The following is a 144,179-nucleotide window of genomic DNA, read 5'->3' as shown; positions in this document are numbered from 1 at the left end:
TCTAGTCTTTCCACTGATCCACGCTGCTTAGCCTTAGTTTTATCATCATCATCATCATCATCATCAATCGTATTTATTGAACGCTTACTATGTGCAGAGCACTGTACTAAGAGCTTGGGAAGTACAAATTGGCAACATATAGAGACAGTCCCTACCCAACAGTGGGCTCACAGTCTATGCCATCATACCTTTAGATTCATTAGATTCATTCACTCATATTTATTGAGCGCTCATTGTGTGGAGAACACTGTACTGAACACTTGGGAGAGTACAACACAACAGTAAACAGACACTTTCCCTGCCCACAACAAGGAACAGTCTAGAGCTGGGGAGACAGTCATTAAAATGAATAAATTACAGATATGTACATAAGTGCTGTGGGGCTGGGAGTGGGGGAAGAACAAAAGGAGCATGTCAGGGTGATGAAAAAGGGAATGGGAGAAGAGTAAAGGGGGACTTAGGAAGAGAAAGCCTCTGGGAGGAGATGTGCCTTCAATAAGGCTTTGAAGAGGGGGTGAGTAATTGTCTCTCAGATTTGAGGATATAGGCCAAGTGGAGATTGGAGGGGGTCAAAGGGAGAATTGGAGGAGAGGAATTTGAGACAGTGGGTGTAGACAAGTTGCTCAAGGAGTTTGGAGAGGAATGGTAGGAGGGAGTTGGAGCAATAAGTGCAGGGAGCCTGGGGTCAAGGGAGGTTTTTTTTTAGGATATGGGAGACATAGGCATGTTTGAAAGCAGTGTGCAAGAAGCTGTTATAGAGCAAACAGGTGAAGGTGGCTGGTATGGAGGGAAGGAGGGAGGGGTGAAGAGTTTTGATAAGGTGTGAAGGAATGGAGTCAGATCACAGGAGAGGGAGTGGATTTTGAGAGGAGGCAGAAGGTGTCTAGAGATACTGCTGGGAAGAATGGGAGAGTTGAAGAGGGGTCCGGAAGAGTGAGGGATTTAAGAGGGGCAGGGGAGATTTTAAGGAGCTCTCTCCTGAATAGTGTCTATTTTCTTAATAAAGTGGGTGGACAGGTCATTGGGGGGCAAGGGATGGGGAGGGGAGGGGAGACAAGGAGCCTAAAGCAGGAGTTAAATGTCTGGAACAACTGGAGAGGGCTATGGGCATGAGTGTCAATAAGGGTGGAGAAGTCATTTTTCCGGGCAGAGTTAAAGCATGAAAGGATAAACTTGAAGTGGATTTTCCGGGCAGAGTTAGCATGAAAGGATAAACTTGAAGTGGATTTTCCGGGCAGAGTTAAAGCATGCAAGGATAAACTTGAAGTGGATTTTCCGGGCAGAGTTAAAGCATGCAAGGATAAACTTGAAGTGGATTTTCCGGGCAGAGTTAAAGCATGCAAGGATAAACTTGAAGTGGATTTTCCGGGCAGTTAAAGCATGCAAGGATAAACTTGAAGTGGATTTTCCGGGCAGAGTTAAAGCATGAAAGGATAAACTTGAAGTGGACAATGTCCATCTAGTATTTGGATTTTCACCGGCAGAACTCTGTGGCTCAAGCACAGGAGCGAAGGAAGCGGATTGTGAAGGTGATCCAGGACTGTGGGTTAGCAGTAAGAGATTGACAAAGGGTAGGGGAGTTGAGTGAGTTGGGTTCAGTAGAGAGTATGCTTGCTTCATCTTGATAAAATTTCTACTGCTTTAGGATTAAGATAAAATCTATCCCTTAAGGATGCTGTGTGGTGTTATAAAGAGGTAATAAAAGAATAAAGTTGTTATATAAACACAAACAATAAAGTTGGGTTTTCTTATCTTGCTAGACTACTTAGCATTTAGTCCGAGTTAAAAATCTCGATTTGATACTCATTCAGCACACATTTCTAATCACTGTCAAAATAGCCCATTCTAACCAATTCACAATCTGTGCAGGTTTTAGGATATCTTATTGATTCACATTGAAACCAAGAGTTTATGTTATTTCAAAGTATCTTTTTCATTCCTGTAAACAGATCATTGGAATTTATCCCCCTTCAGTTTTCCCATTTTTACAGGATTTTGGCAATTGAAATAAGAAACTCAGTCTGTTATTTATAAATACAAATATCTTTCTTTCAAGATACTCTGTATTAGCTGGGTTAATGTAGCTAGTAGTATGGAGGAGAACGATGAGTTTTATTAAAAGAGATTAGGTTGCGAGTGGAAGTTTAATTTGGGAGATTGAGAGATTGGAAGATAACTGGTTTCTGCCTACACACTTTTAGCAACACAACATAATGATGACTTATAAATGCTTTATAAATTAAAGAAATTAACAGAAGCACTACTAAACTAAAGAGAACCACCTACGCCATTAATACGGTTTTCTATTAATAGCTTAGTGAAACATTGGCTGCTGAAGTACTAGAATAAATGAATACGAAATCAGACCTCACTAAGTTAAGAGTAATCGCTTTCTTATGTGCACACAATGCGCACTGGGAAATACTGTATTCGGCATTCGTTTCTAGGAAGTTCCCTCAAAAAATAATGATGATGATGATGCACCTCCCATTGCGAATGATGGAAAAGTCTTTGAAACTGAGATTCAGAGTGGAGGAATTGTTTAGAGTGATGGTTGTTCGTGCGTAACCAAACACTTCCCTTTCTCAACCCGGCCAGCCAAGTTAGAAAAGGTCTGGAGTGCAATTAATAATATACAAATAGCCAAATGTGCTAAGTGCGCACAAAGACTTGACACATTCAAGACCCATTTACAGCTCAAATGTCTCCAGCACAGCGCTGACGCTGTATTTTTTAGATCCTCTGGACTGTAACATCATTGTGGGAAGGCAATGTATCTACCAACTCTGCAATATTGTTATTTTGTGCTCTCCCAAGCACTTAGTACAGTGCTCTGCACATGGGATTCATTCAGTAAATATGGTTTATTTAGTTTATATGGTTATGGCTAATAAATATGATTTATTTGTTGATCTATGATCTAACTAGGAAGCAGGACCAATCCAAATGGTCAATTTTGCTTTAGTGAAATAAAACGAGCTTATTATCATAGTAGTAATGGAGTTTATTAAGTGTTTAATGTGTGTAGAGCACTGTATACTACGACCCTCCTGTGGCTCAAAATCCAAAAATATAAGTGGGGAGAAGGTTTTGGAAACAAACATACCAGGACTGGTGAAACAATAAAACACAAATCCACAAGCTATGCTCAAAGTTCAGGGCCCATCCATGGCCACAGCAACCACTAGAGCAATCAAAGTCTTCCAAGGGTTTTGTGGTGGCCTCTTACAGGGGATGTACATGTGCATGGGAGTGGTTACCATGGGTACTTTTTTCGGTGGTGATGAAGGAGTTTGAGAGGATTTGGAAGCAAGCAAGCAAGGACTTGGAAACTGGAAGCAGTTTTATACCCTTCCCGGCAAGGATGGAGCAGGAAGGGAGCAGGGACCCTCCACGGTTGGAGGATGGAGGTGGTTACCATGGTGCTTTACCTGTAGATGACGGAGGAGTCCAAGAGTGCATAGGATAAGCTCTTGCTCTCACAGAGCGAGCCAGGTGAAGGGAGCGGGGTGTCTCGGTGGTGGGAGGAAAAGTGGTAGTTACCATAAATGCTTCTCTGGATGGGGGTGGAGGAGCCTGAGAGCATGTAGGACCAGTTTTATCCCTCTCTCATTGGCAATGGAGCATGCTGGGAGAGGGGGATCTTAACTGGTGGGAGGGAAGGCAGCAGTTAATGTGCTGGGTTTTTTTTATTATTTTTTAATGATATTTTAAAAGCACTTACTAATGCCAGGCACTGTCCATATAGGACTCAGTCTTAATCCCCATTTTACAGATGAGGTAATTGAGGTACAGAAACGTTAAGTGAAGTGACTTGCCCAAGGTCAGACAGCAGACAGGTGGCAGAGGCAGGATTAGAACCCAGGTCCTCTGATTCCCAAGCCCACGATCTGTCCACTAGGCCATGTTGCTTTTCTTGGCAGGGACGGCATCTGTAGTTTTTGAAAATGAGCACAGTCATCTAAGCAACCATCCCAGAGACTAAATCTAAGGGACATTCCACCTGCAGTGTGTCAAGCATTCATATAAATAAAGGGGAATGACCACCACTGAGTGCATCTATTATTGCTATTTTTTATGGTGTTTTTTGAACCCTTACTATGTACTAAGCGCTGGGATAGATACAAGCTAATCAGGTTGGACACTGTCCTTCTCTCACATGGGGCTCACAGTCTAAATCCCCATTTTACGGATGAGGTAATTGTGGCCCAGAGAAGTTAAATAACTTGCCCACATCCACACAGCAGATAAGTGGTGGAGCCAGAATTAGAACTCAGGTCCTTCTGACCCCCCCAGCTCAAGCTCTATTCAAGTTGCTTCGTGCTTGATCCTAAGGAGAAAGCTGGGAGGGAAGTAAAATAGTTACCTCGGTCTTTTCAAGATACATGAATTGTGCAAAATAAATTGTGAAGACTCTCTTTGGAGCTTTGGAAATTAAGCAATTTATTTTGGACTTTTTAAAAATCTTAAGTCTAAAATCAATTATCTAATTGATAATTGCAGTGTGGTGTAATCATGGAATCAATATTCAAAGTACATCAAACATCTAAGAAGCAATTTGTAGGGCCCACGATCAAAATCAGAATTAGCAGATATCACATCTGACATCTTCAGCAGTCTCTTTCTCTCTGTCTCTCTCTCTCTCTCACACACACCCACTCTCCCACACAAACTTACACACTTTTAGCTTTTATGCCAGTGTTTGATATAGAAACATATTTTCATCATCTGAGCTCATTGCAAACAGGGAATGTGTCTGTCTATTGCTGTATTGTACTCTCCCAAGCGCTTAGTACAGTGCTCTGCACACAGTAAGCACTCAGTAAATGTGATTGAATGAATTAATATGTTATGTGAGGGTAACTTGTATTGGAGCTGCTTTGGTAATTTTTCAACTAGTGCAGTTCTGCTGTCCGTTTGGCTCTTTGAAAATAATCCAAGGATTTAGTCGTGATAAACAGCTGGTTTGTTCACATGTTGGCTACTGGTTTTCGGCTGAAACCACTAGTTTAGTGAGGCATGGCAAATTCAGTCTTTTGTGTTCACTTCTAGGTTATGTGGTAAATTGTCATTCAAAATTATCTGGATAGGATCTCTGTCCACAAGGAGTTTACAGACTAGAGAGAGTGACAGGCATTAAAATGCTACAGATAAATACATACATAACTACCCTGGGGCTTGGGGAAGGGTTACTATCAAAGTTCTGGCCTCTTTAATACAGCTTATGCGAAGTGTCCCCTCGTTGTTTATATCTGATTGTTTAGAGAAGCAGCATGGCTCAGTGGAAAGAGCCTGGGCTTTGGAGTCAGAGGTCATGGGTTCAAATCCCGGCTCCGCCAACTGTCAGCTGTGTGACTTTGGGCAAGTCACTTCACTTCTCTGTACCTCTGTTCCCTCATCTGTAAAATGGGGATTAAGACTTTGAGCCCCCGTGGGACAACCTGATCACCTTGTAACCTCCCCAGCGCTTAGAACAGTGCTTTGCACATAGTAAGCGCTTAATAGATGCCATTATTATTATTATTATTATTATTATTATTATTATTATTATTATTATTACAGTTCCAGGCCCAAGAAAATTGTCTGGTGATGTTGGAGGAAGGTCATTTCACAGACTAAATTCACCATTCCAATAATTTCCTTCTTTAGTGAGAATTGGAGCATATTGTTCTCCTTAAATTCATTCATTCCTTCATTCAGTTGCATTCATTGAGAGCTTACTGTGTGCAGAACACTGTACAAAGTGCTTGGAAAGTACAATTCAGCAATAGAGACAATCCCTGCCCACAACGGGCTTACAGTCAAGAAGGGAGGAGACAGACATCAAAACAAGTAAACAGGCATCAATAGCTTCAATATAAATAGAATCATAGATACATACACATCAAAACAAGTAAACATGCATTAATGTAAATAAATAGAATTATAGGTATGTACATATATAATAATAATGATGGCATTTGTTAAGCGCTTACTATGTGCAAAGCACTGACCTAAGCACTGGGGTGGATACAAGGTGATCAGGTTGTCCCACGTGGGGCTCACAGTCTTAATCCTCATTTTACAGATGAGGTAACCGAGGCCCAGAGAAGTGAAGTGACTTGCCCAAAGTCACTCAGCAGACAAGTGGCGGAGCCGAGATTGGAACCCATGACCTCTGACTCCCAAGCCCGTGTTCTTTCCAATGAGTCACGCTGCTTCTCTACGAAGTGCTGTGGGGCAGGGAGGGGGGTAGAGCAAAGGGAGTGAGTTGGGGCGATGGGGAGGGGAGGTGGAGCTGAGGAAAAGGGGAGCTTTGTTTGGGAAGGCTTCTTGGAGGAGGTGAGCCTTCAGTAGGGCTTTGAGGGGGGGGACCTGTAATGGGCGGATTTGAGGAGGGAGGACAGAGATAGGATGTGGGCCAGGGGTCGATGGCGGGACGGGGAGAATGAGGCACAGTGAGAAGGTTAGCACCAGAAGAGCGGAGTGTGTGGGCTCGGTTGTACAAGGAGAGGAGTGAGGTTGAAGGGGGAAAGAAGATGTGCCCTATCCTTTTTCATAGCTTTGGCAGGGCAGTAATGATGATGATGATGATATTTGTTAAGCTCTTACTATATGCCAGGCACTGTCCTAAGCGGTGAGGTGGATACAAGCAAATCGGGTTGGACACAGCCCATGTTCCACATGGGACTCACAATCTCCGTCCCCATTTTACAGATGAGGAAACTGAGGCCCAGGGAAATGACTTGCCCAAGGTTACACGGTAAAGGATGTAGAAACGTTAGTTTCATGCTGTTTATTAAGCTCCTGAGGTTGATGTTTTATCTACGTTTCTTGGGATATCTTTCTGATTGCACTCTAGCAGTTCAATAAAGAGCAAAACACGTGGCCCTCACCTAAAAAAGACATCTCCTCATTTGTTGCTAGTTCTCTCTAAGCTAGAGAACTCTCTCCTAGGCTACAGTGTATTATACCGTGGATTCAACTTCTGGTGCTGATCATGTGGCTTCTTCCAGATTATTAATGAACCTATTAAATGAAACCATTTCCAGCATCCTAATGGATTTCATTCCTTTGACCTCAGCCCTGTGAAAAGAGGACACTTCATTCCTAACTCTTTTTAGCCACTTTTAGCCAGATTAAGGAGGCATGAATTCTCCTTATGGAACCCATGTTGACTATATCCATAGGCAGTTAATTTTTCCAAAATACTCACTGGTTAATTCACTAAAATTAATGGTCAGATTAAGATTTCTCATGGTTGAAGTGAGATGCACTGGATTATAATTTCAAAGATCACCTCTGGAACCCCAAAGTGAGATGTGAGTTGCAATGATAATCTGCCAGACACGGGGCCTGTCTATTACAATGGATAATACATACATTCTTGTCAGGAGTTCCACAGCTTCTCTCTGGAGTTTCTTCAGAGCTCCTGCATGGAAGACACCCAGCCTTGGAGGTTTGTTTATATCTGGTTTAAAAATGAAGTCTTAAATGCCCTCTGACTGTATCAAAATTTGACCCAGTTTTGCCAGCCTGTTGAATTCAAAATACAATTTTGAGGGAATCTTTCTAACATCTTCAATAAAGACCCAGTTAAAGAAATTGTTGAGCCTCCCTGCTATCTCCCATTTTATTCTGTAGTGCACCTTTTCCCCCATGATGACTACCACTTTTGCTTCCAGCTTATGATGTTTGAGACTCTTTGGTTATTAGCTTTGGCACTCCACACTACATGCTCTTTAAATCCCTTTTTGGCCCTCCCTAATTTTCTGTTTGTACCTGTCCTGACTCTCTCTGTTGACTTTCCAGATCTCCAACCTTGGGTGAGCTTTCCAGTTTTGAAAGTACAATTTTTCCCCTCTAATGACCTCTTTTATCCCGTCAGTTAACAATACAGGGTTTTTATTTATCCTCTTTTCTTTTTTTGTTCTGCAGCACCACATATTACACTGACACTACATCCTTGTAGGGACAAATGACCTCTTTCACAATGAATACTCTTAATAGTAGAGTTCCTTAGAATGCCAGGACTGGTTTTAACATCTTCATTAATGATCTGGCAGAAAGAATGTGATAAAGCACGAAGGTGCTGTATCTAGAAAACAATGTCGCAATGGTCTTACTAACAGTCTATGAGATTCTAGGATGCCTTTTTTATTTTCGAATCTCCTTTCAACTTTTTCCAACTAAGGTTTGCATTTTTCCTAGTTCTCTTTTCTAAAATTGTACAAACTTGTATTGTCTGGGGGCTGGGGGTGGGTGGGAGGGGGTTTTACCTCCTGCTGCCTTTGTCTATTCCCAACAGGAATGTTAAGGTTTATCAAGTGGATTTCCCACAGAGACCTCTTATATCAGATCCTGTCTACAACTCAAATTAAATTCAGTGTATCACTTTGTCATTTTGGGTTACAGCAAGTTGTTCCAAAAATAGCTTTGCATCCTAGCCAAAAACCTTACTTAATAATAATAATGCCATTTATTAAGTGCTTACTATGTGAAAAGTACTGTTCTAAGCACTGAGCACTGTTCTAAGCGTTTATTACTTTCACTTTGCTTCTTAAGATTGTAGGTTCTTTCTGGGCAGGTACTTTGGCTTCTATTCTTATTGTAAACTGAGTATATAGTATATTCCTAATCCAGTTCTCTGAAGTCAGAAGGCCTTTAATGAACACCGATGATGATAATGATGAAGATGAGGTATTCAGTTAACCTATATGAAGATCACTGAAGTCTCCTACAAGCCCTAGTTTTACACCTTATCCAAATCTCATTCATTTCTCCATCACCTTTCTCATTTTGCTTGGAAACATATAGAACTTACTACGGTATTTGTATTTTTTTTTGTGATTCCTCTTTGAAGAGTCTCCATGATGCCCCTATTATTTTTATGAAATTACCTTGCCTTTTATGTCTCACATAGAATATTCATCTGCTATCCTTAGATCCTTCTCTGGTGGTCTTGAATCCCATTAATTTTCTTTCTTTCACTAAGTTCATTAGATTGCAGTAAACTGGAGGGCAGGCAGACTGTTTCTACTAATTCTACTGTAGACTCGCAAGAGCTTTGACTGCAGTCTTCTACAAGCTGTAGTGCTCAAAACTACTATAGTGATTGATTTGGTAATGCTTATTAGGGCAAGGACCTCACTAACTTCTCAAGGTTTACACAATTTACATTGTAAGCTTGTAGAATTAGTATACATGCATTTGTATAATTGGCTTCATTTGGTTTATTTTTGCCCATTTCCACATCTGTCCCATTGCCTGTTGGCCATAGTCTGTCTGTCTGTCTGTCTGTCTATCTATCTATCTATCTATCTATCTATCTCTATATCTATCTATCTATCTATATCTATCTATCATCTAGATAGATATGTGTGTGTGTATATATGTGTGTGCATATATATATATACCCAAATACACTATTATGAAAATATATATATATATATATACACACATATGTATAGTATATTTGTATATACATATATGTGTGTGTATATATTTGTATATATATTTACATATTTATAATGGTAATTCTGTTTATTTTTATTAATGATGTGTATGTATCTATAATTCTATTTATTCATAATGATGCTACTGACGCCTGTTTACTTGTTTTGATGGCTATCTCCCCCCTTCTAGACTGTGAGCCCTCTATGGGCAGGGATTGTCTCTATTTGTTGCTGAATGGTACTTCCCAAGTGCTTAGTACAGTGCTGTCTGCTCACAGTGAGTGCTCAGTAAATATGATTGAATGAATGAATAATAGCTCATCACCCAATACCTTCTGAAACATTTCTGTACATACCTTCCTTGCCCTCTTATTGAAGGTCCAAATCATGTATACATGTATTATTCCTCCTTCCTCCCATCCATAATTTATTTTGGGATTTGTCTTACCTGGTAAATTGTAAGATCTTGAAGGGCAAGAATCATTTATCCTAATTCTATTGTAGTGTCCCAAGAGCTTAGTCCCATGATCTGCAGAAAGTAGGTGCTCAGTAAATACTATCGATTGATTGTTCCTTTAGTTTCCCTATTTGGTGAATAATTCAATCTGCCTTTATAAAGTTTTACGGTATTTGTTAAGCACTTACTATGCATCAAGAACTGTTCTAAGTGCTGATTTTACTTGCATGCCTCATTTGATCCTTCAAGAGGCCCATGTCATTCCCTCTAATTGAGTCAACCTTCCGAGTAGTGATGTAGTGATTTTTGGTCCTGCCTGCTACCATTTGGGGAATTATCTCTATAGCTGCCACTCCAATCACTGGTGATGTTGTTTGGGTATCCTGATGTCATCTCTTCTTACATATCATAGAAGTTGTGTTGTGAAGCCATAAGAATTGCTTTGCTGCTGTTAATAATAATAATAATGATGGCATTTGTTAAGTGCTTACTATGTTCCAAATACTGTTCTAAACTCTGAAGGGATGCAAACTAATCTGGTTGTTCCACATGGGACTCACAGTCTTAATCCCCATTTTCCAGATGAGGGAACTGAGTCACAGAGAAGCTAAGTGACTTGCTTAAAGTCACACAGCTGACAAGTGGTGGAGCCGGGATTAGAACCCATAATAATAATAACGGCATTTGGTAAGCACCTTACTATGTGCAAAGCACTGTTCTAAGCACTAACCTATGATCTCTGACTCCCAAATCCATGCTATTTCCACTCAGCCACGCTATTTCTATAGTCTGTTGAACAGACTATATTGCGGGAGTAACACTCCCAGAGAATAATGTACAAAGTGGGCAAATCTGACTGATGGAGTTTGCCTAAATATGGATTTAACACTTTCAAACAAGCACACTGTTTTAAAACCTTGTAATGGAAATGTTTAGTCAGAGCACTCTGCAGAGAGTCAGAACTAGAATGTCCTTTAATGGATAAGAAATCCAGTGCAGAGACCCGTGAGATGATTTCCCTAACGTTTCTTTGTAATGTCTTTGAGTTAGAGCAACCCAGCAGTTTTCCAGACATCAGGTTTTGGTTGAGCCATTAGCCCATGCTGACCTCATTAGCTGGAGTATAATTAGCATCACTAAACCTTATTATGCCTAGGAATGTTCCCTATCACTCTAATATTTTCTTTCTTTTTCCATAGGAGTTTTGCTTTATATTGATTTTCCTGTTCTGAACTGTACCAGCACTGTACAATACAATATATTGGATTGTGCTGTCTCTTCAGGTTAGGGATCATGTTTATCTTTGTGTTTAGCTAAATTAGAATCTGCTGACACAGTAACACATAAATGATAGTACTACAAATAACACACCATGAATAAGAAAGGATATATAACCAAGTGAATACTTGATAAAAAAATTTGGGAAATATGGATGGAAAGTGTATCACAAATTGAGGAGTAAAGAGAGGAAGATAAATCCTGGGTCAGGGAAAAGCTAATAATAATAATAATTATGGTATTTGTTAACTGCTTACTGTGTACTAAGCACTGTTCTACGCGCTAGGGTAGATACAGGATAATCAGGTTGTCCTACCTGGGGTTCACACTTTTAATTCCCATTTTAAAGATGAAGTAACTGAGGTACAGGGAAGTTAAGTGATTTGCCCAAGGTCACACAGCAGGAAAGTGGCAGAGGTGGGATTAGAACCCACATCCTCTGACTCCCATGCTCTTTCCACTAAGCCATGCTCCTTCTCTACTTCTACTATGGAAGGGCAAAGGATACTCATTTGTTTTAATAGATGAAAGATGTGTATAAGAAAAGACTGAACTATTGAGCTAGATTAGGGAGGTAGCTAAGATTCTAGATTCAGTGGTAAACTCTGAGGATTGAAGTATCTATGCATGTATATTATGAAGTTACATACAGTACATTGACAATAATTTTCATTTTCAGAGAATACAAATGGGTCGTTTGTATTTATATTAAAGGTATTCTAATCACCATTCATTCATTCAATCGTATTTATTGAGCACTTACTGTGTGCAGAGCACTGTACTAAGCGCTTGGGAAGTACAATTGTGTGACATATAGAGACGGTCCCTACCCAACAATGGGCTCACAATCTAGATGGCGGAGACAGACAACAAAACAAAACATGTGGACAGGTGTCAAGTTGTCAGAATAAACAGAATCATCATTTAGTGACCATTACCAACTCAATAATATTCAATTCCTCATCATGAAAAGGCTGAAAATAGAGACTGATAAAGAGAAAAAAAATCAGTCTAATTGAATTATAGACTTTTGTTTAATACATCTCATCTTCCAACTCATATTAAATGAACCATATAGCACGGAAAGAGCACCGGCACCACAAATAGACCAATAATGGCAAACATAAATCCACATGGATGTGCCATGCAGGTGTCGATTCAGAATTGCTCACCAGCCTAGACAGATTTGCCAGCAAATTCCCCCTTTGCAAAGACAGGAACAGAGATTGCAATAATCATTCAAATGGCACTGATCTCTCTCTACAACGGGTCTCGTGATCCAGTCAGAGCTGTTGCTCCCCGAGAATCACTGTCAGATTCTTGATCGAGGTCTATACCTTGAGAAGCAGCGTGGCTCAGTGGAAAGAGCACGGGATTTGGAGTCAGAGGTCATGGGTTCAAATCCCGGCTCTGCCAATTGTCAGCTGTGTGACTTTGGGCAAGTCACTTCACTTCTCTGTGCCTCAGTGACCTCATCTGTAAACTGGGGATTAAGACTGTGAGCCCCCTGTGGGACAACCTTGTAACCTCCCCAGTGCTTAGAACAGTGCTTTGCACATAGTAAGCACTTAATAAATGCCATTATTATTATTATTACTATTATTATTATTATTACCTTGGAAAGTAATAGTTTAATCTGCATTTATGAGTACGCTGATTTTCTGAGGAAACAATTACAATTTTTCCCTTATTGGGCAGAATACAAATTAGGATAAAAAGGATATTTATGCTATCATGAATTTAATTATTTTGCAGTTAAAATAAAACTTAGTCTCAATTTCTGTCATGTCTCCAATAGCTCTTGGTTTGCAAATGACAGAGTCACTGGGCCAGAAAAAGGAATATTGGTGTATTTGTCATTATTAATGTTATCAAACTGGAAGCTCCTAGGCACGTGACTTTCTGTGGAGTGATTTTTTTTTTGAATGTCAGAAGAGTGATGATAGTCATTATCTTATAGAAGGCCAATATTCTGATTTTAAAAAGTCTTTCTAAATCAACATTCATTTGATATTTCTGGAAATAATTCATATTATTATTACGGTATTTATTAAGCACTTACTATGTGCCAAGCACTGTTCTAAGCACAGGGGTAGATATAGAGCAATCAGGTTGTCCCACATGGGGCTCACACTTTTAATCCCCATTTTACAGGTGAGGTAACTGAGGCGCAGAGAAGTTAAATGACTTCCCCAAGGTCACACAGCAGACAAGTGGTGGAGCCGGGATTAGAACCTACGTCTTCTGACTCCCAATCCCGTGCTTTTCCACTAAGCCATGTTGCTTCTCTAAGCCACACTGTTTTTTAGGGGTTATGATCAACCACAAATAAGAGATTTTTGCTTGATTATCATTCTAGTCCATTCTAAATTTGTACATCCTACAAAGAATGTAGGCTCTTCTTGATCATTTAAGATTTCAAGGAGATTTAGAAGAGTCTACTATTTCAAAGACAGTTGAAAGGTTGTAAGGGTGGGTTTCTACATCAGAAATAAAGACTGTTTTTCTATAGAGATCTCAACATGATAGTACAGTTAGAGGGTAGTATCAAAGCTATGCTCATCTCAACACAGCTATAATGGGGGAGACACAGCAGGATACAGAAACAACTGTTGGCAGTGAGCTGAAATGGAAAAGTGAAATTAGGAACAGAGGAGACATTTTTAAGGACATGATAAAACCAAGCCTCAGAATGATATAGTGTATTAGACCACTGGAGTCATTTCCCGGGATATACTGGCAGTTTGTTGTGGTGTCAACAAACGAGTGGCTCTCTTTGAGCCAACATCTGGGAGGTGCAAGAGATGAGGAGGCACAGGAGAAAATTCACTCAATGAATTTCTTCACCCGTGGTACTTTCTTTGACTGTGAAAGAGAACTATACTCATTCAATCGTATTTATTGAGCGCTTACTGTGTGCAGAGCACTGTACTGGTTTTGTTCCCTGTCTCCCCCTTTTAGACTGTGAGCCCACTGTTGGGTAGGGACTGTCTCTATATGTTGCCAACTTGTACTTCCCAAGCGCTTAGTACGGTGCTCTGCACACAGTAAGCGCTCAATAAATACGATTGATGATGATGATGATGTACTAAGCACTTACACTGTACTAAGTGCTTATAATAATGATATTTGTTAGGCACTTACTATGTGCCAAGCACTGTTCTAAGCACTGGGGGAATACAAGGTGATCAGGTTGTCCCACATGGGGCTCACAATCTTAATCCCCATTTTACAGATGAGGTCACTGAGGCCCAGAGAAGTGAAGTGACTTGCCCAAAGTCGCACAGCTGACAATTGGCAGAGCCGGGATTTGAACCCATGACCCCTGACTCCCAAGCCTGGGCTCTTTCCACAGAGCCGGTAGCTATGGCAGGAGGTGGGGCAGAAGAGGCATGAAGATAAGAATGTATATGGAGAATGTGGCTTCCAAGACCTTGCCATTTCCTGAGGGACTTCAATCAATCAATCAATCAATCAATCGTATTTATTGAGCGCTTACTATGTGCAGAGCACTGTACTAAGCGCTTGGGAAGTACAAATTGGCATCACATAGAGACAGTCCCTACCCGATAGTGGGCTCACAGTCTAAAAGGGGGAGACAGAGAACAGAACCAAACATACCAACAAAATAAAATAAGTAGGATAGAAATGTACAAGTAAAATAAATAAATAAATAAATAAACAGAGTAATAAATATGTACAACCATATATACATATATACAGGTGCTGTGGGGAGGGGAAGGCGGTAAGGCGGGGGGATGGAGAGGGGGACAAGGGGGAGAGGAAAGAAGGGGCTCAGTCTGGGAAGGCCTCCTGGAGGAGGTGAGCTCTCAGCAGGGCCTTGAAGGAAGGAAGAGAGCTAGCTTGGCGGATGGGCAGAGGGAGGGCATTCCAGGCCCGGGGGATGACGTGGGCCGGGGGTCGATGGCGGGACAGGCGAGAGCGAGGTACAGTGAGGAGATTAGTGGTGGAGGAGCGGAGGGTGCGGGCTGGGCTGGAGAAGGAGAGAAGGGAGGTGAGGTAGGAGGGGGCGAGGTGATGGAGAGCCTTGAAGCCCAGGGTGAGGAGTTTCTGCCTGATGCGCAGATTGATCGGTAGCCATTGGAGGTTTTTGAGGAGGGGAGTGATATGTCCAGAGCGTTTCTGGACAAAGATAATCCGGGCAGCAGCATGAAGTATGGATTGAAGTGGAGAGAGACACGAGGATGGGAGATCAGAGAGAAGGCTAGTGCAGTAGTCCAGACGGGATAGGATGAGAGCTTGAATTAGCAGGGTAGCGGTTTGGATGGAGAGGAAAGGGCGGATCTTGGCAATGTTGCGGAGCTGAGACCGGCAGGTTTTGGTGACGGCTTGGATGTGAGGGGTGAATGAGAGAGCGGAGTCGAGGATGACACCAAGGTTGCGGGCTTGTGAGACAGGAAGGATGGTAGTGCCGTCAACAGAGATGGGAAAGTCAGGGAGAGGACAAGGTTTGGGAGGGAAGACAAGGAGCTCAGTCTTCGACATGTTGAGCTTTAGGTGGCGGGCGGACATCCAGATGGAGATGTCCTGAAGGCAGGAGGAGATGCGAGCCTGGAGGGAGGGGGAGAGAGCAGGGGCAGAGATGTAGATCTGGGTGTCATCAGCGTAGAGGTGATAGTTGAAGCCGTGGGAGCGAATGAGGTCACCAAGGGAGTGAGTGTAGATTGAGAACAGAAGGGGACCAAGCACTGAACCTTGGGGAACCCCCACAGTAAGAGGATGGGAGGGGGAGGAGGAGCCTGCAAAAGAGACTGAGAAAGAACAACCGGAGAGATAAGAGGAGAACCAGGAGAGGACGGAGTCTGTGAAGCCAAGGTCAGATAACGTGTTGAGGAGAAGGGGGTGGTCCACAGTGTCAAAGGCAGCTGAGAGGTCGAGGAGGATTAGGACAGAGTATGAGCCGTTGGATTTGGCAAGCAGGAGGTCATTGGTGACCTTTGAGAGCGCAGTTTCCGTGGAATGAAGGGGACGGAAGCCAGACTGGAGGGGGTCGAGGAGAGAGTTGTTGTTGAGGAATTCTAGGCAGCGCGTGTAGACAACTCGTTCAAGGAGTTTGGAAAGGAATGGTAGGAGGGATATGGGACGATAACTAGAAGGTGAGGTGGGGTCAAGAGAGGGTTTTTTTAGGATGGGAGAGACATGGGCATGTTTGAAGGCAGAGGGGAAGGAACCAGTGGAGAGTGAGCGGTTGAAGGGAATCAGGGAGTCAGGGACTCAGCCCCCTCCTTCCTCTCCCCTTCCTCCCCCTCCCCATCCCCCCGCCCTACCTCCTTCCCCTTCCCACAGCACCTGTAGATATGTTTGTACAGATTTATTACTCTCTTTTATTTGTACATACTTACTATTCTATTTATTTTATTTTGTTAATATGTTTTGTTTTGTTGTCTCTCTCCCCCTTCTAGACTGTGAGCCCGCTGTTGGGTAGGGACCGTCTCTCTACGTTGCCAACTTGTAGTTCCCAAGCGCTAAGTACAGTGCTCTGCACAGAGTAAGCGCTCAATAAATATGATTGAATTGAATGAATGAATTTATCACTCTATTTTACTTGTACGTATTTGCTATTCTATTTATTTTATTTTGGTAATATGTTTTGTTTTGTTGTCTGTCTCCCCCTTCTAGACTGTGAGCCCGCTGTTGGGTAGGGACCGTCTCTATATGTTGCCAACTTGTACTTCCCAAGCGCTTAGTACAGTGCTCTGCACACAGTAAGCGCTCAATAAATACAAATGAATTGAATTAATGAATTTATTACTCTATTTTACTTGTACATAATTACTATTCTATTTATTTTATTTTGTTAATGTGTTTGGTTTTGTGTCTGTCTCCCCCTTCTAGACTGTGAGCCCACTGTTGGGTAGGGACCGACTCTGCATGTTGAAAACTTGTACTTCCCAAGAACTTAGAGAAGCAGCGTGGCTCAGTGGAAAGAGCCCGGACTTTGGAGTCAGAGGTCATGGGTTCAAATCCCGGCTCCGCCAATTGTCAGCTGGGTGTCTTTGGGCAAGTCACTTCACTTCTCTGGGCCTCAGTTACCTCCTCTGCAAAATGGGGATTAAAACTGTGAGCCCCCCGTGGGACAATGTGATCACCTTGTAACCTTCCCAGCGCTTAGAACAGTGCTTTGCACATAGTAAACACTTAATAAATGCTATCATTATTATTAGTAGTAGTAGTACACTGCTCTGCACACAGTAAGCGCTCAATAAATACGATTGAATTGAGTGAATGAATGAGTAGGGGAAATGCCCTGGTTCTAGGTCGGGCACCCTAATAAAGAAATCCACTGTTGCAGGGAACTGATAGATGCTAAGACTGCCCAGAAATGTGCTCCCCTCTAAGATACACCTGAGAGAATGTTGAAGAGTGAAAACAAAGAAGACGTTGTGAAAGGGCAATAGGGTGAAAGATCAATCCAAGAATAAGGCACAGCAAGACACAAAGCATTGCCAATAAATTGAGAAGCAGCGTGGCTCAATGGGAAGAGCACGGGCTTGGGAGTCAGAGGTCATAGTTTTAAATCCCAGCTGCGCCGCTTGTCAGCTGTGTGACTTTGGGCAAGTCACTTCACTTCTCTGGGCCTCAGTTCCCTTATCTGTAAAATGGGGATTAAAACTGTGAGCCCCCCGTGGGACAACCTGATCACCTTGTAAGCTCCCCAGCACTTAGAACAGTGCTTTGCACATAGTAAGCCCTTAACAAATACCATCAGAGAAGCAGCATGACTCAGTGGAAAGAACACGGGCTTTGGAGTCAGAGGTCATGGGTTTGAATCCCAGCTCAGCCACATTTCTGCTGTGTGACCTTGGGCAAGTCACTTAACTTCTCTGTGCCTCAGTTACCTCATCTGTAAAATGGGGAATAAGACTGTGAGCCCCACGTGGGACAACCTGATCACCTTATATCCCCCCCAGCGCTTAGAACAATGCTTTGCACATAGTAAGCACTTAAATGCCATTATTATTATTAAATTGAGAAGCAGCGTGGCTTAATGGAAGGAGCACGGGCTTTGGAGTCAGAGGTCATGGGTTTAAATCCCGGCTCTGCCAGTTGTCAGCTGTGTGACTTTGGGCAAGTCACTTCATTTCTCTGGGCCTCAGTTACCTTATCTGTAAAATGGGGATGAAGACTGTGAGCCCCACGTGGGACAATCTGATCACCTGGTATCCTCCCCAGCACTTAGAACAGTGCTTTGCACATAGTAAGTGCTTAATAAATGCCATTATTATTATTATTATTGTTATTATTATGGATGCATTCTGTCTTGACCTTACTCTGATCTGGTTCTACATCTGATGATCCCAGCTCTCCTTCAGCTCCTCTCTTAATTCTTCCAGTGGGTTCCAGCTTCTATGCTGTCACTTATCAGTTGCTCATGGGGAGCAGCATGACGTTGTGGCTAGAGCACAGGGCTGGGAGTCAGAAAATCATGGTTTCTAATTCTACGTCTGCCATTTGTCTCCTGTATGGTCTTGGGCAAATCACTTCACTTCTCTGTGCCTCAGTTACTTCATCTGTAAAATGGGGATTAAGACTGTGAGTCCGATGAGGGACAGGGACTGTTTCCAACCTGAATTGCTTCTATCCACCCTAGCCCTTAGTACAGTGCTTGGCATTCATTCAATTCAATCGTGTTTATGGAGTGCTTACTGTGTGCAGAGCACTGTACTAAGCACTTGGGAAGTACAAGTTGGCAACATATAGAGATGGTCCCTACCCAACAGTAGGCTCACAGTCTAGAACACAGTAAGGTGACCTGGCTGCTGTGTGACCTGGCACATAGTAAGCGCTCAACAAAAAACCATAATTATCATTATTATTATTGTTTGTAGCTGAAAACAGGCTCTAACTGTAAAAGTTCTGCTATCCAACCGTTCCTGGCTGGCTCTGTTGGGTAGGGACTGTCTCTATATGTTGCCAACTTGTACTTCCCAAGCGTTTAGTACAGTGCTCTGCACACAGTAAGCGCTCAATAAATACGATTGATTGATGATTGACTGTCCTCCTCCCCTTTCTTTGGATTTTTGTTTTAGGTTTTGCTCTGCACTGCTATGGATAGTTATACTCTTAGCACTCAGCATAATATGGTTTGGCTCTCCTAACCATTGATCAACTGATCAGAGAAGCAGCATGGCTCAGTGGAAAGAGCCCGGGCTTTGGAGTCAGAGATCATGAGTTCGAACTCCGGCTCCGCCAATTGTCAGCTGTGTGACTTTGGGCAAGTCACTTAACTTCTCAGTACCTCATCTGTGAAATGGAGATTAAGACTGTGAGCCCTCCGTGGGGCAACCTGATCTATTAAGACTGTGAGCCCCCCATGGGACAACCTGATCACCTTGTAACCTGCCCAGCGTTTAGAACAGTGTTTTGCAAATAGTAAGCACTTAATAAATGCCATTATTACTATTATTTTTATTCTGTGAAATATACACCTTTTTATTTTCTTTAACTTTGGAAGTTCAGGATGTCTTCAGCTCTTACTTGATAATGATAACTAAATAAAGAAGAAGCAGTGTGGTCTAGTGGAAAGAGCAAGGGCCTGGTTGTCGAGGGACCTGCGTTCTAGTCCCTGGCCCTACCACCTGTCTGTTGTGTGACCTTGGGGAAGTCACTTCAATTTTTATAAGGTATTTGATAAGTGCTAACTATGTGCCAGGCACTGTTCTAAGCACTGGGGTAGATACAAGATAATGAGGTTGGACACAATCATTGTCCCATAAGGGGTTCACTGTCATAATCCCCATTTTACAGATGAGGTAATTAAGGCACAGAGAAGTTAAGTGACTTGACCAGTCACTGAGCAGGAGTGTGCTTAATTTGTCTGTCTCAATTTTCCTTGACAAATACCACAATTATTATTATTATTATCTTATTCTTCCAGTTTTGTGATCATTTTCTTAAACACAAATCTATCCATCCTCAATTAGCTTGCCACTTAGACCCAGTTACTGTTCCCTCCATCAGCTACCCCAATACCCACTCAGGCTATTCCCCTGCAATTCTAAGAGAAATACAAAAGTTACATGCCTCATTTAAGGCAGTCGCATAAATCTTTTTACCTAAAATGCATCAAGAAAGTGCAAAGAGAAATGATAAACTAGCCTTCCTATTTATGTTCATGGCAGGTTTCAGTTGCCACAGATCCTTTTTTTTTAAATGATATTAGTTAAGTGTTTACTATGTACCAAGCACTGTACTAAGCACCGGGATAGATACAAGCTCATCGGATTGGACAGAGTTCATGTCCCACATAGGGCTTGCAGTTTTAATCACCATTTTACAGATTAGGTAACTGAGGCACAGAGAAATTTTAAGCGACTTGCCCAAGGTCATACAGCAGAGAAGTGATGGAGTTGAGATTAGAGTCCAAATCCTCCAATTACCAGGCCTGTGCTCTTTCCACTAGACCACAGGACACCTCTTGGCCTAATAATACTTAGAATTTGCATATTTTATTTTCCCAAAGCATCTTCACATCAGTGATCTCATTTTATCCTCACAACATCTCTGCAAAGTAGGGACAGGGAAGCGTTATTTTCACCTTTGCAAAGAAGAAAAACCAGAGGTCCAAAGAGGTTAAGTAATTTGTCCAGTCAAATAATGGGTGAGTAAGAAGATCTGGGCTTAGAACCTAGGGACTTTCAGGCCCACCCTTTTTCTATTAAAGCATGCTGCCTCGCAAAACTTGCAGATATTGAGAATAAAGACAAAGATGGCTTTAGGCAAGAGAGGAAAATCTGTATTCGATTAATTCAGATTTTGTGGTTCGATCCTCTAGACTGTAAGCTCATTGTGGGCAAGGAATGTGTATGTTTATTGTTGTACTATACTCTCCCAAGCACTTAGTTCAGTGCTCTGCACAAAGTAATCCGTAAATATGATTAAATGAATGAAGGTGTTTTACAATAATTTATGTTGCTTTGGCGAGAACAGACATGATCCATCCTTTAAACAAACAATAGGAAATCAAATTATGCCTTTTAAAAAACTGAAAAAAAATCACATCTGATTAGACCTGGGTTGTAATCCCACTCTCTCCCTTGCCTGCTTGATGACAATGGGTGAATTACTTAACTTCTCTGTGCCTCAGTTTCCTTATCTGTAAAAGGAAGATAAGTATGTGATCTGCTTCCCCCTTACATCATAAGCCCCATATGGGACAATGACTGTGTCTGATCTGAGTCTCTCTGCATTTCATCCTGTGCTTGATATATACTGTGGTCTTTACAAATATTATCATTGCTATGATTATAATACCATTTTATAGAATTATAAATCTTTAAATTATCCTTTCCAACCTTTGACTTGAGCACTGTCTGCAAAGGCATTTATTTCTAAATACTCACAAGAAAGGCAAAATTAATTGAAGTAAAAAGGAAAGATCAACTCTTGAAAATAAGGTAATATTTGTCTGAAGCAGAAAAGTGCCTTCTAATTCCTCTAAGATCAATAACAATGCTTAGCATTGCTTAACAAGTTTCATAATCACTGGGTAATTAATCCTAACAACATCTGTGAGACAGGAAAAAAAATGATTGTTTTCCTATTTGAGAGATGAGAGTATCAAAACTCATCAAAGTGATGCACCTATGACACACTAAAGATTAGAAATCTGGTCCTTATCTTCATTTAAGATTTTTCCCCCCATATTGAGATCATCAAATGTGTTTTCTATTTAATGAGCCATCAGAATTCAAGTGGTATATAGTTTAAAATTACTATTTTCAGGCCACCATAACTATTCATTCCCTGTAACTTGTATTGATTTCTCAATTCAAGCCCCATATACAAATTTGTAATTATAACAGATTTATGAAAATTGACTGTTTTTCAAATTTTAATAGGTCTTTAGGAAAATGATTTTCCTAAACTTTATCTCACACATTTAATGATTAGTTCCCCGGTACTTTTCTTTGTAAAGCAGGCATCTTTTCAGAAATCAGTAGAAGAAATTATGAAGGAGATGTTAAGTTCATTCCCGGTTGTGAGGGCTGAATAAATTATACAGAAATCTTATTCTTTCAAACAGATGCATAGTCATATCATTCCTCATACAAAAGAGGCAATATTTTCAATAAAGAACAGAAGTGAGGGGGGAAACAAGAGGAAAGAGGTACAAATGTCAACTGAGGCCACTCTTTATCCTTTCATTTTCTAAATGCAACATGTTGGGAAGGCAGGTTTACCTTCAGACCACCTGGATGAGTAAGAAAACTATAATGTGAATAAAGATCCTTTCTTAGTCACCATTTCTGCCTTCCTCTTTACATACTGATGCCAGATTTTTCTAGGCATCAGAGGAACACATTTGATGATCCTTAGATTTTTAATGCACACATTTTTTTTAACATAGATTGTGCATGTCTTGTTCGATCAATTGTAGTATTGAATATGCAAGAACAAGCTTAGGACCTTTAATAATGGCTTACTAATCATCTAGTAAACATCTCATAATTATGAAAGGGAAAGTTAGCTAAGATGATCAAACGTTCTCAAACGAAAAGCTGATGCATTGTTGCAGCTTATCCTTATACAGTAATTGTAATTATTTACTTGTTAACATCTGGCATGGAGATTGTGTCTTCTGAAAGGAACCCTTTGTGTAGACAGCCAGATGTTATTTGCAACTTTCAGTAGTTTCCATTAACACAATGACAATACGGAAATGATAACATAAATTAACAGACTCTCAAGTAAATGAAGAAATGATTTAAATGATGAAGTTTACAGTTTTGAGAGTTCTAAAAAATCTGTGTCGTTTTCAAGATTATAGATATGAAGGCTGACATAAATGTTGAAAACTGCATTTTCATTTTCAATTTCTATGTATAATGTTTCTACGAAGCAAAGCTTTTAGGCAACTGATGTTCATGATGCATTATTTATCCACAGGCTTTCATTTCCACAATTTGATTTAGTACTTTCTGGGCATTGTTTATTGCTCTATAAGATAAAATACAGCCTAAGAGATGTGAGAAATCAATAACGTGTTCCTGCATTTGATTTCATTTACATAGAATGCTTTCTTGCTAGGCATGTAAGAGAAGTAATGGTATGCTTGCCTGGTTCAACAGTAATATGGACATCCTAGAATGGGTGAGCCTTTTAATTAGAGACCTCTACAGCTTTCCTTTTTGCTAGTGTAATCATTAAATTGATTTTTCCAGTCCATCATGTAATTGGTCCAGCGATGGAATCCTGCCTTCCACTCTTGTTCTGCTTCATCAATGTTTCCTGTAAAACATGAAATGGATATATGAATCTAAACCTCAATCTGTGTATACATTAATCGAAAAATAATTTTGATTACCAAATGCCATTTTCCCTAAATGCAATCATGCCAGCTTTGTGCATCGAAGATATGACCAATTCAGCAGTCATCATTCTGTCTCTAGTCTAGAAAGCTACAAGAAAGAATGGTTACTGAGTATGGACATTTTTGCCAGGCTTAGTTAAAACCAATCTAAAATGATTGTTCATTTTATTACTTGTTCAAAAGTTTGATGATTTATCTTAATTTTCTAAAATATACCCCTTTTCAATTTTTCAAATAGTTTTGAACAGCAGATATCCTAACTTTAAATAATTTTGTTAATAAATTCCAATTCATCCTGTTATATTTGGGTAGTTAATAAAGCATAAAGACATTTCAATTTTAGAGTACTTAGATTTATTTTTTAGGTAATGAATGGGATTTAAAATAAAGTCATTTCACTTTTCTATGCCTCAGATCCCTCATCTGTAAAATGGGGATTAGGACTGTGTCCAACCTGATTACCTTGCCTCTACCCCGGCGCTTAGAATAGTGCCTGGCACATAGTAAGCACTTAACAAATACCATAAAAAAATTATAATCCCATGTGACTTGAGGACAGGGACAGAAGTTTTCATTTCTATTTTATTCTCCAAAGTGAATACTAGAGTGCTGTATACACAGAAGGTGCTCTGATATTCTGAAAACCTGAAAGAACATATGATTTAGAAATGTTGTTTATTCTGTTTGCCTCAACTTGAAACGTATAAACCAAGACTTTCTGTGTGTCAGGATTTTTCATTACAGCCTTATTGTGACTTTTTTGACTACATACCCTTGTATCTAGCCCCCAAATTTAGCACATATTAAGCAATTAATATATACCATTATGATACAAATTCTTGTTATTAATCAAATATATCCAGTTGATGCATCGAAATATGATTTTGTACTTCACACAATTGTTTCAGAGTTAAAATATTGTTTTTTTTGCTCTTATCTTCCAATTCTTAAAGTAAACATGTAAGTAATTTGTCCCCAACCTGGAATTTTCAGTTTACCCTAGCTTTTATCTATCAGTGGCAGGTATGGAGCATTAATTCTGTGCAGAGCACTGCACTAAGCACTTGGATGAGTACAATACAACACAGTTAGTAGATATATCCCCTGCCCTCAGTGAACCTTACAGTCTAGGTAAGCAGGTAAGTTTATCAGGAAACCAGGACAATCTGGATCCCTGTCACTAGCCATGGTTCGCCAAATTTTCCTTATGTCATTCATTCATTCATTCAATTGTATTTATTGAGTGCTTACTATGTGCAGAGCACTGTACTAAGCGCGTGGGAAGTACAAGTTGGCAACATATAGAGATGGTCCCTACCCAACAGTGGGCTCACAGTATAGAAGGGGAGACAGAGAACAAAACAAAACATATTAACAAAATAAAATAAATAGAATAAGCATGTACAAATAAAATAAATAAATGAATACAGTAATAAATACGTACAAACATATATGCATATATACAGGTGCTGTGGGGAAGGGAAGGAGGTAAGGTGGGGGGGATGGAGAGGGGAATGAGGGGGAGAGGAAGGAGGGGGCTCAGTCTGGGAAGGCCTTCTGGAGGAGGTGAGCTCTCAGTAGGGCCTTGAAGGGAGGAAAAGAGGTAGCTTGGCGGATGTGGCGAGGGAGGGCATTCCAGGCCCGGGGGATGATGTGGGCCGGGGGTCGACGGCGGGACAGGCGAGAACGAGGTACGGTGAGGAGATTAGCGGCAGAGGAGCAGAGGGTGTGGGTTGGGCTGTTGAAGGAGAGAAGGGAGGTGAGGTAGGAGGGGGCGAGGTGATGGACAGCCTTGAAGTCCAGGGTGAGGGGTTTTTGCCTGATGCGTAGGTTGATTGGTAGCCACTGGAGATTTTTGATGTTTAATGTGGCACTGGATAGGTTCTTGAGGACTAGGGAATTGGGGCTTGAATGTTTCTGTAGAAAAATGATCTGGGCTGCAGAGTGAAGTATGGACTGGAGTGGGGAGAGACAGGAGGCTGGGAGGTCAGCAAGGAGGCTGGTACAGTAATCAAGGTGAGATATGATAAATGCTTGGATTAACATGGTAGGAGTTTGGGTGAAGAGAAAAGGGCAGGTTTTAGCAACGTTGGGAAGGTCTAACTGGTACAATTTAGTGATGGATTAAATATGTTTGTAGAATGAGAGACAGGAGTCACTGATAAAGCCAAGGCTATGGGCTTGTGAGACAGGAAGGATGGTATCGCCATCTACAGTGATGGAAAAGTCAGCGGGAGGACAGGGTATGGGTGGGAAGATAAGTTTAGAGAAGAATGTAAGCTTGTTGTGGACATAAAATGTATCTACCAACTCTGTTATACTGTAGTCTCCTAAGTGCTTAGTACAGTGCTCTGCACACAGTAAACACTCACTAAATACAATTGATTGATTTTTGGATGGAGTGGTAGAAAGGGGGAAGGGAAAATAGGTAGAAAGATGTGGGGTAAAGGGATGATTTTATTTATTTATTTATTTTATTTATTTATTTATTTATTTATTTATTTATTTATTTTTAGGATAGGGGAGACATGAGCATGTTTCAAAGCAGTGGGAAGAATCCAGTGGAGAGTGCACACTTGAAGATGGCAGTTGGGAGGGAAGAAAGAGGGCAAGTGCTTTGATGTGATGGGTTGGAGTCAAAGGAGCAGGTGGAGGGTGTGGATTTTGAGAAGAGACAGGAGATCTCCTCTTGAGATACTGCTGGAAAAGATGGGAGGTTTTGAGAAGGGGCAGGAGGAAAGAGGAACTGGAGAGGAGCAGGGGAGATTTTAAGGAGATAACCCTTGATAGCTTCACTTTTCTCAGTAAAGTAAAGGCCAAGTCATTAGGGATGAGAGATAGGGGAAGTGGGGAGTCAGAGATTTTGAGGAGGGAGTTGTGCATCTGAAACAAATGGCAAGGGAAGTGGGCATTGGAATAAGTAAGGATGGAGAAATAATGTGGCCGGGTGGATGAGAGAGCAGAGTTAGAGCACCCAAGGATAAACTGGAAGTGGATAAGGTCAGCATGATATCTGGTTTCGTGCCAGCAGCACTCTATACTTTTTCCAGAATGTCCTGTCCTCTGCCATAATCTGCAACCTTTCTAACAGTTCCTCTGTTATCTTTGTTAAGGTCTCTGTCCATCTAGATGCTGGTCTTCCATTTCCTTGTTTTCCCTGGACTTTTCCTAGCATTAGTGTCTTCTCCAGAGAATTAGTCCTCCTGATTATGTGTCCAAAATATGCTTATCTAGGTCAAGTTATCTGGCCTTCCAAAGACCATTTGCTTAACTGCTCTAAAATCCATTTGTTGGTTTCTCAGACAGTCCATGGTATTCTCAAAAGCCTCTCCTTCAATATCACTAGTAAAAAATGCAATTCTTACCCTTTTATAACCTTATAGTTGAATGGGGGAGACACATCAGTACAAATTGCCCCACTTACAATTGATAATCAATGGCATTTATTGAGTATCTACTGAATACTAGACACTGTAGTAAGCACTTGGGAGAGAACAACAGTAACAAGACAAATATTCCCTGCCCTAGACGAGAGTACAATCAACTGGGAGAGACAGAAAACATTTATTTTCAGCTAGAGAACACTGGAGGAAGTGGGAAAATGTATACGAATGACAAATAGAAGGGAGGAAATAAATGCATTTCAAATCAATAAACCGATCTATATAAGAGTACAAAGTGGTAGATAGGTTGATTATTTGTGTCATCCTAACAGCCACTTCACTACGTTTTTATTTCTACCTTCCTCAGCACTTGTATATAAATATATGAAACTGTATATACGCTGTGCAGGGTCAATTATGTATTCTCATTATTTAATTTGTAAATATTTTAACATCTGTCTCTTCACTAGAGTGGAAATATGTTTAAAATATGAGAACGTGTCTTTTTTGTCCTTTCCCAGACACTTTCTGTTTTACCCAGAAAGGCTCAATCAAAGCTATGTCTTCTATGCTCCACAGATGTGATGATGCAATGCTGTCCTTGACAGTTCAATTGCAAAGAGCTGCGGCAAATTCATCCAGGAAGAAACGCTACCCTCTTCTTGCCCTTGGGGTTTAAGGCTTTCCCAGCCCTTGGCCCTCAGCTTCCTGTGCCTCCTTTCCACACCCTAATTCAGCCCCTTTGCCCCTCTAGTTGTGTTGAACACACACACACACACACACACACTCATATTCGTGTCCTTTAACTTATTTTTTTTTAGCAGCTTCAACACTACAGGTTCTATCAGGGACTTTTGGTGTTACTTCTGCCTCTGAGTTGCTGCACAGGGGAATAGGCTGAGAGCAGCAATAGTAAAGTGCCAGTGGAATCTAGCCATCTTTTAGCTTTTAAAACAAGAAGCTGCCAAGAGGGGCCGAGTTTCAAAGCCTGGGCCTGCGGCTATATATTTATACACATCTGTAATTTATTTATTTATCTATTTATATTAATATCTGTCTCCCCCTCTAGACTGTGAACTCATTGTGGGCAGGACTGTGTCTCTTCTTATATTGTACTCTCCCATGTGCTTAGTACAGTACTCTCTGCACACAGTAAGCATTCAGTAAATACAGTTGAATGCAAGGAAACCAACTAAACTGATAGAAATCAAATTAGAAATCAAATTCCCCGGTTGGTGTGCAGGGGAAATGGGGAGCCTAGTAGATGATTTTGGTGAGTGGGAAGTGGGGACAGGATAGTTCAATAAGCAGGGAAGGAGTAGGGCTGATTTTATATACCCAGGTGGGAAAGGGTCTCTAGCTCCATGAATTTCAACTGTAAAGATGTCACACCCTTCAAGCGCCACATGACAACGTGGGCAACAGTGCTCCATTGGTGGGTAACTGCATAAAATGATATCTTCTCCTCCTTCCCTGACAAACCTCTCATTTCCCCACTCTATTCACTTTATGGTTTCTTCAAATATCCTATTAACATTGCTGAAGGCAGAATACTATTCATTCATTCATTCAATCATATTTATTGAGCACTTACTGTGTGCAGAGCACTGTACTAAGCACTTGGAAAGTACAATTCAGCAATAAAGAGAGATAATCCCTGCCCACGCTGGGCTTAACAGTCTAGGCTGGTCACCTAAGCGTTTTTGCCCAAAAATGGCATTTCTTCAATCCATATGTTGTTATACTGCAGATATAGCTCTTACTACAACATTTACATCACACCTGGATTTAATGAACATACAGACATATATATATAGATGATACCTAAATCTACAGCTTCTCCCCTGATCTCTCTCCTTCTCTCCAGGTTGGCATCTCCTCTTGCCTTCAGGACATCTCTACTTGGATGTACTCCTGTCACCTCAGATTTAACATGTCCAAAACAACTCCTTATCTTCCCACTCAAATACTGTCCTCTCCTGGATTTTCCTGTCACTGTAGATGGCACCACCATTCTTCCCATCTCACAAGCCTGTAACCTTAAAAATCTCTATGCTCCCACCCCTTCACTCTTGTCCTTATGAACTAGCAGGCTATTTCATCAATCAAATTGAAACACTCAGGCATGATTCTCTAAAATCTCCCCATTACCTCTTCAGTTCCACCCTTCCTCTGCCCCTTTATGAACTTTCATCTTTCTCTTCCATTTCCTGCTTCCTTTCAAAATCTACCCCTTCAACATCATTCCTTACACCTCATCAAAACACTTGCTCCCTGCTTTTTCGCCTTCCCTAATCATTCATTAATTCACTCATTCAATCGTATTTATTGAGCGCTTACTGTGTGCAGAGCACTGTACTAAGCGCTTGGGAAGTACAAGTTGGCAACATGTAGAGACGGTCCCTACCCAACAGCAGGCTCACAGTGTAGAAGGGGGAGACAGACAACAAAACAAAACATATTAACAAAATAAAGTACGTACCAGTAAAATATATACAGTAAAAAATGTGTACAAACATATATACAGGTGCTGTGGGGAGGGGAAAGAGGTAAGGCGGGGGGGGATGGGGAGGGGAAGGAGGTGGAGAGGAAGGAGGGGCTCAGTCTGGGAAGGCCTCCTGGAGGAGGTGAGCTCTCAGTAGGGCTTTGAAGGGAGGAAGAGAGCTAGCTTGGCGGGTGGGCAGAGGGAGGGCATTCCAGGCCAGGGGAAGGATAATAATAATGGCATTTATTAAGCGCTTACTATGTGCAAAGCACTGTTCTAAGCGCTGGGGGAGATACAAGGTGATCAGATTGTTCCACGGGGGCTTCACAGTCTTCATCCCCATTTTACAGATGAGGGAACTGAGGCTCAGAGAATAATAATAATAATGTTGGCATTTGTTAAGTGCTCACTATGTGCAAAGCACTGTTCTAAGCGCTGGGGGGGATACAAAGTGATCAGGTTGTCCCATGTGGGGTTCACAGTCTTAATCCCCATTTTCCAGATGAGGTAACTGAGGCTCGAGAAGTTAAGTGACTTGCCCAAGATCACACAGCAGACATGTGGCGGAGTCGGGATTCAAACCCATGACCTCTGACTCCAAAGCCCGGGCTCTTTCCACTGGAAGGATGTGGGCTGGGGGTCGACGGCGGGACAGGCGAGAACGAGGCACAGTGAGGAGGTTGGCAGCAGAGGAGTGGAGGGTGTGGGCTGTGCTGGAGAAGGAGAGAAGGGAGGTGAGGTAGGAGGGGGCGAGGTGATGGACAGCCTTGAAGCCCAGGGTGAGTAATTTTTGCCTGATGCGTAGGTTGATTGGTAGCCACTGGAGATTTCCTCAACTTTGTCCCCTGCTTTCAAATGTGTGCACATATTGCCTTTCCTAAAAAATCCCTGCCTTGACCCCAGAGTACTCTCCAGTTATCACCCCACATCCCTCATAACCATTAATTCTAAACTCCTTGAACAAGTTGTTCACACCTGCCACATTTTTTCTCCAGCAACTCTCTCCATGATACTTGGATTTTGACTTCCAACCCCTCCACCCCATGGAAACTGCCCTCTTCACAGTCACCAATGAGTTTCCTCTTGCCAAACCCAACAGCGTCTACTACAACCTAATTCTCTTAGATCTCCTAACTATATTGGACACTGTGGACCAACCTCTTCTCCTGGAAATACTATGTAACTTTGGTTCTAAAATCCATCCCTTCTTCTCCATCTTAACTAGGAATGTGCTGATCCAAGCACCTTTATCCTACCCCAACTTCTCTATCAGCCTCCTCACTGCCATCAGTTTCTCCCCTTTCCAGTTCATTCTTCATTTTTCTAAAAGAAAAATCATATTGAGTCTCTTGCCATTGACACTTTACTCTGGAACTCCTGTCCCCTTAATAGAAGACAGATCACCTCCCTCCCCATCTTCAAACCTACTGAAATCATAACTCCTCCAGGAAGCCTTCCTTGGCTAACCTCTCATTTCTCACCACATTCAATCTCCTTTCTGAGATGCCAGTGCAGTTGGGTCTGAACCTCTTGAGCACTTTGACATTCTCCCCACTACCAGCCCCACAGCAGTTATATAGAAGATATATCCTTATATTCTATCAGCAGCGTATTTTATTATCTGACTCCCTAACTGGCTTGTAAGCTCCATGGTGGCCGGGATCCCACCTACATAGTCTATTGTATTTCACTTTACAAAGTGCTTAATAAAAGTGTTCTGTACACATTGAGTCTTAATAAATACCATTGATTGTTTAGAACCAAAGTGTCTTTTCTCAGTAGACAGTTTTTTGGGAGTTATTTTTTACTCTTTGTGAAATTATTTAGCATTTTGAATGCATTTGAATTTTGAATACAAAAGTCAAACTAAATAAACAGTTGTATTAATTAAGAGCTTACTATATGCCAAGCACTGGACTAAGTGCTGGGGTAGATACAAGTTAATGAAATTGGACACAGTCCCTGCCCCAAACATGGCTCGCAGCCTAAGTAGGAGGAAAAACAGGTAATGAATCCAAATTTTACAGATGAAGAAACTGGAGCATATTTAAGTGATTTGCCTGAGGTCACACAGCTGGCAAAGCTGTAGGGCTAGGATTAGAACCCAGGTCCTCCAGCTCTAGCTCTTTCCACTAGACTACCCTGCTTCTAGTTACTAATACTATTATTAATATTCAAAGACACAGGGATCTCTAGACAGAATGTAAATTGACATTAACCCATAAACACAGGGCATAAAACAAATTATGTCACATCTAAAAAGAAATCATAAAAAATGTCAATGGAAATTAAAATCTAGTGTGTACCTCCTAACCGGATTTTCTTTAAGGTACGAATGTTCACCTATATTGAATATATAATTTCACAACATCGGCGCATTATGTAAAAACATTTTTGCCTAACATTTGTGAGGCTACTCTTGTCTGTCATCGCTATCATTAACCAATCTCATAATTGTATTTAATGAATGCATACTGTGTGCATGTGTGCACAGCATTGTACTAAGATCTTGGGAGACTGCAATAAAATGGAGTTGGTAGGCTCATTCCCAACCCAAGATGAGCTAACAATCCAGGTGCTTCCCATCATTGCTAAGATTTATTGAATTGCTATAGTGTGCAGAGTTTGGAAATATATGATGGAAGTTAGACACAGTTCCTGTCCTTGGAGAATTTGTAATTTAACGGGGGAGACAGACAGAAATTGCTAAAAAACAGTAGGTAAAAGGATGAGGCTGTGGATGCATATGCTCTAAACAGAATTAGGCACAATAGCTGATCGATTGATCAATCAACCAATTGATGTGGCCAGGAAGATGGGTTTTTAGTGTGCTTCCTGGAAGAGGTCACTTTTAAGAAGCCCTTTTAAGGTGGGCAAGGCCATTGTTTGATAGATTTGAGATGCAAGGGATTCACACATCGTGGTAAAGGATGCAAGCAATATGAGAAGGTCTCAAATAAGGCACAGTTAGACTGGCCACAAAAACAATTCTTCAATTATTCAAAAAGCCTTGAGAAAGTAACAAGCCTTCCTTGATTTTTTTTTTTTTTACTTTTCAAATTTTTAGTTGGATTAGAACCAGTACACCACTAGAATCAGTAATGTTATCTTATCCGTCCATTTTCAAACTTGAGCATGTGAAAAAAAAATTCAGAAAATGATGAAAAACACAAATATTTTTTAAAGTTTAGAAAAAAATGGATTTATTAATGGGGAAAGATGCAGGCATACTAGAATGATAACATTGGAACTTTGGGTTGTAGTATTCGTCGACCATTTTTTTTTAATTTCCATTTTTGATTGGCAAAATATTGAGATTTTCCTTAGACATCATTCTAAAAGGTCCACTTTTTAGGTGTCCCATCTTTATTTTCAAGGTTGGGCTTTGCATGAGCCACACACAAAATCAAATAAATTGAACTGGATCTATGTCAAATGGATGATGGGCAATTTACCATTTAGACCATGTCTAGAACTATTTAAAAGAAAAGAAAAAAAAAATGCTGAAGATGATTTCCTTTCCTTGACTTGATTTTGGCTTTCCAATCCCATTTATCCATGTAATGATACCTAATTATCAATTTAGGCAAGTGGTACATTTCTTCCTGCATGACTTTCAGAGGTTTATGGATTTAGTACCTTAAACGTATCTATGCACAAATGCTTTATAAAACGTAATACATTATTTATGTAGAATCATTTGTTAAGATCTTATTGGAATTTATAATACAATTTTAAACCCTGAAAATCGAGTCAAACTATAAAAAACAGAAAATGAAAAATCTAAAATAGAAAAGGAAAGATGGGATTGAAATAAAAACTTTGTGATTTGCCTGTTTGGGGTTTATGATCATAATTGAACAACAACAATAATAATTACAGTATTTGTTAAGTGCTTACTACGTGTCAAGCAGTGCTCTAAGCGATGGGGTAGATACAAGGTAAGCAGGTTGTCCCACTTGAGGCTCACAGCCTTAATCCACATTTTACAGATGAGGTAACTGTGGCACAGAGAAGTTAAGTGGCTTGCCCAAGGCCACCCAGCAGACAAGTGGTGGATTAGACAAGTGGGATTAGAACCCACATCTTGTGACTCCCAATCGCAGGCTCTTTCCATTAAGCCACACTGTTTCTCAGTTGAAGACACAAGTCAATCAAGACACATCATTAATTATTTTGAAGCAATTTAGGTGGGCTAGCATCTTAAAGGCAGACAGAGATTAGAGAGTTAATCTTAACCAATCACTGCAATTCAAGGCTGAAAGTTACAGTTGACTAACAAAAAGGCAAAAATAGGTATTAAATAGGTATGACATCTTAATATATGCAGCTATATAATTGACATTCACCTTGCGACATTTTTCAAACATTTAAGTATTGCTTACACTAGTACAGTGCTCTGCACACAGTAAGCGCTCAATAAATACGATTGATTGAATGAATGAATGTGAAATACTTTTTTATTTTGTGATTTTATACGGGAATCTAAAATTATGGATTAAAAAACACATTTTTAAGTGAAAGTAGTTATCATACATATTTAAAGATAAACATTTTGACATAAATGCATCTTGGTTATTTGTTTTCAAGGATTCTTGGCAACATTTTCAGGAAAATTTATTAAGTATTTGTGTGGAAGAGCACTGTTAAATTGCTAACTCCTAGAAGACAGAAACCATGTCGGTTATCCATTTGTACTCTACCAAACACTTAGTACAGTGCTCTATATATGAAGTTGCCTTATGTATTCAAAGAAGATACCACTAATTCTGTTTGGGCACTCGTGCTGATTTCTGTTCTTCTTCCATGTATCACATACTCAACAAATATCATGTCCACCATGCAACACTATGGCCCACAGCCATATTGTGAAGTTTTTGAATTAAAAAACACATTTTTAAGTGAAAGTAGTTATACATATTTAAAGATAAACATTTTGACATAAATTCATCTTGGTTATTTCTTTTCAAGGATTCTTGTCAACATTATCAGGAAAATTTATTAAGTATTTGTGTGGAAGAGCACGGTTAAATTGCTAACTCCTAGAAGACAGAAACCATGTCGGTTACCCATTTGTACTCTACCAACCACTTAGTACAGTGCTCTATATATGAAGTTGCCTTTTGTATTCAAAGAAGATACCACTAATTCTGTTTGGGCACTCGTGCTGATTTCTGTTCTTCTTCCGTGTATCAAATACTCAACAAATATCATGTCCACCGTGCACTATGGCCCACAGCCATATTGTGAAGTTTGATAAATACTATGAAATATTGATTCATCATACAAATTCTACTTTCAAGAACATTGCTACCTAAAGCAGTAGACAGGTTGACACAAAATGAATTTATACAATTGGAACATGAAGGAAAACATACCTATAACTGGAAACAATAAAAGTAAGTTTTTTTAAAAAAATGAATAAATAGCTAAAGGAATAAATTCTTACAGCTGTAAGTGACCTAATCAGAGAGGTGGATATAGGCTGTGTTAGTCTTTGGACATCAAAAGATCATCTCAAAGATACCAGTCAATCAATCATCCATAGGGCTTACTGGGGGCTGAGCACTGTACTAATTGTTGGGGGAATATAATACAATAGAGCTGATTCACTTTCATTTTGCTGGAGGAAAGTTTTACAGGCAAATGTATTCAGAATGACTATTGTTTGAGTTTTTCTTATATTTGGGAATATTTGGGAAGTTCGCACAAGGACCATGATACCTCTGATACCAAAAAAAAAAAAAAAATCCAATAAATCTCTTTATTGTCTCTCATTTAGAAATATGTACTGTAATTTAATTACAAATTAAAAATAAATGACGTGCGGAATAAATGGTATAGGTTCTTAAAACTTGGCAGATCAAGAGTGTTGCTGCCTCGTTATTTCTATTTGAATTACACACAAGGCAATGCTGTTGGCCTGCTAAGGGATGCAGAAGCTTATCTATTGGTATATATTATGTCACAGAACATTTGGTAATGCAAAGTACACTTGTATATCAGAGATGTCCCCCAAACAGATGGAGATTATAATTACAATTTCATGAATAATGCCTGTTGATCAAAAAAACATATTAAGCAACTGTGTGGTCTGAACCTGGCCCAAGTGCACAAAAAACAATCCACTCCTTTGCAGAATCTTCTACACAATCTGAAATCATGATGTACTGCATGAAAAAGAAATAAAAAAATACAAGTGAAATAGTCTCAGCTAGTGGATGAAATTAAAACAAATTTATTTGGTTTTGGTCTTTCTGCCGGGTGTGTATGTGCATTTTCTCCTTTCTGAAGAGTAGAATTGTGAGTAGAATTGAAAAGGTTGGACACTTTTAAAATCAGTAGATCCTTAGGGATGTGTTTAGCGGTCTATCGGATACTATTCATTCATTCATGCAGTCGTACTTATTGAGCACTTACTGTGTGTAGAGCATTGTACTAAGCACTTGGGAGAATATAATGTAACAATAAACTGTCACAATCCCTGCCCACAATGAGCTTACAGTCCAGAGTAGCCCATCAAGCATTTAGTACAGTGCTCTACACACAGTAAGCACTCAATAAATATGACTGAATGAATGAATACTACTAAGACTACTATTACTACTATGACTAGACTACTACTACTACTACTACTAATATTTGTTAAGTGTGTACTATGTGCCAAGCACTGCAGTAAGCATTGGGGGAGCTACAAAACACTCAGGTCATACACAGTCCCTATCTCACATAGGTCTCTGATTCTAAGTAATAGAGAGACCTGATATTTAGGTCTCAAATTCTAAGTAATAGAGAGACCTGATATTTAATTCCCATTATACAGATGAGAAGAGTAGAGAACACAAGTGATCTGACTCCCACGCTCATCCACTTTCCATTAGGCCATGGTGTTTCCCTTGGAAGGCAGCCAGGAAAATTATATACCCTGAATGTGTTTAAGGAGATAACAAGTCTTTTTTGACTAATGAATAATGGTGTTTGAACTAGATATTCGGAGTCATTTTTCTAGGTTCATTCTATAAATATCTACTTGCTATCAGCTCTCTGAGAAGCAGTTACTTTCACTATTACTGTGAAATTGAAATGAGCTAATTCTTTGGGGCATAAATCCCTGTGGGCAGTAAGGTAATTTTGGAGGCTGCATTAACTCTTTCAGTTTAATGTTGCTTCATTAAGCCATCTTTTATTATCCATAATCATTATTTTACTAACTAGAACTCTCTCATCTGAAAGAGTTTTGCAGCTTTCCTAAATGTGCCTGTAACACATAAGGTCATAACTGTGTATAATGGAAGCCAAATCTTGGGGAAAGAGGCAGGAGAGTGTGGCTACAAATAAACAAAACCCTTTCATTTGTAGCTTCTAGTTATACAGATTAACACAGCCTATTTTTGAAATTTATATCGATTAAAAATGTATGTAGTTGAATTTTTTTATTTGAGAGGAAAATATACACTTGGGGATTCTAGGAAATAGTCTCAAAAGTAGGTATTTATTCCTTGATTTATTGTTAGAGTTTATACATACTTATAGGCTTAAAAATTGTTGAATGATATAACATTATGAGAAATAATTTAGTAATTTCAATGAATTTTGAAAACGGCCTTTGTAAGACTATGCTCCATTACCACATTATTGCACATTACCTAAGTTTGCCTCCTCAGGATTCTGCTTAGATATAAACTGAATTTAATAATCCAGTTATTCATAAAGAAAAATATTTCAACACTTACCTGCCATCTCCAAGACTTTGGGAAAAAATGTTTTCCAGAATCGGCATTGCTGAGCACGTAATTTGGTGTATATTTTGGGTGAGTCAGTGTTCAGTGTAAAGTACTTCTGTTCTGTACTTTTGAAGACTGGCCATCTTGTTCCATTACTCTGAGTCCCATTTGGATTTCTAAATGATTTAACAGAGATATTTGTTTTCCCTTGATAACAGACTGTTAAAGTATATTCTATTTTAAAAAATCAATATTGCCATTTCCGTTATTATTCTAACTTCCTTAGAAATGTAACCATATAAATTATGCACCAAAACAGAAAATGCAGAGCTTTTAATCTTCTAAAGGTATTTATTTTCAAAATAACTAATTATAAAATAAAGGTAGGCATAAGGGCACTGACTAGAGTCCAGAAATGTACTGGAAACCCTATTTTGCAACTGGACTGCTTTATCACCTTTCTCATGTCACTTTGCACTGCATAAATTCCCAGAGCCAAAAGCTGTAGACACCTGCTCCTTATCTACTAGTGATAGGAATATAATTTGTTGAGTAGCTACTTGCCATTCTCTGATGCACTAGGAATTTGGGAAGAAAGAAGATGAGGTGTTATTGTTTCCTACCCCACAAAAATACAAGAAGCTTTAGACTCTGTTAAAGGTGAAAGAATCAGTGGGATTTATTGAATGCTTACTTGTGTGACGAGCAGAGCACTAAGTACTAGAAAGATTTTTATAAAGACTATAATAGAGTAATTAGACAGGATCCTTGCCCTCAAGAGGCTTACAACTCATAGGGGGAGACAGACAATAAAATAAATTACAGGGAAATTGAAAGGTCTTTATCCTAAACCTTCCAGTCCCTTCAGCTGCCTTCTAGACTGAAAACCACCCCTTCCTCCTTGAAACCTGGTCTTCACTGACAATGTCCTCTCGTGGTTCTGCTTCTATTTCTCTGATGACTCCTCCTCATTCTCTTTTGAAGACTCTCACTCTGCTGCCCACACCGTGGGGCATGATCATGGCCTAATGGAGAGAGCATAGGCCTGAGAGTTAGAGGATCTGGGTTCTAATTCCTGTTCCACCACATGTCTACTATGTGACCTGGGGCAAGTCACCTAATTTACCTGTGACACAGTTACCACTTCTGTAAAATGGGGGTTCAGTACCTGTTCTCTTTCCTGTGAACAAGGAATATGTCTGTGTTACTGTCATGCTGTACTTTCCCAATTGCTTAGTACAGTACCCTGCACACGGTAAGTGCTCAATAAATATGGCATTACTTAGCTTATGAAACCTGTGTGGAGCAGGGACTGTGTTGGACTTGATTACCGCATATTGTATACTCCCCACCAGTTAGAACAGGGTTTGTCACTGTTCAAGGGCTTAATAAATATCACAATTATTATTAATTATTAAGGACCTGGTTTCTAATCCCAACTCCACCACTTGTTTGATGAATGACCTTGGGGGAGTCACTTAACTTCTCTGTACTCAGCTAACTCATCTGTAAAATTGGAATTAAGATTATGAGACCCTTATGGAACGAGGACTGAGTCCCACCTGATTTACTTGTATCCACCGCAGTGCTTAGTACAGTGCCTGGCACAAAGTAAGTGCTTAAATACCATTAAAAAAAACAAACAAAAAACCCCTCTGACAGTGGGGGTCTCTCTCACTGACACCTCAAATTTAGCAAGTCCAAAACAGAACTCCTTCTCTTCCCACCCTGTCCGCTTGTCTTTCGAATCACGGTGGACACTACTGCTATCCTCCCTATCTCACAAACCTGTAACCTTGGCATTGTCCTCAGCTCATCTCTCATTCAGACCACATATTCAATTTGTCACCACATCCTGTCAGTTCTATATTCTGACCTGTCCTCTCCATCCAAACTGCTACTATGCTGATCTAAGCACTTATCCTATCGCACCTTAACTATTACATCTGCCACCTCGCAGACCTCCCTGCCTCCTGTCTCTCCCCACTCCTGTCCATACTTGAGTCTGCTGCATGGATCATTTTTGTACAAAAAAGGTCAGTCCATGTCTGCCCACTTCTCAGGAACCTCCAGTGGTTGCCCAACCACCTCTGCATCAATGAGAAATTGTTTACCAGTGGTTTTAAGACACTCAGTCACCTTGCCCCATCCTTACCTCATTGATTTCCTATTCCAGCCCAGCCTACATACTTAGCCAACTTACTCACTGAATCCCGGTATCATCTATCTCACCACTAAGCCCTTTCACATCCTCCTCCTGGCTTGGAACTTCCTCCTTTTCCATATATATGCCAGACCACCACTTCCTCACTTTCAAGGCATTTTAAGGTCACATTTCCTCCAAGAATCCTTCTCGGCTTAAGCCCTCATTTCTCTGGCTCCCTCTCCCTTCGAATAATAATGATAATAATAATAATAATTATAATAGTATTTTTAAGCGCTTACGGTGTGCCAAGCACTGTTCTAAGTGCTGGGGTAGATACAAGGTAATCAGGTTGTCCCTCGTGGGGCTCACAGTCTTAATCCCCCTTTTACAGACGAGGGAACTGAGGCACAGAGAAGTTAAGTGACTTGCCCAAAGTCACACAGCCGATAAGTGGCGGGGCCAGGATTAGAACCCTTGTCCTCTGAATCCCAGGCCCAGGATCTTTCCACTAAGCCATGCTCCTATTGTGTCATCTATACACTTCAGTCTGTAACCACTGGGCCTTTGAAATCTTTACCACACTCAACCCCACAGCACTTACATACATGTCTTTGAACGACATATTATAAATCAATTATTTGTATTAATGTCTGTATCCTCCTATAGACTGCACACTCATTGAAGGCAGGGAACATATCTATCAACTCTGTTGTATTGTACTCTTCCCAGCATGTAGTATGGTGCTATGCACATAGTAAGTGCTCAATAAATACCATTAATGATGTTGATGGTGATGAGGACAGCACTTAGAACAGTGCTTCGCACATAGTAAGCGCTTATCAAATGCCATCATTATTATTATGAGGAGGTCATAGGGGAAGCAAGAGAGTCTGGGTTATGTACCTGAATTTGGTGTGTGTGTGTATGTATGTCTGTGTGTGGGAGGTAGGTGGTAATAAGTGATGATGATGATGGCATTTGTTAAGTGCTTACTATGTGCAAAACACTGTTCTAAGCACTGGGGAGGTTACAAGGTGATCAGGTTGTCCCACGGGGGGCTCAGAGTCTTCATCCCCATTTTACAGATGAGGTAACCGAGGCACAGAGAAGTTAAGTGACTTGCCCAAAGTCACACCACTGACCCAAAGTCACACAGCTGACAATTGGCAGAGCCAGGATTTGAACCCATGACCTCTGACTCTCAAGCCTGTGCTCTTTCCTTTGAGCCATGCTGCTTCTCTAATAATAATGATGGTATTTGTTAAGTGCTTACTATGTGCAAAGCACTGTTCTAAGTGCTGGGGGGATACAAGGTGATCAGGCTGTCCCACATGGGGCTCTCAGTCTTAATCTCCATTTTACAGATGAGGTAACTGAGGCCCAGAGAAGGGATATGACTTGCCCAAGGTCACATAGCTGACAAGTGGCAGAGGCGGGATTAGAACCCACGATCTCTGGCTCCCAAGCCCATGCTCTTTCCACTGAGCCACGCTGCTTTCAAGTGCTTAGTACAGTGTTCTGCACACAGTGAGTGCTCAAGGAATTTTTGTACAAATTTATTACTCTATTTTACTTGTACATATTTACTATTCTATTTAGTTTGCTAATGATGTGCAAATAGCTATAATTCTATTTGTTCTGGCGATTTTGATTCCTGTCTACATGTTTTATTTTGTTTTCTCTCTCCCCTTTCTAGACTGTGAACCTGTCGTTGGGTTGGGACCGTCTCTATATGTTGCCGACTTGTACTTCCCAAGCGCTTAGTACAGTGCTCTGCACACAGTAGGCACTCAATAAATACGATTGAATGAATGAATGAATGAAATACAATTTTTGAATGAAGTATTTAAGTACTTAGGCAGTAAGGATTCAAATGCATGGGTGACACATAAGGGAAGGACAACAGGGAGGAAATGTAAGGTGGGAACTTGAGTGAAAAACCAGGGAAAGATTGACCTCGGGCATGTCACTTAACTTTTCTGTGCTCCAATTATCCCATCTGTAAAATGGGGATTAAGACTGTGAGCCCCATGTGGGACATGGACGGTGTCCAACCTGATTACCTGATCGGTTTATGTCGACCCCAGCGCTTAGTACAGTACCTGACACATAGTCAGTGCTTAACAAATACCATAAAAAATCTTATGGAAGAACTCTAATTTTGGAAGTATTTTTAAAGATGTGGAGAGTGGTTATCTTTTGGGCATGTAGGGGAAGGGAATTATTGTACAGTGCTGTCTAAATAAATAATTTCAGAAGACATAGACACATGAGTGATCAAGAATGTGTAAATAAGGTCAATAATAGTTGGAGATGGTAGCAGGGGTCAATTGAGAAGCAGTGTGGCCCTGGTGGAAATACCCAGGACTGGGAACCAGAGGACCAGGGTTGTAATTCTGGCTTTGCCACTTATCCATTGTATGACCTTGGGTAAGTCACTTAATTTCTTTGTGCCTCAGTTTCCTCATCTGCATATGGAGAAGCTCATAGCTGCAGTTAAAAAAGACTTTTGGATTTAAAATTACACCCATCCTCCCCTATGGCAGCAAAAGAGCAAGGAGAAATTACTGTTACTGAATGAGCATCACAGGAAGGTTGGAAATATAGAGACTGATCATAATCTGGCATTAATGAGAGAAAGTAGTGTAAAGGCCCTGTTTCAAGTGATTAGTCCAGTGTCAGATGTTTTGTCACCTGTCTACATGTTTTGTTTTGTTGTCTGTCTCCCCCTTCTAGACTGTGAGCCTGTTGCTGGGTAGGGACCGTCTCTATATGTTACCGACTTGTACTTCCCAAGCGCTTAGTACAGTGCTCTGCACACAGTAAGTGCTCAATAAATACGACTGAATTGAATGGGGGCATGGCCGCAGGGCACGTGCCGCGGTGTCAGGAAAGATGACTGGAGAAAGCCACCCCGAGGTGTCTCGGGGATAAGAGGCAGGAGGGAGAACTAGCGGCTCAAAGGAGCCAGGTTCTAACACTAATAATTGCGGTATGTATCAAGTGCTTCTTATATGCCAAGCACTGTGCTACAATCTGTGCTACAATCCCCTTCTAGACTGTGACCCCTTCTACACTGCGAACCCGTTGTTGGGTAGGGACCGTCTCTATATGTTGCCAACTTGTACTTCCCAAGCACTTAGTACAGTGCTCTGCACACAGTAAGCACTCAATAAATACGATTGAATGAATGAATGAATCAGATCAGACATCCTCTGTCACACATGCATTCATTCAATCGTATTTATTGTGCACTTACTGTGCACAGATCACCGTATAAAGCGCTTGGAAAGTACAATTCCGTGACAAATAGAGACAATCCCTGCCCACAACAGGCTCGCAGTCTAGAAGAGGGGAGACAGGCATCAAAACAAGGCATCAGTAGCATTAATATAAATATACAGAATTACAGATCTATACACATCTTTAATATAAATAAATAGAATTATAAATATGTACATATATACACAAGTGCTGTGGGGGAGGTAGAGCAAAGGGAGTGAGTCAGGGTGATGGGGAGGAGAGGGGGAGAAGAGGAAAAGAGGGGGGCTTAGTCTGGGAAGGCTTCCTGGAAGAGGTGAGCCTTCAGTAGGGCTTTGAAGGGGTGAGGTGTGATTGTTTGGTGGATTTGAGGAGGGAGGACATTCCAGGCTAGAAGAAGGACATGGGAAAGGGGTTGACGCGGGCTCACATTCTCAGGAGTAGGGAGAACAGATATTTAATCCCCACTTTACAGATGAGGATACTGAGGCACAGAGAAGTTAAGCGACTTGCCCCAGGTCACACAGGAGGCAAATAGCAAAATCAGGATTAACCCCCAGATCCCCGGTCTTCAAGTCCTTTTCTCTATTCACTATGCCATACTACTCTACTAGTCTCTTAGCTCCTTTAATAACACATTTCTCCCACTCCCAGAATATTCTCCATCATCATCAGTATTTGTTGTGTGTTGACTAGCTCTCTCCCTTTCTCTCTGAGCTACTCATTAAGAGGATGATGAATATTGATTGGTCAGAAACCCCTGATGTACACACAAGATTTTCTCTTTTCAATATGAATTTAGAATATTTTCTAATATTTAGGATGTGTCCTGAAACAGATTCATGAGTTTGGATTGTGGCACAGAATTATGTACTCATGCTAAAATCTTCGAAGACTTTGAAGAAAAAGTACTATCTCAGAATACCTAATTTTTCCTGGGAAGCAAATGATTTAGAAAGAATTAATAATAACTAAAGCTATTCAACCTAAAATAATGTAATAGCTCCAGTGAAACTCCATGCTCTGGGTTTCAAATGATGATTACTTGAGGGAGGGTCATGAAGAAAATTTCTATTTCATATCACAGATGGTACACTTGTCTGGGTGAATTATGTGATCTTTTTGCCTTTCTTTAAAGGCTCAGAAACTGACTTGTGCAGCTGCCGGAGCCTGGCTATTAAACTAGAAGAACATTGGTCTGATCCGGTACAGCAATTCTTATGTTCCTAAATTGCCCACTTTCTTCCTAATTCTTCTCTAATTAACTTATGGCACTATTTTGTCTGTACATTCGTTTGTGTCTTCCAAGATGGTGACTTAAACAGAGCCGACTTGTACTTCAGTTCAAGATCAGAGCTTTAATAGTGCTGTCAGTATTCATTTAACAAACTTTGTGCTATGAAATAACTTGAGACACTCCAAATTGTAATTCAGAGGTAATAATGATGACTTTGTACTTGCAGATATAGTTTTCAAATAAAAATTGAAAATCAGATTGATAGAGCATTTTTATTCTGATTTAGTAGCATCTTTATAGAATTGAGTTGCTTGCCCAAAATACAGATGCCCTACGATGATTTTGATGGCCACCTATTAAGAATAAACACAGCTCCAGGTCTAACAATCCTAAAGGGCCTACAAATGTCTTATTGTACTATAGTTTGGGGTATATCCAAGAGCAGCGTGTCTCAATGGAAAGAGCATGGGCTTTGGAGTCAGAGGTCATGGGTTCAAATCCCAGCTCTGCCAATTGTCAGCTTTGTGACTTTGGGCAAGTCACTTCACTTCTCTGTGCCTCAATTACCTCATCTGTAAAATGGAGATTAAGACTTTGAGCCACCCATGGGACAACCTGATCACCTTGTAACCTCCCCAGCACTTAGAACAGTGCTTTGTGCATAGTAAGCGCTTAATAAATGCCATCATTATTATAATCGGGCTGTACATAGTCCCTTTTCTACAGTCTAAGGGACAGGGAGAATATGAATGGGGAGCAGAATAGCCTAATGGAAAGAGCACAGGCCTAGGAGACAGGAATGGATCGAAAACTGGCTCCGACTCTTGTCTGCTGTATGAACTTGGGTGAGTCATATAACTTCACTTTCTCAGTTTCCCCCACTGCAAAATGGGGATTAAGTACTTATTCTTAATGGCACTTATTAAGTGCTTGACATTTTTTTACAGTTGAGGAAACTAAGGCCCAGAAAGTTATTTGACTAGCCCAAGGTCACACAGCAGGCAGTTGGCAGAGCTGGGTTTAGAATCCAGTTTCTCTGACTCTCAGGCCTGCGGTTTTTCCATTAGACCATGCTGTTTCCCATTCCAAGTTTCCCTCCCCCTCACACTAGGATTATGTCCAGCCTGATTATCTTGTATCAACCCAAAAGTACAGGGCTTGGCATATAGTATGTATTTAACAAATGCCATAATTTTGTTATCATTATTACTGTTATTATTACTATTGTTATCAATCGTAACTAATACACTGACAGGGTTCTCTGAATAAAACAATCTGTTTACAAATAAATTTGTACAATGGCAATATCCAGAATAGTCCAGTTTTTGCACCGGTTTGGATGACTGGGTTCTATTTTCAACTCTATAGAGACCTAAAGGAATCTAAAGATTCTATCCCAGTATTCCCTTTATAGACATTTGAAAACATTCAGAACCCAGCCACTCTAAATGCAATTTAACCAAAACTGGCAGAAAGCTCTTCTGTTGCACGCATTCCAAAAGCATTGATTTCCTGTCACTGATGCTGCAGAACAATTTTGGTGACATGCTCTCGAAGAAATTAGGGAGAAAAAAATAACCTACTGAAATGATGTTCAAAAAGGGTTCTGGTATGGCCCTGATCCCCTTTTATTAGGTCTGTTTATAGTTTTTGGAATCGACCATCTACTACTAACAGGCACAATGATCTTCCATGGGTTAGAATAGCACCTGTCACTCCTCCCTTCTGTCCTCAATCAATTAATTAATCAATCAATCATATTTATAGAACACTTACTGTGTGCAGGACACTGTACTCAGTGCTTGGGAGAGCACAACATAACAATATAACAGACACGTTCCCTGCCCACAACTAGTTCACAGTCTAGAAGGACCTCTCAGTCTAGAGACTAGTGTTCGCTTGGTAAAATACTGCACCGAAGGAATAAACAGCTGCCAAATCTTTATTTCATTTTGTCTCTCAGGTCTGTGAAATACAGAACCCACTGAATAACCCAAACACGCTACCACAGTAGAAGCCGTGTCACCTAATGGAAGGAGCTTGGGGCTGGGAGTCAAAGGACCTAAGAAGGGGATGTTGCGTGGAAAGATCAGGATGTGAGAAGTGGAGGTTCACTGATTGATAGGGTGAGTTAACATATCCAATTTCCTGCGGTAAAGTAAAAGTCAACTAGTCTATCAGTTAACTTTCTGATTTAATATAAATTGCTTCATATGATATAATTGCTTGAGAACACAATTCTGGATAATTTGGATAAGACATAGGTTATCTGATAGTGATTAAGGAACCAATGCCCCATTCATAGCATTATTTTTTTATGAGAAAATCGGTTCTGGCTTCCCATATTTTGACTTTACATGAACTTTTCAGGGTACTAATTGTGTTGTAAATCTGAAGGCTTTCTGTTCAAGGATAAATTCTAAGAAAATAATTTGGCTAAGAAACTCCTTCTCCAAATTCCCCAATTAAGTGAGAAGCAGTATGGCATAAGTGAATAAAGCACAGACCTGAGATCCAGATGATCTAGATTCTGATCCCAGCTCCACCACTTGCCTGCTGTAATATCTTTGGTAAGTCACTTAACTTCTCTGTGCCTCAGTTTTGTCAACTGTAAAATGGGGGTTTAATACCTGTTCTCCTACCTACTTAGATTGTGAGCCCCATGTGGGACAGAGCCTGGGTCCAACCTGAATAAGTTGTATCTATCTCAGCTCTTAGAATAGTGTTTGGCAAATAATAAGTACTTAGAAAATTCCATTAAAAAACAACAACATAGAAAAAAAAAACCCCAGAACCAAAGGGTACTGGGTTATTGCAAACTTTAGATACCAGCACACAGAAAATTTTTTAATGTTAATAAATGAATTCTCATTTACATTTATTCTTAATTATGTGACCGATAAAGGTGGGAATACAACATTAGCTCACAATGGATTTTTACTAAAATGTTCTCAAGATTAATTTGCGAATGAACTATTCATAGCACATGTAATATTGGCTCCTGTTTTATCTGCAAGTCATTGACTAAAGCTTGATCAATTCCTTTTCTGAAACTTTATCAATAGATCTCTACCATTTTTTCACTAGCTTCCTAGATGAATCATCTCAGACATATGAAATCTTTCAAAGTACTTTTTCTTTCCCCAAAGAATTGAAAGTACTAGTCCATATCCTCAACGCCCAAATCTCCTTACAAAGAGCACAGAGATATTATTCTACAATTAAATTGTTGTGGACCCCAAAGCAGCTGAGTCTCATGTAGTTTATGACCAACTTCAATCTCTCTGAGAGCACTACACTTCTGAATCTCACCAGAATGCTAAATTATCCATAATAATAATAATAATAATAATTGTATTTGGTAAGTGTTTACTATGTGCCGAGCACTGTTCTAAGCAGTGGGGTAGATACAAGGCAATCAGGTTGTCCGACGTGGGGCTCACAGTTTCAATGCCCATTTTACAGATGAGGTAACTGAGGCACAGAGAAGTTGGGACTTGCCCAAAGTCACACAGCTGATAAGGGGCGGAGTGGGGATTAGAACCCATGACCTCTGTCTCTCAAGCCCATGCTCTTTCCGCTAATCCACACTGCTTCTATCTATCCCTTCTAGACTGTGAGCCCACTGTTGGGTAGGGACTGTCTCTATATGTTGCCAACTTGTACTTCCCAAGCGCTTAGTACAGTGCTCTGCACACAGTAAGCGCTCAACAAATACGATTGATTGATTGATTGATCTATTCTATTGACAGAATCTATCAATGCTATAACATGGCTTTTAATCTATCACAGTGCTTCACCCAAGGAGGCACTTTCAAACATTTTGGAGTTGTTTATATGAAAATAGATTAAACCTACATAATTTGACAAAATCTCCCAGTGTTTAAATTATCATTTGAATTAAATTTAGTCAATTTAGCAAGGTGCCCTGTCTCTTTCTGTCCACTAAACTACCATTTAGCACATAGAAGAATTCTTAGTTCTAAAAGTAGTGTGGTTCAGTGGAAAGAGCACAGGCTTGGGAGTCAGAGGTCATGGGTTCTAATCCCAGCTCCGCCACTTGTCATCTGTGTGACCTTGGGCAAATCACTTCACTTTTCTGAGCCTCAGTTCCTTCATCTGTAAAATGGGGATTAAGACTGTGAGCCCCACGTGGGATAACCTGATCACCTTGTATCCCCTCCAGCGCTTAGAACAGTGTTTCGCACGTAGTAAGCACTTAACAAATGCCATTATTATTATTATTATTAATAATAATAAAAGTTAACATGCCCTGAAAAATTGGAACAGGTTCTCAGAGTTTAGTGGATTCTTAAAGACACAAAAATGTCTTCCCTTTTCATTAATCCATTCACTACAAACAGATTTATCTGGGAGATGATTACTGCCTTTTATAGGTGTGAAAGGGGAAAGAAGTAAAGTTCATAAACTTCAGGAAATATCTATTTTTACTTCTGCATATAATACCTCTTCTATTTGCCTGTGACTTCTTTGCAGCTTAGAACATGTTGGGCATAACCAGAGAAACAAAGAGTTCATTTTTGTTACTGGACCAAGAAAGGTTTTGTTTTCAGCAGGTTCACTGGGGGCAGAGGAAGTGAGATAATATAGCACATTTTTTCCTGGCTTTCTCAGTTTGCAAACCATCCCTGATGCCAGACTCTCTTCAGCCAGTTGTATTTTTCCAGGCAGAACTCCAGTGACGCCGAAGAGAAGGAATAAAAGTAAGAATAAGGTAGCGTTTGTTACTCACAGCACTGGGGTAGACACAAGATAATCACGCCAAACACAGTCGCTGTCCTACAAGGGGTACACAGTCTAAGGACATTTAGTGCCCGTTTACAAGTGAGGAAACTGAGGCATGGAGAAGTTAAGTGACTCATCCAAGGTCATAAAACAGACAAGTGGTGGAGCTGGAATTAAAACCCAGGTCCTCGAACTCCCAGAGGCTTGCTCTTTCCACTTTGCCATGCTCTTCTCAAACAGTAGCCTCTCTGTTCTATTCTCTGGACTCTGCTTTCTATTGCTTTTCCATCTGCTTCTCTTTGGAATAGCAATGGTGCAATAGTAGCAGTATCTTTTCAATCAAATGTTAACTAGGATTGACTTTTCTGATCCTGGAGATACTTGGAAACAGCACGGGTTTGGGAACCAAAATACGTGGGTTCTAATCATGACTCTGCCACACAATAATAATGATAATAATGATAGTATTTGTTAAGCGCTTACTATGTGCAAAGCACTGTTCTAAGCACTGGGGAGGTTACAAGGTGATCAGGTTGTCCCACGGGGGCTCACAGTTTTAATCCCCATTTTACAGATGAGGTAACTGAGGCACAGAGAAGTTAAGTGACTTGTCCAAAGTCACACAGCTGACAGTTGGCGGAGCCAGGATTTGAACCCATGACCTCTGACTCCAAAGCCCGTGCTCTTTCCACTGAGCCACACTGCTGACCTTGGGCAAGTCACTTAACCTCTCTGTCCCTCAGTTACCTCATCTGTAAAATGGGGATTATGACTGTGAGCCCCACATGGGACAACCTGATTACCTTGTATCCCCTCCAGTGTTTAGGACAGTGCTTGGCACACAGTAAACATTTAACAAATACCACCATTATTATTATTATTACTATTACTTTGTAAGATCTAGAAAAGAGACACTGATTAGGCTTTCATTCATTTTTAGCTAAAATAAGAAGAAAAAGGAAAGATGTAGCTTATTATACAGGGTAAGGTAAAGAGAAAGAATTATTAATAGATTTCCAGGCAGAAAAAATGAAGTTCCTAATTTAGGAGAAATAAATCCCGCGATAGATTTAGAAATAGAAATAGAATATAGCTAAATCTCAGTCTAAATCTGTTTGTAAAATCAAATAAAAAAAGATAAATTTTTACTCAGATTTACAGATGAGGAATTGATCATTTTTCGGTCAAGGAAGTTGGAGCAAATTTTGCTGTTAGAAATGACTGACCATCAGAGTTACTGGAATTACCTATGTAGCATATGGGAGTGTATCAAGGAACAAGAAGCTCATAAAGACTGTTTATGTTATTATGTTATAATTAGAAATGCCATTATGGAAAATATTGAATTACAAGCCATGGTTTGGCTTCAGTGACAAAATCTGTAACAGTAAACTGATTGGCAGGCTGCGGAAGTTTCATAGATTCCCCCGTGTCTATTCCTAGCATTGCAATATCTGATTCATTAAATCCACTACCATTAGGGTGATTTGATACAGCATCTAGCAGGTTTTTGTTGCAATTCAACATGGTAAACCACTGATGTAGAGCTGGTGCAGATTATCTCCCTTAATCAATCAATCAATCAATCGTATTTATTGAGCGCTTACTATGTGCAGAGCACTGTACTAAGCGCTTGGGAAGTACAAATTGGCATCACATAGAGACAGTCCCTACCCAACAGTGGGCTCACAGTCTAAAAGGGGGAGACAGAGAACAGAACCAAACATACCAACAAAATAAAATAAGTAGGATAGAAATGTACAAGTAAAATAAATAAATAGAGTAATAAATATGTACAACCATATATACATATATACAGGTGCTGTGGGGAAGGGAAGGAGGTAAGACGGGGGGATGGAGAGGGGGACGAGGGGGAGAGGAAAGAAGGGGCTCAGTCTGGGAAGGCCTCCTGGAGGAGGTGAGCTCTCAGCAGGGCCTTGAAGGGAGGAAGAGAGCTAGCTTGGCGGATGGGCAGAGGGAGGGCATTCCAGGCCCGGGGGATGACGTGGGCCGGGGGTCGATGGCGGGACAGGCGAGAGCGAGGTACGGTGAGGAGATTAGCGGCGGAGGAGCGGAGGGTGCGGGCTGGGCAGTAGAAGGAGAGAAGAGAGGTGAGGTAGGAGGGGGTGAGGTGATGGAGAGCCTTGAAGCCCAGGGTGAGGAGTTTCTGCCTGATGCGCAGATTGATCGGTAGCCATTGGAGGTTTTTGAGGAGGGGAGTAATATGTCCAGAGCGTTTCTGGACAAAGATAATCCGGGCAGCAGCATGAAGTATGGATTGAAGTGGAGAGAGACACGAGGATGGGAGATCAGAGAGAAGGCTAGTGCAGTAGTCCAGATAGGATAGGATGAGAGCTTGAATTAGCAGGGTAGCAGTTTGGATGGAGAGGAAAGGGCGGATCTTGGCAATGTTGCGGAGCTGAGACCGGCAGGTTTTGGTGACGGCTTGGATGTGAGGGGTGAATGAGAGAGCGGAGTCGAGGATGACACCAAGGTTGCGGGCTTGTGAGACGGGAAGGATGGTAGTGCCGTCAACAGAGATGGGAAAGTCAGGGAGAGGACTCGGCAAGATTATATAATAATGATAATGATAATAATAATAATGATTATAATATTTGTTAAGTGCTTACTATGTGCCAGACGTTCTACTAAGCCCTAGGGTGGATACAAGCAAATCAGATTGGACGCAGTCCCTGTCCCATGTAGGGCTCACAGTCTTGAGGCCCATTTTATAGATGAGGGAACTGAGACACAGAGAAGTGAAGTGACTTACACAAAGTCACACAGCAGACAAGTGGCAGAGCAGGATCAGAACCCATGACCTGCTGTCTCCTAGGCCTGTGGTCTATTCACTACGCCATGCTACACAGCCCTTCCAATTAGCCTGGAAGTCAGCTCAGTTGACAGCTTACACTGTAAGATAATTGTGAGTAGGGATCATGTCTACCAACAGTTATATTTTACTCTTCCAAGTGCTTAGTAGAGTGCTCTGCACACAGTAAACAATAACCAATCAATCAATCAATCGTATTTATTGAGCGCTTACTATGTGCAGAGCACTGTACTAAGTGCTTGGGAAGTACAAGTTGCCAACATATAGAGACAGTCCCTGCCCAACAGTGGGCTCACAGTCTAGAAGGGGGAGACACAGAACAAAACCAAACATATTAACAAAATAAAATAGAATAGATATGTACAAGTAAAATAAATAAATAAATAAATAGAGTAATAAATATGTACAAACATATATACATATATACAGGTGCTGTGGGGAAGGGAAGGAGGTAAGACGGTGGGGATGGAGAGGGGACGAGGGGGATTGATTCATAAATCTCGTTCCCTTGCCTCTCCCTTCAAATCATAACCTGTCTGACCCATCTATAGAGACTTCCCTAAAGCCTCTCCTCTGTCCCCAGGACATTAGTGAGTAGAGGAATGGGGGAGAGATTGTGGGAAATCTAAAAGTCATTCTGTTAATTGTCAGACAGAAATCAATTAGACAGCTGCACCACGAGATGCATTATTTGTATTATATAGATTTAAAAAAGGGTCCTCGAAGAAGGTGCAACTCCAAACATCGCTAGACCTATTCTTAATCATATGGATACCAGAACCAGATTCAGACCCAAATAAAAATGTCTTCAGGAAATATTGCTTTATAATCAACTAGTCTACAGTCATCTAAATAACCTCCCATATCCAGGGTAAAGTACAATCCTTCTAGACATACCAGCTACATAGTTATCTTGAATCCATTCCAGCAGCACTTAGAAAGGTGCTAGGTGCACAGTTAGTGCTTGATACCACAATAATTGGTATTATTAGTATTATTTCTCTTCCCTAGTGAGGGAAGAGGCATTCAATTCCAAGCATTTGCCTCCCTCTCTCTCTACCCACCCATTTACAAGCAGGATCTTTTTCTTTTTCTTTCTGTTAAGCCTACCCCGCTTCCCCTCCAAGACCTTTCCCCTAGCTCCAGGCTAACACCTCTTTCCCTCCAGACCTTGCAACTTTCAACAAGTCTGGGGAATGTGTTAACATGGTGCTTTCCAATGATAACTCCCACCTTGCCTCTTTTCCCAGTAGAGACAGTGAGAACAGGAATTTATTGTTTTCCCACTCCCATCCCTCCATTTATTTCCTCCCCTTCTCCTCCTCTCCTTTTGTTTCTCCTTCTCTTTATTGTCATTTAGTTATTACAAATCCAAAATTCATTCATTCATTAATTCAATCATATTTATTGAGTGCTTACTGTGTGCAGAGCACTGTACTAAGCATTTGGGAAGTACAAGTTGGCAACATATAGAGACAGTCCCTACCCAACAGTGGGCTCACAGTCTAGAAGGGGGAGACAGAGAACAAAACAAAAACATATTAACAAAATAAAATAAATAGAATAAATATGTACAAATAAAATAAATAAATAATTAGAGTAATAAATACATACAAACATATATACAGGTATATACATATACACAGGTATATACAAAATGAATAAGCTACACTACGGTTAACTAACCAATCTATCAGTGATACTTACTAAGTGCTTCCTGTGTGTGGAACACTGTACTAAGTGCTTAGAAGAGTACAGAGCCACAGAATTGGTAGAAACAATCCCTGCTAAAAGGAGTTTACAGTCTAGAGGGAGGTTCAGACATTAAAATAAATTACGAATTTCTACTGTGCGTATGGAGATGGGATATCAAAGTGCTTAAAGGGATACACAGCCAAATGCACAGGCATTGCAGAGGAGAGAGTGAATAGGGTGGGAAGGGTAATTAGGGAAGGTTGCTGGAAGGAGATGTGATTTTTAGGAGGACTTTGAAGGTGAGGAGGGTGGTTTTCTGCCAGATATGAAAGGGGAGGAAGTTCCAGGCCTGAGGGAGAACATGGACAGGGGTTGGTGAGACATATGAGAATGAAGTACAGTGTTTATTGGCATTAGAGTATAATGAGTAGGCTGGATTGAAATAAGAGATTAGTGAGGTAATGCAGAAGGGAGGTGCTGATTAATTTAACATATTTTTAATTTGCAAGTGTGGCCCATTGTATATCAACTTTTCAAAGGTTTCGTTTATTTGGACCATTTGGCATTTAAGGTTGTTAACCCCTGATTCAGATCACAGTTAATCTGGCCAGTGATAGCCCAAAATTCAAATGCAGAGATGAAGAGCAAAAGGAACGCCCTTTTCTGCCTGAGATATGAAATATGTTCCTGAATATTTAATTTTCATTATTAGTAATTAGGTTAAGCACATAACCCGAATAGATATTGAGCTTGATAATTGATTGGTTCATGCCTACGATTTGAGGATTGAATTAGGTAGCTGAGCTCAACTTGTGTTTACTAATCTTGCAGATAAGGCAACAAACTTTCCAAACGAAAGTCCTTTAAGAATTGACTACATATAGTTAGCGTGTTTGCCCGAACAACAGCATTATTCCTTGAAAGAGCTAGTGACTGCTTTTAGTTTTTCTTCCTTTTGGACAGAAGGGCTATCTTATTGATATGGAGAGTTTTAGAGTAGCATCAGATATATCTTATCGTTCCAGTCCTAAAAATAACTAACTGGTCTAGACTCTAGATCATTTCAGTGAGTGGCAAGAAATGTTTGCTGTGTTAGGCAGGTAAACATATCCAGATATCTACCATAATTTCTAAAGGCCAAGATGCATGATATTTACATCTATTTTAATTTTCTACTGAAAGCACGACTGTTATCCATCTTGTGCAGTTGTTTACAGTCTACAATCATGCAGTTTACAATGGTGTCATTTCAAATGGGCAAAATGCTACTTTATTTTAGTAGGGCATATTTATGATAAAAGATGTATGTTTTAAAAATCTCCTAATATAAAACAACTGATCTCTCTTCTGCTTTTCCAAAATTCAATGGTTTATTTCACATTTGTTTTCTATTATGTTGCCCTTTAATTCACCACATTGACTGTAGAAAGTTTTCAGCTTCAGGAATGACACAGTGCACAGGCACTTTGCACAGTGCACAGGCAAAATGATGGCAGCATACAAAACACTATTAAAAGATACTGATTCATAATAACAGTCCAGGTTAGAGATCACTTGGGACAATAAATGTAAACTTGAAAATGATAGCACTGTTTTCATTATGGAATGTACTTTTCCTTTAATGGGTAAACATAAAAGAATCTGAAATACAATCTCCATGAATCCAGAGATGATATTTAATACCAGTATCACTACTATCCATTAGTAATATCCAAGTATGTATGCTTCAGTACATTCAGAATACAAAACTTTCCTTGCAGTCAGTTGAATGTGCCTGATACGTTTCCCTGCTTTCCTCTTCAAAGAAAACTACATAAAACAGTGTAAAATGCATAATAATAATAATAATAATAATAATAATAATAATAATGGCATTTGTTAGGCATTTACTATGTGCGAATCACTGTTCTAAGTGCTGGGGGAGGTACAAGGCGATCAGGTTGTCCCAGGTGGGGCTCACAGTCTTAATCCTCATTTTACAGATGAGGGAACTGAGGCCCAGAGAAGCTAAGTGACTTGCCCAAGGTCACACAGCTGACATGAGGCAGAGATGGGATTAGAACCCAAGACCTCTGACTCCCAAGCCTGTGCTCTTTCCACTGAGCCATGCTGCTTCATAATTGACAAGTACCGAGTGTGTATAATGAATATAGTGTTGGAAACGATATTTATTGAACGCTTACTGTGTGCAGAACATGGTATGAATGAATATCATCATCATCATCAATCGTATTTATTGAGCGCTTACTGTGTGCAGAGCACTGTACTAAGCGCTTGGGAAGTACGAGTTGGCAACATACAGAGATAGTCCCTACCCAACAGTGGGCTCACAGTCTAAAAGGGTGGGGGGGAATACTAAGCACTTGACAGAGCGCAGTACAATAGAGGTAGTAGACATTTTCCCTGCTCAGAGAATGTGTACTACTGGATTAGCTTGTATTTACCCCAGTGCTCAGAACAGTGCCTGGCACATAGTAAGCACTTAACAAATACCACAGTTAACATAATTATTACAACAAGCTTACAGTCTAGAGGAAAAAAAATGGAAAAATTGAACACAAGATATTCTATAAGGAATTCATGATTTGGGGTAGGTGGGCAGGATAAACATGGAAATAATTACCAATTTAACTAATTATTAAAAAAGTATTGCTTGGCCAGCTTGCTAAGTATGGCAAAGTAAACCTATTGTACAAAAGCCCCTAAATCAGTTGTCACCAACATTTGCTAGTTTCTGAAGGGAAACACGCCACTAATCTCACTGGGGTTGGGACTCTGAGTTGAAGTGGCGGGGAACAAGATGGAGAGAACCCAAGGCCGAGGAGGTCTAAAAGCAACCCCGACTAGGTAGCAAGGAACTTGGAATGCTTCCCTTCTTCAGCCACACCACATCCCATTATATGTCACTAGACAAATCTGATAATAACAACAAAAATTATGGTATTTGGCAAGTGCTTACTATGTGCAAGGCACTGTACTAAACACTGGCACAGATACAAGGTAATCAGGTTGGATGCAGTCCCTGTCCCACGTGGGGCTCGCAATCTCAATCCCCATTTTACAGATGAGGTAACTGAGACTTAGAGAAATGAAGTGACTTTCTCAAGCCACATAGCAGACAAGTGGTGGAGCCAGGATTACAAACCATGACCTTTTGATTCCCAGGCCCATGCTCTATCCACTATGCCATGCTGATTCCCATTCTATTTTCTTATTCCCATCTATCCCATTCTATTTTATTCTATTTTAGGTACTTTTATTACCAAAGGGCCTTACATTTGTCATTTACTACTTGCAACATGCCTGCGAGGTACGGTTCGTGGCTCAGTGGAAAGAGCACGGGCTTTGGAGTCAGAGGTCATGGGTTCAAATCCCGGTTCAGCCAATTGTCAGCTGTGTGACTATGGGCAAGTCACTTAACTTCTCTGTGCCTCAGTTCTCTCATCTGTAAAATGGGGATGAAGACTGTGAGCCCCACACGGGACAATCTGATCACCTTGTAACCTCCCCAGTGTTTAGAACAGTGCTTTGCACATAGTAAGCACTTAACAAATACCATAATTATTATTATTACTATCCCCAGTTTACAGGTGGGGAAACTGAGGCATGGGGAGGTCAAGTGGTTTGCACAAGGACACACAGGGAATGGGTGTCAGAGTCGGGATTTACTCGCATACGTGCTCTCTCTCCCTCTCCCTCTCTCACACACACACACAAACATGCAGACACATGCTCACAAATGAATATGCATTCTTAAACTTGTTTTGAAATGAAGTAGGATTGGGACATAGCGCAATAACCTTTCATTCTTAGAGTCACCACTTGGGATTGCCAAATGTAGGGAAGGTAAATGTTTGTGTAAACCTCTAAAATCATCAGGAAAACCAGGATATCAACACATCATTCTCACTGACAGATTGTATTTCAGATTATTCCAGCCCCCATTCCTATATTTTTCCTATGCAACAGAGCTTCAGAAAAAGAATCCAGAGTCTAGGGAGGCTAGAAGCAAAGATAGCAAGACAGTGCTGAGCTGTCTTGTATACACATGCATAATTTTGTATTTATTGGTTTATATAGTTTTACGTACATTCTTATCTGTTTAGCAGCATGGCCCGGTGGAAAGGCCACGGGCTTGGGACTCAAAGAATATGGGCTCTAGTCCTGGCTCTGCTGCGTGTTTGCTGTGTGACCTTGGGCAAGTCACTTAACTTCTCTGTGCCTCAGTTACCTCAACTGTAAAATTGGGATTGAGTCTATGAGCCCCAGAGAACCTGCGTGGCATAGTGGAAAGAGCTCAGGCTTTGGCATCAGAGGTCATGGGTTCAAATCCCAGCTCCGCCAATTGTCAGCTGTGTGACTTTGGGCAAGTCACTTAGCTTCTCTGTGCCTCAGTGACCTCATCTATAAAATGGGGATTAAGACTGTGAGCCCCCCAGGGGAAAATCTGATCACCTTGTAACCTCCCCAGACCTTAGAACAGTGCTTGGCACATAGTAAGCACTTACTAAATGTCATTATTATTATTATTATATGGGATAGGGAATGTGTACAACTTGATGACCATGGATGTGCGATCATGACTTTGGGCAAGTCACTTCACTTCTCTGGGCCTCAGTTCCCTCATCTGTAAAATGGGGATGAAGACTGTGAGCCCCACGTGGGACAACCTGATCACCTTGTAACCTCCCCAGCACTTAGAACAGTGCTTTGCACATAGTAAGCGCTTAATAAATGCCATCATTATTATTATTATCTGTCCCAGTATTTAGAACAGTACTTGGCACATAGTAAGTGCTTCACAAATACTATTGTTACCATTATTATTATTATTTTCAGCTGTTCCTGATGTATTTTTATTGTATTCTACTTCATACATGTTTTTCTTCCAGATTTCACTAACTGAAAATCATTTTTGTCTCCTCCATTCACTTCTTGATGGCAGGGAATGTTTCTTGCTATTGTTTAGATTGCGAGCTTCTGATGCACTGAGGGCCAGGGATCACATTAAATTCTCCCGTGTGTTCTTTCCCAGTACTTAGTGCAGTGGTCTGCATAATAAAAGAAGCTCTGAATAAATACTATTCATTCATTCAATCGTATTTATTGAGAGCTTACTGTGTGCAGAGCACCGGACTAAGTGTTTGGAAAGTACAAATTGGCAATACTATTACTACTATTAGTACTACTACTGTTGTACTCCTCATCCTTTAACAGTGCTTTGCACATAGTAAGCACTTAACAAATACCATCATTATTGTCATTTAGTCTGGTGCTTGGCAGTCAGCAGACACCCGACAAATGTCACTAATTGAATGACTGGTTGCACCCCCAAGCAATTGTTGTGAATCAGATAGTTTACTGAATCAAACAGGAGGCACATATGAGGACAGGGACATTTCAATTCCCATCCAAATGACATTTCCTAATGGCCCTACCAACCTCCATCAGTACAATCTGCAGAAGAGCCACTGTTGCTCTAACAGAAAGAGCACTGTGTGAGATTCAGAACACTAGGATTTTCATTTCAGTTCTGCCCTCTGGGGCTTTGTCCTCTGACCATGAAACCAGTTCAGGGCATTTTGTGATACTAGGTCCATGCACTTTCCATAGCCAAAGCAGAAATTGTGAGGGGGAGAGGCTGTTTAGATGTGATTGGGAGGGTGTCTGATCATTAGGGAATTCTCCAAAAGGAAGGATCTCTGTCCATAAAGTCAGTGTCTAAGCTGTAAATTCCTTTTGAGCAGAGAGCGTATCCGTGAATTCTTGTATTATAATCTCCCTAGCACTTAGTACGGTGCAATACATGAGGTAACTGAGACACAGAGAAATGAAGTGACTTTCTCAAGCCCACATAGCAGACAAGTGGTGGATTACAGGATTACAAACCATGACTTTCTGATTCCCAGGCACATGCTCTATCCACTATGCCGTGATTCTTCCCATTGATGGTCCAACTGGCTTTGTGGCAGCATTCCAGGCAGGAAGGAGGATATGAGTTTAGGAACTGACATGAGAAAGCTTAGAACGAGGCAAAATGAGAAAGTGAGCTATGTATATGAGCTGAGGTGCAATGGGAGAAGAGAGAGGATAACTAAAAGGCTTTTGTAGCCAGATGTTAGGCAGGTGGAGCAAAGCAGGGTCAAAATGGCATGAAGCGGCATGCCATGTTTGAGAGGCCCCATGCCTGAACACAGGAAAGACATTTCTTCCCTGAACCAGAGCAGCTTTATTTGTCTCTGGAGTTTAGGACAGCACATTTTCAGCTAGCACTTAGTGAAGGTACATGTTGATTGCTCCAATTCCATATTCATTCATTCATTCATTCAATCATATTTATCGAGCACTTACTGTGTGCAGAGCACTGTACTAAGCGCTTGGGATGCATTTTCAGTGCTACTGTTCAAGCTAAGGAACTCCAGATTCAAAAAACACTTATTGCAACGAATCCCAAATATATTCAAACCTAACAAAATTAACATCTTTAGCAGAAACAGGGGAGGTTTCAAATGAAATCTCTTCAGGATGAATTTGCTTTCACTGGCCTGCTACAAACTGGCTATAGTTTAACAGTCAATAATTTTAAAGAATTTTCACACACAAGCATCAAAATTATCAAATGTGATACTGAACTCTTTTATTTGACCTGTAAACATTACATTGATTTATTTTTGAAGCTTGCCTTTCTTCATTGAATTAAACAATTTTATAAGGAGATAACTGACACTTCTCCCAGTGTCTCAGAATTCATGCATCATCCCCACTGTAAATGACTCAGGGAATTGTTAAAGAGCTATGAAAAGTAATTCTGGAGATGCAGATACTAAAATTCTTGCTGTAATATTAATTTGGAAAATGAAGATCATATGAATTCTTACCTAGTTTACCTAGTTCTGTTATACCGAGTTAATCTCATAGAGTAGTTCTTTCCTATTCTGACACTGCATATAATAATAATGTTGGTATTTGTTAAGCACTTACTATAATAATGTTGGTTTTTGTTAAGCACTTACTATGTGCCAAGCACTGTTCTAAGCTCCGGGGGGTATACAAGGTAATCAAGGCTGTCCCACATGGGGCTTACTGTCTTAATCCCCGTTTTACAGATGAGGGAACTGAGGCACAGAGAAAGTAAATGACTTTCACAAAGTCACACAGCTGACAAGTGACGGAGCTAGGATTAGATCCCACAACCTTTGACTCCCAAGCCAGTGCTCTTTCCACTGAGCCACGCATATGTGGATGTGGCTACAATAAACAAGTCATTTCTTTTGACACTGTAAAGTGCTGTACCCAACAGACTCGAGTTGTGGTATAAAAACTTCTGAATTCCTTAATAATATTCTAGTTAAAACACATAGTGAAAATATATTCAAGGCAGGATTGAATGAACAGATAAATCAATCAAGTGTATTAACTGAGTACTTACTCTGTACACAGCGCTATACTCAGTAGACTGTGAGCCCATTGTTGGGTAGGGACCGTCTCTATATTTTGCCAACTTGTACTTCCCAAGTGCTTAGTACAGTGCTCTGCACACAGTAAGCGCTCAATAAATACGATTGAATGAATGAATAAATGAATACTTGTGAGTGTAAAATACGACAGAGTTGGTAGTCACTCTTCCTGCCCAGAGTGAGCTTATAGACTAGAGGGAAGACCATTTATTGTGTGTTGGCCAGGAATAAATCATTTGATAGCTTGTAGTAGAAAATACCATGGTTCTATATAGAACTCCAATAACTTATGATAGATATTGGAAAAGCTTGCAAGTCCAGCAATATTAAGTTTCCAGTGCTTGGTAATCACTTTTCTGCTTATTAAGAAAACAATATATCTTCAAGGAACTTCATATGTGAATTTGATACCTCTTGGTAATCACTTTTCTGCTTATTAAGAAAACAATATATCTTCAAGGAACTTCATGTGTGAATTTGATACCTCAAAGGTTTTGTTCTAAAATTGTTTTGGGTCAAAATTGAATGGAAAGCACTGGTTAAATGGGGACCAAACCTAATGGCTCCTATCATTTCTTGCCTAGATCTTGCTGCTTAAGTTGCCTTGCAGAAATTTGAGAAGGAGCAACAGACTGTTGCTAAACTCAGCTCAGGGATTTCCTTTCAGATACCTTTCCACTGACATTACTGATGCACATTAGTAGCTGAAGCAATGGATTCTTGAAGATTGCAGTTCCCAGATGACTTATTAATTACGGTCAAATGCATAACAGGATTTTATTTCCTCTCTTTGATAAATCTTTTTGATCATAGTGAAAATTACAAGGATAGCTGAATGAACACTGAGAAGTATTAAAAAAAAACGTGAATTGATGGTTAGTTTCATTTTGTCAAACCCAATAATTCACAAATCACTTCTAATCTCATAGAAGGATCACACTGATAGAATACAGGTATTTGGAAATATCTAAGGACTAGGTATAATCAGTCAAACAATGGTATTTATTGAGTGCTTGCTGGGTGCAGAGCACTGTACTAAACATTTGGGGAAGTATAATACAAGAATTTGTTATGCATGATCCTTACCAACAAGGAGCTAGCAATCTACAGGGAGAGAAACATTAAAAATAGATTAGGGATAAGGGAATCAATCAATCAATCATATTTATTGAGTGCTTTCTGTAAGCAGAACACTTTGTTAAAAACATAATAATAATAATGGCATTTATTAAGCGCTTACTATGTGCAAAGCACTGTTCTAAGTGCTGGGAGGATACAAAGTGATCAGGTTGTCCCACGTGGGGCTCACAGTCTTAATCCCCATTTTACAGATGAGGTAACTGAGGCCCAGAGAAGTGAAGTGACTTGCCCAAAGTCACACAGCTGACAAGTGGCAGAGCTGGGATTTGAACCCATGACCTCTGGCTCCAAAGCCCGTGCTGTTTCCACTGAGCCATGCTGCTTCTCTAAACTCGAGAGAGTACAATATAACAGAGTTAGTAGACACATTCGCAGCACACAATGAGCTTGCAGTCTAGAGGGGAAGACAGACAGTAATATGAATAAATAAATTATGGATATGTTCATAAGTGCTGTGGGTGAATAAAAGGAATAAATCCAAGTGCAAGGGTAACACGTAAGGGGGTGGGAGAAAAGAACATGAAGTCTTAATCAGAGAAGGCCTCTTGGAGGAGATTTGCTTTCAATAAGGCTTTGAAAGTGGGGAAAGTAATTTTCTGTCAGTTATGTATGTCTGTAGACAGTAGTTGAGGACAAGGCATTCATGAAAGTGGGGTGAGTATCAATGTGCTTAAAGGAGAGCAGGAAGGGGAAATAAAGGATTTAGTCTGGGAAGAACTTTGAGAGGAGATGTGATTTTATTAAGGTTTTGAGAGACGGGGGAAGGGTGGACTGTTCGGTCTGGAGGGGATGGGAGGCCCAGGTCAGTGGTAGAATATGAGCAAGCGGTAGCGGTGGAATAGACGAGCTAGAGATACAGAGAGTAGGTTGGTGTTTCTGGAGCGGAGTGTGCAGGTTGAGTTTCAGGAGGAAGTCAGGCAGGGTAAGTAGGAGGGAGAGAGCTGATTGAGTGTCTTAAAATCCGCTGGTGAGGAATTTCTGTTTAATGCAGGGGTGGATGGACAAACGTGGAACGTTTTGAAGAGAGAGGAGATATGGAATGAATGTTTATTTAAAAAAAAAATGATCAGAGCCACTGAGTGAAGTATGGACTGGAGAGGGAAGAAAGAGTGGAGGGAAATAAGGAGGCTGATGTAATAATAATAATAATAATAATAATAATAATAATAATAATGATGGCATTTATTAAATGCTTACTATGTGCAAAGCATTGTTTTAAGTGCTGGGGAGGTTACAAGGTGATCAGGTTGTCCCACGGGGAGCTCACAGTCTTAGTCATTTTACAGATGAGGTAACTGAGGCCCAGAGATGTGAAGTGACTTGCCCAAAGTCACAGAGCTGGCAACTGGGGAAGCTGGGATTTGAACCCATGACCTCTGACTCCAAAGCCTGGGCTCGTTCCACTGAGCCATGCTGCTTCTCCAGCAGTAGTAGCCAAGGCAGGAAATGAACAGTGCTTGAGCACTGGGGTAGCAATTCGGATGGAGAGGAAAGGACAGGTTCTAGAGATGTTCAGGTAAAACCATCAAGATTTCAAGATTCATTCTCCTTCTACAGCCCAACCCGCACTCTCTGCTCCTCTGCCGCTTATCACCTCACCATGCCTCGTTGTCACCTGTCCTGTCGCCGACCCACGGCCCACGTCCTTCCCCTGGGCTGGAATGCCCTCCCTCCCCACATCCGCCAAGCTAGCTCTCTTCCTCCCTTCAAGGCCCTACTGAGAGCTCACCTCCTCCAGGAGGCCTTCCCAGACTGAGCCCCCTCCTTCCTCTCCCCCTCCTCCCCCTCCCCATCCCCCCACCTTACCTCCTTCCCCTCCCCACAGCACCTGTATATATGTATATATGTCTGTACGTATTTATTACTCTATTCATTTTATTTGTACATATTTAGTCTATTTTATTTTGTTAGTATGTTTTGTTTTGTTCTCTGTCTTCCTCTTCCAGACTGTGAGCCCACTGTTGGGTAGGGACTGTCTCTATATGTTGCCAACTTGTACTTCCCAAGCGCTTAGTATAGTGCTCAGCACGCAATAAGCACGCAATAAATACAATTGAATGAATGAATGAATGATAGATGAAGTGTGTGGGTTGAATGAGAGAGACGAGTAGAGGATAATGCCACAGTCTGTCCTTTTCTTTCCATCCAAAGCAGTAGTATGCTGGCCTAAGCACTTTTCCTATCCTGCCTTGACTTGACTACTGCAACAGCTTCCTTGCTGACCACTCTGCCACTTGTCTCTTCCCCACACCAGTCCATACTTCACTCTGCGGCCTGGATCATTTTTCTAAAAAAAAAAAAATCAGTCCACGTCGCCCCATTTCTCAAGGACCTCCATTCCTACCCCTCCACCTCCTCATCAGACGGAACTCCTCACCACTGGCTTTAAAGTGAGTGCTTTAAAGTGAGTCCTCACCACTGGCTTTAAAGCACTCACTTTAATGCTCCCTCCTGTCTTACCTTGCTGATTTCCTACTACAATGCAGATCACTCACATTGCTCCTCTAACTTAAACCAATTCAATGTACCTCAGTCTCATCTAGCTCCCTGCCTAACCCTCACCTATGTCCTGTCTCTGACAGGATCATGGCATTGTGGAACATCCTCTCCCTTCATTCTCCTACTCCCTCTCCCTTCTGCATTGCCCTAGAATTTGGATTTATTCCCTTTAAGCACTTGATATTCACCCCACCTTAGCCCCATGACACTTATGTATGTAGCCATACTTTGTTTAATTTTTGTCTCCCATTCTAGACTGGAAGCAGGATGGCTTAGGAAAAAGAGCACGAGCTTGGGAATCAGAGGTTGTGGGTTCTAATTCCAGCTCCACCACTTGTCAGCTGTGTGACTTTGGGCAAGTCACTTATCTGTGCCTCAGTTACCTCATCTATAAAATGGGGATTAAAACCATGAGGCCCACGTGGGACAACCTGATAATCTTGTATTTACCCCAGTGCTTAGAACAGTTCTTGGAACATAGCAAGTGCTTAACAAATACCAAAAAATAACCATCATTATTATTAATCTCCTTGTGGGCAGGGAACATGTCTACCACAGTTTTACAGTGTACTTTCCCAAGTCCTTAGTACAATACCCTGCATACGGTATGATCTGTAAGTGTTCAATAAATATGATTGGATGGGTGATGGGCTTTTGAAATTGGGAGGATAATGGTGCTGCCTACAATGACAGGAAGGTTATGAAGAGGAGTTTAGTGTGGGAGCATGAGGAGTTCTGCTTTGAATATGTTAAATAGATGTTTTCGTGAAAGATCTAAGTAAAGATGTCCTGGAAGTAACAGAAAATCCAAGGCTGAGAGATGCAAGGAAGAAGAGATGCCTGGTCTAGAAAAGTAGATCTCAGAATCAGCTGTCTGGGGATGGTAGTTGAAACCGTGGGGGCAAATAAGTTCTCCAAGGGAATGGGTGTAGATGGAGAATGGAGGGGAGTCTGAACTGAGCCTTGCGGGACAACTACAATTAGAAGGTGAGAGTCAAAGAAGGAGCCTAAATAAGAGACTGAGAAGGAATGGTGATACAAATAGGAAGAGAATCAAGAGAGGACAGTGTCGGTGAAACAAAGGTTAGTAATGTTTCCAGGAGGAGGAGAAGAGGTAGGTAGGTATAGAAGTAGTCTATTTTTATTCTTTCTGTGCATACATTTTTAGTAACCCTTCATCGAAACTATTCTTATCATTCTATTTCATTTCATGATTAAAACAAATTTAGTGGTTCCCACAGAAATCAATTTGATATGAATTTCACATGATTTATTACTACTTCAAAATCAGTTCTCAATGGACCCTTAACAAGATTTGAACTTGAGGAGTGTTGTAAAATGGGATTACTTATCCTAGGAATTAGGTCTGTTGAGTGCATCACCAATTCCTTCCATTTTTCTTGAAACTCATCTGCTTTCAGGAGCATTGCTCCGCTCTATTCCACAGGTCCCCAACTTCCTCTGCAGTAGCTTATGATGGATCACATTTTTAATAAAAGTTTGAAGACGACATTGATCAAGGCATGATTTGCAATGAGATAGTCTTAGGGAAGGAATAAGTGACTGAATTTATAGGTGCTAAGAATAAGTGACTTGTTCAGGACTCGGCAGCAAATCAGAAGCAGATTTAAAACTCACATGTTTGTTAATAGTGCAGGATAGTTTCTGCCTGTCTAGACTTCCTTTAACAGAGAAGCTTGAACCTACTGCTAGATTTGTTAAGTAAAACACTTCTGCAAATCAAAAGCTTTAAGTCTGCCTCTGTTGATGGAATTTCTGTGAAGTATGATAATAATAATAATAGTGGTTTTTGCTAGGTGTTTACTATAGGTGTAAAGCACTACAATCAGCACTGGGGTAGATACAAGATAATCAGGTCCTACATAGGTTTCACAGTCTAAGTAGGAGGGAGATTGTTATATTGTACTCTCTCAAGCTCTTAGAACAGTGCTCTGCACACCATAAGCACTCAATCAATACGATTGACTCCCCATTTTGCAGATGAGGGAACTGAGAAGTTAAGTGACTCGCCAAGGTCACACAGCAGACAAGTGCCAGAGGCAGGATTATTCATTCATTCATTCATTCAATCATATTTATTGAGCGCTTACTGTGTGCAGTGCACTGTACTAAGCGCTTGGGAAGTACAAGTCGGCAACATTTAGAGACGGTCCCTACCCAACAACAGGCTCACAGTCTAGAAGGGGGAGACAGACAACAAAACAAATCATGTAGACAAGAGTCAAAATCATCAGTACAAATAGAATCATAGCTATAAAATAAATACACATCATTAGGGACTGTCTCTATATGTTGCCAACTTGTACTTCCCAAGTGCTTAGTACAGTGCTCTGCACACAGTAAGCGCTCAATAAATACGATTGATTGGTTAACAAAATAAATAGAATAATAAATATGTACAAGTGAAATAAATAGAGCAATAAATCTGTACAAATATATACAAGTGCTATGGGGAGGGGAAGGAGGTAGGGTGGGGGGGATGGGGAGGAGGAGAGGAAAAAGGGGGCTCAATCTGGGAAGGCCTCCTGGAGAAGGTGAGCTTTCATTAGAACTCAGGTCCTCTGACTTCTAGGTCGTGCTGTTTTCTGTAGGCCGCACTCTTTCTCAACAACAGACAAGACTCTAAACAAAAACCACTATTATTATTATTATCGTACTTCACAGAAATTCCATCAACAGAGGCAGACTTAAAGCTTTTGATTTGCAGAAGTGTTTTACTTAATAAATCTAGCAGTAAGTTCAAGCTTCTCTGTTAAAGGAAGTCTAGAGAGGCGGAAACGATCCTGCACTATTGTTAAAACATGTGAGTTTTAAATCTGCTTCTGATTTGCTGCCGAGTCCTGTACAAGTCCCTTATCCTTAGCACCTTGTCTCAACAACAGACAAGAACCTAAATAAAGGAACGGATTCTTGTGATAGTTGACTGTGGGATAGTTAGTACCTGTGCTGCTCCAAAGCAACTAACTGCTGCTGTGGTAGCTAAAGTCTTATTTTTTTAAATGGGTACTTGGTAAGCATTTACTATGTGCCAGGCACTGTTCTAAGCACTGGGGTAAATATGAGCTAATCAGGTTGGACTCGCTCCATTCCCAAATAAGGTTCACAGTCTTAAAGTCCGTTGAAGAGATGAAGTAACTGAAGCATAGAGAAGTGAATCAACTTGCCCAAGGTCACACAGCGGACAAGTGGCGGAGCCAGAATTAGAACCCGGTTCCATCCGACCACCAGGCTTGTGCTCTTTTCAGGAATCCTTCAAGCCCTGCCCACCTTGAGGAACACTAAAAGAAAATTAATGGCTAGAATGGTCATTGCTGCTGTCGTAGGTTCAGCAGATCTACTTTCAAATTAAACCCTGACTATTCCCACCTGTGAATTCTTTCTCAGGGCTTAGTACAGTACTCTGCCCACATTTAAGCACTTAATGAATACCACTAATATTAAATCCCAGTTTTCCTGAGCCTCAGAGGTGTGCTCTCTCTATGGTATTAATAGCAGGTCTCAGCCTTCAGAAAAAAAAAGACAGTATTGACAGTATTGATAGTATTGAAAAATGGAGTTTTAAAGCTCTTAAAACCAGCATAGTCAATTCTTTAAGGGAATGGATCCCTAATAAAAAATTTGGAAACGGAATTGCCAAAAAAAATCTAGCAGAAGTTATAGGAAAAAATAAGGGAATGCATATTGTTTAATTTATCTATCCCTCAGTTTCGTCATCAATAAAATAGAGATAAAAACATCTGTTCTCCCTTCCTCTTAGGCTGTATGTCCCATTTGGCCCAGAGACAGGGACTCTGTCCAACCTATCTTGCATGACAGTTAAAACAATTCTTGTCACATAATAAGGGTTACTATTTATGAACTTTTAAATTCTAAAAATGTACTTAGGCTTTCATGGAAAAATATCATCCTAAATGAGTTTTCTTTGTGAATTTCATCTAAGTAACTAATTTTTATTTATTTAATTTGTATTCAACAATTGGCTGATCTTTTCTGTGTTGTGTATATGAGCTCTGTTGTGGAGAACTGTCTCTGGATATAAAATGATATATATGTTTAAATGTTTAAATGTTCAAATGTATATATTTAGGATGCACTTGGTTTTGCTCCCTTTAGTCACCTCTCCCTCAGTCCCACAGCACTTGTATATGTATCCCCCATTTATTTATTTATATTAATGTCTGTCTTGTCATCCAGATTGTAAATTTGTTGTGGGCAGGAAATTTGTCTACCAACTCTGTTCTGTAGGACTCTTCTAAGCACTTAGTGCAGTGCTCTGTACTGTACTTACTATTAACTGATTGATTGTTTTATTTCAGACAGTCTTGGTGGTGAAAATTAACAAGTAGGAGTTAAGGCTTCATTTTGCTCAGATTCATCCTCCAGTTAGAATTAGAAGATACATGTTATCATCTGATATTAAATATGCAGTATTAAAAAAAATTCATGAAATTACTTTTCACTGCTTGTGTTTACATATGGCAGGTTTGGTTTTAAAAAATATTTTTTGGTAGAACACTCCATTTTCTACCCAAATGTACTTGGTAAACCTAATACTCTGTCAATGTATGTTAGTGAAAATTGCACTGTGCGACATTGTATTTCTATATCCGTGTACCACTAATCTCACCTGGTGCAAGCATGAACATGCCTGCCTGTAAGTACGAGCCACTAGTCTCTACTCTTTACTCTTCCTTAAGTGTGTCAAGACTTCCCTATGCTGGGCAGGGCAGAGACTCATGTTTACTGCAAGGAAGGAGGCAATGGTAAACAATTTCCATATTTTTACAAGGAAACTCTATGGATACACTGACAGAACGATGGCAGATGGAGGTGGGGTGTTCTGGGTGAGATTTGTCCATGGTATCGCTAGGAGTCGGGGATGACTGAACAGCATAAGACAAGACAAGTGTGTGGACACTGACATTTTTCCTGCCTGAGAGATTCCAATTGGACTTTTCTTTCCTACTATTATGTGGCCATGCTTAAGGCAATCAGAGCGATTTCCAGAGTCTTGACTGATGGCAGGATATGAATCAGGAAGCAGGACAGAGTCGTTGTTAACCTTTGGAAGTGTCAATCAGGGAGACCCAAGCTGATCAGGAGACAAGCAAAAAAGGATGAAGTCTAATAGAAAAACTGTCTGTTCTACATCAGCTCAACCTAACACTTTTGACCATCCCAGTGCTGAATTAAAAACAATTGTAGCAGTACCAAACTTCTTCACACTAGCTGGTTTAAATGTTAAAAATATATGTAGGGTCTATAAAAGGCTTTTTTGTGTGTGTGAGTTTAGAAAATATTTTATCTAAAGCATTTTAAAGTCTTTTGGAGAAGAAAGATGACCTCAAATGAATGAAAGGGTCAGTTCCTGGTTCCCTTCTAGTCTCCATCTACACTCACTCCCTTGGTGAACTCATTTGCTCCCACGGCTCCAACTATTATCTCTATGGGCATAACTCCCAAATCTAAATCTCCTCCCCTGTTGTTGCTCCGTTCCTCCAGGCTCGCATCTCCTTTTGCCTTTAGGACATCTCTACTTGGATGTCCTCCCGCCACCTACAACTCAACATGTCTAAGATAGAGCTCCTTATCTTCCCTCCCAAACCCTGTCCTCTCCCTGACTTTCCAGTCACTGTGGATGGCACTACCGTCCCTCCCATCTCACAAGCCCGGAACCTTGGTGTTATCCTTGACTCCACTCTCTCATTCACCCCACATATCCAATCCATCACAAATGCCTCCCTATCTCACCTTCACAATATCGTCAAGATCCACTCTTTCCTCTCCATCCAAACTGCTTCCTCATTAGTACAATCACTCATCCTATCCTAACTAGATTACAGCATCAGCCTCCTTTATGACCTCCCAACTTCCTGCCTCTCTCCACTTCAGTCCACACTTCGCTCTGCTGCCTGTATTATCTTTCTACAGAAATATTCTGGGCATGTCACTCCCCTCCTCAAAAGTCTTTAGTGGTTGCCTATCAACCTCTGTGTCAAGCAAAAACTCATCTCTATTGACTTCATAGCTCTCTTGAAATCTCTTTTCAAAGCTCTCTTTGCCCCCTTTTTCTTACCTCACCTCCCTTCTCTCCTTCTACATCCCAGCCCACACACTCTGCTCCTCTGGTGCTAACCTTCTCACTTTGCCTCCATCTTGCCTGTTCTGTCGTCGATCCCTGGCCCATGTTCTACCTCTGGCCTGGAATGCCCTCCCTCCTCAAATCCGCCAGACAACCATACTTCCTCCCTTGAAAGCCCTACTGAAGGCACACTTCCTCCAAGAGGCCTTCCCAGACTAAGTCCCCCTTTTCTTCAGCTCCCCCTCCCCTCCCTGTCACCTTGACTCGCTCCCTTTCCTCTAGCCCACCTCCCTGCCCCACAGAACTTGTGTATATATGTACTGTTTACTGTTTTGATGTGTATATATCTATAATTCTATTCATTTATATTGATGCTTGTTTACTTGCTTTGATGTCTGTCTCCCCCATTCTAGACTATAAGCCCAGTATGGGCAGGGATTTTCTCACTTTATTGCTGAATTGTACTTCCCAAGCACTTAGTACAGTGCTCTGAACACAGCAAGCACTCAATAAATATGACTGAATAAATTGAATGAATGAAAGGGAAAAATTACCTTACTTGCCTGGTGGAAGGAATTTCCAACCACCTGTTTTGGCTAAATATTTCATAGTGCCTGTAGCTTTTGGGAATATACCCCTTTATAATTTTCAGACTTTGTTATTCATTATTATTAGAGAGTGACTGAAGGTCTCCAAAACCCCAAGGCTTATTCTTGAATTAGACCTAGGATTTGAAATGCACTCCAAAGAACGGGAGCCTAAAAATAGACAGAGTGAAGGAAAACCCTAGCCTCCTCAAAAACAGATGTGTCACCTAGCCAGGTGGCTTAAGAAGAAAATTTGAAACTCAAGTGACACATTGTTTCAACTGCTAGACAAAACACATTTTTTTATCAGCTTTGCCAGTCACGAGCTTTCTTCCTGAAAGTTTCCAGTGGCCACGTGGCGTATTTTCAGGTGTCTTTTCCTGGGACAGATGAGTATTAATTGTCTTCCCATCCCTGTGTTAAAAGTTTTTGATGTCTGCTTGCTGAAAATAGAGAGTGTGCCCTTCAGTTTCTCTATAAAACTTGTCTGATAACCAAATTTCCCCTTGTACGGTCAAGATGAGCTTTTTAATATTATGCAAGTTGTATTCATAATGTTTTCCCGCTTTCAGCAGCAGTCTGTGAAAGCCTTTCTTTTGTGCTTCAAATGTTTAATAGACTTTTGTGTTTGAAAGCAAAAAGGTTCTCTAAGAGGAATTGGGTCAGAGCTCTATCTAGCTGGGAAACCTACTAATGTACAGATACATTTAGAACAATTATCCTTATTGTTTAATATTCACAGGGCGTTTACTAGGAAGATTGAGATAGTAATTTCAGTCTTTGCGGGGATGAGATAGATTGCTGTTTGGCCTCAAAATGAACAGATTTTGCCACAGGAAAATGACTCTATGACCATCATAGATTATCATTTTCTGCAGCCTCGCGCTGAAGGCAGAAGACAATCTAAATGTCAAGAGTTGGCCTATTTTGAATAAAGCTGTGATTTCTGATACTACTGAATAGTAAAGCTTTAGAAATGGCATAAAATATCCTGGAGGATCATTAAATCATAGTACTGGAAGGGGCTGTCAAGAGATAATCTGGTCTAGCCTCCTGTTTACAGGCAGGTGAAGGACTAAACTATCTTGGACAGAAAGTGGTCTATTCTGACTTTAAAGATGTCCTGGGATGGAAGCTTTATAACAATGTTTTGTGTACTATTGCATAATGAAATTCATCCTGACATACAAATACTCACTTCAGGCATAATTTCAACCTAGAACCTCTTGCTCAATATCCTGTATATAATAATAATGATGATAATAATTTGTTAGACATTTACTATGTGCCAAACTATACTGTGAGCTAGAGGAGAATACGGAATAATCAAGTCAGACATAGTCCCCGTCCCATATGAGCCCACAAGTCTAATTAGGAGGGTGATAGGAATGTAATCCTCATTTTACAGGTGAGGTACCTGAGGAACAGAAATATTCAATGACTTGTCCAAGGTCACACAGCAGATAAGTGACAGAGCTGGGATTAGAACCTAGGTCTTTTGATTCCCAGGCCCGTGATGTTTTGATTAGTCCACACTGAAGAACAACTGGAAATTCCCTCTCCACCCTCAATTTACAGTGTTCCAACTGCCGACACATTTGCCACTTTTACAATATGCCCCTTCTTTGACTCCATTTACACTGTTAACATGAGTATACACAATATTTTGGAAGCAGCCTGTTTTAAGCACTCTATCTTTGTTTTCATGCCATATTGGCTCTGGAAAACTTGCTTTGCTTACCTTTAACTGTGGTTTAATTTTATTTGACCATAACAATGTTTGAAAAGAGAAAAAAATCAGTGTCAGAAATATTCCATTTCCAAGGAACTTTTGCCTGCATTTAATGATTCAGGTCATTTTTGTAAAAATATGTAATCCAACCTACAAGTCAGGAATATAATTTATGTCATATTCTTTGTCTTTACTCTTAAGGGAAAAAGCAATGAGAGGACTGTGGTATCAGGAGCCCCAGCTTTTTGTTCCTGCTTTGCTACTGGCCAGCTACATAATTTTGGGCAAGTTACTAAACTTCTCCATGCCCCAATTCCGTTATTTGAAAATGGGGGTAATCCTTCTTTCTTAGTCTGTGAGCCTTGTCTGAGATAGGGACTGTGTCCAATCTAATTATTTTATATTTATCCCAGCATTTAGCATAGGGTTTTGGCACACAGAAAGCCAATAATAAACTTCATGAAAAGAAAACAAGTTTTTGATTTATTGCATAGTTTTAAGATTCACTATACATTATTAGAAGTAGTAAATCCACAAGTCCCTGAATAACTGGTCACTGTCCTGCCATTCAGACATCCCAGGCAAAAGTCAGTTTACTTAGGCTCTCCAATGTCAGATCTTTCTTGAGCCTCCCCACCACTTCTTTTAGGAACTTATCCAACGCAACTCAATTTTAGCAGTCAAGTATATGCATGCTCAGTTTATTGATTTTGGCCACTGTAGTTGTAAATATTTTAATTAGTCTCTCCCCATCAGAATGCACATTTCTTGTGAAAATGTTGGTATTTTTAAGCACTTACTATGGGTCAAGCTCTGTACTTAAAGATGGGGTGGGTAAAAGATGATCAGATCAGGCAGAGCCCTTATCCCTCACTGCGCTCACAGTCTAAGTCAGAGGAAGAACAGACCTCGAATCCCTATGATACAGATGAGGAATCAGGCACAGAGAAGTTAAGTGACTTGTCCAAGGTCACCCTGCAGGCAACTGGAAGAGCTGGAATTAGAACCCAGGTTCTCCAAATTCCAAGCCCATGCCCTTCCCACAAGGCCACACTTGTAGGCTGAGGATATACTGCTTTCCTATTCCATACTTTCCAAGCACCAGTGCCCCACAGTAACTAATCACTCAAAAGTGGTTGTCACTACTTCTGCTGCTATACTACTACTACTATCATACAATCCCACTTCCCAGGGGGAGAACCAGAATGGATATTGCTTGACTAAGTGATTGACCAAATTCCTAACCTGTGTGGAAGTTTTGCTACTCAACCAAGTTGCTTACGAGATTCATGATGATGATGGTATTTGTTAAGCACTTACTAAGTGGGAAGCACTGTTCTGAGCTCTAAGGGGGTTACAAGGTGATCAGGTTGTCCTACGTAGGGCTCACAGTCTTAATCTCCATTTTACAGATGAGGTAACTGAGGCACAGAGAAGTTAAGTGACTTACCCAATGTCACACAGCTGACAAGTGGCAGAGCCGGGATAAGACCCCATGACCTCTGACTCCCAAACCCTTGCTCTTTCCACTGAGTCACGCTGCTTCTCTAGCTCAACTGACCTTCAGGAATACTAAGTCAAAGATTGCTTAACTTTTGTAAATAACCAAAATATATATATAAAAAAAATGCCTAGGTCACACACTATAAATTTAACAGTTAGATTAATGAATAGATTTTGTTACTTTTGGGGATATCGTGAGTTCTTTTTTTCTGAGGTAATATTTGAATTGGCTTTTGTTGCCCTTAATTTAGGTATATTGAGGAAAGTTTTAACTGTGAACCCGTGGGATCTCACAGGATATAATTATATCTTCTGGAGCATTTTTCTACATTTCTAAGAATGTTTCTTTTGAAGCTTTGTGTTTCCTTGTCATAACCAAATCCCTTTCCAAAATGTCATTGAAATGTTTTGCAGGAACACGGAAACCTGAAAGGAGGTGGTATTATTTTAAAGGGTAGGCTAAAAATACTTCAGAGCCCTGAAGGAGACAAGTTTGTATGGGCTTGTCGGGAACAGAATAAGAACGTGAGGCAATTGCCTTACAACCTCGTGGCTTTTAATCCGTTTTAGATTTACATATGGTATTATGTTTGAACATGACACAGCCTAATTTGGGTTTGTTTAGCATTTTAAAATGTGATTTCATTCAATTCTCCATTGTGTGATTAAATGTTACACTAAAACTATGAGGAGATGATCCAGCCACGAATAATCCATTTGGTACTTTCAGCCTTTTGCACTAATTTTAGGCACATTTTGTGGAAGACGATATTTTCATGAACTTTTTTTTCCGTACATGTGAGAGAAAATTTGCACCTTTTCATTTTTTCTTGTCAATGACAGTAAACCGATATGAACAAACTTGCGTCTTAACCCTAGTACATAGCAGCTGAACCAAATCAATTTAAAAATTTTATGACAGCTTGTCAGTTTGGGAGCCAAAACCTGGAGCATTTGCCAAAAATATGTGTCCAGATATTGGCCTTTTGCAAGATGTACTGCATCCAATTTTACTAAACACCTATGTGATCATTTTCATCACTCCTTTATAATTTAATAACTAGGGAAATTTGTGAATGTCATAGATTTATTTCAAGTTTTTAAAAATATTTTAATATGTTCAAAATTCTACTCAAATAGGTATGTCTAGTTTGGCTTCATACACAATAAGCTTTAGGCAATTTCTAAGGCAAAACTGTAGGCATGCTTAAAACAGTTCTAGAGAACACTCTCCTTCATCAAACATCCATGAACTTTTTTCTGCATTTTGAAATGTAAATGCACAACAGAATACCTCCCCTTTCCACCCAACCCCTGCCCTCCCCTTGTCTGAAGAGAACACCACTATCCTACCAGTCTCACATTATCCTTGGCATTATCCGTGACTCATTTCTCTATTTTATCCCACAGAGTCAATCTGTCACCAAATCCTATTGTTTCTATTACCTTCACAAAATCTCCAGAAATTGCTCCCTCTTCTACATCCAAACGGCTATTATGCTGATCAAAGCACTTATCATATCCCACCTGGAGCACTGCATCAGCCTCCTCACTAACCTCCCTGCCTCCTGTCTCTGCCCACTCCAGGATTTACTTCATTATGCTGCCTGGATCATTTTTTCTAGGAAAAGGTTTGCTCCATGTCTTCTGACTCCTCAGAAGCCTTTCAGTGGTGGCCCATCCACTTTAACATCAAAGAGAAACTCCTAATCATCCATTTTAAATAATAACAATAATGATAGTATATGTTAAGCACTTACTATGTGCCAAGCACTGCTCTAAGCGCTGGGGTAGATACAAGATTATCAGGTTGTCCCACGTGGGGCTCACAGTCTTAATCCCCATTTTACAGATGAGCTAGCTGAGGCACAGAGAAGTTAAGTGACTTTCCCAAAGTCACACAGCTGACAAGTGGCGGAGCCGGGATTAGAATCCATGACTTTTGATTTCCAAGCCCATGAAGCCATGTTGCTTCTCATGCAATCAGTTCTCCCTTGCCTCTTGCCTTACCTCACTAATTTCCTACTTCCACCCAGCCCAGTCAGTCATATTCATTGAGTGCTTTCTGTGTGCAGAGAACTTTACTAAGTGCTTGAGAGAGTACAATATGACAATAAACTGCCCACAATGAGCTTACATTCTAGAGGGGGAGACATACATTAACATAAATACATAAATTACAGATATGTGCCTAAATGCTGTGGGACTAGGAGAGGGGATGAATAAAGGGAGCAAGTTGTGGCGACACAGAAGGGAGAGGGAGAAGAGGAAAGGAGGACTTACCTAGGTCTTCTTACTCACAGGTCATACTGATTCTCTTCAAGATCCTGTTATATTTATAATAGTAGTTGTGGTATTTGTTAAGTGTCTTCTATGTGCCAACCACAGTATTTACGGGCTACCCCAGCAAAATCATCAAAATCATCAGGCCCCGCATGAGGCTCACAGTCTAAGTAGGAGGGAGAAAAGGGATCCCCATTTGGTAGATGAGGGAACTGAGGCACAGAAAAATGAAGTGACTTTTCTGTGAAGTGAAGAAGCCAAGATTAGAACCGACGTCCTCTGATGCCCAGGCCTCTGCTCTTTCCACCAGATTTATAGCTCATCATAGTGCTTGATACAGTGCTTTGCACCTAGTTAATACTCAGTATATACTATGACTACTTTTGACATTTGGCTTTTGAAAGGAGTTGGGATTCCTGGAAAGACTCTAGACTGGCTGGTCCTCCTCCTATCTACTATCAATCTACTCACTTGATCAATCAATCAATCAATCAATCATATTTATTGAGTGCTTACTGTGTGCAGAGCATTATACTAAGCGCTTGGGAAGTACAAGGTGGCAACATATAGAGACAGTCCCTACCCAACAGTGGGCTCACAGTCTAGGAGGGGGAGACAGAGAACAAAACCAAACATATTAACAAAATAAAATAAATAGAATAGATATGTACAAGTAAAATCAATCAATCAATCAATAAATAGAGTAATAAATATGTACAAACATATATACATATATACAGGTGCTGTGGGGAATGGAAGGAGGTAAGACGGGGGGATGGAGAGGGGGACGAGGGGGAGAGGAAGGAAGGGGCTCAGCCTCGGAAGGCCTCCTGGAGGAGGTGAGCTCTCAGTAGGGCTTTGAAGGGAAGAAGAGAGCTAGCTTGGCAGATGGGCAGAGGGAGGGCATTCCAGGCCAGGGGGATGATGTGGGCCGGGGGTTGACGGCGGGACAGTTGAGAACGAGGCACGGTGATGAGATAAGCGGCAGAGGAGTGGAGGGTGTGGACTGGGCTGTAGGAGAGAAGGGAGGTGAGGTAGGAGGGGGCAAGGTGATGGACAGCCTTGAAGCCGAGGGTGAGGAGTTTCTGCCTGATGCGCAGATTGATTGGTAGCCACTGGAGATTTTTGAGGAGGGGAGTAACATGCCCAGAGCATTTCTGGACAAAGACAATCTGGGCAGCAGCATGAAGTATGGATTGAAGTGGGGAAAGACACGAGGATGGGAGATCAGAGAGAAGGCTGATGCAGTAGTCCAGACGGGATAGGATGAGAGCTTGAACAAGCAGGGTAGCGGATCTCAACTGTGTTGCCTCCCACCCCTCGTCCATGTCCTCCTTCTGGGCCGGAACTCCCTTTTTCCTTCATAACTGAGAGACCATCACCCTCCCCCTTTCAAAGTCATCCCAAAATCACAGCTCATCAGCCTCCTTGCTGACCTCCCAACCTCCTGTCTCTCTCAATCCATACTTCACTCCGACGCCCAGGTTATCTTTCTACAAAAAGGTTCAGGACCTGTGACCCCTCTCCTCAAAAATCTGCAGTGGTAGTCCATCCACCTCCATATCCATCAGAAACTCCTCACCACAGGCTTTAAAGCACTCTATGACCTTGCCTCCTCCTACCCACTTCGCTTTTCTTCTCGCACAACCCAACCCTCACAATTCACTTCACTGGTGCTAACCTTCTCACTGTGCCCAACTCTTGCCTCTCTCACCGCTGACCTCTGGCCTTCATCCTGCCTCTTGCCTGGAACACCCTTCCTTCTCAAATCCAAAAGACAATTACTCTACCCCCTTTCAAAGTCTTCCCAGACAAAGCCCCACTTTTCCTCATCTCCCACTCCCTTCTGTCTCACCCTGACTTGCTCCCTTTGCTCTCCCCCTCTCCCTTCCCCACAGCACTTATGTATATATCTGTAATTTTATTTATCTGTATTGATGTCTGTCTGCCCCACTCTAGACTGTAAGCCCAGTGTGGGCAGGGATTGCCTCTCTTTATTGCTGAATTGTACTTTCCAAGCACTTTGTATGTACTGTGTTCTGCACAAAGTGCTCAATAAATATGACTGAATGAATGAATGAGCTCGTTGTGGGCAAGGAATGTTATTGTTTAGTGTTGTACTGCACTTTTCCAAGTGATTAGTACAGTGCTCTGCAACAGTAAGTGCTCAGTAAATACAATTGAATGAATGAATGAATGAAAGGTCTTTTTTCCAATTAAGCCCTAATCTCCCCATTTGCTCTCTCTTTGCATCATGTTTGTTCTTGGATCTGTACCCTTTAAGCAGTTGATAATTACCTCAACTTCAGAACCACAGCACTTGCATACATATCCACAGTGTTTTTTAGTGTCTGTGTCCCCTGCTAGACTGTAAGCTCCATTTGTGCAGGGGAACATGTCTCACCAACCCTTCTGCATTGTAGTCCCCCAAGTGCTTTCTTAGAACAGTACATGCCAATAAAGACTGATGATTTATTGATCGGTTGACTCACAAGAATTTACAAGAACTACAAAATGTGCAGTTTCTAGTTCATTTCCTTGCTTTCCACAAACATAGTCAATTGTTTCAGTCCTCACCTAGTCTTTCTGCAGGGCCTGCCATCAGCATATAAATTTAACTTGCCTGTTTTATCTTAGAATTGGAGAATGAGGCTAGAAATACTTCCAAGGTACCTGCCTAGGATAGTTTCATTGCAGCATATTAGGCATTTCTTCTACAAATATTTATCCACTCCTTCCTCTGTAAATCATTTCAGTATCTGTATCCCCACTGTCCCATGATAGATTTTATGTTCCTTGAGGGTTAGATTCATGTCTACTACTCTCCTAAGTACTTAGTTCGGTTGGGTCGGGACCGTCTCTATATGTTGCTGATTTTTACTCTCCAAGCACTTAGAACAGTGCTCTGCACGCAGTAAGTGCTCGATAAATATGATTGAATGAATGAATGTTCTTGCTTGCTTCATTGATTAGAACAAGGAAAATAAAGGGTACATGTTTTTACTTCAATTATTTGATTACTTTTATGAAAAGTTGTTATATGTAATATTTGGTTATTCTTATGCTGCATTTATTTTAGGTAAGGAATGCTTTGATGTACTTTCTTCTGTTGTCATTTGCCATTCAGGGCCTTATTTCAGGACACAAATCTGCATAATAATTATATACTAGTCAATGAGTTTGGATTGCTTAAAGTGTTCTCTTTCTAATCCTTAGACATGATATTCATGTTGCACCGGGTTCAGCTTTGAAATCTGCTTCCTTTGTATGAAAGGCTAACAATTCTGTGACTTTCAAGATGCAATATAAAGTCTTCCTATGCAGTCAACAGTACCCTTGCAGAAGGGGGTAATTATTTTAAGTAACTTCACATGTTTCTAGGATGTTACTTTTTAAAAATTTTCAATGGTATTGAGCCTGCAAATATGTTCTTTGTTTTATCCCTAACTACAAGATTTGGGTAATAAACAGCAATTGCTCTTCAAAATGCCCATTTGCATTAGATTCCAAATGACTCATGGCAAAATAACTAGACACATCTATAGCTCTGAGAGATTAATGGACATTTGTATCTCTTGATTTCTACATATTTTCCCTTCTGGGAAAAATCACCTAATTCAGCACCATATATGATTTGCTTAGTTCAGAAAAATGTGCATAATTTTGATTCCTGTCCATTTATTTTCTTAATGAAATTACTATATAGATCCATCTTGGATGAGGTTTCCAGGCTCTTAATATTGAAGTCATGTTTTTCTCTACCTCACTGTTCTAATGTTTTGGACTGTTACTTGATTGGAAATTCAGGTCCTGTGTATAATAATAATAATGCTGGCATTTGTTAAGCACCTACTATGTGCAAAGCACTGTTCTAAGTGCTGCGGGGGGGGGGATACATGGTGATCACATTGTCCCATGTGGGGCTCACAGTCTTAATCCCCATTTTACAGATGAGGTAACTGAGGCTCAGAGAAGTTTAGTGACTCGCCCAAGATCACACAGCAGACAAGTGGCGGAGTTGGGATTAGAACCCATGACCTCTGACTCCCAAGCCTGGGCTCTTTCCACCGAGCCACGCTGCTGAGGGGTTAAAGCACCAAACTGGATATCAAAAGGAGGCAGTAAGAAATAGATCCTTTAAAAAAAAACCTAAAAAACCCCCTAAACACCCACTGGTGATATTGCCAAGATCATGGCTCCTGCCAAGTGGAAACTCTGATTATAACTGTAGTATTTACGCATTTATTATCTGTCAAGCACTGAACTATGCACTGATTTAGATATAAGATGATCAGGTCAGATAAAATCCCTGTCCCTCAACTGGTTCACAGTCTAAGTAGGAGTGAGAACAGATGAGGAAACTGAGGAGTAGTTTTAGTAGGAGTAGTAATGGATGAGGCCCAGAGTAGTTAAGTGACTTGCCCGAGGTCAACCACCATGCAAAAAGCAGAAGAGATCTCTCGCCCTCTCTAGTCTCACATTCCCCCTGCCTTCAAGACATCTTTACTTGGGTGTCCTGTCAGAACCTCAAACAACATGTCCATAACAGAATCCTTTTTCTTCCCACTCAAACCCTGTCCTCTCCTCAACTTTCCTATCAATGGAGACAGCACCACCATCCTTCCTGTCTCACGAGCCCAATAACCTTGGCATTATCCTTGATTCCTTTCCCTCATTCAACTCACATATTCAATCTAACACTCAATCCGGTCCTTTCCTCTTCATCAAATTGCTACCGTGTTAATTCAAGCACTTATCCCATCCTGCCTTGATTACTCTATCAGCCTACTTGCTGACCTCCATGCCTCCTGTCTCTCCCCACTCAAGACCAAACTTCATTCTGCTGCATTGATCATTTTTCTACAAAAACATACAGTCCATCTTTCCCCATGCCTCAAGAACCTCCAGTGGTTGCCCATGCACCTTCACATCAAACAGAAACTCCTTACCATGAGATTTAAAGCACTCAATCAATCACCACAATTAGCTCCTCTAATGCTAACCTACACACTGTATACCTTGATCTCATCTATCTTGCCACTGCCCTGCCCTGACTAAGCTGGCTCAATGGAAAGAGCACGGGCTTGGGAGTCAGAGGTCATGGGTTCAAATCCCAACTCTGCCAATTGTCAGTTGAGTGACTTTGGGCAAGTCACAACTTCTATGTGCCTCAGTTACCTCATCTGTAAAACAGGGATTAAGACTCTGAGCCCCATGTTGGACAAACTGATTACCTTGTATCCTCCCCAGCACTTAGAACAGTGCTTTGCACATAATAAGTGCTTAACAAATGCCATTATTATTATTACTATTATTTTTCCCCTTTTTCTACCCTGTCTGAGTCACCCAGCCCCACAGTACTTATAATAACAATAATGATGGTATTTGATGTGGTAGATACAAGATAATCAGGTAATCACAATCTTAATCCTCATTTTACAGATGAGGTAAATGAGGCATAGAAAAGTTAAGTGATTTGCCCAAAGTCACACAGTTGACAAGCAGAGCCAGGGTTAGAAGACACAAGCTCTGACTCCCAAACCTGTGCTCTTTCCACTAGGCCTAGTGCTTCTGTGTACTTCTGTGTACTTCTGTACATATCCATAATCTATTTCTTTATAATAATATCTGTCTCCCTCTCTAGACTGTAAGCTCACTGTGGGCATGGAATGTGTCTGTTATATTGTTTTGTTGTACTCTCTCAAGTGCTTAGTACAGTGCCCTGCACACAGTAAGCCCTTAATAAATCTGATTGATTGACTGATTAAGAGCTGAGATTAGAACCCAGGTTCTTGCCACTAGAAGAAGAAGAAGAATAACTGGAATTTTTTAGGCGCTTACTATGTGCCAACCACTGTTTTAAGTGCTCGGGGAGATACAAGATTATCAGATTGTCCCATGTGGGGCTCACGGTCTTAATCCACATTTTACAGATGAGGTAACTTAGGCACAGAGAAGTGAAGTGACTTGCCCAAGGTCACACAGCAGAGATGTGGTGGAACCAGTATTAGAACCCACATCCTCTGACACCCAAGCCTGTGTTCTTGCCACTAGGCCATGCTGCTTCTAGTCCCAGCTATTTCTCCACTAGCCATTTCCACGAGTCCAAGTCCCATTTCAGGTTCCCTCCATTCTGCCCATACCGCAAGTGTTTTAGGGAGAATATTTTGGGCCGGCAGTTTCTCATTCTGCTCTTTAATGTGCACACTGAAGTGAAGGAATGGCTGCAGTGTAGTGTGTCCAGGGCCTGAATTCAGGCAAGAGGAAATGAGATAAAATAAGGTTAAATCTTGAATAGAGATGCGGCATCTAAACCAATTTTATAGGAATTCAACTCAGATTGAAATGCGGGTCCCCATGAAGCTGCCATTTTCTGTATATCACTGGTGGTTCACAAGTTAATGAGAACTAACCAGAATTTATTGCCAAGAGGTAATGAAAATGGCACTCTGAAACTGATGTATTGAAAAGGGAAACAATAAGCATTTAAATATTTAACCTGTAAGGAAAATGGAAATATTGACACATTTTAATTAATGAAATTGTATCAACTCCAGAGTTTTAACCCCCAATGCCAGAGACAAAAACATAAATCTGAAATTTAATCTGTTAAATTGGTTTGAGGTTTATGGATTATTGGATGATAAGGAAGGGAGGGGAGGGGAAAACAGGGAAGGAGATAGAGATAGAGAGAACAGGAAGAGGGACACAGAGAAGAGAGAAAAAGAAAAAGGCAGAGGGAGCGATGAGTGAGAAAGAGTTTTTAAACTGGGGGTTGGGATCGGGAGGGACAAGAGTATTCATTCCCTTATTCAGAATCTAATTTAATATCCATTGGAGGCTGCTTAAATTAAAATTGAATTTAAGAAAGTCAAATCACTTGAGATTTAGTCATCTTTTTATTGCTGAGTTTTATTTTTTCGGGATCTCTGATTTTAGAATCCGCAACGTTCGTCAATGGAATGGAAATGGCTTGACTAATAATGGGCCATTTTTAATGTTTCCCATGAGTAGGACTAGGGTTGTTCTATTCTTTTCCCGTTTTCCTTATGTGCCCGACACTGAACTAAGCACTAGGGTAAATACAAGCTAATCAGATTGGACACATTTCCACGTTCCATATGGGACTCACAGTCTTAATCCCCATTTTACAGATGAGGTAACCGAGGCACAGAGAAGTGAAGTGATTGACCCAAGGTCACCCAGCAGACAAGCGGCAGATGAGGATTAGAATCCAGATCCTTCTGACTCCCAGCCCCAGGCTCAGAGAAGCAGCGTGGCTCAGTGGAAAGAGCACGGGCTTTGGAGTCAGAGGTTACGGGTTCAAATCCCAGCTCCACCAATTGTCAGCTGTGTGACTTTGGGCAAGTCACTTCACTTCTCTGGGCCTCAGTTACCTCATCTGTAAAATGGGGATTAAGACTGTGAGCCCCCGGCAGGACAACCTGATCACCTTGTAACCTCTCCAGCACTTAGAACAGTGCTTTGCACATAGTAAGCACTTAATAAATGCCATTATTATTATTATCCACTAGGCCCTTTTGTATCCCCAGAAAGGTAAAAGCATGCCAAGAGAATTTATCAGACAAATGCACATTCTCTCATCTTCCATCACATCACTAAGTGATTCAATTCCAGACAATTCTCTAAGGGTCAACAACACTCTTGTAACACCCTGTCTCACAAGACCATAACCTCAATATTATCCTTGACTCACTTCTCTCATTTAACCATCTGCCTGCCGACTCTGCCTTCATTCATTCATTCAATCATATTTATTGAGCGCTTACTGTGTGCAGAGCACCGTACTAAGCGCTTGGGAAGTACAAGTTGGCAACGTATAGAGATGGTCCCTACCCAACAGTGGGCTTACAGTCTAGAAGGGGGAAACAGAGAACAAAACAAAACATATTAACAAAATAAAATGAATAGAATAAACATGTACAAATAAAATAAAAAAATAAAGTTATAAATACATACAAACATATATACATATGTACAGGTGCTGTGGGGAGGGGAAGGAGGGGAGGGAGAGGGAGAGGAAGGAGGGGGCTCAGTCTGGGAAGGCCTCCCGGAGGAGGTGAGCTCTCAGTAGAGCCTTGAAGGGAGGAAGAGAGCTAGCTTGGCAGATGTGTGAAGGGAGGGCACAACATTTTCTGAATCTGCCCCTTCCTCTTCATCCAAACTACTACTATAATGACCCAAGCACTTGTTATATCCACCCTTAACTACTGCATCGGCCTCTTCGTTGTCCATACTTCATTCTACTGCCCGGATAATTTTGCAAAAGAAAGGTTTCATTCACTGCTTCCCACTTCGCAAACCACGTCAATCAATCAAAAACCTCTTAACACTGGCTTTAAGGGACTCGATCAGCTCTCATCATCCTCTCGTACCTCAGTGATCTTCTATTACAACCGAGGTGGCACACTTTGCTCCTCTAATGCCAACCTACTCACTGGTCCTGTATCTGACCCTTCCCCATGACCTCTCCTTCCCTCTTCACACTTGACAGACTGCCGCTCTCCCTACCTTCAAATCCACCCTAAAAGAGGCATTCTCTGACTAAGACCGCAGTGGAAAGAGCACGGGCTTTGGATTCAGAGGTCACGGGTTCAAATCCCGGCTCTGCCAATTGTCAGCTGTGTGACTTTGGGCAGGTCACTTAACTTCTCTGTGCCTCATTTACCCCATCTCTAAAATGGGGATTAAGACCGTGAGCCCCCCGTGGGACAACCTGATCACCTTGTGACCTCCCCAGCATTTAGAACAGTGCTTTGCACATAGTAAGCACTTAATAAATGCCATTAAAAAAAAGAACACGGGTTTGGGAGTCAGAGGTCATGGGTTCGAATCCCTGCTCTGCCATTTGTCAGCTGTGTGACTTTGGGCATGTTACTTAACTGCTCTGTGCCTCAGTTACCTCATCTGTAAAATGGGGATTAAGACTGTGGGCCCACGTGGGATAACCTGATAACCTCTTATCTACCCCGGTGTGGAGAATAGTGCTTGGCACATAGTAAGCGCTTAACAAATATCATCATTATAATTATACAATTATATTATACATATATATATTATACAAGCGCTTAGTACAGTGCTCTGCACATAGTAAGTGCTCAATAAATATGATTGATTGATTATAATTATTATTATTATTTCCCCTACTCGTTCTCTCCTCGGTATCACATGAAGTTGGATCTGTACTTCTTAAGCACTTGATATTCAACTCACTTTGAACCCCAGAGCACTTATGTATGGATATCTTTATATTCTGCCATTTCCCCTATTGGAATTTACTTAGTGTTTGCCTCCAGACTGTAAGCTCCACTGAAGAGAAAGCAAGGCAAGTAGCCCAAAGCCTTGGAGTGAATTGCTTTGGGAAAGGCAGGTCTGGGGCTGCTGATGACCAGAGGAAGCAGGAGTAGAAAGGTTTAGTGATGCAGTTCCTTCCTGCCCAAGACCAGCCTCAATGACTGCTGCATCCTACACAGGGAAGCAGCAGGGCTTAATGTCCCGAACACAGGCCTGGGGGCCAGAAAGACCTGGGTTCTAATCACATCCCCGCCCCTTGTCTGCTGTGTGACCTTGAACAAGTCACTTCACTTCTCCAGTTACCTCATCTGTAAAATGGGGATTAAGACTGTGAACCCCACATGGAACAGGGACTGTGTCCATCCTGATATTTGTAGCTACCCCAGAACATGGTACAATACTCGGGCATACGGTAAGTGCGTAACAAATACCACAATTATTATTTTTATTATTATTATTATTCACCCTGCTCCTCAGTCCAGGATGCCCCTTTGGGACTTATTCTTATACTGGAGTCTAAGTGTGATCGGATCCAATTTACAACCAGTCCTGGGTCAGATAACAAGCCAGAGCAGGTGTTTGAAGTCATGTTGTTTAAGGCTTTATTTGGAATGGAGCTAGTATCCCTGAGAGCTCCATGGAATTCAAGCTGTGTGAATTCTGACTTCACAGTTAAAATGGCATAAAGTTTAATTCATATATATATTTGAATAGATATTACAAAAATTCTTTTATATGTCTATATATATGTGTATACATATAAATTAATTTTTATAATATCATAATTATATTGCCAAAGGGCCTCAGGTTATCCAAAAATGGCCAATTAAGGGGTTAGAGGAAAGATATTCTAAAACAACTGAAATGGTGTACTGTTTCTTTTACACTGCATGAAATTTGACAAGATTGGGGAGGACAAAAGAGCTGAAAGTGAACTATTGTTCTTTGACACATCTGATATCTACGAGTGATCATCAGCACATTACATGAAACCAATCTGAATTGCTTATGATCACTGTTTCCAGTAAACAGTGAATTAAAATACTTGTAGTTTATTTCATTTGTAATGCTAAGAAAGGGTAGGTCTCAGGGTTTACAGAAAATCTTGTTATTTCTCCCTTACATTCTATCAAAATAATGAAAATTAAATACACTTGAGGACAGAAATGAAATTAATCAGTTATTCACTCAGCACCCTCACCGGTCACCTGGAGCTGAGAGGGTCTAAAAAACTGCATTATTATTCCATTCCCATCATGCCTAGAAGCCATGTAGCCCAGTAAGAAAGAATTTGGGGGCCTGAGAGTCACAGAAGGTTTGCTATGTGACCTTGGGCAAATCACTTAACCTCTCTATGCCTCAATTTCTTCAACTGTAAAATGGGGCTTCAATACCTGTACTTACACTCTGACCTCCATGTGGGACAGGGACTGTGTCTAATTTAATTTGTATCTATCCAAGTGCTTAGAGTGAATGCTTAACAAATACCATAAAAAAGTCTGCTTTAAGGTGTTACCAGTTGAGTAGGTCTGTGCCTTCAATGTGAAGTCAATCAATCTTGAATCAGTCATGTTTATTGAGCAATCATGTTCAGGGCACTGTACTAAGCACTTGGGAAGGTACAATATACATGAGTTAGTAGACATGTCCCCTGCCCACAATGATCTTACAGTTTAGAGTAGGAGACAGACATTCATATAAATGAATAAATCATGGATAGGTAAATAAGTGATGGGGAGCTGAGGAAAGCGTCAATAAACGATGCAAATCCAAGTGCAGGAGGGAGTGGGGGAATAGAAAATGACAGTTTCGTTGGGGAAGTCTCTTGGCAGAGATGTGCTTTTAATAAGGTTTCGAAGGTGGGGATAGTGAGTGACTGTGGAATATAAAGAGGGAGGGCATTCCAGGACGGAGGAGGACGTGGGAGTGTGGTCGATGTTTTGAGAGATGAGATCAAGGTGCAGTGAGTTAGGCTGGAATTAGGGGAGTGAAGTGTGAGGGCTGAGTTGTAGTAGGAAATCAGTGACGTAAGGTGTTAGATGGCAAGGCGACTGAATGCTGTAAAGCAGATGGTAAGGAGTTTCTGTTTGATGCGGATGTGGTGGTGGATGGACAACCACTGGAGGCTCGTAAGGAGAGAGGAAGCAGGGACTGAAGTGTTTTGTGGAAAAAACAGTCCAGGCAGCATAGTACAGTATGGGGTGGGGAAGTGGGGACAGACAGAAAGCAGGAAGGTCAGCACAGCACAGTAATCAAGGCGGGGTAGGATAAATGTTTGGATTAGCATGGTAGCAATTAGATGGAGGAGAGCGGTTGGATTTTAGCAGTGTCACGAAGGTTGAACCAACAGGATTTGGTGACAGATTGAATATACTAAACTAATTGTAATTTTCCTGTTACAATATATTGCTTTTATTAGAGCCTACACAACAGTGTTCAGCACAGAATAGCCAGTGTTGTGTAGAAAGAATCAATGTTCTGAACCTTATACCAGCTCCATGTCATTATATCTTCCTCAATGACAGTATTTTATACTTTGAAAGCGATCCCAAAGCAGCGTGGCCCAGTGGGTAGAACAAAGGCTTGGGAGTTAGAGGTCATGGATTCTAATCCGCCTCCACCATTTTGCTGTGTGACTTTGGACAAGTCACTTAACTTCTCTGTGCCTCAATTCCCTAATCTGTAAAATGAGGATTAAGACTGTAAACCCCACGTGGGACAACCTGATTACCTTGTATCTTCCCCAGTGCTCAGACTGTGCTTGGCACATAGTAAGCTCTTAACAAATACCATTATTATTATTATTATTATTATTATTATCCTATTCTACCCTCTCATAGAGCAGGTTTTAAAAAGTGGGTGGCCTTCAAACCTCACTAAGAAAATCTTTCTCTGGAAGAAAATGCCCACTAGTACAACCTCCTGCTTTTCAAGGCTTCCCAGATTGAATGGAAACCAAATATATGAGCACAAAAACTCCTGGTATTAATTTACTAATGAGCAAGATATAGTCATCTTTATGAAAAAAGTAGATTCTGCCAGTGATTTAATACATCAAATGATGTTAAATCACAGGCAGAATTTTTTTTTTTCAAATTGTCATTAGATTTGCCACCTGTAAACCAGGCTTCAGATTATCTAATTTAATTAATTGACTCAGTGATTCAGAATAACATATGATGAAATGAAGTGATTTGCAAATATATGAAGAGGTTTCTGATATTTCTTCTAGTACCACACTTAGCACAGCTAAGACTTGTGAGTCACTTATTTTTGATGAAATTGTCCACAAACAAAATGGAAAAGAATGGAGGATAATTTATTATAGCATGCAGACTGTCAAGATTTGAATTATTACCGTTTAGAAAACTTTATAAACTTTGGTTACCATGGCATGCTAAGGTCTTAGGTTTTACTCTAGCTGAAGGACATAAAAACAAAAATATAATTGTTTGAAAATATGAAATTTCAAAATTAGTATTCTTTCTGAGGAGGGGAATGAAGTTGTAAGTTTGAATTAGTTTTACTCCCTATTTTTTAGATCCCAGTGGAAGTGTATGGCATCGAATGAAATTTGAAATTGATATTGTGACATAATACCTTCCTGGGAAGCTTTGCATCATTTAAATGATGATGATATTTTCCGTATTTCCTTCTGCTTGCCAAACTTGCATCTCAAATTACTGCTATGGGATGCTGGTCTTAAGGTTATTCTAATAAGCTGTTTGGTAATAAAATGTTCTCAGTTTACTAAGAATATTCAGTTTTATACTGTTTCCCCAACAAAACTCTGAACTTATTTCCTGTCTTTCAGGAGTTACTAACCCCTTTCTGTCTCACGTCAGTCCTGAACTCGGTGAACTCTCAATTTTCCTTTCCAGGTCAAACATTATGAAATAGAGCTGGACTGCATCATTTGATCCTTATTCATGAAGAGGGAACCTCCATCTAGCCAGATATCCACCTAATAATATGTCAAGTAGTAACAGTAGAAGTATCATCATCATCATCATCAATCGTATTTATTGAGCGCTTACTGTGTGCAGAGCACTGTACTAAGCGCTTGGGAAGTACAAATTGGCAACATATAGAGACAGTCCCTACCCAACAGTGGGTTCACAGTCTAAAAGGGGGAGACCAAACATACCAACAAACCAAACATACTAACAAAATAAAATAAATAAAATATTTAAAATATTAAATATTAAATAAATAAAATAAACAAAATAAACAAAATAAATAGAACAAAATAAAATAAATAGAATAGATAAGTAGTAGTAGTTATTGAACTCCCAAGTGGTGCAGTGAACTGTACTACATGGTTCGGAAGTACAGAATAAAAAAAAGTGACACGTGCCCTTTCCACAAGGAGTTTACACTCTAATGAGGAAGATAAACATACAAACACTGTCAACACTCAGAATAAAGGTCAAATCCTCCAATTTGTCAATGAGAACAACATGGGCATGACTTCTGAAGACAAAACTTCATTAAATTCATTAAAATCTGAAATTTTTAAATTTCAAAATCATGAAAATTGTGGTTATCACAGTAGTTTGACAGACCATAGTTAAACTGAAGTGAGCAGGAGGTTAATTTGACAAAAAAGGAGAGAAGGATTTGACTCTCAAACCCACAACTCGTTTTGCTTGTCACTCCCCGTACATGAAACTCCTTCCCATCACATTTCTTCCACGCCATATTCCTCCTCCATACCCCTCTTCATTTTTAAAACCTTTGTATAAAACCATTTAATTTAGGAGGGATTTGGCCTCACCTCTCTGCTACTTCTAGAAACTGGTTTTTACTCAGGGTTTTACACAGTGCTGTGTGCTTGGAAGAGGACAATAGAAATAGATTATATGTTTTTGACCTTCCAGGGGCTTACAATCTAATGCCTTGTGACAAAGGGAAATCACATTTAAGTGATGATGCTGATGAGGATGGTATTTGTTAAGTGCTTAGAGAAGCAGCGTGGCTCAGTGGAAAGAGCCCGGGCTTTGGAGTCAGAGGTCGTGGGTTCAAATGCCGGCTCCGCCAACTGTCAGCTGTGTGACTTTGGGCAAGTCACTTCACTTCTCTGGGCCTCAGTCACCTCATCTGTAAAATGGGGATTAAAACTGTGAACCCCCCGTGGGACAACCTAATCACCTTGTAACCTCCCCAATGCTTAGAACAGTGCTTTGCACATAGTAAGCGCTTAACAAATACCATCATTATTATTATTATTATTATTACTATGTGCTAAGCACTGGGTAGATACAAGGTAATCAGGTTGTCCCATGTAGGCCTCACAATCTTAATCACCATTTTACAGATGTGGTAACTGAGGCCCAGAGAAGTTAAGTGACTTGCCCGAAGTCACACAGCCGACAAGTGGCAGAGGTGGGATTAGAACCCACGACCTCTGACTCCCAAGCCCGTGCCCTTTCCACTAAGCCACACTGCTTCTGGTCTTCCAAGTCAATAAGTAGTGCGTTCTTCTATTAGGAAGCCTGGACCAGATCAGTGTGATCAGCAAGGCTGGCATAAAGTTTCTTCTCAGCTGAGAAGCAGTATGTCCTAGTGGAAAAAAAAATGGGACGGGGAATCAGAGAACTTGGGTTCCGATCCTGATTCTTCCATTTTCCTGCTATGTGACCTTGGGTAAGTCACTTAACTTCTCTGGGCCTCAGTTTACTTACCTGTAAATGGGCACTAAACAGTTGTTCTTCCTCCTACTTAGGCTATGAGCCCTATGTAGAAAAGGGACTGTCTCACCTAGTCGCTTAGTACAAGCACTTAGTTTACAGTGCTTTGCACACAGTAAACACTCAATAAATATGATTAAATGAATAATGAGTAATCATGTTGTATCTATCCCAGGGCTTCGTATATAATAAGCACTTAACATTATTATCCCAGTACTGTCTTTCCAACCTTTCAACCCAGACACAGGTAGTTTCATTTTGGGTGCCTGGCCCTCAGATTCAAAATAATCGGCCAATGATATTTATTTATGATATTTATTGAGAGCCAGGAAGACATCTCTACCTGGTTGTCCGGATGACACCTCAAACTAAGCATGTCCAAAACAAAAGTCCTTATCTTCCCAACAAAACTCTGTCCTCTCCATGTCTTTCCCATCACTGTAGACAATACCACTATCCTATCTCACAAACCCATAACCATGACATTATATTGTCCTTTCCCCACCACTTAATACAGTGCTCTGCAAATTGTATGTGTTCAATAACTGTGATTATTTGATATTATTATTGTATTATTGTTAATATTATTATTAATATTATCAAATTGCACAAGACTGAACATCAAGAGACCTGAACTCTAGTCCTGGTTATTCCAATTGCCTGCTGCATGACCTTACACAAGTCACTCAATTTTTATGTACCTCAGTTTCCTCATCTATAAAATGTTAAGCTCGTTGTGGACAGGGAATGTGTCTGCTAATTCTGTTTCATTGTACTCTCCCAAGAGCTTAGTCCAGTGCTCTGCACATAGCAAGTGTTTAAATAACTGATTGCTCCTCACAGAGTAAACGTTCAATAAATACAGTTGGTTGATTAAATTCCTGTTCTCCCTCCCCCTCAGACTCCAAACTCTGTGTGGATCAGGGAATGGGTCTGAAACGCTTACACTGGACTGATCCTGGTCACCATAAGGCCACATAGTAAGGACTTAACACATATAACAATTACCGTTTTTATTGTGTGTATGTGCACAATATTAGCCACGGCATGTACTACATTTTGATTTTTCCTTAAAGCTATTCTCTTCAAAAATGCAACTCCTGCATTATAGAAGTGCCTGTGATTTACACTTCAAACTTTGCCTAGAGTTCTGATTCTAGAGACTTCAGTGATATTTAGATTTTTCATGCGCATCAAAATGTGCCCCATCCACACATTAAACTCCAGTCTTAAATTGTATCAGTTCAAAATGTTGAATTATGGGGCTCAGAATATTTTCTGTCTCTGCAAGTATACAGAATAGATAGATGGAAATGATTAAAAATTCTATATAACATTTGGATAACCACTTGATCATCCATAACATTTTGGAACGCTGTGGGCTGGTTGAGGATGCAGACTCACTGCAGTAAATGAAGGTGTCCTGGACTGTACATCAGGAGACTCAGTTTCAAGTCTCGGCTTCTCCATTAGGCTACTGTATCACCTCGGCCGATTCACTTAGCCTCTGGGCAGGTCCACAGTGGATTGCCACTTTTCTCACTACAAAACGTTAATCAGGCGATATCCTTCAAAATGATCTGATAAACAAGCAGTTTATATTGGCTCCTGATAGTGAAAATTATGAAGTTGCACGATCTTGTGACCAGGGGTGGCACCAGAAAGAGGGAGGGGGGATCTTCCATGACCCCACTCCTTTCTCCAGCGCCACTCAGGGTTCTCCAATCAATCAATCAATCAATCAATCAAATTTACTGAACATCTACTGTGCTCAGAATACTAAGTGCTTAAAAGGTTACAGTATATAGAGAATAATAATGGCAATAATGATGGTATTTGTTAAGAGCTTACCATGTGGAAAGCACTGTTCTTCGCACTGGGGGGATATAAGGTGATCAGGTTGTCCCACATGGGGCTCACAGTCTTAGTCCCCATTTTACAGATGAGGTAACTGAGGCACAGAGAAGTTAGGTGACTTGCCCAAAGTCACACAGCTGACAATTGGCAGAGCTGGCATTTGAACCCGTGACCTCTGACCCCCAAGCCTGGGCTCTTTCCACTGAGCCATGCAGCATGGCCTGGTGGATAGAGTACAGGCCTGCAAATCAAAAGGAACTAGTTCTAATTCCCGTCAGAAGAGTCAGAAGGGTCACGGGTTCTAATCCTAGCTCTGCCATTTGTCTGATCTGTGATCTTGGGCAAGTCACTTCACTTCTATGTGACTCAATGATCTCATCTGTAAAATGGGGATTAAGACGGTGAACCCTATTTGGGACAGGGACTGTGTCCAACCTTAATCACTTCTATCTACCACAGTATTTAGTACAGTGCCTGGCACATAGTAAGCAATTAACAAACACCATAAAAATATTGTTAAAAATATATATGTGTATATACATACACAGAGTTAATAGATGTATCCCTTCTCCAGGAGAATGTTACAATGCCCCACAGGAAGAGGAGGAGGAGGAGGAGGAGGAGGAGGAGGAGTTGGGAGAGAGGAGCAGGATAAGATTAATTCTTATTAATCTTATAAGATTAATTCGTGAAGCGTTCCATATTTTTTCATCTCTACTCTGATGACACCCAAATCTACATCTCTGCCCCTGCTCTCTCCCCCTCCCTCCAGGATCGCATCTCCTTCTGCCTTCAGGACATCTCCATCTGGATGTCTGCCCGCCACCTAACACTCAACATGTCCAAGACTGAACTCCTTGTCTTCCCTCCCAAACCCTGTCCTCTCCCTGACTTTCCCATCGCTGTTGACAGCACTACCATCCTTTCTGTCTCACAGGCCCGCAACCTTGGTGTCATCCTCGACTCCACTCTCTCGTTCACCCCTCGCATCCAAGCCGTCACCAAAACCTGCCGGTCTCAGCTCCACAGCACTGCCAAGATCCGCCCTTTCCTCCATCCAAACTGCTACCCTGCTCATTCAAGCTCTCATCCTATCCCGTCTGGACTATTGCATCAGCCTCCTCTCTAATCTCCCATCCTCGTGTCTCTCCCCACTTCAATCCATACTTCATGCTGCTGCCCAGATTGTCTTTGTCCAGAAACGCTCTGGGCATGTTATTCCCCTCCTCAAAAATCTCCAGTGGCTACCAATCAATCTGCACATCAGGCAGAAACTCCTCACCCTCGGCTTCAAGGCCGTCCATCACCTTGCCCCCTCCTACCTCACCTCTCTTCTCTCCTTCTCCAGCCCAGCCCACACCCTCAGCTCCTCTGCCGATAAACTTCTCACCGTCCCTCACTCTCGCCTGTCCCGCCGTCGACCCCTGGCCCACGTCCTCCCCCTGGCCTGGAATGCCCTCCCTCTGCCCATCCGCCAAGCTAGCTCTCTTCCTCCCTTCTAGGCCCTACTGAGAGTTCACCTCCTCCAGGAGGCCTTCCCAGACTGAGCCCCCTCCTTCCTCTCCCCCTCGCCCCCACCTCCATCCCCCCATCTTACCTCCTTCCCTTCCCCACAGCACCTGTATATATGTATATATGTTTGTACATATTTATTACTCTATTTATTTATTTATTTTACTTGTACATATCTATTCTATTGATTTTATTTTGTTAATATGTTTGGTTTTGTTCTCTGTCTCCCCCTTCTAGACTGTGAGCCCACTGTTGGGTAGGAACTGTCTCTATATGTTGCCAACTTGTACTTCCCAAGCGCTTAGTACAGTGCTATGCACACAGTAAGTGCTCAATAAAAATGAATGATTGATTGATTGATTGATTAATAATAATAATAATCATGATATTCGTTAATTGCTTACCATGTGCCAGGCACATACTAAGCACTGGGATGGAGACAAGCAAATTAGGTTGGACATAGTCCCTGTCACACAGCAGGACTCACAGCCTCAATCCCCATTTTACAGATGAGATCATTGAGTCACATAGAAGTGAAGTGACATGCCCAAGATCACAGAGCAGGCAAATGGCAGAGCCAGGATTAGAACCCATGACCTTCTGACTCCCAAGCTTGAGCTCTAGCCACTATGCCATGCAGCACATTTGTAATCTAATCAAACACAACTTATGCCAATCACACCCCCATCACCTCTCTGGGCCACGGCTTCATCTGTCAATGTGGATATAATATATCACTCTCGGCTTCAAAGCTGTCCATCACCTCACCCCCTCCTACCTCACCTCCCTTCTCTCCTTCTCCAGCCCAGCCTGCACCCTCACCCTCTGCTCCTCTGACGCTAACCTCCTCACTGTACCTCGTTCTCACCTGTCCTGCCATCGACCCCCTGCCCATTTCCTCCCCCTGGCCTGGAATGCCCTCCCTCCACACATCTGCCAAGCTAACTCTCTTCCTCCCTTCAAAGCCCTACTGAGAGCTCACCTCCTCCAGGAGGCCTTCTCAGACCGAGCCCCCTTTTTCCTCTCCTCCCCATCCCCTTGCCCTACCTCCTTCCCCTCCCCACAGCACCTGCATATATGTTTGTACAGATTTATTACTCTATTTTACTTGTACATATTTACTATTCTATTTATTTTCTTAATGATGTGCATCTAGTTTTATTTCTATTTATTCTCATGACTTGACACCTGTCCACATGTTTTGTTTTGTTGTCTGTCTCCCCCTTCTAGACTTTGAGCCCACTGTTGGGTAGGGACCATCTCTACATGTTGCCAACGTATACTTCCCAAGCGCTTAGTACAATCAATCAATCAATCAATCATATTTATTGAGCGCTTACTGTGTGCAGAGCACTGTACTAAGTGCTTGGGAAGTACAAGTTGGCAACATAAATTGTACAGAGTATTACTGTGTACAAGTTGTACTGTGTACAGTGCTCTGTACACAGTAAGCGCTCAATAAATACGACTGAATGAATGAATGAATGAATAGAGATTAGATACAATCTCATAACCTTGCACTTAGCATATAGAAACTCTTTATTATAGTAATAGTAATGATAACAATAACAATAATAATGATATCACCATCATCAGCAGCATAACACATATCCTCGGGCAAAGATACTGAAGTTGGACAGGCAAAGACAAACATGATCACAAACCAGAGTTTGGGTATCAGAAAATGCTTTCATCATTAGAATAATTTGCACAAAACACAAGTGCATTTTATAAAAAATTCACCCCTTTTGACAGCATATTTTGTTATGTAATACTTTGCAGAGGTGTTCTTTTGGTTTTTCAAGCTATGCATTTCAAAGTGAATAGCCACAGATCCAGGGATCCAAAAATCTGATTTTTTTAAACAATGGATTAATTATACCTGAGAAGAGAGAGAGTGGAAAGAAACATATGTGGATTTCAAAGCCCTCTAACTCTTTATGCTAAATGAAACCCAGTCTTAGAATAAGTGAGCAGGGAAAGCTGAATTATTTTCAACTAAAATCATACCAAAGTGTTTTCTCTGAACTTCCTTGCCTCCCATCTGTGTTGGAACTTCAGGATACTCTTTCATGCTTAGAATGCACTTAGAATATTCTGTCAAATGCCTTCTGTGTTTCACAATCCTTCTGATTTTCACTCTTCTGAGGACTTGTTCTCCTTTTATCATCACCTTCTGCAGTTCTCAATGAAAAATGTAGCAAGTCTCAGTCTGCCTCCATTGCTAGGTTTTATGGAATTGGTGAAAACAGGCCCCTACTCTGCAGGACCTAGCTAGCTTACTATTTTCATCATCACCCTGTCACTCTGTGTTAGCCAAAGGAACTACTTGCATTGCCATACAAGGTTATTCTTCGTTCTCAGACAATCAATTCAGATAAACGGCAAAGGTCTTCTCCCCATGTTTATACTCTCTAGCTGTTACTATTAAATTATGGGTCAGCATTACTGATCTGACTTCTGTGGTAGTGAATGAATGCCAAGGAGATTTCCAGACATGTCTCTGTCTCTTTGAGAGGTCAATTAGAATTTTCCAGTTAGATTAGTTACAAAAATGCTTTAGAAATAATGATGTTTCCAATACTCTTGTGGGAGAGTAAGGGGATTTTCAGTTTGCTAGGGAAACCACCTGAAATGTTATCTGTCAGCGGATCTAATTATAGCCCTGAGAGTAATTAGCCTGGATGGTCAGATGAGGTCTTTCACAATTTAAAAAAGTACCCACAACTCATATTGTCTGAATGTAGTGGCAGCACGGCTTAGCGGAAGGATCATGGGCTTGAGAGTCAGAGGTCGTGGTTTCTAATCCCAGATCCACCACTGATCAGCTGTCTGACTTTGGGCAAGTCACTTCATTCATTCATTCATTCATTCATTCAATCATATTTATTGAGTGATTACTGTGTGCAGAACACTGTACTAAGCGCTTGGGAAGTATAAGTCGGCAACATATTGAGACAGTCCCTACCCAACAACGGGCTCACAGTCTAGAAGAGGGAGACAGACGACAAAACATGTAGACAGGTGCCAAAATCGTCAGAACAAATAGAATTAAAGCCATAGGCACATCATTAACAAAATAAATAAAATAGTAAATATGCATAAGTAAAATAAATAGAGTAATAAATCTGTACAAATATATACAAGTGCTGTGGGGAGGGGAAGGAGGTAGGGCGGATGGGATGGGGAAGAGGGCTCAGTCTGGGAAGCCTCCTGGAGGTGGTGAGCTCTCAGGGCTTTGAAGGGAAGAAGAGACCTAGCTTGGCGGACATGTGGAGGGAGGGCATTCCAGGCCAGGGGAAGGACGTGGGCCGGGGGTCGATGGCGGGACAGGCAAGAATGAGGCCCAGGTTAGCGGCAGAGGAGCAGAGGGTGTGGGCTGGGCTGTAGGAGAGAAGGAAGGTGAGGTAGGAGGGGGCGAGGTGAGGGAGAGCCTTGAAGCCAAGAGTGAGGAGTTTTTGCTTGATGCGTAGGTTGACTGGCAGCCACTGGAGATTTTTGAGGAGGGGAGTAACATGCCCAGAGTGTTTCTGCACAAAGATAATCCAGGCAGCAGAGTGAAGTATAGACTGAAATGGGGAGAGACAGGAGGATAGTAGATCAGAGAGGAAGCTGATGCAGTAATCCAGTTGGGATAGGATGAGAGATTGAACCAGCAAGGTAGCGGTTTGGATGGAGAGGAAAGAGCAGTTCTTGGCAGTGTTGTGGAGGTGAGACTGGCAGGTTTTGGTGATGGACTGGACGTGTGGGGTGAACGAGAGAGCGGAGTCGAGAATGACACCAAGGTTGTGGGCTTGTGAGATGGGAAGGATGGTAGTGCCTTCTACAGTGATGGGAATGTCAGGGAGATGGCGGGGTTTGGGAGGGAAGATAAGGAGTTCAGTCTTGGACATATTGAGTTTTATATGGTGGGCAGACATCCAGATGGAGATGTCCTGAAGGCAGGAGGAGAAATGAGGCTGGAGAGAGGGTGAGAGAGCAGGGGCAGAGATGTAGATTTGGGTGTCATCAGCGTAGAGATGAGAGTTGAAGCTGTGGGAGCAAATGAGTTCACCAAGGGAGTGAGTGTAAGTAGAGAATGGAAGGAGACCCTTGAGGAACCCCTACAGTGAGGGGATGGGAGAGGGAGGAGGAGCCCACAAAGGAGACTGAGAATGAACAGCCAGAGAGATAAGAGTCTGTGAAGCCAAGGTTGGATAGCGTGTTGAGGAGAAGGGGGTGGTCCACAGTGTTGAAGGCAGCTGAGAGGTCAAGGAAGATTAGAATAGAATAGGAGCTGTTGGATTTGGCAAGCAGGAGGTCATTGGTGACCATTGAGAGGGCAGTTTCGGTGGAGTGTAGGGGACGGAAGCCAGATTGGAGGGGGTCAAGGAGAGAGTTGGCATTGAGGAATTCGAGGCACCGGATGTAGACAACTCATTCTAGGAGTTCACTTCTCCGTGCCTCATTTACCTCATCCGTAAAATGGGGATTAAGACTGTCAGCCCCATGTGGGACAACCTAATTACCTTGTATCTACCCCAGTGCTTAGAACAGTGCTTGGCACATAGTAAGTGCTTAACAAATGCCAGCATTATTAGTAGCGGTAGTAGTACATCCTATGCTCTCCTGTAATTTCATTTTAGTGGAAATAGTAATAGAATTTATTAAGTGCTCACTATGTGCAGAGTATGCCAGGCATGTATGTGATTGATGGAATTATCAAACGGTTATGAAGCTAATTTCCTACTCACATGTTTAAACACTGGTATACAAAGAGGGCTTGAAAAATATGTTTTTAAATTTATTTTTAATTCGCAAAATAGAAGTTTTAAAAATGGATATATCCATGAGATTCTAAACCCTGTGAGAAGATGAAAGTGGCATTGCCTAATGGAAAGACCACAGGAGTACTTATTCATTCATTTTTTCAATCATTCATTCATTCATTCATTCAATTCAACCATATTTATTGAGCACTTACTCTGTGCAGAGCACTGTACTAAGCACTTGGAAATCATAATAGAGTAATAAAGAGAGACAGTCCCTGCCCACAACGGGCTCACAATCTAGAGAAGGGGAAGAAAGGCATCAGTACAAGTAAACAGGCACCAATACAAATAAATAGAACTATAGCTATAAACATGTATACACAATTGCTGTGGGGCTGGGAGAGGGGAGAAGAGCAAACGAAGCGAGTCAGGGTGTTGTGGAACAGAGTGAGAGCAGAGCAAAAGTGGGCCTTAGACTGGGAAAGCCTCTTGAAGGAAGTGCTCCTTCAGTAGGGCTTTAAAATGGGGGGAGAGTCATTGACTGGCAAATTTGAGGGAGGGAGGGCTTTTCATCATCATCATCAATCGTATTTATTGAGCGCTTACTATGTGCAGAGCACTGTACTAAGCGCTTGGGAAGTACAAATTGGCAACATATAGAGACAGTCCCTACCCAACAATGGGCTCACAGTCTAAAAGGGGGGACAGAGAACAAAACCAAACATACTAACAAAATAAAATAAATAGACTAGATATGTACAAGTAAAATAAATAAATAAATAGAGTAATAAATATGTACAAACATATATACATATATACAGGTGCTGTGGGGAAGGGAAGGAAGTAAGATGGGGGATGGAGAGGGGGACAAGGGGGAGAGGAAGGAAGGGGCTCAGTCTGGGAAGGCCTCCTGGAGGAGGTGAGCTCTCAGCAGGGCTTTTCAGAGTATGAGATAGGAGACTTGGGTTTTAAGCCCAGATCCACCACTTGCCCTTGGGCAAGTTACAATTTCTCTTTGCTTCAGTTTCCTCATCTAAAAAAAGGGAGTTGAATACTTCCCATTCTCCTCCTTACTTGGATTGTGAGCCCAGGTGGGATGGGGGCAATGTTTCATCTGATTATCCTGTGTCTACTACAGTATTTTGGAACATTGTTTCAAAACTACTGAACTTGTTAACAAACACTTATCTTCCTCCATTTCTATTTTGCCAAATGTTTAGAAAAGTTCCTAGCACTCAGTAGGCACTCAGGAAATTACATTAATTGGCCTTTAACAGCAATTTAGTGTTGTGCACAAATGGGCAAAATCTATATAGAATAATCGGCTCAGTGGAAGGAGCACGGGCTTGGGAGTCAGAGGTCTTGGGTTCTAATCCCAGCTCCGCCACTTGTCTGCTGTGTGACCTTGGGCAAGTCATTTCACACATAGTAAGTGCTTTACTTTTACATTATCTATTCTATTGATTTTATTTTGTTAGTATGTTTGGTTTTGTTCTCTGTCTCCCCCTTCTAGACTGTGAGCCCACTGTTGGGTAGGGACTGTCTCTACGTGTTGCCGATTTATACTTCCCAAGCGCTTAGTACAGTGCTCTGCATACAGTAAGCGCTCAATAAACACAATTGATTGATTGATTGATTAACAAATGCCATCATTATTATTACTCTGGGCCTCAGTTACCTCATATGTAATACGGGGATTACGACTGTGAGCCCCATATGGGACAACCTGATCACCTTGTTTCCCCCCTGCGCTTAGAATAGTGCTTTGCACATAGTAGGTGCTTAACAAATACGAATATAATTATTATCATTATTATTATATTCCCGAAAATACTTTCCAGAACCTGAAGTATGGATGGCATGAAGAGGGAAACATGGCACACCAGGATGAGGGGAAATCTATTGAAAATCATAGTTGCCAGTTCAAAATAAATTTATATAAACAGTTATTCACACAACAGTAAGTAAGCATATGGAATTTTTTACCACAGCAAGTTTTAAACACAGAAAATATCACAGTTCAAAGCGGTTCTGGGTGAATTCTTGGTTGAGAGGATTAAAATGAGTTACGAAGCAAAAAGTAGGAATGTAACAGGGAAAAATTAAGAGATGTTAGATGATGCATTTTTAACATTAAAATTCATGTGAAGAAAAAAGACTTAGTGAGGGGCCTTCAATTACCCTGTTGTCAGGGTCAAAGGCACCACACTAGTCTGGAGAGCTGTAGAAACTTTTGGTCTGATTCAGTGATGGCCTTTTTATATTCTTACATTCTGAAAAGTTTAAATAGCCACAAACCTACTACTGAAATGTTACTGACAACTTTCTGTTTTTTCCCTAAATCATTTAGAGTTAAAATGACTTAGAAAGAAGGAACTAAAAAGAAATGTTCAAATCAAAAAGCCAGGAGAAGCCTCAATAAATTATCCAGTATAGGCCCCTGTCTCCGGGTTGGTGAAAAGATGACATCAAGAATATAAGGTTGTGGCCTTAGAGAAGCAACATGGCATGGTGGATAGAGCACAGGCTTGGGAGTCAGAAGGGCATGGGTTCTAATCTTGGCTCCTACACTTATGCGCTGTGTGACCTTGGGCTAGTCACTTCACTTCTCTGGGCCCCAGTTCCCTCATCTGTAAAATGGGGATTGAGACTGTGAGCCCCATGTGGGACAGGGGCTGTATGCAACCTGGTTTGCTTTTATCTACCCCAGAACTTAGTACAGTGCTTGTCACACAGTGAGTGCTTAACAAATACCACAATTATTACTCTTTAAATTTCAGAGGATGGATGACCCAGTTAGTAGAGCATGAGCTTGGTCGTCAGAAGGACTGGGTTCTAACTCCAGCTCCACTACTTGTCTGCTGTGTGACCTTGGGCAAGTCACTTCACTTCTTGGGGACTCAGTTACCTCATTTGTAAAATGAGTATTAAGACTCTGAGCCCCATATTTTTATCTACTCCAGCGCTTAAATCATTGCCTGGTGCATAGTAATTGCTTAACAAATATCACAAAAAAGAAAAAAAAAAACTTCACAGCTTCCCTAATTGATTTCAGTGTTTTATTCTGAGACTGAAGAAGACCTTCATTGTACAGTGTTCTGCAAACAGTAAGCATTCAATGAATATACTATTTACTGATGGATTGCATTGAACCAAATCCTCTCTTGCTTTAATTTAAGCTCAGTATGAAAATGTTTCCCAACACAGCAGAATTTTAATATAATAATAATAATAATAATAATAATGGCCGCATTTATTAAGCGCTTACTATGTGCAAAGCACTGTTCTAAGCACTGGGGAGGTTACAGGGTGATCAGGTTGTCCAACGGTTTACCTCACCCTCAGCTTCACAGACCTTATGTATATAGCCATAATTTATTTTAATATGTGTCTCCCTTTCTAGACTGTTAGCTCCTTGTGGGCAGGGAACATGTCTACCATCTGTGTTGTACTGTACTCTCTCAAGCACTTAGTACAGCATAAGACATTTCCTCTTACCTCCAGGACATTTCCACCCAGGTCCTTGCTGAGGCCAGGAAGCTAATCTGACTTTATGGACAGAGATATAGTCATTTTAGGAGAATTCTTCTAGACTGATCATCTTAGAGGAGGCTTTACAGAGCAATTATTCCCCTTCTTTAATCTACTAAGGCTCAGGTTTGGCATTCCTTGGGAAAACTGGGTGGGAAGGAGGAAAGAAGCAGGGCGGATCAGGATCCTGCTGGGGTTTTTCACAGTAATTCGCAAAGAAGCAGGAGAAAAGGAGAGGGGAAAACTCTCCTAGTTGCTCCCTAGATGGGTCCAAGGTCCAGCCATTCCCCACTCATGCCTCCCCTGGGACCACCCCACTTACCCCCAATTTCCCAGGTGAAAGAAGACTAGGTCCTGACTGTACTCCTCCTCTACATCTCCCGGCCCTGGCTCCCCTCGCCCCAAGGAAGAAACCACAGCTTGTCACAGGTATTTGCAGAGAAGCGGAGAAAAGTTGCCAGGGGCTGGAGAATATTCTGGCTTTCCTGCCTGCTTGGTTGTAGTTTATTATCAGACTTCTAAAGGTATTGTAACTCTGCCAAACTTGAAAAAGAAGAAAAATGGCTCACTCTCCTTGCAACCCATACTCCAGGGATCCCAGCTCGACTGCTGTCCCTCTGTCTCCCACAGTTTCTGATACCCCTTTTACCAGAATTTTTTGCCTGGTAGTCAGGAAATGCAAAGCAGAGTTTCTGCTGTCCAAACAAGCAAGATACAGTGGGTGCTGAATTCCCACTGTACCCACCCTCTCGAGGGACTTTAATAGGCTGATTTGCCCATCATTCAGATTCTGCCTGGGGGAAAAAATCAGAAGTGAAGGAGGCTAGGTGAGTAGTGTTTTAATTGGAAGAGTCCAAAAACCAAAGGTTCTCCAGTAGTCATTCATTCATTTGTATTTATTGAATGCTTACTGTGTGCAGAGCACTGTACTAAGCACTTGGGAAGTACAAGTCGGCAACATATAGAGACGGTCCCTACCCAACAACAGGCTCACAGTCTAGAAGGGTGAGACAGACAACAAAACAAAACGTGTAGACAGGAATCAAAATCGCCAGAACAAATAGAATTATAGCTATATGCGCATCATTAACAAACTAAATAGAATAGTAAATATGTACAAGTAAAATAAATAGAGTAATAAATCTGTACAAAAATTTACAAGTGCTGTGGGGAGTGGAAGGAGGTAGGGCAGGGGGGATGGGGAGGAGGAGAGGAAAAAGGGGGCTCAGTCTGGGAAGGCCTCCTGGAGGAGGTGAGCTCTCAGTAGGGCTTTGAAGGGAGAAAGAGAGCTAGTTTAGCGGATGTGTGGAGGGAGGGCATTCCAGGGCAGGGGAAGGGCTTGGGCTGGGGGTCGACAGCGGGACAGGCGAGAACGAGGCACAGTGAGGAGGTTAGCGGCAGAGGAACAGAGGGTGTGAGCTGGGCTGGAGAAGGAGAGAAGGGAGGTGAGGTAGGAGGGAGCGAGGTGATGGAAGCCAAGAATGAGGAGTTTTTGCTTGGTTCATTGGTGGAGAGGCAGCCACTTTTTTCTTGTTGAGGGAATTGTTGATTAGAAAGCTCCAAACCTGCTGAGAACCCCCTACTGGCACCTTAAATTCATCATGGCTACTTTTCATTGTCTCTCCTAAGCTCACCTCTCCTAACTTTGCAACTGTAGTCTGCAGTATCAATCAATTGGTTGTATTTCATTCATCCATTCAATTATAGTTATTGAGCGCTTTTTGTGTGCAAGGCACTCTACTAAGCACTTGGAAGAGCACAATATAACAGAGTTGGTAAACATGTTCCCTTCCCAAATGAGGTGATAGTCTAGAGGGACAGGCAGACAATAATATTAACAAATACTTTATGGATATTTACATAAGTGTGGGCAATTTGGAAAGTAACAAGCTTGCTAGCATTTTAACTTCTCACTATCTTTTAGCCAGTCAATCGTATTTATTGAGCACTTACTCTGTACAGAGCACTGTACTAAGCACTTGGGAGAGCACAGTACACAGACCTATTCTCTGCCCACGAGTTTACAGTCTGGATGGGGAGACAGATATTAACATTAATAAATAAAATTACATATATGATAGTGCTCTGCACACAGTAAGTGCTCAGTAAATACAATTGAATGAATGAATGAATCAGTGCTGTGGGGCTGAGGGGAGGGATGGATAAAGGGAACAAGTCAAGGAGATGCAGAAGGGATTGGAAGAGGAAAGAAGGGCTTGTCTCATTTAGGGAAGGCATGTCCTCATTTGGGAAGCCTTCAGTGAGATGCTAAATCCTGCTAATTCCCTTTCCCTTATATATTTCATACCTGTCCCTTCCTACCCACCCAAATGATCACTATCCTGGTACAAGCTCTTATCTTCTTCTGACTAGAGTAATGCATTGGCATTGCAATATTCACTCTTCCTAAGCAAACCTTTCAACATTTCCTCATTCTGCTCCTCTCTGGGTCCTTGCTTGCTCTTCCTTCTACCTGGAACTTCCACAACCACACATAGAAGCAGCATGGCTCAGTGGAAAGAGCACGGAATTTGAAGTCAGAGGTCATGGGTTCAAATCCCTGCTCTGCCAATTGTCAGCTGTGTGACTTTGGGCAAGTCACTTAACTTCTCCGGGCCTCAGTTCCCTCATCTGTAAAATGAGGATTAAATCTGTGCGCCCCACGAGGGACAACCTGATCACCTTGTAACCTCCCCAGCGCTTAGAACAGTGCTTTGCACATAGTAAGCGCTTAATGAATGCCATCATCATTATTATTATTATTACTTAACTTCTCTGTGCCTCGGTTACCTCATCTGTAATATAGGGATTAAGACTGTGAGCCCCCTGTGGGACAACCTGGTCACCTTGTAACCTCCCCAGCGCTTATAACAGTGTTTTGCACATAGTAAGCACTTAATAAATGCCATCATTATTATTATCAGTGCTTAGAACAGTGCTTTGCACATAGTAAGCGCTTAATAAATGCTATTATTATAATTTCCAAATCCTCCTAAACTACCACTTCATCTGGGAAGTGTTTCCTGATTGAGTCCCTTGTTCCTAGATTATATAATCCTAGTCTGCCTCATAATTTATATTTGCAGCCATCTGTGGTATTTATATGCATAGAGTTTGCATTTCTATTTAGTTATTTATTTCTATTTATTTACTTTCAATCAATCAATCAATCATATTTATTGAGCGCTTACTGTGTGCAGAGCACTGTACTAAGCACTTGGGAAGTACAAGTTGGCAACATATAGAGACAGTCCCTACCCAACAGTGGGCTCACAGTCTAAAAGTCTACTTATCCATCTTTCCCTACTCCATTTACTTGCTATCTGTAAACAATGTATGTCTACCTTTCTCCCACACTCAACTGTGAGCTCCTCCAGGGCAGGGATCTTGTCTTCTACTTCCATTCATTCATTCAGTCATATTTATTGAGTGCTTACTGTGTGCAGAGCACTGTACTAAGTGCTTGGGAAGTACAAGTTGGTAACACATAGTGACGGTCTCTGCCCAAAAGCGGGCTCACAATCTAGAATAATAATAATAATAATAATAATAATAATAATAATAATAATGGCATTTGTTAAGTTCTTACTATGTGCAAAGCACTATTCTAAGCACTGGGGAGGATACAAGGTGATCAGTTTGTCCCACATGGGGCTTACAGTCTTCATCCCCATTTTACAGATGAGGTAACTGAGGCCCAGAGAAGTTAAGTGACTTGCCCAAATTCACACAGCTGACATTTGCCAGAGCCAGGATTTGAACCCATGGCTTCTGACTCCCAAGCTCATGCTCTTTCCACTGAGCCACACTGCTTCCACTGTGGTATCCTGAGTGCTCAATACACGGCTGGGCACAGTACATTCATTCATTCAATCGTATTTATTGAGCGCTTACTGTGTGCAGAGCACTGTACTAAGCCCTTGGGAAGTACAAGTTGGCAACATATAGAGATGGTCCCTACCCAACAGTGGGCTCACAGTCTAGAAGGGGGAGATAGACAACAAAACAAAACGTATTTACAAAATAAAATAAATAGAATAGTAACTATGTACAAGTAAAATAAATAGAGTTATAAATCTGTACAAACATATATGCAGGTGCTGTGGGGAGGGGAAGGAGATAGGGCAGGGGATGGGGAGGGGGAGGAGGGGGAGAGGAAGGAGGGGGCTCAGTCTGGGGATACAGGTCCCTGAGTCATAACTCATTTTTCAAGAACCCCTGCATTAAAGGATAATGTTTCGGCCAAAGTGCAAATGGTCATTATGGACACACATGAAAATACAAAATATCATACACACAGGGAGCCCATTTTCCTCCTCTTTAGCTCTAGATAGAGCTGTGGCTGGAAAAAAATGTGTGTGGGAGTAATCAGGGAAGAAGACTATTAGGATGATGATCACAAGGCTATTGTCCTTTTGACAGGAGAATGAGCTGGACCGGAAAATGAAGTTTGCTTTGCTCCCCAAACCTACGCACTGACCCCTCACATATAAGGGGTCCCTTTAGTGCTTTCCAACTCTGACTACACTGCTGAAAACTGGCCCATTAAAATGCTCATAAGGCTCATTGGACATCAACCAGTTCCCAGAAAGAAACAGATGAGTCATGTGTAAATGAAGAAGAAACAGAAAGATTAAGGTTCCCTTGGAAATAGACACCGGTTTAAAGTTTAACAAGAATAATGGTTTGGTCCTTTTTTTTCCCTGAGGACTGTGTATGTTAAAGATATTTTGATGTTTCCCTGAACTCAAAAAGCCTGCAGATATTCTGTTCCCTATATTAGAGATATACGGCCATTGACTAATTGTCAGCATTTTACCCATTTGACATTATTAATGTTACCAAACTGTGCTTATCTGGAAACACAAGGAATAAATCAGATTGTCCCCCATGGGGCTTACAGTCTTCATCCCCATGCCATAGGTGGCCATAGGTGGAAGGTACAAATCTAAAAGGCATGTTACCGTGGATATGAAAGTCTAATTATATACTTGTTTTATCCTTTAGATACAAGTGTCACAAAAAGTGTGAAAAAGCTATTAGTAGACATGTATCAAACTATTTTTTATTGTTTTTTTCCTTTTTAAAAATTTGATAAGATAGTAAAATAATTACTTTCTCTTCAAAGTATGAATTCTGTAAAAAGGAAGTCAAGTTCGACCAAAGATTTATACATTTCATTAATCTCTGACATTTTTCAAAATTAAATCTGGAGTTGAGTTCACATATAAAATTCCAAAAAAAAAATCGTTATCAAAATGAAATCTCCTACTGGTGTATATCAGATAATCCTAATTGTAGGTGTTAATTCTAGGGGAGGACAAGGGGCAATATTTCTATTCCCCTCCCTCCTCCACCTCCTCTCCCCTCCTTCCTCGTGGAATCAGATAAAGGGTTTGGTGGTGAGATGGACCAGATTGAGGTAAAGTGAGTAGGTTGGCAATAGAGGAGTGAAGTGAGTAGGCTGGGTTGAAATAGGAAATCGGTGAGGTGAGATAGGAGGGGACAAGGTGATTATGTGCTATAAAGCCAGTGGTAAGGAGTTCCTGTTTTGATATGGAGATGGACTGGGGGCAAAGCCTCTGCAGTTTTCAGGCAGATGGGTTGCTCCACTCCTTAGGACTGGATAGGAAAGGGAGCTTGAAGTGGAAATCAGCAAAATGACAACTGTGCATCCAGCTAGACCCCGCCCAGGGGTCCTTCTTGGTAGTCTGGGCCCCGGAGTTAGGGAAGAAACATCCCCACAGCCCAGATGGGAAGAGACTGGGCCAGGACTGGGAGTTTTCCCTGGGGAGCTGTAACAAGTGGGGGTTCTCCCACCCAAAGCTAGAGTGGCAAGGAACAATCACTTTCACCTCTAATTGCAGCTGGAGCAAATTTGCCCAGGGGCCTGGTTGTAGGGGAGGGAATGGTCCAGTCTGATCCAGGGGAATCTCTCTCACAGTGGAGTCCAATGGGGCCTTGTCTTCTGTCAATCAATCAACTGATCAATCAGTTGTATTTATGAGAACTTACTAGTGTGCAGAATACTCTACTGAGCGCTTGGGAGATCACAATATAACAAGGGTTAGGGGATACGTTCCCTACCCACAAGGATCTTACCAGTCTGGTCCGGGGGTGGGGGGGGCAGATATCAATATAAATTAATACATTACAGATATGTAGATAAGCATTGTGAAGCTGGCAAAACAATCCAAATTGTTTGTTTTTTTTTAATGGCATTTATTAAGTGCTTACTATGTACAAAACGCTGTTCCAAATGCAAGGGTGATGCAGAAAGAAGACAGAGTAAAGAAAATGAGGGTTTAGTCAGGGAATGCCTCTTGGAGGAGATGGGATTTCAGTATGGCTTTGAAGGTGGGGAGAGTAATGGAATGGGGTATATAGTAATAATAATAATAATGATGATGGCATTTATTAAGCACTTACTATGTGCAAAGCACTGTTCTAAGTGCTGTATATGGTAGGGGGAGGGAGTTCCAGACCAGAGCGAGGATCAGGGAAAGGGTTCCTTGGTGAGGTAGACAATATCGAGGTACAGTGAGTATGTTGGCAAATGAGGGGTGAAGTGAGTAGGCTGGGCTGTAGTGAGAAATCAGTGAGGTTAGATAGGAGGGGACAAGGTGATTAAGTGCTTCAAAGCCAATGGTAATGAGTTCCTGTTTTGATATGGAGATGGATGGTCAACTATGGTGAGCCCACAACAATCAATCAATCAATCATATTTATTGAGCACTTATGCCTTAATAATAATAATAATAATAGCATTTGTTAAGCACTTAATATGTGCCAAGCACTGTTCTAAGCACTGGGGGGATACAAGGTGATCAGGTTGTGCCACGAGGGGCTCACAGTCTTAATCTCCATTTTACAGATGAGGTAACTGAGGCACAGAGAAGTTAAGTGACTTGCCCAAGGTCACACAGCAGACATGTGGCAGAGACGGGATTAGAACCCAGGTCTTCTGACTCCCGATCCCATGCTCTTTCCACTGAGCCAGGCTTGTGATCCTGTGAACAACAACAATAAGGAAAAGCCTGGCAAGGCACTGAGGCGCTCTATTTGAGGCAGGTGATTGCTGGCCTGTGAGGGTGGAATAGGGAGGGAGCCCCCCTTTTCGTCTCCTCCTCCCCATCACCCCCCTGCCCTACCTCCTTCCATCCCCCACAGCACTTGTATATATTTGTACAGATTTATTACTCTATTTATTTTACTTGTACATATTTACTACTCTATTTATTTTGTTAATGATGTGCATATAGCTATAATTCTATGTATTCTGACGGTTTTGACTCCTGTCTACATGTTTTGCTTTGTTGTCTGTCTCCCCCTTCTAGACTGTGAGACCATTGTTGGATAGGGACTTTCTCTACATGTTGTCGACTTGTACTTCCCAAGTATTTAGTACAGTGCTCTGCACACAGTAAGTGCTCAATAAATACGATTGAATGAATGAATGAATGAGGGAGGTGTGGCTTTCCCTGTTCTACCCAGTAACAGGCCTGGGCCAATCAATTATTGCTATGTAGAGCCTCAGCTGTGATGCCTAAGGCAGATAAAAGGCGGTTGCTTTGAATCATGAGGGGGCATCTGGAGGTAGCATGCAGAAGGATGTAGAGCAGCACTGGAAGCAAAAAGAAGAAGCATTGGCAGAAAGGGCTCCTTTGACCACAGACTGGTATTGGGCCCTTGGTGAAGTGAGTGAGAGTGTGTGAATGTGTCACTCTTTGAACGTTAGTAAGATTAAGTAAAAGCTTTGGTGATCAGAGGTGTGGTTTGAACTCTACTATGTGTCACTGAAGTTCCCCAAGTCTAGGAAGGTTCTGGCTAGTACAAACCAGGGGCTGAGGACACACAAGGTGATTAAGTGCTTTAAAGTCAATGGTAAAGAGTTTCTGTTTTGATATGGAGATGGATGGTCGACCACTGGAGGGTTTTGAGGCACTGGGAGACATAGATTGAACATTACTTTGTAAAAAAGATTTGGACAGAAGAGTTAACTAAGGACTGGAGTAGGGGGAGACAGGAGGCAGTGAGGTTGGTAAAGAGGCTGATGCAGTAATCAAGTAGAGATAGGATAAGTGCTTCCTTTAATATGGTAACAGTTTGGGTGAATGGGAAAGGATAGATTTTAGTGAAGTTTTGAAGGTTGAACTGACAAGATTTGGTGACAATTTGGATATGTGGGTTGAATGAGAGAGATGAATCGAGAATACCGCCAAGTTTATGGGCATGTGAGATAATGAAGGTATTAAGTGCTTACTATGTGCAAAGCACTGTTCTAAGTGTTGGGGAGGTTACAAGGTGATCAGGTTGTCCCACGGGGGGCTCACAGTCTTCATCTCCATTTTACAGATGAGGTAACTGAGGCACAGAGAAGTGAAGTGACTTGCCCAAAGTCATACAGCTGACCAGTGGCGGAGCCAGGATAGGGAGGATGGTGCTGTCTATAGTGGTATTTGTTTAACTGTGGTATTTAAGTGCTTATTCTATGGGCCAGGCACTGTACTAAGCACTGGGGTAGGTACCAGGTAATTGGGTTGTACACAGTCCCTGTCCCACATTGAGCTCATAGTCTGATGGGAAAGACATGGAGACAACAGGGTTTCCATGGGAAGCTAAGGAGTTCTGCTTTGAATGTGTTTAAGTTCAAAGTGGTGGTGGGACAATCAAGAAGAGATATCCTGAAAGCAGGAGGAAATGCAAGGCTGCACAAAAGGAGAGTGATCAGAACTGGAGATGTGGATTTGGAATCATCCCCATAGAGATGGGGGTTGAAACCATGTGAGTGAATTAGTTCTCTAAGGAGACCGAGAACTGAGCCTTGAGGGACTCCCTCGGTGGGTGGGAGGCAGAGGAGCCTGTAAAAAAGTATGAGACAGAACAACAGGAGGAGATCAGGAGAGAACAGTGAAGCCAAGGTTGGTTAACATTACCAGGAGAAAGGCATGGTTCACAATGTCAAAGGCCACTGAGAGGTTGAGGAGGAGGCTGTTGGATTTGGCAAGAAGGAGATCATTGCTAACCTTTGCGAGGGCAGTTTCCATGGAATGAAGTGGCCAGATCGGAAGGGGTCATGGAAAGAACTGGAGGAGAGGAAACGGAGGCAGCAGGTGTAGACAGTTCGCTCAAGGAGTTTGGAGAGGAGTGCTAGAGGTATATGGGGTGATAACTGAAGGGAGCCATGGGGTCAAGGGAGGGTTTTTAAGATATGTGATAAATGTGCGTATTTAAAAACAGTGGGAAAGAAACCATTGGAAAGTGAACAGTTGAAGATGGTGGTCACAGATGGAAGAAAGGAGGGGGTGAGTATTTCAATAAGATGCAAGGGATGGGGTCACAGGTGCAGGTGGAAAGGGTAGATTGAGAGGAAGTGGGAGATCATTTAAGATGCTGCTGGGAATGATGGGAGAGATGAAGAAGGGGCAGGAGGAGGGAGGGGCTGGAGAGGTGCAGAAGAGATTTTTAGAGAGATCCCACCTAATGGTTTCCTTTTTTATCAATGAAGCTTGTGGACAAGTCATTAGGGGCCAGATGGGGGTAGGGGGTGGGAGGGCAGGGGTTCTGAGGAGGTAATTAAATCTCTGAAACAACTGGCAAGGGCAGTGGACATTGGAATAAATGAGGATGGACAAATCATATTGCCAGCAGAGGAGAAGGCAGAATTAAAGTAGTCAACAATGAAGTTGAGATGGACAAAGTCAGTCTCTTATCTGGATTTCCACCAGCAGCATTCTGCAGCTCATGCACAGGAGTGAATGAAGTGTACTTTGGAGGTGATCTAGGGCTGTTTGTTAGTCATACTGTGGCTAGTGTCTAGTTTCACCTGCCAACCTTGAGAGAGGTATCCTTTTCACCTAACCTCCTCTTATCTATGGAGCAATGAAATCTTTGCCTTTCATTGTCCCTGGACTAGGTTCTTGTCTTTAAATATAGCTCCCTCTCCCCTCGCCCCCCCCTCTCCCCTTTCCCCTCTCCCCTCTCCCCCACCACCAAGTAAGGAAAATTTCTTTTATAGGATTCCCCTGTAGACTTTAAGCTCATTGTGAGAAGGGAACATATATACTAACTCTGTTATAGTGTACTCTCCCAAGTGCTTAGTAGAGTGCTCTGCACATAGTAAGTACTCAAATTTGATTGATAGGACAATCAATAGAGAGGAGAGAATTGATAAGTTACAGTTGCCTTTTAAAAATCTATATGCGGAGCTTTTAAAATGGAAAAAGGGGAAATATTGCAGGTAGGGAGATGAGGAAGAGGATATCTGAGTAGACCCAGAGGGCAGCATGGCCTAGATGGAGAAGCATGGGACTGGGAATAAGAGAGTAGTAATAAAATTTACTGAGCACCCATTCATTTCAGTTTGCACTGTGCTGAGTGCTTGAGGAGTGCAGATTAACTGACACGTATACTACCCCTTTAGAGCCTATTTACAGCAAGAGTGATCAAAAGAGATTCATCAGGCAAATATACATGATTGAAAAGGAGAATGTAAATTGATAATGATAGCATTTGTTAAGCGCTTACTATGTGCCAAGCATTGTTCTAAGTGCTGGGGAGAGGATACAAGGTAATTAGGTTGTCCCATGTGGGGCTCACAGTCTTAATCCCCATTTTATAGATGAGTTAACCGAGGCACAAAGAAGTTTAGTGCCTTGCCCAAGTCACACAGCTGACAAGTGGCAGAGCCAAGATTAGAACCCGTGACCTGACTCCCAAGCCTGGGCTCTTTCCACTGAGTCACACTGCTTCTTTAAATTCAAGTATTGAGTTGATGGAAAGTATGATATGGTTCAGGTTGAGGCAAAATTGAAAAGGGAGAGTTTGCTGTAGGAAGTGGGATTCGAAGGGGATTTAAGGATGGGGAGAGACTGTGAGCTCCACATGGGAGAGGGACTGTGTCCAACCCTATTTGCTTGTTTCTACCCCAGTGCCAAGTATAGTGCCTGACACAAAGTAAGTACTCAACAAATACCATAATTATTATCATTACTATTATTAAGTGGGGATGGAGTTCCTGGTAAAACAGTGTGAGTATTAAGAGAACAATACTCTAATCCACTTCAGCTACTGGACTGCTATGTGACCTCTGACAGCAACGTTTTTTTTTTAATGACATTTATTTAGGCTTACTATGTGCAAAGCACTGTTCTAAGTGCTGGGGAAGTTACAAGGTGATCAGGTTGTCTCACGGGGGGCTCACAGTCTTAATCCCCATTTTACAGATGAGGTAACTAAGGCACAGAGCAGTTTAGTGACTTGCCCAAAGTCACACAGCTGACAAGTGGTAGAGCTGCGATTTGAACCCATGACCTCTGACTCCAAAGCCAGTGCTCTTTCCACTGAGCCATGCTGCTTCTCGTGCCTCAGTTTTCTCATGTGTAAAATGGGGATTAAAAACTTGTGACCCCTCTCTCCTTCTTAAACTGTGCCAGGGACTGTGAGTGGCCTGATTATTTTGTATCTGCCCCTGTGCTTAGCAGATACAAAGTAAGCTTAATAAATACCATCATTATTATTTGGAGGTGAATGAGAATGGTTAGCAAGGTGATAGTTGCTAGGATGCAGACCAGACATAGAGCTATGACATTTTGAAGGAAGAACTGGTAGGGCATAAAGAAAGACTGAACTTGGAAGGAAATAAAAAGAGAATTATTCAGTGACGATACCAAGTTGCAGGTTTATGGAACAAAGAAATTGGTAATGTTGATTTCTCCTTCCCTCTCAATAATAGTGGCATTTGATAAGCACTTACTATGTACTAGACACTGTACTAAACGCTGGGGTGGGATACAAGATAATTGGGTTGGGCACAGTCCTTGTTCCACATAAGGCTCACAGTTTCAAACTCCACTTTACAGATGAGGTAACTGAGGCCCAAAGAAGAGATTTGCCCATAGTCTCACAGCAGGTACCAGACAGAGCTGGGATTAGAGCTCACATCCTTAGGACTCTTAGGCCCATGCTCTATCCACTAGGCTATGATGATTTCCTCTTTCAAACTCTGTATTCGGCCAGTTGCCAAATACTGTCAGTTTTTCCTTCACAACATTTTCAGGGTCTGTCCCTTCCGGTCATCATGCCTGGCCAAGCACTAGCCATTCCAAGGCTTAACTCCTGCAAAAACCTCATTCCAGACCTCCCTTCCTCTAGGCAACCCCCTCTTCAATCCATTCCTCACTCAGCTGCCTGTATCATTTCGCTAAAATGTTGTTCTGCACACATATCCCCAGTAAAAACCCTCAACGAGTTAACTCATTCCTCCCTTCAACAAGTATAAACACCGATTATAAGATATCAAGCATTCAATCAGCTCTCCTCATCCTGATTATCCATTTTCTCCTTTCACCACACCCCAGTAGTAACAGTAATATTATTAGCAGCAGCATTTATTGAACATCCAGTTTGTGCAGTGCAATTTGTTAGGCTCTTGAAGTACTGAATAAAAACAATGATACGGCCCTTGCCAATTGTCTTTCTTAGTCTGTAAGCATCTTTTATGTTTACAAATAGAGTGGTAAAAATAGAGCATGGGCCTGGGCGTCAGAAGGTTATGGGTTCTAATCCCAGCTCTGCCACTTGTCTGCTGTGTGGATTTGGGCATATCACTTCATTTCCCCATGCCTCAGTTACCTCAACTGTAAAATGGAGATTGAGACTCTGAGCTCCACGTAATACAGTCTCTGGCACGTACTAAGTGCTTAACAAATACCAAATTATTATCATTATTATCCCTCTAGACCGTGAGCTCATTGTGAGCAGGAAATGTCACTCATTATTGCTAAGCACTTAGTACTGTGCTCAGCACACAGCAAGTGCTTAATAAGTACGATTGACTGAATGAATAATACAGTGGTATGCACAGAGTAGGTGCTCAATAAATAGGAGTAATTGACAGTGTTGGGGATGTTAGGATTCACGGGCTTGGGAGTCAGAGGTCATGGGTTCGAATCCTGGCTCTGCCGCTTGTCAGCTGTGTGACTTTGGGCAAGTCACTTATCTTCTCTGTGCCTCAGTTACCACATCTGTAAAATGGGGATTAATATTGTGAGCCCCACATGGGACAACCTGATCACCTTGTATCTTCCCCAGTGCTTAGAACAGCACTTAACAAATACCAAAATTATTATTAGTATCATTATTATTATTATTATTTGAAGAGGGTATAAAGATTTCCATTTCATTTACATTGTTTAGATGCCAGCATATCACCCAGAAGTTGAGATTGCAAAGTCATGAAAAAAATTCCCAGACGGTAGAGCAGGTGAGCGGGCAGGACTGGAGATGTGGACTTAGGCATCAGTGAAATAGAGAAATAAGTTGAAATCTTAGAGTGGATTATCTCTCCCAAAGACAGGACATAAAGTGAAAAGAGTAGAAGACTGCCTAGAGATTAAGCTCCTTGAGAGCAAGGATCCTGTTTGTCAACTCTATTGTACTCTCCCAAGGGCTCAGTACAGTGCCCTGCACACAATAACAACTCAATAAATTCCACTGATCCATTTACTGGGGAAAGATAGCTAGAAAAGGGCTATGAGAAGGAACCTATTCCCTCTCACTTCTGCATTGCCCTTACACTTGGATTTTTACTGTTTATTCACCCTCAGCCCCATAGCACTTAGGTACATATCCTTAGTTCATTTTAATAGCTGTCTTTCCTTCTAGGATGTAAGCTCGTTGTGGGTAGGCAACGTGTCTACCACCTTTCATTCATTCATTCAATGGTATTTCTTGAGAACTTACTGTGTGCAGAGCATTGTACTAAGCACTTGGGAAGCACAAGTAGGCAACATATAGAGACGGTCCCTTTCCAACAATGGGCTCACAAACACCTCTGTTACATTGTACTCTTCCAAGTGCTTACCAAGCACTTAGTATAGTGCTCTGCACACAGTAAGTGCTCAAATACGATTGAATGAATAAATGGTCAGTACAATGCTTTGCACATACAAGTGCTCAATAAATATGATTGACTGATTTGTGAGCTAGAACTAAAACCAGAAGAGTTCTGCATCTCTAAAGTCAATGCCCCCCAATCATCAGAGCTCTTTTCTTGGGCTCTCTCTGTCTTTCTGAAATTATCTTCCTAATTAATTAATCGATTGCTTTGCCTTCCAGGAAGTTGTCTCCCTAGTTTGCCTCCACACTCAAAATTAAGAGAAAACATCTTCAGTGGTTAACCAGGCATCTGTTAAAAAAACAAATAAACAAAAAACCCCTACTGTTTAAATTTGGATATAGATTTGGTATCCGGATTACTTTTACTTATCTTCATAATACACAAATACCACTGACACCTAAAGTACGCAGTTGCCGTTTTATGAAACAGCTGTTTTGGGGGTTTAAAATGATGCATTATACTTTGGAACTAATGAAAACAGATGATCACCTTAAGGGAGCACGTCGTGTTTCATCATAGTCAATAAATACAGCTACATTTAAAATAATATGATTTATGGGAAAATCAGCTGATCGAGAATATCTATCAATCTATCCTCAGAAAGAGTTCATGCAAAATTAAACATTTGTCTCTTTTTCTGAACTCATTTGGATGCCCAGACAAATGACATAAACAAATGGATCTTACCCGGTTTTTGCAAAACTTGCCCAGTATCTCATAATGGATCTACTTAGAATTTCCTCTGCTTTAGTATAATTAACTCTTCTTTCCAGGGGTAATCCAAATACAAACTCGATTTCATAGCCATGCATAACTCCCATCCATTCTGGCCAAGCCAACTTTGAGGATCGATGATCAAAGTAGTAGAAAAAGACATTGTTGCCAAAATCTGAGAACCTTTTGCTGAACTCCATCACAGGACATATGATGTTGTAATCGCCAATGATGTCACCCATGGCGACCCGGTAATTTTCTGGTTTCTGCTCATCCACCCAATCTGTGTAGTGGAAGAAAACCGACTCCAATCCAAGTTCACTTACTCCCGGGAAAGACAGTTTTAAACCTTCTTGAAATTCTTTTTTACTTATCATACTTTCATTATCTTTGCTGAAACCAGGTGCCCCATATACCAGAAATGCTGTCCCTTCATCTTTGTTCACGCCCACTAGAATCTGCGTCTGCTTAAAATGTCCCCTCTGGATCAGTATGTCTGGCATCTCAGTGAGAAAATCACCATCCACTGTTGGAGAAAAGTACATTTTTAGCAAAGAATCATATTCCAGAACCAAGACTTCATTTTCAAGGATTTCCTGAGGGTGTTTATCTTGAAGACATTTGATCAGTTGAGTCTCATTGTCGCTGGAGCAATGGAGAAATTTGGCTAAAGTCAATGTCCTGTTCTTCGCCTCGGCGGGAGATATTGCAGCCCAGGGGGCATTAGACGATCCACTTTGTAGAATGGCTCTGGTGAAGAGTGGATGACTTTTTGGAGAAAGAATATGGAAGTTGACGGAAGCTGCCCCAGCACTCTCTCCAAAGAGAGTTACACTTTTCGGGTTGCCACCAAAGGCTGCTATATTTTCCTGGACCCACTTTAGTGCTAACTGCTGATCAAACAATCCTACATTCCCAGGGGCATCAGGATTTCCTGGTAAAGCCAAGTATCCCAGGGCACCTACTCTGTAGTTCATTGAAACTACAATGACTCTTTCAACCCGAGCCAAAAACTTGCCATCATACACATGTAAAGACGACGTTCCAGACTGAAAGCCACCCCCATAGATCCATACCATGACAGTAGCGTTTTTGGGTTTGGGGGAAGGAATCCACACATTAAGGTACAAACAGTCTTCACTAAGATTAGTATTTGGATTCCACATTTCTGATCCAGGAAATCCAGGGAAACTTTGGTCTACATTCTGATAGCAAGAATTGGAATAATTTGTGGCATCCCAAGTATCGGACCATCTGTTTCGGGGTTGTGGTTTTTTGAATCGAAGTCTACCAAGAGGTGGCTCTCCATAAGGAATTCCAAGAAATGCTTTTACGGTACCACCGAGGACTGGCAAGGGCATCCCTATGACTTTGCCTTTCTTTGTTGTAATGACAAAGTCCTCTTCCATGAATGACTTACTGACCAACATACAGGATAGAAGAAACCACGTAAGAAATTGGCAGGGCACACTAGTTCCAGTGCTCCACATTCTGAATCCTGAAATACAATAAATAAGGAAGTTTAGCAGCAAGCAGTTAGTAGGATTGGTCCCTACTGTGAAATCGATTCTTAAGCTGAGGTTTTATTATTTATCCCAAATTACTGAAAATGAAGTTTCCACCAACCTGAATGTCCAACCCTCGAGACCCCATTCTGAAATGGAAAGGGGAGCTAGCTCAATTGTTCAGTTTCTAAGGAAAATAGTAATGCCTGCTTGCTTACACTTCTCCAGGAAGTAGGAGGGTTATATCATTCTGGTCAAGTAATGCAGGGCAATTTTGAGACTCTCCCAAATGCCCTGACTCTAACATGGATTCCCATCCATGAGTTGAGTCAATGAAATGATGTAATATAACACTAATAATACTTGTGGCATTTGTTAAGTGCGTAATATTTGCCAAGCACTGAAATAAAGGCTGGGGTAGATACAAGATAATCAAGTCCCAGATGGGGCAGTCTAAGTAGGAGGGAGGACAGATATTGAATCTCTGTTTTGCAGTTGAAGTGAGGCACGGAGAAGTTTTAATGACTTTCCTAAGGTCACACAAATGGCAAATGGTAGAGCCAGGATTAGAAATCAGATCCTCTGACACTCAGGCCCATTCTCTTTCTACTAGGCCATGTCACTTCTCAATGAATCCCAAATCAGGAAAAAGCTGCCTGCAGGTAAAACTGTTTCCAAGCTTGTGCGGTAGATGGAGTTGATGATTTCTATAGATCTGATTCATTTGGAGATTCATGATTCCTGAATGAGAAATTGCCCTGATTCATTTAGATATTGCTCATAAAGACAAAGCGCCTCTGCTGGGAATATTTTGTTTCACTTCTGTGATAGTTACAGGATTGGGAGATTGAAAGGAATCTAAAGTGGCCATATCCTAAGTAATGAAAACTAGCTAGCTTAATATAGACAAAATTTAAGAACTGATACATACACAAGAAATATCAGATCCTAAAAGTAGTAGAAGCAAAATTGACCAAGATTCTAGATCTGGGTGGGTCTGACTGCTGTGTTCCTGGACTGTTCTTTTCCTCACTATCCTGTGTGGTGTAGTCTTGGCAGGCCACTAAACCACAGAGGATAGAGAAAGAAAAACTGCAAAGCCCACAGTATGGGTTTGTAGAAATCTTACTGGGGTTTAAAGGAAGGGCCTTAAACAACCTGTTGGAACTGTGCAAGAGCCGTGCCCTAACCCCATACACACCGCACCTTTTCCTTTTCATCCCTGGGGTTGTGCAAACTTTGGACTTTGCTGACCACTCTTCTGGAACTTTGACCCCTTTCCAATCCCCTTGTGCCATACTCCATTCCAAGTCCATCCTATAGCCTCCATTTTCCCCTCCAAAACGTCAATGCAATGGACCCCACAGTGACTGCCCTGGATGAGGATCTGACACCTGAAATTCTCAAAGTTGGAGACTAGGTTTGGACTGGAGCTGGAGGTTTGGACTTTCAATGTACTTTTGTTTCTTTTAATATACAGTGTCCTATTATCTCTGACTCAAGTGGACTCACTGTTCCTGCTTCCAATCTGGGAACCCCTGAGGCCTCCCAGGTGGTAATGAAGAGGAAGGTTGGGCCCAGAGTCCCCTGACTTGGCAGCTACACAGGAGGCCTTGGGGGTTCCCAGTGCGGAAGCAGGAACAGTGAGTCCACTTGAGTCAGAGATAATGGGACACTATATATTAAAAGCAACAAAAGTATATTGAAAGTAAGGGGGAGTGTGAAAATGGGGGCAGAGCTTGGGAATCAGAGTGTGGGACGTGAAGTGAAAAGGGCTAGAATGAGGAAGGATGCAAGAGATATTTCCCTGGGAAATTCCTAAAGCAGAGATTGATTCAGTTCAAGATGTTCAATTAGTTCAAGATGTTCAATCAGTTCAAGATGAAGGGATTTTTTTTCCCTTTGAGATGCAACTCCATCGATGGGCCAGACGGGACCTTGAGTCTTTCTGTTTCCCTTTCCTGACTTCCCCTAATGTCCCTGACAAACCTGGCCTATCAGAACTGCTGCTTGGAGTTCCCAACGCCTTTCTCCATTGATTTTGAGAAAATATGATCATTTTAGGGTAAAGGAGATAGACTTTTAAGCAGTACATTATTTCAACTACAGTCCCAATTTATATGGCCAGAAGAAGCATGCAACTACATACTCTGACCAATGTATTTACTCGATCAGTATAGAATGTTCAGGAGATGATTTCTGACAGACTGGGGGAACAGATCTTCCTTAGAAGCATAAAGCGAACTTTGTTATACTATGAAAAAATTATTCAGAGCACAGTAATTCAATAAAAAAAATCACTTTTTTCTACATATCACGCCCAACACAAGCAATTATCAGGGCCATAGAGATTCATAAAAACATTTCCAGTTCGTTCATTCATTCAATCGTTTTTATTGAGCACTTACTGTGTGCAGAGCACTGTACTAAGCGCTTGGGAAGTACAAGTTGGCAACATATAGAGATGGTCCCTACCCAACAGCAGGCTCACAGTCTAGAAGACTGTTAACACTATACTTACAACACTGATTTTTATTCTGAAAAAGACATTCAGGTTTGTAAAGGTGCTAATACCTTTTTGCGGTAATATTATTCACATTTTTATAACTACCATGCATTCCCGGAACACAGTTCCAGCAGTAATAAAACAGAATTAATTAAAATAGTAATTCACCAAGAAGCAGCAAACATTTAATAGAACAAATAGCAGTGTGTTGAACTTTCTGCAAATAAAATTAATATATTCCCAATCAGTTTGACTAATTAAAGATAGGCTTGCATTATTTCCTAAAATTTAGTTAATTCAATTTTCCTATTTGGGAGAGCTGGCTTATTTCTCTCTCTGGAAATGAATATTAATCAATCAATGGCATTTATTGAGTGCTTAGTATGTGCAGAGGACCGTATTACATTCTTAGGAGACTACAATAGAGTTGATAGGAGCCTGTTGTTGGGTAGGGACCGTCTCTTTATGTTGCCAACTTGTACTTCCCAAGCACTTAGTACAGTGCTCTGCACACAGTAAGTGCTCAATAAATATGATTGATTGAATGAAAGTAACTTACAATCTTGTGGGGAAAACGAACAAAATAAATTACACATAGGGAAAGCAACAGGGTGTAGAGGGGTGGGGTAGGGATGAATGTCGAATTGCATAGCGGTTACAGACAAGTGAATAGTTGCCACTGAAAGGAGGGAGAATAAGGTGGAGAAATGAAAATTGGTCATTGACTTGAATGGCAGTATTTTAGACCAATATAAAGGGGAAAGGAGTTCCAGACCAAAGGACAGACATGAGCCAGAGTTCAATAGAGAATATTGAAAGTGAAGCAGAGTAAGTCGGTTAGTGTTACGGGAGTGAAAAGGTTTGGCTGGGATGTAGTGGGAGAGGAGCAAGGATAGGCAGTGGGGAGAGAGCTTGATTGAGAGTGTGAAAACCTGATTTAATTTTCAGGATGCTGTGCTATGCAAACCCATCAGTCAAGTCTAGCCTTTATGAACTTATTCATAAGCGTGGCTCAGTGGAAAGAGCACAAGCTTGGGAGTCAGAGGTCATGGGTTCTAATTCCAGCTCCGCCACATGTCTGCTGTGTGACCTTGGGCAAGTCACTTAACTTCTCTGAGCCTCAGTTACCTCATCTGTAAAATGGGGATTAAGACTGTGAGCCCCATGTGGGACAACCTGATCACCTTGTATCTCCCCCAGCCCTTAGAAGTGCTTTGCACATAGTAAGCACTTAACAAATGCCATCTTCATTATTATACCTATCCTCAAAACTTATAGATATGTTTATTCAATTGTACATTCATTATTTACCTTGGCTACTCCTGTATTTTTATGTTTCTCTCTCCCATTAGCTTATGAGTTACTTCTGGGGAGGAGACATGTCATTCCTTCATCCTTTACTTCCTAACTACAGGTGTTTCTAGATCATAAACTCTTCACTATAGTGTAAACTTCTTGAGAACATGGATCATGTCTATCAACTATATTGTTCTCTCCCAAGTGCTTAGTACTGTGCTCTACGTACAGTAAACATTCAATAAAATGGCTTAGTACAGTGCTCTGCACAAAATAAGCGCTCAATAAATATGATTGAATGAATGAATGGAAAGAGTACAAGCTTGGAAATCAGAGGACCTGGAATCTAATCCCAGCTTCTCCACCTGGCTGCTGTGTGACCTTGGGCAACTCATTAACTTTGCTCACTTTCCTCATCTGTAAGATGATAATTCAATACCTGTTCTCCCTCCTTCTAAGACTACGAGTCCAGTGTGGGACAAAGACAATGCTCGGCTTGATTATCCGGTAACTACCATAGTGCTTATTACAGTTCTTTGCACAGAGTACATGCTAACATATGCCATTCTTTTTAACACACACCATTGATTGATTGCTCTATACCAAATGGGCACTCATAAATCTGACTCCTGCTGCGGCTGCAAAGGGGTTAAAGCATCATGCTGATGCTATGCTTTAAAGCCTAGTGGAAAGAGCATGGGATTGGGAGTCAGAAGGTCATGGGTTCTAATCCCGGCTCCGCCACTCGTCTGCTGTGTGACCTTGGTCAAGTTGCTTCACTTCTCTGTGTCTCAATTACCTTATCTGTAAAATGGGGATTAAGACTGTGAGTCCCATGTCGGGCAACCTGATCAACTTGTATCTGCACCAGTGCTTAGAACAGTGCTTGGCACATAGTATTCATTCATTCATTCATTCAATCATATTTATTGAGCACTTACTGTGTACAGAGCACTGTACTAAGCGCTTGGGAAGTAAAAGTTGGCAACATATAGAGATGGTCCCTCCCTACCCAACAGTGGGCTCACAGTCTAGAAGGGGGAGACAGAACAAAACAAAGCATATTAACAAAATAAAATAAATAGAATAAATATGTACAAATAAAATAAATAAATAGAGTAATAAATACATACAAACATATATACATATATACAGGTGCTGTGGGGAGGGGAAGGAAGTAAGGTGGGGCAGAGGGGGAGGAGGGGAAAGGCCTCCATTCATTCATTCATTCAACTGCATTTATTGAGTGCTTACTATATGCAGGGCACTATACTAAGCACTTGGAAAGTACAATCTGGCAACAAATAGAGACGATCCCTACCCAACAACCGGCTCACAGTCTAGATGCGGGGAGACAGACATTAAAACAAGTAAACAAGCATCAGTAGCTTAATCACTTAACAAATACCATAATTATTATTATTATTCCATAGACCTAAGGATAGTTGCAATATGTCCACTGCCATCTTGAGCACCATATTAGTTCATTTATAGGCTTCCTGTTGAGCCCTCATCCCCAACTCCTGCTTTATACACACCTCACAATACCAGGGAGGTGGCGGGTAAAATAACCCAATTAGGGGGACTGCCATCAATAGTCTTCTCATCCAAGAAACAACTAGTGTGTCCTGCATGGTGGACAGCCTAACCACATTACCTCTCTTCATCTTTAAATGTACTTATTCAATCACACAATAGGATGAGTTTGTGTTCACTAACCTGAAATTCATCAGGCAGCATTTGAAATAATACATAATTGCTGAAGGTCACTTAATATTTATTAGGTTGTATGGTTTCAGTCTATCTCCCTATTTCCTTTAAGGTAGTATATGTCTCACAAAGACAAGTACTCTTTTAATAGTATAATACTTACATGCTACTAAAAGCATAGCTAGGGAGGCAGTTCCTTCACATAGGACGCCGTAGTCATTTCTTGGATCATCACTAGTGAGCACAAAACTGGGTATTAGGGAGCTGAGTTCTAATCCCAAGTCCATCACTTTCTCGTTGTGTGAACTTGGACAATTTCCCCAACTTCTGTGTACTTCACTTTCCTTCTCTGAAAAATGGGGACAAAACACATGGGTTCCCTCTTTCTTAGACTGTTATCTGCATGTTGTACAGGGACTATATTTGTTCTGATTTTTATTTTCCCTAGTGTTTAGCACAGTGCTTTTCTCATAGTAAGTACTTAGTAAATACGATAGGTATTATCATTATCCTAAAACTATGCTTTTCAAAACTCCTCCATAACATTTAAATAGGTGCTGGTTTGGAAATTTTGGGAATCTAACACTGTCTTCTAAATTGCACTTTTGCTTTGACTGCTAATGGAATAACAATTGCATAAAAAGTAAACTTGGTTTTATCCTGGATAAAATAAAGCAAAAGACATGTCTAAGTGATCAAATAAGCTAACATTTGGTTATACAAAAAATCACAAAAATAAAGCAAAACAGTTTTGTCCATACTGATTTAAAACAATAATGACTTGAAAACATAGAAAGCTTGATTTCTCTTCCTCTTGAAATTTGGTTGCTCCTGGGACAGTGTAACTCTAAACAGTCTATGATTTGTCCTAACAAAAACTCAGGCTAATCTCTATTGCAATTTCAAGCTGTATTTCTATGACAAAGAGTTAAAATAGTTGTAGTGTTCATTGGTACTTCCTAAATATTAACTGTTGTTCACCCAGATTATGTAAATCTGGGTAGAGAAGCAGCGTGGCTCAGTGGAAAGCGCTCCGGGCTTTGGAGTCAGAGGTCATGGGTTCGAGTCCTGGCTCCACCACATGTCTGCTGTGTGACCTTGGGCGAGTCACTTAACTTCTCTGAGCCTCAGTTACCTCATCTGTAAAATGGAGATTGACTGTGAGCCCCACGTGGGACAACCTGATCATCTTGTATCCCCTCCAGCGCTTAGAACAGTGCTTCGCACATAGTAAGTGCTTAACAAATGCCATTATTATTATTATTATTATTATTATTATTATTATGTAAACAGGTGACTATTTCAATGCAGGCTGATTTGATGCTAATATGAGCAAATACAGGCTGCTACCACAACACAATTTCGAGTGAGGTCAAATAATGAATTTTCATTATTTCTTTGAAATCACATTACATCTCATTATTCCCGCCCATTGAAAATGAATTCCAGTGTTTTCAGGCGTGTGGGAAGAAAATTCTCATTTTAGTCCACTTAATGACCTTTTCGGAGCAGGCATACTGATGCTTTAAAATGCAGTTACTTCAAAGCGTGCAAAATGGTACAATTGCTATGTAGTTTAGGAGGGTTCTTGAGTGTTCCCTGAAACTAAATTTGGCCCTCATTTGACCTCTACTCAAGTAAACTTCAGCAAAGAGAGGAGGGCCTGATGTCAACACTGAAGATTGCCTAACTCGTCCTCCATGGTTTTCAAGTGCTGCCGGCTCTGTGAATCTCCTTATGTGGGTTCATCAGCTCAGTCAACTACGCTGATATAAACTATCAACCCCAAGGTCTGTGGAAGGTCTCTACACTGCCCCAGATACAAAGAGTATCTGATTTGAGCTATGTTGACTCTGTCTGGGGGCCCGTGGGTGTCTTTTGTCCCATTTTACCCTCCTGCGGACTCCTCAATTCATTTCTGAATGTCTCAGAAATTTCCAGAATGGGAGTGGTTGGCCCACACTGGAGTGATTTGCCAAATTAATCTCCTAGAATGACTTCAAATCGATCTCCAACTTGGGAGATGTTAAGTGATTTTGTATACAGATGTGGGTTGGTGGCACCCTGTAATCTGAGATTAGGATAGTTGGGTGATTAGCCAAGTAGAAGCTCCCAGGAAACAGATTCTTGCACATTGGATATTTAGTTGGTGGAAAAAAAAAAAACTTAGCATGGAGATGTCAGCTGTCTAAAGTTCTTTAGAGCATATGGAATCAACTACTTTCAAAAATAATTTGTTTGCAAAAGCAAACAAAATTTTTGAAATGATGCAGTACTGATTGAAAGAACTTGAGAAATATTTAATTTCATTTTTAAGGCTTAATCTAGTGTCTGAAAGTTTGATAATGGATTTGGAGTGACTGTACTTTTGTATAATCGTAGAGGAAGTGAAATGACCATAAAATTAGCATTACAATGATACAGTCCAATTCAGAAAGGAGAAAAATCAAGAGCACAAGGCAGAACTTTGTAAACCTAAATGAATAATTTTTTATTTCGATTACAATTAGATTATGAGTACCTTGCCTCGGACGTTTTTATTCTTCTCATTTTGATTCTTAAAGGCAGATTTTAAAATATTATAGAAATTAATACATTGTATAAATAGTATTTCTAGCACTAGCTCAATTATCCTGTACACTTCCCATTCTTAGATGGTGAAATCTAGATAGGACAAAAACAGTGTTTGGTCTGACTGATTATCCTATGTCTTTCTTAAGAATTAGCATATGCTCAGGACATAGGTATACTCTCAATTGGCTTCATTATTATTATTTTACAGTCTCACCTAGACAAATCAAACCTCCACAGTTAGCAAAGATATATTGATTTCTGATTGGGATAATAGATTTTAGGGACCCATGACGTGTTAAAGTTGTAACCCCAAGTGAAACTTGTCATTACAATACTTTCAAATTGTATTCCTGCAAAACTTTCATTCAACTATTCAGATACTTTTGTAGCATTTAATCAGTTATTCGATTCTTTTAATAAAATGCAGGATTAATAATGCTCAAATGGTGTCAATACCATTACACAAAATATTGATTAGCTTCAAAAGGTTGAGCTCACATTTATGAAGTGTAGTAATCTGTTTTTCGTGCTTAATGAGAGGGTAAGAGTATCAACAAAAGGCGTTTTAAACTTTGCTAAACGGTCTTCCTTCATGAAATGAAGTTAAAATTGAGCCAGTCTATGTGACTCAAACGTGTTTTTTTTTTTTAGTTTCACATTTAATGAAGCAACACAATTTAGATCGCTGAATATCTCCTTAAAAATCTTGTCTAGTCAATAAATGTTTCCCAACCCTTCTATGTAATCTCTTTATGAATGGAAAAAAGAAAAAAAAAAGCTTGAGTCAATGCATTTTTTTCTAGCACAGTTCATTTTACTCAGTGAAGAATCCCCGAATAATAGCGTGGTCTGTTACACATGCCTGCCTGCTGGCTCCATTAGTTCCATTTGCAGACTACACTGAATATCCCCAACAGAGCAACAAATGGGCAAAGCATAACATTTTAGCAGAAGAACAATCCCTACACAGATCAAGCTGAACTGTAACTGCACTTTGGACTCGAAAATGGAATGCAGAATTACTTACCTCACTTACTATTAGAAAGATGACAAGTTTTAAGGAGTCAAGATCACTTAATACTTCTGTGAGATGCTGTATGCAGCTGCTGCCTTTAGCCTGTAAATTGGACAGCACTGATATTATAATCAACTGTTACTGACACAAAGCTCGCGAGACTTGGCAACAGCAACTTGATCTGGAAGCAGTCTTTAGTGTCTGACATCTGTTCAGGGGCTAGTGGCTTGATTGCAGTCATGATTCAGTCACAGATGACTTAAAAAAAAAGCTTTGTAACCTATTTGAAAAGGGAAATGGAATCTTTTTAAACAAAGGATTGCAATTTTATAATCAACAACAGTCCATCAAGATATCAAAGCTCTTAATTTTACCTGTCGTAGAATATCAGTCCTCCCGATGCTTGTTGTCAAAGTTTAAATCTCTAAAAGGTTTCTCGAAGAAATAACGGGATTTGTCACCTCAGTGCAATCAGTGCTAGCCATCTGGTTTGCTCAAATGAGAAGGCTGAAGAATAATATCTTAGGGAGATATGAGCATGGAAAATTTTTAAAATCAATTAGGTTAACAGCATTCTCATTAGTGTCTCTTTCCTTGAAGGCATCTTTCTTTTCTATTTCCATGTCTACACCACAGTCACTTCGCTCTATTTGGCAAGTTCATGCACTTCTGACCCTCAAAACGGTTAAAACCACATATTCCTAAATTACCCGGTCGTTGCAAAAGCAAAAATTATTTTTACCAATTTAGGGGTGCCAACTCAAGGAGCTCTGCTGATATTAGATAGACTCAGATGCTCAGTAAAGTGCTTGACACGTAGACAGTTGATAACAAACACCACTATAGTATTATTATTATTATCTCCAATGGCACCATTTACTGATCTTTTGGGTTGCCCACCCCTTTCAATAAAATGGTGGGGGATCAGCCAGTAAATTAATCTGTGGCATTTACTGAGGTGCTTACTGTGAGGGGAACACTGTATTAAATGCGTGGTTGATTACAATACAGTAGAGTTGATAATCACTGATTCCTACTCACAGAGACCTTACAGTCCACAGGAGAAGGCAGACATTAAAATAAATTACAGATGGGGGAACAGTAGAGCGGAAGGATATTTATATGAGCTTTTGGGGGCTGGGTGTGTATTAAAGTGCCTAGCGAGTACACAGCCAAGTGAACAGTTGATAGTGAGGAGAAGAGCTATGATAGGAATTCCTGACACTGGCTCTCTCATCCTTTTCCATGACCCTGGCACAGAACCCACTGTCCCCAGTCTCTGCAGGGAGAGGATGTCCCAGACAGTGCCTCACGCTTGTCTCTGTGGGATATGGGTGTTTCTTGATCTGGGAGCAGGCTTTCGGGAGCCTGCCCAACACTAACTCCAAAGGGGATTTGGTAGCACCAGGTACTGCAGGGCTTCAGTCCCAGAAGGTCATCTGCTCCTAGCCAAACCCCAAACATTTTCTAGATGTTGAATAATACTAAAAATAATAAATCACATTTTCTAGATGTCTAATAAGAATAAGTAACATTTTCTAGATGCTGAATAATAATAATAATAATAATAATAAATAATATTTTTAAGTGCTTATTACGGGTCGAGTACTGTTCTAAATGCTGGGGTGCATGCAAGTTAATGAGGGCAGACACAGGCCCCATAGTAGAAGGGAGAACTGATCGCCAATTTACAGATGATGAGACGAGTCATTAAGTGACTTCTACAAAGTTAAACTTCAGACAATGGCAGAGTGAGGATTAGAACCCAGGTCCTCTGACTCCATGACACACCCGTAACTCTAGGCTGTGCTACTTCTGGTACTATGTATGCTGTGTTCCTCCTCCCCACTGTATGTCTGTGTCTGTGTCTAACTCCCAGATTCATGTGTCTATAGGTTCACCTGTAATCATTCTGTGGTATTTATTGTGCACTTACTATGAACAGAGCCCACAGTAAAACACAATACAGGTTGGTAAACAAAATCCCTCCCCTCAAGGAGGTTACAGTCTAGATCCTATTTTGTATCCCTGAACGTCCATCCACCTCCCTGGCTCCACTTGTGAAAGTGCTCATCTCCTCTGCCCAATACGAATGTGGGGCAGTTATTTCTTTTCCCTTAGTCTTGCTGCCCCTCTAGGAACCCCATTCCAAGCTGCCCTAACATACAAAATGAAAAGCTGACATCCCAGGCCGATTAATTTAACTCAACTTTTGACTAAATGTTTCTGAAGCAGCTGTGTCTGTAATTATGTTTAAAGCAGTTTCTATTTCTTTTGAGTTACTGTTCTGATCTGCTGTGTGTGTTCATTCTTATGAGAGAGCCACTCTATATGACTATTGACATAACCACATAAAATGATGTGGTAGGGGAAATTTAGAATTATAGTTAAAACTTTCATAAAAATGCATGTTTTACACAGATTCTGTATTAATTTACCTGATGTAACTTGAAAGTCAGTGGAACCACTGTACTCAAGTCCAGAAACAGCAGTGATTCTGTAACTCTCTTTTAGGCCATGGACCATCTTGCTATACTGTTGTGTCTCTTTGCAGGTGTTCATAATTTTTTGCCCAGAAAAACTGCATTACCTCAGTTATTGATAGAGTTAGGTGTATGTTTCTCCCCCTATTTGACATTAGTGGACTTCATTCAAATTACTCAATTTCTGGATCAGGTTCAGTACAAGCAACCAAGTACCTATTTTTTACGCAAGCAGGGGTTTGACTTAGACATTCAAGTCATTTATGTGGTCGTCATTTAACAGTCGATGCTAAATTGTTCTTAATCTGAATCTCTTCTTAATTACACAGGTCTTGCTCATTGCTATGGTCTTGATTTATTGTAACTTTGTGCCCTTGTATAATTTTTCCCTAGATATCCCAAGAGTCTCTTGGCAATGTAAAAACGAAAGTATTTGTTAAGCATTTCAACAGCGCTTAGGACAGTGCTTCAGTGCTTAGAATAGTGCTTTGCACATAGTAAGCGCTTAATAAATGCCATTAAAAAAATTAAAAAAATGGGCCAACCACTCTGCTAAGCGCTAGGGTAGATACAAGATGATAATCCTGTCGGGTACAGTCCCTGTCCCACATGGGGCTCACAATCTAATGTACAGTGCATACGCATAGTGGCCTTTGTCTACACAAGAAAAATCCAGCTCCAGATTGAAAGTAATGTTATGGAACCTGTCTGCAAATAGCATCAGTCTTTAATTGAGTCATTAGCCTCAGTATTCATTCATTCATTCATTCATTCATTCAATCATATTTATTGAGTGCTTACTGTGTGCAGAGCACTGTACTAAGCGCCTGGGAAATACAAGTTGGCAACATATAGAAACGGTCCCTTCCCAACAACGGGCTCACAGTCTAGAAGGGGGAGACAGACAAAAAAACAAAACATGTGGTCAGGTGTCAAGTCATCACAGTAAATAGAAGTAAAGCTAGATGCACATCATTGACAAAATAAATAGAATAGTAAATATGTACAAGTATATTCCATTGTGATTTAGCACAGATGAACTGAAGAGTGGTGATTTACCAACTCTGTTGCATTGTACTCTCCTATGCGCTTAGTAAAATGCTCAGCACACAGTGAGTGCTCAATAGATATGATTCATAAATTGAAATCAATTTTGGCATTTGATTGGTTCCTTCTTTTTTATAGTATTAAGTGCTTATTTTGTGCCAGGCACTGATCTAAGTGTTGGTGTAGCTACACGATAATCAGGTTGGACACAGTCCCTGTCCCACATGGGGCTCACGATCTTAATCCCCATTTTACAGACAAGGTAACTGAGGCTCAGAGAAGTAAAGTCACCTGCCCAAGATCACACAGCAGGGGCAGAGCCGGGATTAGAACCCAGGTCTTTCTGACCCCCAGGACCGTACTCTATCAACTAGGCAACACTGCTTTTCCTTATGATATCTGGGATTCCTGCAGATGGGACTTGAAGTAACAGACTCAAATGGTGAATAGTGCCTTTGTGAAATTCTAATAAGCCACTGATCAATCATTCAATTAATAATTTTTACTGAACCTTCATTCTGTGCACAGCACTATAATGGGAGCCTGGGAGTGTACAATTGGGTTAGTGGCATTGATACCTATGCTGTAGGAATTTACACATAAGTGAGAGAGGCAGAGACTAAAATAAATTACAGCTAGGGGAAGCAGCAGAGTTTAAGAATATGTACAAAAGTCCTACTTGGGGCTATGGGTGAGCTGAATACCTTAGTGATTAGGTGATATTTATTACTGTATTTATTTATTTTACTTGTACATATTTATTCTATTTATTTTATTTTGTTAATATGTTTTGTTTTGTTGTCTGTCTCCCCCTTCTAGACTGTGAGCCCGCTGGTGGGTAGGGACCGTCTCTATATGTTGCCTACTTGTACTTCCCAAGCATTTAGTACAGTGCTCTGCACACAGTAAGTGCTCAATAAATATGATTGAATAAATGAATGTGGGGAAATAGGGTGAGGAGAGAAGAAAATAAACAGGGAAGGCCTTCTGGAGAAGCTGTGATTTCTAAAAGATGTTGAAGATAAGGAGAGAGCAGGGGTTTTTCCTATTAACCATACTGTGTTGAACTCTCCCAAGCATTTACCATGGTAAGTTCCCGCTAGACTGTAAATTCAATATGGGCAAGGAATTGTATCTGTTATAATGTTATGTTATACTGTCCCAATCAGTACAGTGCTGTACACACAGTAAGTACTCAATAAATAAGATTTATTGATTGATTGCTGAGTACTGCAGTCTGCTAAATGTAGAGGGGGAGGGAGGGAGAAGGTGTGAATGAGAATTTGGTGGAGAAAGACACAAGAATGAGGCACATGAATAGCACTTGGGAGTCTTGTACTTCCCAAGCGCTTAGTACAGTGCTCTGCACACAGTAAGCTCTCAATAAATACGATTGAATGAATGAATGAGTCAGAGGACCTGGGTTCTAATCCAGGTTCTGCCACTTGCCTGCTGTTTGACTTTGGACAAATCACTTAACTTCTCTGTGCCTTAGTTTCCTTATCTGTAAAATGGGGATTCAGTGCTTGTTCTCCCTCTACTTAGACTGTGAGCTCCAAGTTTGACCTGATTAACTTATACTACTACCCCAGCACTTAGCATAGTGAAGAATGCATAGAACATGCTTACCAAATACCATGAACTAAAGGAGACCCTGGTGGGCCTAGACATGAAGAAGGAAGAGACCACTGTCCTGTTTTGGTCCTTATTGACCCCAGCTTTTCCCTGTCTGCAGTGAGTGGCCAGAGTGCTCAGGGATCCAGAAGCACGGCTCCAGAGGCATCAGAGATTCAAAAGGTAGGAAAGGAATGGGAGGTCTTCCAAGTTCTCACAATGGGCACATTGTCTGAGGCCAAACAAGGCTGAAAGTGCATTGAGTGTCAGGAGAGGTGATGGAGAAAGGATCCAGAGCTGGAAAATACATCAGACGGTTCCCACTGTGTGTCACTGAACTCCAAAGGGGTTTGTGATAAACCCAATCCAATAGCAGTTCAAGAGAGCATTTCTATTCTCTCTGCCTTGTAAGTAAAGGCAGACTCTCTCCCCTCCCCTCCCTTTCTATCATTGAAACAACTTGTATTTTGTGTATAGAATGATTCAGAAAACTCCCAGACCCTCTTGCAGGGCCCCAGAAAGCGAAAACTGAACTGGCCTACACCAAGTTCATCCTGGATGCCTAGTATTTGTGACAGTGTCCAAAAGATGTTTCTAATAATACAGCAGTTGATGGAACTTAAGCTCCCATGTTGAAATAAATAAACAGAAGGAGAAACAGATGTTATAAAATAGGAACTTTTTGGTGATGGCTTAAATTCACAAAACTAGTGAAAAGCATGCCTTGAGGTTTCACTAGCTTATTTGCACAGGAGGAAAATGAGGCCAGAAAGTTTCAGAACCCCATGTGTTTCTTAAGAGGCCCACTGGCATTTCACCCTTTTGCCAGGTAACATATATATATAAATATTTATTATCTATATTTATATCAAATGACATCATTGTCATTTCTGATTTATAGCAACTTTATAGACATATTTTCCCCAGAATGTCCTATCTTTGGCCATAATTCAAAACCGTGCTAACGACACTCTTGTACAGTCAGGTACTAGAAACTGTTATTACAATTCTGCAGGGCGTGTTTTCCCTTCTAGACTGTGAGCCCGTTGTTGGGTAGGGATTTTCTCTGTTGCCAAATTGTACTTTTCAAGCACTTAGTCCAGGGTCCTGCACACAGTAAGCGCTCAATAAATACCATTGAATGAATGAATGACTGCCTCATAGGATGGTGGAGAAAATGACTATTTGTCATGACATTTTCTCTTCAGGCTTACCTTCTCTTTAGACCTCAGAGAAGCAGCATGGCCTAGTGGATAGAGTATGAACCTGGGATTCAGAAGGACCTTGGTTTTAATCCCAGCTCTTTCACTCATCTGCTGTGTGACCTTGGGCAAGTCACTTCACTTCTCTGTGCCTCAGTTACCTCATCTACCAAATGGGGATTAAGACTGTGAGCCCAATGCAGGACAGGGACTGTGTCCAACTCCATTTACTTGTATCGATTCCAGGGCTTATGCCTAGCACATAGTAAGTACTTAACAAAAACCAGCGTTACAATCAGCTCTCTGATGTCCAGGAAGATGGTTATATTTTTATCATTTTATATTCAATCATTCATTCAATCATATTTACTAAGTGTTTCTGTATACAGAAAACTGTACTAAGAACTTGGGAGAGTGTAATACAAAAAACAGACACATCCCTTGCCCACAAAGGGCTTACAGTCTAGAAAGGGAGACACAGACATTTGTACAAATAAATAAAATTACAGATATATGCATAAGGGCTGTGGGGCTGGGAAGAGGGAAGAGCAAGTCAGGGTGATGCAGAAGTGAGTGGGAGAAGAGGAAATTTGGGACTTAGTCTGGGAAGACCTCTTGGAGCAAATAATAATAATGGCATTTATTAAGCGCTTACTATGTGCAAAGCACTGTTCTAAGCACTGGGGAGGTTACAAGGTGATCAGGTTGTCCCACGGGGGGGCTCACAGTCTTCATCCCCATTTTCCAGATGAAGGAACTGAGGCCCAGAGAAGTGAAGTGACTTGCTCAAAGTCACCCAGCTGACACTTGGCAGAGACAGGATGTGAACCCATGACCTCAGACTCCAAAGTCCGTGCTCTTTCCACAGAGCCACGCTGCTTCTCCAAAGCAAATGTGCTTTCAATGAGGCTTTGAAGGGGAGAGAGTAATTGTTTGTCAGATTTGAGGAGGGAGGGCATTCCAGACCAGATACAGGATGTGGGCCAGGGGTTGGTGGAGAGACAGGCAAGATCGAGGCTCAGTGAGAAGGTTAGCATTCGAGGAGCAAAGTGAGTGGGCTGCATTGTAGGAGGAGAGAAGTGAGGTGGAGGAGAATAGTGAGGTGGCAGAGGAGAGAATTGAGGTGGGAGAGGAGATAAGTGAGGTGGGATAGGAAGGGGCAGGTGGTGGGGTGCTTTAAAGCCAATGGTGAGGACTTTGGGGGGTTTTTTTGTTTGTTTTTTCTGTGGAGGCTGATTGGCAAATGCTGGAGATTTTGAAGAGCAGGGTGACATGTCCTGAATGTTTTTGTAGAAAAAATGAACCAGGCAGCAAAGTGAAGTATGGACTGGATTAGGGAGAGACAGGAGGCTGGGAGATCAGCAAGGAGGCTGATGCAGTAATCTAGATGGGATAGGTTGGGAAACTGTAATAATGTGGTAGCAGTTTAGATGGAGCGGAAAGGGAGGATTTTTGTGGTGTTGTGAAGGTGGGATGTAGATATCTCAAAAAATTCCCAAAGATTGACCAGACCAGGGGTTTTCTCCCTGCTACTTACTAGAGAAGCAGTGTGCCTAGTGGATAGGACACAGGTCTGGACATCAGAAGAACCTAGGCTCTAATCCCAGCTCTGCCACTTGTCTGCTCTGTGACCTTGGACAATACACTTAACCTCTCTGTTTTGCATTTACCATATCTGTAAAATGCGGGTTAAGACTGTGAGCTCTATATGGGACATGGACTGTGTCCAACCTGTTTTGCATCTATCATAGTGCTTAGAACTGATACATGATTGGTGCTCAGTGCCTGGTACATAATAAGCCCTTAACAAATACCATAAAAAGGCTAATAGGGAACAAAAGTAGTCTGCCAATTGCACACCACCAACTTTGCTGTTGTGGCCTTTGTTCTATTTTTGCCAAAATAAATTCTTTCTATTTGACTCAATCAGTCATTGGTATTTATTGTGGATTTACAGTGTGCAGAACACTGAGAAGCAGCATGGCTCAGTGGAAGGAGCACAGGCTTGGGAGCCAGAGGTCATGGGTTCTAATCCCGGCTCTTCCTCTTGTCAGCTGTGTGACTTTGGGCAAGTCACTTAACTTCTCTGGGCCTCAGTTACTTCACGTGTAAAATGGGGCTTAAGACTGTGAGCCCCACGTGGGACAACCTGATCACCTTGTATCCCCCCCAGCACTTAAAACAGTGCTTCACACAGAGCGAGCACTTAACAAATGCCATCATTATTATTATTACTACCACGTGCTTGGGAAAGTACAATACAGTGGAGTTAATAATGTTGGTCTTTGTTAAGCGCTTACTATGTGCCAAGCACTGTTCTAAGTGTTGGGGTAGATACAAGGTAATCACATTTCCCCAAGTAGGGCTCAATCTTCATCCCCATTTACAGATGAGGTATCTGAGGCATAGAGAAGTTAAGTGACTTACCCAAGGTTACACAGCTGACAAGTGGCAGAGCCGGGATTAGAACCCATGACCTCTGACTCCTAAGCCCGTGGTCTTTCCACTAAGCCACGCTCCTTCCCTACCCATAAGGAGCTTACAGTCTGGCATTTCTGCATCAGCTCTGGGGCAACTAGTCATCAAGCTTCTCCTACATCCAGCCAAACATGCTGTCTTTGTCCTATGGCATGAAGCTATTTGCACAATTTCTGCATTATGACCCTGTGGGTGTTGAGCTGCATTTTTATTCATTCAATCATTTTTACTAAGCACTTACTATGTGCAGAGCATTGTACTAAATGCTTGGGAAAGTAGAATACAACAATAATCAGTGGCATTCCCTGCTCATATCGAGCTCACAGTTTCAGCAGGGAGGCTGCTGCAGTAATCTAGGCGGTATAGGACGAGTGATTGTATTACTATGATAGCAGTTTGGATAGAGAAGAAAGGGTGGATTTTATTGATGTTGTGAACGTGGGACCTACACAATTTGGGGATGGATTGAATATAAAATAATGATGGCATTTATTAAGTACTTACTATGAGCAAAGCACTGTTCTAAGTGCTGGGGAGATTAAGGTGATCAGGTTGTCCCACGGGGGGCTCACAGTCTTAATCCCCATTTGACAGATGAGGTAACTGAGGCACAAAGAAGTGAAGTGACTTGCCCAAAGTCACACAGCTGACAATTGACAGAGCTGGGATATGTGGGTTGAATGAAAGAGAAGAGTCAAGGATATTGCCAAGGTTATGGGCTTGTTCAGTCATTCATTCAATACTATTTATTGAGCACTTACTGTGCGCTCAAGGATGAAAGGGATGAGTGTTTTGATATTTTTATGCAATTCTTAGAAAGAAAGAAATCAAATCAAAGCAATTTGAGAAACATGGGAAAGGTGTGATGACTATTACACGAGCTGTCATGGCACCTTGGCCTAGAGAAAACTAATTCATGAATATCATAATGAAATAGTCATATTTGCATAGAGTTTCACTGGGCAATATAAACTTTTTGCTTGCTTAAGCTCTGCATGATTTGCATTGGAGTGTTGGTAAATGGCTTTCTATGTGCCAAGCACTGTTTTGAGTACTGGGATAAATAACAATAATAATAATAGTATTTATTAAACATTTACTATGTATAAAGTACTTTATTATGAACTGAAGTAGATGCAAGACAATAAGGTCAGACACAGTTCCTGACACACACATAGCTTATTGTCTTGAGAGAAGAAGAGTCCTAATGAACTAATCATGACTAATGAGCATGAACCTGGAAGTCAGAGGATCTAGGTTCTATTCCTACCTCTGCCAATTGCTCGCTGCGTGACCTTGGAGAATTTACTTAACTTTTCTGTGCCTCATTTTCATAACATATTTAATCCCCATTTCACAGATGAGGAAACTGAGGCACAAAGGAAGTATAAGTGACTTGCCCAAGATCACACAACAGGCAAATGTCAGAACCAGAATTAGAACCTAGGCCCTCTTACTCCTCAACCTGTCCATGGTCCATTAGGCAATACTGCTTTAGGATCGATACAGTACAATTAAATTGGACACAATCTCTGTCTCACATGGGGCTACAGTCAGGGAGAACAGGTATTTTATCCCTTATTTAAAAATGAGGGAACTGAAGCAAATAGAAGTTATGTGACTTGTCCAAGATCACACAGCAGGCAAGTGGAAGAGCCGGGATTCGAATCTAGGACTCTTGACTCCAAGTCCCATCAATCAATCATATTTATCAAGCATATACTCTGTGCAAATCCCTGTACTAAGTGCTTGGGAGAATACAATGTGGCAGAGTTAGTAGAAACATTCCCTGCCCACAGTGTGCTTTCAATCCAGAAGGGGAGAAAGACATCAATGTAAAAAAAATATTAAATTATGGATAATGTATATAAATGCTACACTACCGAAGGAGGGGTAAATAAAGGGTGCAAATCCTAGTGCAAGAGTAATGCAGAAGGGAGTGGGGAAAACAAATATGAAGGCTTAGATGGGGAAGGCCTCTTGGAGGAGATGTATTTTTATAAGACTGGTGGAGAGTGAACATCTATTGGATATGAAGAGGGAGGGAATTCCGAGCCAGCAGCAGGGTGAGAGGTCAGCACTGAGGTCGAAGAGATCAAGGTACAGTGAATAGGCTTGCATCGGAGAAGTGAAATGTGTGGGCTGGTTTTTAGTAAGAGAGTAGTGAAGTAAGGGAGGAGGAGGCAAGGTGATTGAGTACTTCAAAGTCTATGGGAAGGTGTTTCTGTTTGATACACAGGTGGTTGAGCAACCAGTGGAGGTCCTTGAGAAGTGGGGAAACATGGACTGAGTGGCTCTGTAGGAAAATGTTCCCGAGCAAGAGAGTAAAGTATGGACTGAAGTGGCAGGAGGCAGGGAAGTCAACAAGGAGACTGATGCAGTAATCTAGGTTGGAAAGAATAAGTACTTGGTTTAATGTGACAGCAGTTTAGATAGAGGGGAAAGAGCAGATTTTAGCAATGTTGTGAAGGTTGAATTGACAGACTGAGCCCACTCCTTCCTCTCCCCCTCCTCCCCCCTCCATCCCCCTACCTGAACTCCTTCCCTTCCCCACAGCACCTCTATATATGTATATATGTTTGTACATATTTATTACTATATTTATTTATTTTACTTGTACATATCTATTCTATTTATTTTATTTTGTTAATATGTTTGGTTTTGTTCTCTGTCTCCCCCTTCTAGACTGTGAGCCCACTGTTGGGCAGGGACCATCTCTATATGTTGCCAACTTGTACTTCCCAAGTGCTTAGTACAGTGCTCTGCACACAGTAAGCGCTCAATAAATATGATTGATTGATTGATTGACAGGATTTGGTGACAGACTGAAGAGGAGGATTGAATGAGAGTGATGAATCGAGAAAAAGGCCAAGGTTATGTGCTTATAAAACAGGAAGGATGGTGGTGCTGTCTACAGTAATGAGAAAGTAAGGCGATAACAGTTTGAGTGGGAATACAAGGAGTTCTATTATGGGCATGTTAAATTTGAGGTGCCAATGGGATATCCAAGAAGAGATAGCAGGGCATGCTCTTTTCACTAGGCCATGTTGCTTTTCTGCACTTCCATCATCATCATCAATCGTATTTATTGAGCACTTACTATGTGCAGAGCACTGTACTAAGCGCTTGGGAAGTGCAAATCGGCAACATATAGAGACAGTCCCTACCCAACAGTGGGCTCACAGTCTAAAAGGGGGAGACAGAGAACAAAACCAAACATACTAACAAAATAAAATAAATAGAATAGATATGTACAAGTAAAATAGAGTAATAAATATGTACAAACATATATAAATATATACAGGTGCTGCGGGGAAGGGAAGGAGGTAAGAAGGGGGGATGGAGAGGGGGACGAGGGGGAGAGGAAGGAAGGGGCTCAGTCTGGGAAGGCCTCCTGGAGGAGGATTTGTTAAGCGCTTACTATGTGCAAAGCACTGTTCTAAGCTCTGGGGAGGATACAAGGTGAGCAGGTTGTTCCATGTGGGGCTCACAGTCTTAATCCCCATTTTACAGATGAGGTAATTGAGGCACAGAGAAATTAAGTGACTTGCCCAAAGTCACACAGCTAACAATTGGTGGAGCCGGGATTTGAACGCATGACCTCTGACTCCCAAGCCTGTGCTCTTTCCATTGAGCCACAATAGTAACCATGACAGCATGCCTCTCTTCTGGACTCTCCCTTAACTCTCTCTGCCAGACAACCTGGTCTCAAGGCTGTGTCAAGAAAGCCTGAAATACAATGTTGCTAGTAATCAATAATATATATTGACTGCTTATTTTATACTGAGCACTGTATTTGGGAAAGTTCAATATAACACAACTGGGAGAGTGATCTCTGACTACAAGATCTTAAAGTCTATAAGAACTTAAAGTCTAGAAGGGTAACAGTGATTACAGCAGCATTTGATAATTGCTCTCTATGTGCCAAGCACTAGGGTAGATACAAGATAATCAGATCAGATATAGTCTCTGTCTCACCTGGGTCAATCAATAATCTATTCCTGATTTTAAGGGTGGAGAGACTGAAGTCCAGCCAAGTCAAGTGATCTGTCCCAGATTAAATAACAGGCCAGAGATAGAGTCAGATTTAGAACCCAGGTTTTTTTTTTTTAATGGTGTTTTTTAAGCATTTACTATGTACCATGTACTGTTTTAAGCACTGGGGTACATTCAAAATAATCAGCTTGGATGGACAAGGGCGCTGTCCCACATAGGGCTCACAGTCTCATTACTCATTTTACAAATGAAGTAACTGAGGCACAGAAAAGTTGAGTGACTTGCCCAAGGTCACCCAACATATAAGTACCATGGCTCAGTGGAAAGAGCATGGGCTTTGGAGTCAGAGGTCATGGGTTCAAATCCCAGCTCCGCCAATTGTCAGCTGTGTGACTTTGGGCAAGTCACTTAACTTCTCTGTGTCTCAGTTCCCTCATCTGTAAAATGGGGATTAAGACTGTGAGCCCCACGTGGGACAACCTGATCACCTTGAATCCCCCCAGCACTTGGAACAGTAAGGACATAGTAGCACATAGTAAGTGCTTAACAAGTACCATCATTATTAGATAAGTGCTTAAACCCATGTTCTTATGACTCCCAAGCTCAGGCTCTATCTATTAGGCCAAGCTGTTGATTCCAGCCCTATGGTCTTTTCAGTGGGCTAAACCTCTTCCTGGAGAAAAATTTTACATGGGAAAAGTGGTATGAGGTCTAGACTATCAGCTCACCTGGCTTGTGGGTTGCCTTTGTACAGTCACTGAGCCAGGTGTGCATCAGGCTTTGGAAAGAATTAGGCTTTATGACAATTATTCAAGAAAAGTGGCTTTTACCAACTTGTACAACTCCTACTGATTCTACTTTTGTGGGGAATGAGAAGGTTTAGTTCAGGGTCATTTCCACATTCAATATGTCACCAGGTCCCATCGGTTCTACCTTTGCATCGTCACTAAAGTCCACCGCTTTCTGTCCATTTGAACTACTTCTTTGCTGATCCAAGTATTTTTCCTATCCTGCCTTGCTGACCTCCTGCCTGTTGTCTTCTCTCCACTCCATTCCATACTTCACTCTGCTGCCTGGATCATTTTTCTCAAATAACATTCAGTCCATATCTTCCCACTATTCAAGAACCCAGTGATTGTCCATCCACCTTTGTATGAAACAGATCCTCCCTCTTCAGTTTTAAAACACTCAATTTGCCCCCTCCTACTTAACTTCTCTGATCTATTACAGTCCAGCCTTGCACACTTCACTCATACAATCAATCAGTTGTATTTACTGAGCACTTATTGTGTGCAGAGCACTCTACTAGGCACTTTGGAGAGTACAACATAACAATGAGTTTACAGTACAGAGTGGGAGACAGACATTAATAACAAATGTATTGTGGATATGTGCTGTGGGACTGAGGGTCTGGGGAGAATAAAGGGAGCAAATCAGGGTCACACAGAAGAAATTGGAAAAAAAGAAATGAGGGCTTAATCAGGGAAGGCCTCTTGGAGCAGATGTGCCTTCAATAACTCTTCTGATGACAGATTCCTCACTGCCCCACCTCAGTGGCCGACTCTTTTCCCACATCCTCCCTGTGACTTGAAACTCCTTCTCCCTCCATATACACCAGATAACCACTCTCCCAACTTTCAATGTCTTACTAATGTCACATCTCCCCCGCAGAAGCTTTCCATGATTAAGCCCTCTTTTTCCCAGCTCCCTCTCCTTTCTGAGTCCTCAATTCATTTGAATCTGTGGTCTTTGGGCATTTGGTATTCATAATAATAATAATGATGACATTTATTGAGTGCTTACTATGTGCAAAGCACTGTTCTAAGCTCTGGGGAGGTTACAAGGTGATCATGTTATCCCACGGGGGCTCACAGTCTTAATCCCCATTTTATCGATGAGGAAACGGAGGCACAGAGAAGTTAAGCCCAAGTCACACAGCTGACAATTGGCAGAGCAAGGATTTGAACCCATGACCTCTGACTCCAAAGCCTGTACTATTTCCACTGAGCCAGGCTACTTCTCTTCATCCCACCCTCAACCCCAAAGCACTTATGTATTTATGTACAAACTGAAAATTATTAGTTCTTCATTTATATTAGTGTCCATCTCCCCCTGTAGATTGTAAACTCGCTGTGGGAGAGGAATGAGTCTATCAATTCTGCGGTATCGTACTCTCCCAAGCACCTAATACAGTACTCTGCACACAGTAAGCACTTGATAAATACCACTGATGGATTAATTGATCCTCAGCAGAGAGGGAGAGAGTGCTCATTCCCTGAGCACTCTCATTCCTGATCCCATAAAGGATGTCCTAACTGTTTTCAGGAGGAAGAGGGGAAGGAAAGGCTGAAGGGGCCATTCGTAATGGTGCTTAATACCTCCTTGGTCATTAGACACTCTCATGTGCTAAAGGAAAATCCTACATTCTTTGTCTTCGTGATTCTCATATACATCGGTATCCCTAATCTATCGGTAGCACTCTCAAAAAATGATGTCAAAATGATCTTAAATATCAATAGGACTCAAATACAAAAAAAAAAAGAGAGATGCCATACGAAGTTAGAATTGTGGTAAACATGCCTCTCTAAAATTTTAAAACAACAACATTTTGGGGAACCTTCTATGAAAATTTCCCTTCTGTTTAACCTGTGGTTTTATAGGACACTCGTGCTGTGTTCTGTTATCAGCTATTATCTTTCTATCCAAGCGATATAAAATGGCCACATCTCATCTGGCTCATTCTGTCCTTCTATTTATAAAACAACTTTTCCTATGTTGCTGAAGTGGCTAAAGATAACATCCTTTCTTCAAAGAGAAGAGTACAAATCATTTTCCAATGCCTATATAGAATTTTATCAAAGACAATTCAATCTAGTTCTTTGTTTGCGAAAGTTGTTTCTATCTATTTTTGTAGTGTTTTGCAGATTTTACAATAGCATGTGAACACTTCTGATAATTTCTAATCTAGCACTGCCAATTTCACCCACAAATTGAATATGCCAAATTAGCCCTAAATGCGTACAGGAGACTCCAAGATAAAGTTTTCTAACAACCTCTCAAGTAGATATTTTCAACTTAATTATTTAATGTTCTTTTTTTATGTGAGTAGTTTCTTGAGTGTAGACTCTTTAATGAAATCTTGTCTCAGACCCTCATCTGCCTAACG

At 41.2% G+C, this 144,179-nt stretch overlaps 1 protein-coding gene across 1 annotated transcript; it reads right to left on the bottom strand.

Annotated features, from left to right (window-relative positions):
- Positions 1-22,577: 22,577 nt before the first annotated feature.
- On the bottom strand, positions 22,578-128,300 carry BCHE (butyrylcholinesterase). The gene is made up of 4 exons (XM_038749856.1): positions 128,206-128,300; positions 117,561-119,085; positions 37,105-37,271; positions 22,578-23,421 (listed from the first exon to the last, which is right to left on the bottom strand). The coding sequence occupies exons 2-4, from the start codon at positions 119,075-119,077 to the stop codon at positions 23,297-23,299; spliced, it is 1,809 nt and encodes a 602-aa protein (XP_038605784.1). The 5' UTR covers positions 119,078-119,085; positions 128,206-128,300; the 3' UTR covers positions 22,578-23,296.
- Positions 128,301-144,179: the final 15,879 nt, after the last annotated feature.

Source organism: Tachyglossus aculeatus, chromosome 1, assembly GCF_015852505.1.
Source record: "Tachyglossus aculeatus isolate mTacAcu1 chromosome 1, mTacAcu1.pri, whole genome shotgun sequence".
Taxonomy (NCBI): domain Eukaryota; kingdom Metazoa; phylum Chordata; class Mammalia; order Monotremata; family Tachyglossidae; genus Tachyglossus; species Tachyglossus aculeatus.
This window is presented reverse-complemented; position numbering and strand designations above follow the sequence as displayed.

Bases quoted from the DNA above. Each gene is read 5' to 3' on its own strand.
- BCHE (XM_038749856.1), bottom strand. From the start codon at position 119,077: ATGTGGAGCACTGGAACTAGTGTGCCCTGCCAATTTCTTACGTGGTTT. The intron at 37,272-117,560 runs GTAAGATCCATT...TAAATCATTTAG, and splicing joins GCAAGTTTTGCAAAAACCGG to AAATCCAAATGGGACTCAGA. The intron at 23,422-37,104 runs GTAAGTGTTGAA...CATGTTTTACAG, and splicing joins CAAAGTCTTGGAGATGGCAG to GAAACATTGATGAAGCAGAA.